At 41.1% G+C, this 137,752-nt stretch overlaps 4 protein-coding genes across 7 annotated transcripts; 3 read left to right on the forward strand and 1 right to left on the reverse strand.

The window, feature by feature from the left end:
• Nucleotides 1-15,291: 15,291 nt before the first annotated feature.
• Nucleotides 15,292-77,726, forward strand: frmd4ba (FERM domain containing 4Ba). 4 transcript variants are annotated; one of them, XM_074650154.1, is made up of 24 exons: nt 15,292-15,520; nt 43,286-43,351; nt 44,299-44,393; nt 44,574-44,666; nt 44,994-45,078; nt 47,595-47,651; nt 48,050-48,072; nt 55,676-55,759; nt 56,445-56,510; nt 57,018-57,075; nt 58,381-58,467; nt 65,563-65,639; nt 66,210-66,348; nt 68,354-68,495; nt 68,603-68,736; nt 68,826-68,942; nt 69,325-69,553; nt 69,693-69,749; nt 69,852-69,987; nt 70,574-70,738; nt 71,704-72,464; nt 73,520-73,655; nt 74,009-74,254; nt 76,272-77,726. In XM_074650154.1, coding segments are annotated over exons 2-24 (3,054 nt in total). In that variant the 5' UTR covers nt 15,292-15,520; the 3' UTR covers nt 76,273-77,726. The 4 variants fall into 4 exon arrangements, with proteins under 4 accessions (XP_074506255.1, XP_074506013.1, XP_074506183.1 ...); XM_074649912.1 differs by lacking the exon at nt 15,292-15,520 and adding an exon at nt 35,851-36,166; XM_074650082.1 differs by lacking the exons at nt 15,292-15,520; nt 74,009-74,254 and adding exons at nt 35,852-36,166; nt 74,624-74,770.
• Nucleotides 77,727-84,598: 6,872 nt separating this feature from the next.
• On the reverse strand, nt 84,599-91,158 carry arl6ip5a (ADP-ribosylation factor-like 6 interacting protein 5a). Its single transcript, XM_074650632.1, has 3 exons — nt 90,903-91,158; nt 85,502-85,719; nt 84,599-85,146 (listed from the first exon to the last, which is right to left on the reverse strand). Exons 1-3 carry the CDS (start codon nt 91,142-91,144, stop codon nt 84,971-84,973), a joined length of 636 nt encoding a protein of 211 aa, XP_074506733.1. The 5' UTR covers nt 91,145-91,158; the 3' UTR covers nt 84,599-84,970.
• Nucleotides 91,159-92,258: 1,100 nt separating this feature from the next.
• Nucleotides 92,259-99,239, forward strand: trnt1 (tRNA nucleotidyl transferase, CCA-adding, 1). Its single transcript, XM_074650395.1, has 8 exons — nt 92,259-92,405; nt 92,595-92,724; nt 93,624-93,817; nt 94,596-94,734; nt 94,891-95,017; nt 95,130-95,323; nt 96,011-96,264; nt 97,790-99,239. Exons 2-8 carry the CDS (start codon nt 92,595-92,597, stop codon nt 98,033-98,035), a joined length of 1,284 nt encoding a protein of 427 aa, XP_074506496.1. The 5' UTR covers nt 92,259-92,405; the 3' UTR covers nt 98,036-99,239.
• A 296-nt stretch (nt 99,240-99,535) lies between these two features.
• On the forward strand, nt 99,536-103,941 carry avpr2b.1 (arginine vasopressin receptor 2b, tandem duplicate, 1). Its single transcript, XM_074650513.1, has 2 exons — nt 99,536-101,003; nt 102,606-103,941. Exons 1-2 carry the CDS (start codon nt 100,124-100,126, stop codon nt 102,812-102,814), a joined length of 1,089 nt encoding a protein of 362 aa, XP_074506614.1. The 5' UTR covers nt 99,536-100,123; the 3' UTR covers nt 102,815-103,941.
• The last annotated feature ends 33,811 nt before the right edge of the window (nt 103,942-137,752 follow it).

The following is a 137,752-nucleotide window of genomic DNA, read 5'->3' on the forward strand; positions in this document are numbered from 1 at the left end:
CATACAGTGTGAAAAATCACCATTTAACACATCAAATAACCATAATGCGTTGCACAGACTGTGGAGTTATAAAATATGGCTTATCAGATGTGTTTTGCTTCATGCAGGACTGACTGGAAGAGACTACCCGTGTTCCTCTGCTCCATAACTGGTTGAAGCATACAAATTAATTTTGCAGGTTGATGTGCAAGGATGCGACTCATTACAAGGACAGTTGTCTGCACACAAAAGGCACAATTCAAAGCAACATTGTGTGCTCTCTCCTCAGGATAATGAGTTATTCACAGGACCTAATACAGAATAGAACAGATAGTGCTTCCTTTTCCAAATTATCTATCCCATCAATGTGTGGTCTAAACAATACCACCAGCTCTGCTTTGATGCGACTTTCGTGTCTGGACATTCAACCCCCCCGTGAAGCTAAAAACAGCGAATGCATGCTTATGTTTATTCAACTTCACTGTCTCTATCCTCAGCCTCAATCTGCTGTGGGGTCTCCTAAGGCAAGGCAAGGCAAGGCAGCTTTATTTGTAGAGCACATTTCAGCAACCGGGCAATTCAAAGTGCTTTACATAAACATTCAAGAACATTGCGACAAAGTGCAAAAGAACATTAAGACATAATAAGAACAGTTATAAAAAACATTAAAGATTAGAAAATAAAAACAAGCTAAAAACAAAAGCTAGGATAGAAGCTAAAATAGAATAATAACACACAAGAGTAAAAGCTGTAGTGCAGTATAAGATCATAGTTTAATAAAAGGCAGCAGCAAACAGGAAAGTTTTAAGCTTTGATTTAAAACTCTGTCTGTCCCGTTTATTTTCTCCATCCATATGTTTCTGTTGTATTACATTATACAAAAAGACAACATCTCTTTTTCACTGTGACACCCGGATAACCAACATGATCTCACAGAAATCCGTGAAACAACCACGAACTGTGGTGGCACGAAGGGTAAGCTGGGTTGAGATGCCTCTGTCTATTGCACAGAGAGTGTGTATTTTCGGAACAATGGACGTTTGTTTTCAGGACAACGGGCTGTCCGACAAATGGGTTCTTGGTCCAATGGGACATTTTTTAGATTATTGGGGTTTTGGGTTATGTCCCAGATTATAGATCAAGGCGTATAAAAGCACCGCCTATACTGACCAATCAGTTCCTCACCATTTCTAGAGGATCCTGTTGAGTTATGTGCAAGGATCATTAGAGGATCTCTTAGGAGGGCAAGAGTCTTCAGGGTCCGGCAAAACCCTTTATAGCTTTCCCCGATGATTACCTGTACGAGCGGTATAGATTCTCGACTGAGGAACTGATATATCTGTGTCAGCTTCTTGAGTCGTATGTTGCCAGTGCGACACGTTGGAGCCGTGCACTTACAGTGTCGCAGACTGTATGCATTGCACTGTGCTACTTTGCTACGAGTACTTTTCTGTATGTACTTTTATGTACTTTTATGCTGTGGATGAAACAGAGAACCTGAGCAAAAATACAGTCTGCAGCGCTATACACAAGGTGGCACGTGCTCTGACAGAGCTACTAGATGGCTTCATTGTGTTCCCTGACCACGCAGACCATAAAAGAGGGCTTTTATAACACGGCAAGTAGGCATTAACCTATGCGACTACTTGGCCTATAAATAATGTAAACCCTATTACGTATACTCTTGCAGGCCTATAGTAAATGCAGCCTACTCTTTTCATAGGGTTCCCCAGAGTGCTAGGTGCAATATATTTCACCCACATTCCCATCTCCGCATGTCTGGGTGAAAATGAAGCAGATTATGTCAATCGCAAATCTTTCCACAGCCTCAACACTCAGGTAAATCTTGCAATGGTAATTTACACATTTATATCAATATCTTGCCTTAAGTTTGAATTTATATTCTACTTTGTTTTTATTCAACTTATTTTCATGTAGTAGGCCTCTAGGCTATATATATATATCCATTGGTACCAACCATGTCATACTAGCTTGTCGCAAAGGAGGTTATATAATGCTCCAAACTTGCATACATTGCCTGTATGAACACGAAGGGTTTGCAGAAAATGCAGTAGTCTGGGTAATTAAAGGTCAAAGGACCTACCCTCACCGGCCACTTTATTAGGTACAAGGTGTACCTAATAAAGTGGCCGGTGCTAGTACCGGGTGGTCTTCTGCTGCTGTAGCCCATCTGCCTCAAGGTTCGACGTGTTGTGCGTTCAGAGATGGTATTCTGCATATCTTGGTTGTAACGAGTGGTTATTTGAGTTACTGTTGCCTTTCTATCATCTCGAACCACTCTGCCCATTCTCCTCTGACCTCTGACATCAACAAGGTATTTTCGTCCACACAACTGCCTCTCACTGGATATTTTCTCTTTTTCGGACCATTCTCTGTAAACCCTAGAGATGGTTGTGCGTGAAAATCCCAGTAGATCAGCAGTTTTTGAAATACTCAGACCAGCCCGTCTGGCACCAACAACCATGCCACATTCAAAGTCACTTAAATCCCCTTTCTTCCTTATTCTGATGCTCGGTTTGAACTTCATTAAGTCGTCTTCACCACCTCTAGATGCCTAAATGCATTGAGTTACTGCCATGTGATTGGCTGATTAGCTATTTGTGTTAACAAGCAATTGAACAGGTGTGCCTAATAAAGTGGCCGGTGAGTGTATCTTTCTCTCCACCATGGAGTCCTTTCAAATGCACATTGATGCTACATTGACTTTGATGCTGTTGGAAATATTGTAAACCCCAAATGTTTTAGCAGATGACTTGTGACCATCAGTGTCCAGTGACAAGCCTTGAGGCAAAGTGGCCCAGGTCAGTCCATGACTCCCGGATCTGCAGGGAGGTTCACAGAAGTTCTTATTTTTGCCCCAGTTGGCGTCTCTAAGATGATAGAAAGTCTCTCTGTCCTCTTCTGTTAAACCAGCCCTCCGTAATTTACGCATTTCTGTGGACCTTTGGGTCTTGACCAGCATGTTAACTGTTTGGTTCACTCCTGTTTCTACCAGCTGAGGAACATTGTAAACTCAGGCCCATGGTGTCCCCAGCTGAAATGAGCATTAATATGTTTATTTCCTCCCGTCTTGACAACTGCAATTCTCTTCTCACTTGCCTTAACAAGACTTCCCTAAATCACCTTCAAGTGGCCCAAAATGCTTCTGCCAATCTTTTGACCTCCAAAAGGTCTCATGTTCATCCCATTCTGATTTCTTTACACTGGCTTCCCATCAAATGTAGAATCAAGTTCAAGACTCTTGTTTAGAAACGTCTGCATGATCAGGCGCCTGCCTCCATTCAAGAGCTACGGCAGCAGCAATACATCAGCAGCAGGTCTCTGACGTCCTCCGATCACGGTCTGTTGGTTGTTCCTCGCTCTAGGCTCGAGACAAAGGGAGACTGTGCTTTTGAGGTTGTAGCTTATAAACTTTGGAGCTGTCTTCCATTGGACTTAAGACCTGTGGACACTTTTAAAAAGCAGCTCCAGACCCATTAGTTTGAACTTGATTTTGTTTAGTTTTTTAGTGTATATTGTGTTTTTAGCTTGATGTTTGCATTTCATGTCTGTTGTTTTGCCTTTTACTTGCTGTTTGCAGTGAAGCATTTTGTGACGTCTGCTCTTGAAAGGGTGAAATTGTTGTGTTTAAAAGCTATACAAATCGAGCTGAGTTGACAGTGTAGTTTAAAGTCCAGGTAAAGCAAAAATCTGTCACGTTCCCTCCTCCGTGACACCTGCCTGCCTGGTGTGAGTATGTTCTTATTATTTTCTGCCTGTTGGTATGAGTGACGTGTGCTTCTTGGTGTATTTTGGTTTTGTCTGTCTGTTTGCGTGTTTCCCCTCTTGTCCTCTCTCTCTGTCTCACTGCTCACCTGGACATAATCAGCACACCTGCCCACCAATTAAGCCGGCGCCTCTTCACTTAAAGTCTGAATAAAGTAAAATCAGACATGGGAAAAAACTGTGAACTGTATAGTACTGAATTGTGAAGTTTGACCTTTAAACAGCCTGAAGTCACGGCTCAATGACGCACAGGAGCCATCCTTAGCGTAGCCCCAGAAGTTAGCTGCCCATAGAGCATTAATATTCTACAACATTAGCATGCAGCAGTGTAAGATGGCCATCATGTCATATGTAGGCTAATCAACCCTCACAGTTATCACATGGTTTCAGAGTCGTCAGCGGACACGCCCCCAGCATTTCAGAGAAAAGAATACTGCTTATTTTTTCACGATTTTAAAACTTATTTTTATATACTTTATATTAGGGTTGTTGTGATATACTGGTATTGATGATATTTAATGATATTTAAAAAATGAAATATTGTTATCATGTTAATAATACACATATGATAATATTGTGTAAATAATCCAGCGCCTCTGCACAGTTATGGTAACAGACTCTCTCTCCACCTCACACTCGTATTTTGAGTGTAATTAATTTGCCAAAAAAGAAACAAAACACACTATGAACAAAGTTAAAGATGAATTTGACTGATAGCATTTTTTAATTATTTTTCTAGATATTGTGATAATATCATTATCATGAATTATTTGGCCACGATAACCGTGTAGTGAAAATCTAATATACTTTATATACTCATTCACATTTGGCTGTGTGGTTAATAATAAATTTTTCTGTGGTGTGAAAAAGTCAGAACGCATATTCATTTATTTTCTTTACCCCGACTTTAAGGTCATGTTTGATTATAATTCATTACGACAGTTGTTTGCCGTTTTATTTTCTTTCTTGTTCCACAGAAAAAAAAGTTCTTTGTCTTTCGAACGACCGTAAAATTGCAGAAGAGATATGAGTTGCATTTTGACACAGTGCAATTGTTTATGGGTTAGTCACATGTTTCCAGCCCTGCTACGCATGAATGTCAGAGCAGTGAAGAGTTCATCTCATAGTCAAACATGACTTCAGGGCCTGAGTATAGGAACATAAAGCATAATAAGCCATGATAATAAGTAGGAAAAAAAAAATTTTGTTTTCTTTCCGGTTATATCTCATTCATGCCCTCAGGGCCGATTGTCTCTTCGATATCTGGATGTTTGGGGTTTAGGGTCAAACCGACGGCATGAACTTGGAGCTTACAGAGGGTTGACTATCATGCAGCTGAAAGCCGTGTCAGTCAGGTTGAAGGCTGTGACGGGCTACACTCATGGTTTGGGGTTCAACAATGCAGCCCCTGTGAGTTTTCTAAGGTGGCTTTTTCAGCTGGTTATTGCTGTAGCTAAACATGTTCACCAGAGGGCAGCAAATACAAATGAGAAGTCAGCCACTATTAACTGTAGTGTTAACGTTGAATTTCCTCTATTTATTTCATTAAAATATGAAATAACTGCTGATTTTCACAATTGCAAATGATTTTCAGTAAATATGGTTGTTTGTCTGCATTTAGGATATGGAACTAAAACTCTTGGCTTAGATTTTTTAATATATTTAAATATATGACAGTGGTTCCTAACCTTTTTTTCTTGTGATCCATTAATATGAAGCAATATCTCCTCACGACCCGTCACCAAAAGTTTTGAGCAATTCAATCGAAGTGTGTTTTCCCCCTCTCCTACTGTGTTCATATTGTTCATGTGAATAAGACAGGTCTGAAAGGGTAAAACAGTATTACACATGAAAGAAGAAGGGATGAGAGAGAAAGGTCTGAAAAATAACCTGTCTGTAGCTCTCCTCTCTAAAGTTAAAGATGGCACCACACATCTACTCCACACGGTGGCACTCTAACAGCTTGTAAATGCTGTTTCACACACTACTGACAAATGGCCTCAATACCCCGGTGAGTGAAATAGAGGTAAGGACATCTATGTGGAGCATAGAGGTATAGTGTCACATGTTATATAATAAAAAGTCTATTAAATGTGAAATACTACCCAAAGAATATCTGAAAAGAGTACCAGTAGTTAATAAACATTAGGAAATACATCAACTTGAAACAATGGGCGTCATGCAGCAACATAATATTCTGTTAAGAGAAAAAATAAGAGAGGTCAACTCCGGATGCACCAAACATTGTTAACAATCCAAATCTGCTCTTACCTAGGTGTGCTGAATGATGAATCCTACTTAAATTGGAAGCATATAAGGGCTATAAGGGCAGGTGTTGGCATAGGCAACGCCCCCTAAACACTATAAAGCCTAAGGACTGATTTTAGCATTGGTAACGCCTCCTAAACACTATATAAAAGCAGGTGTTAGCATAGATAACGCCCCCTAAACACTATAAGGACAGGTATTAGTATAGATAACGCCCCTTAAACACTATAAGGACAGGTATTAGTATAGATAACGCCCCTTAAACACTATAAGGACAGGTATTAGTATAGGTAACGCCCCTTAAACACTATAAGGACAGGTATTACAATAGGTAACGCCCCTTAAACACTATAAGGACAGGTATTAGTATAGGTAACGCCCCTTAAACACTATAAGGACAGGTATTACAATAGGTAACGCCCCCTAAACACTATAAGGACAGGTATTACAATAGGTAACGCCCCTTAAACATAATTAGGACAGGTATTACAATAGGTAACGCCCCTTAAACACTATAAGGACAGGTATTACAATAGGTAACGCCCCTTAAACACAATTAGGACAGGTATTACAATAGGTAACGCTCCTTAAACACTATAAGGACAGGTATTAGTATAGGTAACGCCCCCAAAACACTATAAGGACAGGTATTAGTATAGGTAACGCCCCCAAAACACTATAAGGACAGGTATTACAATAGGTAACGCCCCTTAAACACTATAAGGACAGGTATTAGTATAGGTAACGCCCCTTAAACACTATAAGGACAGGCATTAGTATAGGTAACGCCCCTTAAACACTATAAGGACAGGTATTAGAATAGGTAAGGCCCCCTAAACACTATAAGGACAGGTATTAGTATAGGTAACGCCCCTTAAACACTATAAGGACAGGTATTACAATAGGTAACGCCCCTTAAACACTATAAGGACAGGTATTAGTATAGGTAACGCCCCTTAAACACTATAAGGACAGGTATTACAATAGGTAACGCCCCTTAAACACTATAAGGACAGGTATTAGTATAGGTAACGCCCCTTAAACACTATAAGGACAGGTATTACAATAGGTAACGCCCCTTAAACACTATAAGGACAGGTATTACAATAGGTAACGCTCCTTAAACACTATAAGGACAGGTATTACAATAGGTAACGCTCCTTAAACACTATAAGGACAGGTATTACAATAGGTAACGCCCCCTAAACACTATAAGGACAGGTATTACAATAGGTAACGCCCCTTAAACATAATTAGGACAGGTATTACAATAGGTAACGCCCCTTAAACACTATAAGGACAGGTATTACAATAGGTAACGCCCCTTAAACACTATAAGGACAGGTATTAGTATAGGTAACGCCCCTTAAACACTATAAGGACAGGCATTAGTATAGGTAACGCCCCTTAAACACTATAAGGACAGGTATTAGAATAGGTAAGGCCCCCTAAACACTATAAGGACAGGTATTAGTATAGGTAACGCCCCTTAAACACTATAATGACAGGTATTAGAATAGGTAAGGCCCCCTAAACACTATAAGGACAGGTATTAGTATAGGTAACGCCCCTTAAACACTATAAGGACAGGTATTACAATAGGTAACGCCCCCTAAACACTATAAGGACAGGTATTACAATAGGTAACGCCCCTTAAACACAATTAGGACAGGTATTACAATAGGTAACGCCCCTTAAACACTATAATGACATGTATTAGTATAGGTAACGCCCCTTAAACACTATAAGGACAGGTATTACAATAGGTAACGCCCCTTAAACACTATAAGGACAGGTATTACAATAGGTAACGCCCCTTAAACACAATTAGGACAGGTATTACAATAGGTAACGCCCCTTAAACACTATAATGACATGTATTAGTATAGGTAACGCCCCTTAAACACTATAAGGACAGGTATTAGTATAGGTAACGCCCCCAAAACACTATAAGGACAGGTATTACAATAGGTAACGCTCCTTAAACACTATAAGGACAGGTATTAGTATAGGTAACGCCCCCAAAACACTATAAGGACAGGTATTACAATAGGTAACGCCCCCTAAACACTATTAGGACAGGTATTAGAATAGGTAACGCCCCCTAAACACTATAGAGACCACCAAAAAAAAAGGCTGTAAGAAGAAGGACTTCAGCAGTAGTGAATTTGAGGTACTTAAATTGAAAATGAGACTTTCCAGAGCATAAGTACTGGCATTACCGGAAAATCAAAAAGCAGCAAAGAGCAGTATGTAAGCCATTCAGAAACTGAACACATGCAATATCAAGGGGTTTTATGGACCAATAGTATTTCTTTAGCCCACAAATTTAATAATATATATGATATTTACATGTTTTTTATGTTAATGTAATTTAAAAACTATTTTTGTTGTGTCAAATAAACAACTTGTGTACTGAAACAAATTTTGAACAATGCTGAGAAAAGTTTGACCACAGCATCTTATTTTGTCAGATCTGTAGTGTCTTCTAGTTGGTTTCACTATTTACGAGTGATGCATCCTTACTCAGCTTCCTGAGGATGTCTTCCATCTGATAATCCCAAAACACTGTAAAGGTTTCGATTCTCTCACAGTGTGATCACATTTTGTTTTGAGGCGAGCAGCCAAAGGAAACGTCAAAGTCATGAGACTTGATTGAAACTACGCATCTCAGTACAGTGGTCCTACACACCCTGTGCTGTCTGCCCTTTAGTTCTCCTTGCACAATAACCCAATTACACTATGACAACGTGAGGAGTCAGGACACTTCAGGACACCGACTCAAGGTCCTCTCAGCATATAGAAGGCAAAGTCACGCTGGAGAAAACACTCATGACCAGTTCTGAAAACACCACAGACATATCTTTTTATCCAGGATATTTTCAATCGACCAAACACGGATTACAACATAAAAATGAAGGGGAAGAAATATCCAAGGCTGGCACAAGTCAACCAACATATTTCAGAGCAGTATGGCAAGATGTAAGATGTGATTTCGTTTAAATGTTTAATTTAGCAGCCCGTTCGCACAAAAAGGCGTATGAATGCCACGATAATGCACAAATCATTTAGCATGCAATACAAACTCCTTGTTGTGTAGTGTACAAATGACACGCGAAAAGGATAAAATGCGTCCTCATGACACGCGGAATGTCCGTGTCTGACTTCAATAAATAATAGACACTGTTTGAGTTTGTGTTACAAGATGATTTTTGTTGAGCTGATTTTCTTTGTTTCACATACAATGTGCCTCCGATTGAGTTGAATATTGGAACAAAGTTCATTGTTAACAGGAGAAGCCCCCAGGAAAGTCCTCCAGACACGGCATTAAACCCTTTAATGGTGTTCTCTAGAGCTCATTTTCTGAGTTGTGATATCTCCGTATCTAGCACAGAGCTCATCTATACTCCAAGGATCTCCCTGCAGTTTTCAGGACCAGCTGTTTTCAGGTGGCTTCCTTCCAACAAGTCTTGGCATGTGTCCTGATGGTGATGTTTTCACAGGTAATTACATTTTTCCATGCAGTTTAGTTTCAGAGGGTTTTCTGATTATAAACTTCAGTGACTGTGATAAATCTTATGTTATTGAGATTATTATCAGTATGATGCTTCGGATGTTTTTGTGATACTTTCAATGACAAAACGTTGGCTATTAGCTAAATACAGGTTGACACTGCTTAGTGATTGAAATGATTCAACAGCTGTGGACACTTCACATTCATCACTGTGGTCGTGCAACTTCTGCCTATAGGTGGAGTATCTAAAGTGTATAGGAAACTCTCTGTTTTCTTGTGTTTGAATATAAGTCGGTGACGGTTAGTTGAAAATCACACAGAGATAATCCATCGACCAGTCCGACAAGAAGTTGTACTGCACATTATATGACTTTTTCTTAATTCTATGTAACCATTGTATAGGTTATGTTTATGGATGTAGACTGTTTTATTTGTTGGGTTTTAGATATAGCTTTTGTCCATAAAAGATGCATTTAAAATGTCTTATATTTCACTTTAAGGGAGACAAATCCATGCAGATTGTTGAAAGTGTACTTTAACAGTAAATAGACATCTCAATTGACCATTTACTAAACTCCTCCCCCTAACTGTGATTGTTCAATCATAGCTTAGCAACTGTAACTAAGCACAGCTGACCTGTCAAGCTTTGAATTTCCTCAGGAAGTGGTGAGAGCGAGACCCAATACACACGGCATTTAAAAAGGTCAGAAGGTTTTTGTTTTTTGTGTTTATCTGCTTTAACGTGAGCTGCAAATGTTAGCATGTCCAGCTAACCACTAGCTGGCTTACTACATATAGAAGTAACCTACATTAGCCTACCACCAAAGGCAAAGGGCATGTTATAGACTTTTCTCACTGCAGATCTTTTGTCATATTAGGAAAAGCACAGGTGAAATTGATAACATTAACGATGGCTCAGTACAATGAAGTGTCCCAGTGAGTCAGCATGCACAATACCAGGGCCTCCCCTAAGGGGAATGCAGCTATCATTAATGTTATTGAATACACCTGTGCTTTTCCTACTTTGACATGTCAAACTGTCTGCTGTGAAAAAGATCTATTAGTTAAGAGAGAGTAAATAGTTTTGGAGTCAGTATTAGCTAGTTACAGTTAATAAAATCTACTAACGCCAGTCGTCACCTCAGCCAACAAAATCCATGGTTGTGTGCTAGAAATGAGAAGAATTACTGCTAATTTCATGCGGTAAAGCTTAGTATAGTTTAGTGTTAGTTTAGTTAATTAACACAAAAGAAGTGATAAACAAGCATAACAACAGACAGCGTAGATTGTGCAGGATATTTCCCCATGGTTTTGATCTATCTGGGATCATAAAGGGTTAAGTTAAGCAAGTATTGTGCAGTGATTACACATTTTATCCATTGCTTTAGATTGAACTGTCACTGCACATGCATCGTGGGTTGTATCACGAATGTTTTACATATCATATTCCTACCCCCAGTTTTCCAATAAAAAAAGGTTGTAATTTTTACAAGAAGACGCGGGGGAGGGTTAACACACGGTGAAGAAGAACCACTTAATTCATTCACCATGACCTGGAAAACACTAAAGACACACTGAAATGGCCAAGCTATCCAGAAGAATGAAGACTGGTGGTAGGAGGACAACAGCACAACAGCTGACCTGCTTAGAGGCCTGGTGAGAGGATGAGATGGGATGGATGGGTCAGTGCTCACTTATTGTTGACGTTACTTTATTGTCATCCGTCCTTTGTTTGTGTCGAGCTATTCACGAACGCATAAAGTTTGCTTGAAAGGGGATGCATGAAAGTTGACAAGAGTTAATGTCTGTCAAAGCACAAAAGAAGATGACATTACCAGTCCATCAAGGTCACGGCTGATGAGGGGGGGCGAGTTAATCTGTCCTGGAGGGGGTGGGGGCAATCTGCAACTAAAGACCCAGAAGACAGGATGCACATTGACAACGGGCCAATGACTGTGGGACAGTGTGTCAGTCAGGGGGCCGCTCTCAGGAGGGAAGACCTCTCCATGTTAACATCTGTTCCAAAGCACGACATAATCCCCTTGTACTTAAAATTCATCGTTTCCTCCCTCTGCACAAACAAAGACCCCCTCACTTAAGACCGTTTGCATTCTCTGGTGCTCTCAGTTCTTTGACTTGGTTTATAAATCTGTGGATTTGTGTTAATTATCATTAAATAAATGACTTTAACATTTTCTTATCATCTTCGCATGATGTAAATAAAAGTTGTGCTCATTTGTCATTTGTCAATTCTAGCAAAGCAGTCATTGGCAATGAACATCTTTGGTCTCAGGTTCCTTCAACAATGCTCATAAAATATATATCACACAAGTAAAAGTAAAGCAAAATGATAATCTAAGGGAAAAAATGGTGCAGTTAAAATATAGGGCTTAAATATAAACATAAGTAAATATAAAATAATAATGTAAATGTACATTTTTTGGAAGACAGTATTTCAGATGGGAACATATAAAAACAAATAAAAACCGGATACAAAATAATAACAAACAAAACAAGAGTAATAGTGTCCAAAAAGGAGTAGGTAGAAGTAAATCTTATATTCCCTACCCCTTTCTCACTTCTCCTTTATTAACTCATATATCATAGAATGATAATACAATATAATATATCCCAGATTTATTTACATCCCAAATCAAATATATGAACAGCATCCCAAGTTTTTTTTACAACCCACATATCCATCTGGAGTTACAAAATGAATATAAACCAACCCTATGCATGATGAGAAGTAATATATGTACAGTACACAGAGGTGTAGACAGGAATGTAGTATGTATAGAGAAGTAATATATATATACGGAGGTGTAACAGTATGTGACGTATATAAAGGTAAATAAAGTTAGGTGACAATGGTACATTTCCTGTACTGTATGTGTTTGTCTACAGTATATAAACCAATTCCCAGAGAATACTAAAGTCATTTTATTCTTCAGAATCTCTGCAATGCTGTCTTGGTATTATCATAATGAGAGTATAGCAGCTTATATGAAGTGTCATCAGAACAATAGCGAGTGGGCTAATCTCAACGGGAGCTGAGGCCAGGCAGAGATTTGGTGTGCATGGTGGGGGGTGGGGGGGTACTTGGTGCACACATGGCACTGGGGTGAGCCTAATCACGGGCTCGCAGAAATCCTCACAAATAGGGAGGGGAATGGGGGCTGTCCCCGGGGTGACTCATTTAGACTTGGAAGAAAGCATTTTGTTCCAGCAACACACCCGGCCTTTTGCCTGGACATGAAGATTCATCTGTCTCTTTTTCTTTTTTTTTTGGTTGCACAGCTGAGATAGCTGAGGAAACGTCACCTTGTAGCTGCCCCTGACTCTCGGTTCAGCTGGTTTATAATAAACTGGACAGATTCATTCCTCCCATTTCCTCGCTGCTGCAGTTTCTGTGGATTACTGAGCTTTTCCATTGTTCGGCCTGTCATGAATTCACAACAGCGTGGCACTCCTTTCCTTCCCCTTACGGCGTAGTCACTGGAAAATCTGCAATATGTCTAAAATGTTACACATAATGTCCAAACAAACCTGTAAAGCCATTCTTGTGACTCACAGTGATTCTTTTTTCTGAAATGTAATAATGTTTTAATTGGGGCTGTCAATCAATTGAAATATTTAATCGCGATTAGTCGCATGATTGTCCATAGTTAATCGGGATTAATCGCACATTAATCAAATTTTTTATCTGCTCAAACTGTACCTTGAAGGGAGATTTGTCAAGTATAAACTCTTGTCAACATGGGAGTGAGCAAATATGCTTGCTTTATGTATGTATGTATATATATATTATTGGAAATCAGTTAACAACACAAAACATTGACAGATATTGTCCAGAAACCGTCACAGGTACTGCATTTAGCATAAAAATATGCTCAAATCATAACATGGTAAACTGCAGCCCAAAAGGCAACAACAGCTGTCAGTGTGTCAGTTTGCTGATTTGACTATGACTTGCCCTAAACTGCATATGATTATCATAAAGTGGGCATGTCTGTAAAGGGGAGACTCGTGGGTACCCATAGAACCCATTGTCATTCACATATGTCGAGGTCAGAGGTCGAGGGACCCCTTTGAAAATGACCATGACAGTTTTTCCTCGCCAAAACGTAGCGTAAGTTTGGAGCGTTATTTAGCCTCCTTTGCAACAAGCTAGTATGACATGGTTTGACAGTGATTTCTTAGTTTCATATGATATCAGTATCTTCACTCTAACTTTAAAACTGAGCCCGCTACAACTAAAAAAATCGCAAGTTGCGTTAACGCTTTAAAGAAATTAGTGGCATTAAAATGAATTTGCCTCTGATTGGCATTTTCAATTGAGCATGACCTATGAAGAGCACATTACAATTCCCAATTGCAATGTTCCTATGAATTAATCTACACATGGGCTTCAATAATGCAATATAGATCTTGAAGGGATAGTGTGTAGGATTTGAGTACCCCTCCGCTCACTCCTCATTTACCAAGACTGCGGTAACGTGAGCTGCCAAGTGCAAAAACATCGCAACGCTGTTCGCCTCGCTCAGAGGCCGTCCTCACCGTAATAAAACTACTTTAGGAGCAACGGAAGTCAGACGGCGGCTGGCGGTATCCAGTTTGCAATCTGCAGCTCACATTACCGCAGTTTCACAAGCGTGTCGGAGAACTACGGTGGCCTTCAGGTAAAGTAAAAACACAAAAGGTTCTCACTATCGTCAGTGTTTGGTTTGTTCGTTCTGGGCTACTGTAGAAACATGGCGGACTCCGTTAAGAGGACCCACTCAAGCCCCCAGGAAGTGCTCCGGTCGTCGATCCAGACTTTCATAGTGGCCAAACGGCGGTACTGCAACTTCCGTGTCCGTCACGTGATGCCATTGGGCCCAAAAATACTTTCTCCCATATACTTACATTGGGAAAGAGACGTCTGTAACTCAGCGGATAATTTTTTTTTAAGTGAAACAACTTCCCAGTACGAACACTCTAATAGCCCTTATTTAAAAAATTAGGTTTTTTTAAGTTGTAAAACGCACTAATAGCTGAATCCAGAGTTATTTCCCTTCCTCCGTTCATGTGAATGAGACCCAGACCGAGGCTGGAGCGCCAAGCCGTGACAACGTGACGTTGGGACCCCGTGACCAAGTCAAGTGACCGAGCGGACGCTATCCGCCAATCATCCCGGACGCTACTCCGCCAAGATCCGGGTACTTTTCCAGACAGAAGTCGAGCCATTTAGGCTTCATGCGCCACTGAGCAACTCTCGTCCCGCCTCCAACGCTGTATCCAGTTCTCTTATTACATCCATGGGCGGACTCCGTGAAGAGGACCCGCTCCCTATGTAGATATGAAGGGCTCATTCTAAGCTAACGAAAACAAAGAATATTAGTTTCAGGTGATTATACACTAATGAAAACATTATGAATATTATACTACATTTATGCTAATAGTCCTCAAAATGTTACACACTGCTCCTTTAAACTAGCCTATAACTCACTTAGGATCAGAAATTGTTGAATATTTTTCTGATCCATTTAGCTTCATAAAAAAGTGTATAACTCCCTTGACAGAGTGTTTAATTCAATTTCAAATAGTTAATTGATTTCCAGCGTCAGTAGTGAGTTTAGCAGCAGAGAGCTCCTCTGTTGGTGCGCTGAGAGACATTCATCTGTCTGTCCCATCCTGAGAGGAGGAGGAGGAGTGTGTGGATGGATGATGGGACTGACGGACTGACTGTGTTGGAGGATCAGGGTTATTATACCGAACAGACAGCCGCTTCTCTTCCTGGACTTTTACAGCCCGGTTTCGGCTGAACTCTGCGGACTCTTCATCCACTGCGACCCTTTTTTATTCTCCATGAGTCTCCTCTGTTAAAGGAGAGGAAGAGGAAGGTGGATCCATCTGACGGACCTGGAGCCGGCTGGATGAGACGCTCCGAGCTCAGACAATAAAGTGGCAGATCACAACAAAAGACACAAGGTGAGAAACGTTTCCTTTTTCATACAAACACAAACATTTAGATCTTATTTGGCATTTAGGACTATTTTATTATATTTTTTCTGTTTATTTTAAAAACAATATAGTTTTTTTTGTGATCACCTGTAACAGCTTTTCGCGGTTCGTTTTGTTATTTTGCATTTTCAATAATAACTTGCACACTTAATTGCTTTTATTTTGGCACTTTAAAACGTGCATTTGAGTCATTTATATGATCTATTTTATGAAGTAATTCTGTGGGGAAACATGTCTTTTGTGCTTATGCCAATCCAAAATACAGCTAATTTTCAATAATAACTTGCACACTTATTGTTTTTATTTAAGTCATTTAAATGCTCTATATTTTATGCAGTATTTCTGTGGTGAAACATGTCTTTTGTGCTTATGCCTCCATCACCATATCAATCCATAATACAGCTCATTTGCTGTCTTTGAGTATAATAAATTGATCCACACCTCCTGTGAACTGGCAGCCTTCATGTCTTTTACTTGACTTCTGCTGCCTGAATGTCAGCTGTGAACTGTTGACATGTCAACATGAGTGCTTTGCTGGTCAGAAACTTATATTGGATATAATCTAGACAGTTGAAGCACATTGACAGGAGACAGTGGACACTAATGCTCCTTAAACTGAAAGGATGAAAAGAGAAAAATATATGTTTCTTTTGTTCTGTTTTTAAAGTGAAAATTAATCTTCTTTCTGTTGTGGCTCTGTGGTCAGCTGGTCTGCTCTCCTCTGCTCTGTGTGTGAATATCCTGTTTCCTGGACAAAACAAACAATGGAGAGGCAGGCATGGCAGGCATATGATATCCTGTGTGTGTGTGTGTGTGTGTGTGTGTGTGTGTGTGTGTGTGTGTGTGTGTGTGTGTGTGTGCATGTGTGTGTGTGTGTGTGTATGTGTGTGTGAGAGAGTGTCTGTGTGTGGTGCTGGCAAAAAAAACAGGATGAATACTTTCATCCAGAGCTCTAAAAATATATAATCATAGATGAAAAGTAATGCCACACAGTGTGAGGAAACCCAGGGATGAGTCGTGTGAGTGATGCAGAACAAAGGCTCAGGTTTGTATAGGTGACAATATTGAATTAGTGCCTCATGAGAGCAACATGTGTCTCTGTGTCTCTTTCTGACATACACACAGAGAGACAAACTGCAAAGGCAGCGCTGCTTTGTGTTGACTTTAGTCTGGGATGTTCAGCTGCTTTTAATGGGGTCAGCGCTTCCGATTCAATAAAGCTATTAACCGTCACAGAATATTCCAACACCACCGCTGCTGCTGCTGCTGCTGCTGCTGCTGCTCGGCTCGGCACAGATACACAGAGTTATTTGTCAATCAGGGTCCATTAACGACCTCATCCATACAAAGGCGGCCCTTTGAAAGAGTAAACAAGATTAAAAGACCACATCCAGTCAACCTGGGTGAGTGTGACCTGAGCTGATAGTGTCTTCCCACCTCTCCTCAAAGAGCCCCTGTTATTGTGTCAGAAGTTGTTCATCAGCATTTCTCTGCCTCTTTCCCACACATCTTTATTATTGCTCTCCTTCACAGAGGGCTTGAATGGGAGCATTTGTCAGTTAGGCTATGTGATACTGTTGTCATGCAGGTTCGTACAATTCAACACTTCTCCTAGAGAAAACAAGTTCCTGCCCGACTGGTTCTGAGGACAGAAAGATCAAACTCTTGATCAAAGCCTGGCGTGTGACAGATGTAAGTGGGGGGGGGGGGGGGGGGTCCTTGCAAGTTACACATGCTGTCTTTATGTACAGGGAACAGGTAACAATATGAGTTAATGTACATGTTGTATATTTAGAAATTCAACCTATATCAAAATCATGAAAGCCTTTTTCTGGAAGGTATCTATTAGGAGAAAGTTTGTTCAGAATCAAAACAGAGGACGGACAGACATTGAAAAACATTATATAAAAACTTAAAGGGGTACTTCAGTGGATTAGTATTCCACTTACATAAAGTTGAGGGTCTCACAAGGGACAGATTTAAGAAAAAAGAAGCATCAAAATTGAAGCAGCAGAGGACAGGAAACCCTGATTTTTAGACTTAGTATGAGTTAAGCAACAAAAACACTGGATCCCACCAGCCTGGTCTCACCAAATGGTGAATGACACGACAATTTGTAAGTCATTTTGCATGCAATTTCAACGCCTCTCTTGCTTTTGGCGTGTCATTTCACGCCATTTGGTCTGCACTTATTGCAATGTAAACGCATCCGTGTGAATATGCAACGCTCAGAGCGGGTGACGTAGAACAATCAGCGACGATCAGAGCAAGTGAGGAAGAGAAAGTGACGTAGTATAAAAAGTGAGAAAGACTGAAGACATATGTTGGGATGGGGGCGGGGGAGTGCGTGGGTCAAAGAAACACAGGACTTTCAACCAGGTGACCGATGTTTGTGTCCTAAAGTGTTGTTGAGTTGTTTTGAAGTTACATTTGTGATGTATTTTCTGTAGTTATGTTACATTGTTTCCGTACGTATTTTACTTAGTTGAGGTAATTATTTTAAGCCCAACCATGATGTTTTTTCCCCAAACCTAACGCCAAATTCACAACAGGCAGCGGCAAAATGCGGCTCGCCTCAATAATGACATTTTACTGTGGCTGGGAGGCGTTTTCATGTGTCTCAGGTGGAAAGAAACTCTTCGTAACATAGGTCAAACAGGATCTGTTTACTGATTGGCTGCAGGTCCTCTCTGGCTGCTAAAATTGAAACTTTTCCCAACTTTTAGTTTGGCCGCACTCAGACGCAGAATCAAACGGCCGCAGCTTGCTGAGCTTGGGAGCGTCCTCCACAGCTTTTCAAAGACATCGCACGTCAGCTCGCCGCAGGCCGCACTTCGCCACTGCTCTGGTGTGAAATCTGCGTAATTAATTGGTTTCATTGCCTAAAAATAACCGTGACTGTTCACGGTAACAACGTGGCGTTAAATTACACCAGAAGAGCCGCTTCACAATGCCTAAAACACGTTATCATGACCTATCATGTCCTTAAAATGTTGTACTATTTATACGCCTTACCATGAGATCAGGTTGATCCTACAGTTTAGCCCTTATGACATCATCAGGGTAAGACTTCGGAGCGCTCCCTCCAGAGCAACTAAAGACATTCAACCCTATAGTGCCCCTTTACTGAGCAATGGTGTGTTTTATCTCTTATGAATTATGCTCTTCATTTGTAAGAGGAAAAACGTGTTATTTTGTTGCTCAAACGTCACATCGTCGCTTTAGTAAGCAGTTACTCTGTGACTGACAGGTGATTTCTTAGTACAAGGCAAAAAGCACCAGATCAACGAGTGCATTTCTGTGTTCAGAAGTGGAAAACATGGAGGTTTTGGATTGGCACTTTAATATATGTAAACAGGCCTGCAGCTTGAGCCATAATGGCGGGTCAGGCACTGGAGTGTTTTCTAGAGAGTGTGTTTGTGGGTCAGCAGTAATCAATAGGCTCAGCAGTGGAAATCAATCCAGATCAGTCCAGAGGGGGCATTTGAGTTTGGGGCCTCGCTTGTTGAGTATATGTTTAAATGATTTAGTCCAAAAAGTTTAAACACAACTGTCTGAGTGCTCCTGTGTTTGCTGTAAATGTCCCCAGTGCTCCCGGTGCCCCCTGTAACATAATCACTGCAAACACGGTTCACACCGAAAGTTGTGTCAACAGGAATCTGTTCCTCATTGGCTGTGGAGAGTACAGGCACTACATCTCTTTTCCTTGTTTCGTGTCTGCTTTGTCCCCTCAGACAGGACATCCTGAGTCAAACAAAGAGTCTGGACCTTAGTTTCACGTGCAAAACACAGACATTGTGAAACATCCCGCGTTCATTGTGCTTTTTCCAAAATTTACGATTTCTTGTATGCAAGAAATACCACGTGGAAAGAGTTTTATGAGACCACAATACTGTTGTCTTTTGTTTGATTTTGAGGGATTTTGGTGCTTTAATGTGGTGTGGCTGTATAGTGAATAATGATGTTCAGGGTTGGTTTGTGTTTATTCCCCTTCAGAATACAGCAGAAAAACACCAGCGTCAGCCCCGGAGAGTGGCTCTCAGCTGGCTGCTAACTCCTCTGGGAGCTGGTCTCCATATCATTTCGATGAAAGAGACTGCATTAAAACAAGCTACAATCTGTTTAAGGACAGACACTTCCCGGTGTGACAAACCTCCCCTCAAAATGCAGCGCTCCAACCCGCCTCCTTATGAATTATTTAAAGAACGGACACCAGGATGGATTTATAGGTTACCCATGTGTATCAGTGGCTATTGACCCGAGCACTTCAGAGTAAAAGCCTCTTGTCCCCGGGGAACCGTAGTGGGAAATTAATCACAATTCCAACAGAGCAACAACGTATACAAATTAGGTGAAACAGTAGGTTGGTTATACATCATCATTTACCCATCACGATGACATCTGTTTTAATAAGACAAAGCAAATAGTAAACTTTATTTTACGCTCCACTCTTCAATAGATAAAGATGTTAATATGTGTCGGTTATGTTCAGCTTTTATAGCTTCATGATATGATTCTATGTATTTGATTTAGGTGAATTAATTTTCTTGAAAACGTTTCAGATGAAATGAAACCAACAAACTAATCTCACCTAATTATGAAAATTCAAATACAGCGGCTTATGCAAAGGGGCTTTCTTTTTGTGCAATTATTTCGCACGTCAATATATTTTTTCAAACTGTTGTTTTTGTCATGAATACTCTACACAGAATGTGAATATTATGTGGCAAAAAAGCAACGTAATTTTCGATTTTTCTGAGCTTTCGCACTGCAAATAAAGGCATCAACCAATCACGTTATGCGAAACAGGTTGAGTTGCGTCTTTATTTATAACGATAATAAAACAACAACACGGAGGCTCCGTAGTCCGAACCAAGACGTTAACTTTATTACTCCTTTCAACCTTTACATAGGCTATCTTTCACAATGAAAGTCCTAGACAATATATAATATAATATAATATAATATTTGCAGGTGAGCATGTCATTTGTTCCTCATGCCCCCTGTGTGGAAAGGCCTTAACCCTTGAGTCTTTTAAATGGTTTTAGACGATAACTACATTGAAACTTATTTTATTTTGTAAACAATATTTCAAATTGAAGATAGGGAAATCATTATTCATAACGGATCCTGCGTTTAAACCTGTGATAAACTCAATCCAGAGCCAAAGTGAGACCAGAACCAGAACTGTTTCAGAAGAAAATCTCATTCAAAATCACATTACTCATTTTGTAATCATGCCACTTACTAAAAATGCATCCCTACGTCAAAACCTTGCTCGACGGTACGTCACGCACTTCACTCAATTTTTCTCGACATGAATGGTACAAAAAAAAAAAAAAAATGTAATATCGTTGTTTGTTTTATTTCTGTTTTTACAGAGCGGTCCAATTCCCACAAACACCGCTGGGCTTAAAGGTCAGCAATCTGACAGCAGAGATAGCAGTGAAAATGTTGGATTGCAGTGTCAGATTGTTAGGAGAGTTACAGAAATTGCAGCCCCTGCTGTTCCGATGTCGGAAATGTGTCTGAGGAGCTGTTTGACAATCCGACAAGCACTCCTGATGGAATCTACTGTACGCCTCAGACAAAGTGCAGCTTGTTGGATTGAACCCTTCACCTTTCTGACACTGGTATCATGTCTGCGTCCAGGTGTGAAGAATGAAAAAGTATTCAGGAATTGAACTTCTCTCTCAAGCTCTTGTTTTCGTCTGTACGAGTGCAACGCCATGAATGTCTTTGAGGAGAGACTGTCAACAACATTTTCTCCTCATTTGTATGACTAAAAGCAGGCTTTTCGCCTCAAGTGTGGCCATTCAGAGCTGGTATAAACACTTTTGCCTTAAAGGGATAGTTCGGGTGTTTTGAAGTGGGGTTGAATGAGGTTCCTAATCCATAATCAGTGTATTACCTACAATAGATGAAGGTCGGCACACCCCCAGCTTGGAGAAACAAACAGGAGCACTGACACCGAAGCAAAGCAATGTACTGCTGTGGACTGGGGGGGCAGCTGCAAAAAGTATCTTAGCCACCTAAAAAATGTATATCAGTGTACGCTATATTTAAAATATTTTCACCGCTCTATCTTCGGCGTCAGACAGCCCTTAACTTCTCCTTTCTTCTCCGACGGGGAACTGAACTGAAAGTGAAACTTATCTGTTCTCTCTCCAAAGCCACCAGACTCGGATGACAAAAACAGTATAGAGAAATTCACTTTCATTTCAGTTCGCCATCGGAAAATATTCTAAATATAGTTATAGTACACTTAAACGGAATATCAGTTTTTTTTAAGTGAGCCTTTGTTTTAGGTGCTCTGGTTTCGGTACTCCTGTCTGTTTCTCGATGCTGGCGGTGTGCCGACCGTCACCTACTGTAAGTAATACAACTACTATGGATAAGTACCTCATACAACCCCACTTCAAAACACCCGAACTATCCCTTTAAGACGCAGGCCGACAGGTTGTACGCTGAATTATTAAATCTCTTATGTGTTTTCACCTGCAAAGTTATGGTATATGAGGATAAGGCAAAGCTGTACGTTAAAACAGAAGAGGACAGTTTTTAAGGATTATTCAGGATGGTTGTTGTGTCCTTCTTGATATTTACCGTGTAAATTTCCTACCAACTATTATATATTTAAAAATCTAAATGCGGTGTGCTGCTGCTCAGGTGAGATATAGATCCTCACAGGGGAGCACCTGCTTCCTGGTGGGTTCATCCATAACCTCAGGCAGCAGTCGAGGCAGCCTTGAACCCAACAGATCTATGCAGCGTTACACTCCAGAGCAGAATATCCCTCTTTCTGTTTGTGTTCTCCTCCTCCTCCTCCTCGTCCTCATGTGTCTCTCAGACTGGGATGTAATTGCTGTGAGGCTGAGAAAATGAAAATCACAACAAAGCGAAGCCCTCTATCACCTTTTTTTCTCCGTCTGTGCTGCTGTTGGCTATAGCCTACCAGGTTTTTGGAAAGAGAAAAGGGGCGGGTGTCTTCACTGTAATTATGCTGCTCGTGTGCCTCTATCCATCTCTCCATCCCCTCTCTTGTGATCACTCTCCATTTTTTGCCTCTTAAATACACACTACACAAATCACATCCACACACACACACACACGAGGAGAGCGGTGTTGGGGCTGATGTTGAGGGGATGTTTGAAAGCCTGACTGGTAATGACCGTAATGAGACTCCCTACACTGTGAGTGTGTGTAAGGTAAAGGGGGGAGGAGGGCGGAGGGCGGAGGGCGGAGGGGGTGGACGGAAAGGGCCTGAGCTGCTATTATTACCCTCTCAGGCACAAACAGAAAAAAGGTACATGCAGTGTCGAGTCTGGAAAAAATCAAGCAGACGTACCCCACAGCCTCGGATCCGCAGTGATCGATAGAGCTCAACGCTGTTTCACATGTTTAGCGCCAGAAGGGATCGGGGGGCATGGTGAGGTTTCTGTGAATATGTAATGCTCCCGAGTCTCACAAACCCCCACAAAGTAATTTCCTGTTGAGTCGGTGCATGTGCTTGATTCTTCTTTTCCAAACCTTACCTCAATGAGTTAATTTTGTTTGGGTAGTTTTGTGGATTTGCGTCGTGGGTGTCATTAGGGTGGTGTGTGAAATGGAGGCTGTAGCATTCATCATTAATGGAGTGTTATGTGAGCCTCCTCTTTTACTGGGTTTATACTGGAAACCAAAACCCCAACACACACACACACTAGATCCCAGACACCGGCGCTCACCCTCCAACACATATCCCCTGCAATTTAGAAAGAAAGAAATCATCCAGCTGCAGTCACCTTCACCGCCGCAGCTTGGGGATGAGGAGGAGGAGAGGGGACGGGAGGGGACGGGAGGGGAGGGAAGTCATTATCACCTGCCACGTGGACCGAAACCGAGCACCCCGCTGGTCCACTCAGGCAGGCCGCCCTGAGCTCTTTGACAGGGACAGGGACAGGGACAGAGAGGGGCTGTGGGGAAAGACTGCATGTTTAGCAGCAGCAGCATGGAGGACAGATGTAGGTGTGTGGTGACACAGTGACGAGGAAACATGTCAGGGGAAGGCCTGTAATTCAATAGAAAAACACTGTCTTTGATCGTGAGCGCTTTTCAAGGTTGCATTGTGTTCCTAAGAGGCTTGGCTACTTCCTTTTGAAATATACCTATATATGAGTGTGTGTGTGTGTGTGTGTATACCCTTTCACCTACTGTACTGGACTCTAGTGTAACAACAGCTGGTTCATACTTCTGGAACAGTCATATTTACAGAAGCAGCTCAACACAACAACTTCACAACAACATTCAACTCTTTAGTCGTAGTCAATGTGCAGAAATGAGTGATGTCTGGACAGTGTTTGGTGATACTATGGACTGGAGGTGGTGTGCAGGGTGCAGTTGTAACAGGTGTCAAGCACACTGGGAGGAAAGATAATCCTGTATCCTCAGGGGAAGGCAGTGGCTGGTTAGGCTGAGGAAAATAAATGAATGGTGGTGTAAGCATGTGTGCAGATACATTTATTTATGTCTTCCAAACCAAATTGGGAATGTTTACTTGACAGTGATGCTAAAATGATTAGATAAAGGTACAGTGTGTAGGATGCATCTAGTGGTGTGGTTGCAGGTTGCAACTGAGTACCCCTCCGCTCACTCTTCTCTCTCCAAGACTGGGGTAACGTGAGCCACCGAGTACTTTAGGAGCAGCAGAGGTCAGACAGCGGCTGGCGGTACCACGGTTTTGCACTCTGCAACAAGCATGTCAGAGAACTACGGTGGCCTTCAGGTATCATACAAATGTGAAAGGCTCTCTCTAGAGCCAGTTTTTGGTTTGTCCATTCTGGGCTACTGTAGAAACATGGCCATCTCCATGAAGAGAACCCGCTCCCTGTGTAGATATGAAGGACTCATTCTAAGCTAATGAAAACACAATGATTCTTAAGGGTTAAATCAGCAGCAACTGGACTTGGTTTAGATTCTTGAAGACGTTTCACTTCTCATCCAAGAAGCTTCTTCAGTTCTGATAGTTATATTATATTCCATTTCTGCGACTAGATCCCCCGAAATGTTACACACTGTTCCTTTAATTAATTGATGAGTCGATGGACTGATAATGTAGCAAATTTCGAGTAATAATTCATCTCCTTTCCCCAAGCAGAATGCTAAACTTTTATTGTTCAAGCGAGCTTTCAAATGTGAGGATTTGCTGCTTTTCTCGGTTTTACTGTATATCATTGTAAATTTAATATATTTGGTGTTTGGATTATTGGTTTAGATTAATGTATCATGAAAATAATCTCTGGTCTCAGCCCTATTTGACAGATGGGATAGCTAAATGGTTACATGTGTGAAAAGAATGATTTCCACTTCACCTTTTTTCATATCTTTTACATTGCGTAGGCGTTAAACAGATGATCACTTTAAGTGATGGTTTATTGTTTTAGAGTCCAGCGGTTTTCAAAGCAGGAGGCGGGTATTCCCCGGGGGACTCCAAGCTGTTTCAGGGGAGGCTCAGTGAATGGAAGTGAAACAGTATTACATTAGGTATCAAAAGAAGGTCACATAGAATAGCCTGTATGTGTGTGATTTGGTTAAAGACAGAGCAGATACAGTAGTTTGGGGGAATTTTACTGTTATTCCCAGAGTCAGAAACTAATAAATGCCTTAGGACAGACCTTTTTATGTACGCTGTACGCTGAATGTTATGTCAAACAGCAATATTAGGCTAACTTGGCCTTAATTGTTGAGGGTCTATGGGATCAAATAACATAATGATGATCCCATAGGCATAGGTAGTCAGCTGAAATGGTTAGGCTTTTTTCAGCTTTTTGTGTTGCCTAAACCTAACTTCCTATGAAAACAGTTTCTTTTGAAAGGACGCTATGCATGTAACGAACGGATATTGACACGCCGTCCCCGGTCCATCCAAAAGTACCGCATCCCGTGCATCATTGGGGCATTTGGCGAGTTGGAAGTGAGAATGTGTCAGCAGAGTCAGGTGATAATTCTCTGTTGGTTTGTTTTGAACGACGGTTTCACATTACACAGTGATTTAAAAAACTGCAAAAATGGAAATATTGATAAATGCAGCCTGATTTTTTCCAGTTTCTCATCTCCCACCCTCGCCTCTTTTGTTGGATCTTCACCTACTTTACCATAAAAACCGTCTTTTCTAACCAATAAAATATTGAAAAGCAATGAGACATGTTTTCCATCTGCAGTGCTGCAGCTGTTTCAGAAGTACTGAATTAGATGTCCTAGCAGCAGTAAAGCAGGAACAGATGCTCTGTTCTGAGGCTCTTTTTTTTTCTACAAGCTCTACCTACTTATAAATCCCCATTTGACTCCCAGTGAACTCACCCGCCCTTCAAATCATGGCACCTCTTGAAATCACTCTGACAGAGCTGGAACCTTTGAGAGCTTTCAGCCCACCGAGAGCTTTTGTGTTCATACAGCAGGACAAAAATAGAGGTTTTCTGCCAAGTTGTTGGCTTAATACTGACATGACAGCGGCTAGGGACAAGGGGCTTTTACTGTTTTTGTTTCAAAGTGATGTCTACTTGTGCCACACAGGTTTCTGCAGGCTGTCTATACAGCTCGTTGGCTAGTAGAGAGAGCAGTTTTCAACATTATCTGGATCAGTTGTTATTTCTCAGACAGGCCAGATAAGGCCATGTTAACTGATCTGATTATCAAGTTAGTAAATTGGATTGAGAGTGATAAGCCAGAGGGTCCTATTACTGTACATCATCTAAATGCAGATATCAACTGCCAGAACTCTGCTAATTGCAGCGGCTAAATGGATTTAGACACTTCAGTGTCTACACACAGTATGTAAATGGTTTAATTGAAGGGAGCTATAATGCTTGAAGGGGTTTTTTAGTTTTCATCATGACTACACTTGTTAAGGGCACCATTTCATGATATCAGAATAAACCAATTCCCTCAGTTCTAAAACCAGATTACAAAGAGCCAGTATGCAACATGTCAGCAATCAAAGTGAACATCCACAAATAGGATTTTATGGTGATGCAAAACAGGGAGTATCTTATGTTTTAGATCTAGCGGTGTATGGCTGAAAGGCAATGGCAGTTTGTCGGTCTGTCTATTGGATAGATTTCCATGAAATCCGCCCCTTGGTTACCGTTGCTAGGTCGGACAAACTTGACAAAAAGAAACACGGAGACACCGGTTTAGTCGCAGCGAATGTTAACATATTAACACACTAAACTAAAATGGTGAACATCGTATATAATATAGGCTACCTGCTAAACCTGAGCATGTTAGCATGCTGTTGTAAGCTTTTTCCCTAAAAGCACCTCTGGGCCTAAGTATCGCTGATGGATGTATAATAAGACTGTGCTGCCGCTCAGAATTGCTTCCAATTGTTTCCAGTGGCCACTCGCGGTATTGCAGTCAAGTGTTGCAGCTATTTTCCCCATACTTCCAGACATACTTCTCCACACCGAACTACAAAACAAGGCCGTTTATGACTCTTTCTATTCTGAATTTTTGATCCATGGAGGCTTTCATCGAGCCGAGAAAAGCATCAGACATCATCACAGTGCCGTTGTGATGAGGCCGAAGTCCATGGACAGAGCTGAAACTTGTGGGCGGGGCCACTGGGAGTAACACGGTCGTGTCTAGAAGGAAACCAGCAAATTGGGGAAATTCTCGCGAGATGGTTAAGGTTAGACATTGACCTTGAATAGTTATGGTTGGGATAGGTCGTCGGGCAGCGAGTCTCGCAAGAGTTTTTGCAGCTCTCAGATCAGATTTCGCAATTACCTTCTAGACACGACCGAGTAACACTGCTGCGTATATTCAGTGTGCCGCATCCCCCGGAAGTGAATGTGGGAGTTTTTTTTTGCAGTATATAGAATGAATCGGTGCCATCTCGAGGTCCGGTATCCAGTTGTCATAATACATTCATGGTACTGCCTCACAGAGCAGCTAGCATCAGCTGAAAGTTGAGGTTTAGCTTTGGCTCTTAAACTTGCATTATAAGAATCCTAATATGAACTGTAGCCTTTCTCTGGTTCTCCACACAGTCTCCCTTTAGGCATCATTCACAATTATCAATAGCAATTAAACAGATGATGGTTTAAATTCACTTATATTATTTCCAAGAGTTGTGAATGTTATTCATTTACTAATTCCCAGCATAGCTCTGAATAAAAAGCTTTGTGCTGTTATTCATGTTGAACTATAAGTGAACTATGATGGTTTATCACAAGACGGATCATTTATTAAAGTTATAAAACATAAACATCGGAATGCTTTTTAACAATCTCCTCTTAAGCCCTCATCATATTTATTCTTTAATACTCTTCAGAAGCCAAACATTAAAAATGTTTCTTTATTTTTTCCTCCCTGCAATAATTCCCCCCCCCCCCCCTCCGTTGCCTCCAGGCTCATTACAGCCCCTCACTGGTGGTGTCTCCTCCCCTCCCCCTCCTCCGCTTCATCTCTCTTGCTTTCTCTTTGTTTCATTTGCACGCCTGTGGAGATGTCCACAGTGGCCATTCATATCTTCCATCACTTGGCTATGATATTGAAAATTAATGACACAGGCTCTTTATGCTCCTTCTAAGAAATGTCGGGACAAATCTGAGCGCCCGCAGTCCCTCGGGGCGACATTTTGTTGCAGCAGACAGTGTTGGGCTGCTGGCTGACACCGTGGCCTCTGATCCCCCCGCACGCTTTCCCCCGCTCTGACCTCCTCCTCTTCACAGCATCTGTTTTATACACACACATGGTCTGTCGTGGCCCGTGGCCTCCAGCGAACCCCTGAGCGTCGTCCCGTGCTGCTAGAGGAGCTGGCCGCAAATCCCCAGACGCAGCCAACGAGCCTTAAAGGTGGATGGCGTCGGCTTGAAGCTCCACGAGCCCTCGCCTCTTTCCCTGCCTTCTTTTCTTCTTCTTCTACCCCCCTGCCTGGCCACACAAAGCTGGGCTTCACTGTAACCGCCTCAACACACAAAAAGCTTTTCTGTCTCGCCATTCATTCGCCAAATGGAGCTTCATCACATGGTGTTAATTGGCTGTAATTAAGATGTCTTGTGTTTTTTTTAAACAGATGCAGTGACAATTTCTGTCAAGATGTATAATGGCAACCTCTCACTCACTGGCATGGTTGTCAAAAAAGACCTTAGGGTAGACATATTTTAAAATTTGTAGTTCCTTTTGTGTTGATTTAATGCTGTCAAAGCATGTGTCTCGGAGAGAATGAGCAATGATATTCGACCTCCAAATCAGTATTTTTTTATTATTTTTTTTAAATATATATATAAGTATGTAATAATAATGTATAAATCCCCAAATAGCCCATGAAATAAGGAATAATCCAACAACATTTTTTCATTATTCATATTCCACATTCATTATTATTAGTTATTCTCAGACAAATATCACTGTTTGTTGCGTGTACAAGTGCGTGTGGGTACAGTAGTGCAGTAGCGGCGCTGAAACGAGGGAGATGGAGACAGACAGACAGAAGAACATGTCGTGCTGCGCCGCAAAGCTTTGAATACCTTCGAATATTTCTCACCGGAGCTTCGAAGCCCAAAAAATGGTACTCAGGACAGCCCTAGGGTTGCAGTGGCTATAAGCCCATTATGTAAAATGTGGGACATGCTCTATACATGACCAGCGATGGCCCTCTTTCATGTTTTATGAACTACTCATCTATGATGTATGACTACAAATCATCCTCCTCACGACAGCTGTGTCCACCTGCTCCATTTCTAACCACGAGCGACAGTCGGGAAGCTTGACAAGCGAGCCGCAGGGTCCTGTGAGGCGAGCATATTATAACTTACAACAGTCCTGCGTGAATGTGTGTGTGTGTTAAGGAGTGTGTCAGGCATACTGCACAGAGCGTCTTCCATTCAGCGCGTCAGCTGCAGTCTCAGTATGTGGCCCAGCCCGTCAGCTGCAGGCCCGTGTGGATGACAGCTGTTTCCCTGCCCCACTCCGGCTCTGTTATGATCACTCGGAGGCCTTCCCCTTTTAGACAATTAATCTACCACTTACTGTACATGGTAATTGCCATCCCATGTTGAAATGAGCCCAGGGACAGTGGAGCTGAGATGATCTTGGCAGCGCGACATGCCCCTGTCATGCCCTGCCTTGTATTCTCAACAGATCCAGGCCTATTAATACTGAACTTCTGGGACTGAATGAAGCGACGGGCTAAATTGTAACAGCCTGCCTGTCTGTATTCATTTTAAACGTTCAATCCAGAGCATCAAAAGTGGAATGAGGCCCTTATATTAGGAGAAAGGTCATGACATTGACATAAAGATAATGGGGAAACCCTCCAGACAGCATCACTTACCAAACTGTTTCCCCTTTTTAGTCCCCGAGGGTTGGGTGAGACACTCGATTTCTCCATCTGCTGGCTATGAAGAGGCACTGCAGCGTGAAAACACTTAAGTATGTCAGCCACCGCTGCACTTCCCACAACAATTGATTGTCCTCCGCCTGAGGAGGGGGGGGAGTATAACAACAGCTTTAGAAGAATGAGCCTTTAAGTGAACACAGTCTTGTGTGCAGCACATGACTTGTGTGGAGAAATGGAGTGACACCAGAGTGACATCAGAGGGGGGTGACGGACCGCGGCGTGAGGTCATGGTGTTTACAGCCGTGGTGCCAGGCTGGAGATGGGGGAGACAGACAGACAGCAGTCATGTATACTGAGTTACATAAGCAACGGACGCTGCCTGAGAAAAGATTATACTGACATATCTCATTCATATACTCCAAAACGTTACAATAATCTACAGCTTGTTTGGTTTGGAGCATTTCATTGGGAAGTTGTCAATGTGAAGTCAACGAACCGTATGTGATAATTTTGAGATTATTGATTATTTAAAGCTGGCATCATCAATATTTAAAAAAAATAACAATAAATCAAATGTACGTTTAATGTGAAAGGTGTTGTTCATAGCAACGGACCCACATAGAATTATCACTTTGCAGTTCCCCTCAGTTCTACGGCAACGGACAGACAAAGTTAGTGTTCGACTAGCTGGTGAACATGGTGGGAAATTTAGTGGCTAAAAAGTTAGTGAATATTGCCTTCGTCAGCTGCTGGTTGTGTAAACTGTTATGGTTCACTGTCACCGCTCTCGCTAAGCATTTGACAGACATAGTTAGTGACTGGCTAGTGAACACAGTGGGGACCCAGATATTTCCCCCAAGAGTTGGTAGAGGCCAAACCACAGCTAAAAGGACAGTGAATGATGGACTTACATTTACTTAATGGACAAACATACGACTCCAAGCGAATGCTAATGTTGCTATGTGTCTGTTAGACATGTAAATCATGGATGCATAAAGAGAACTGGATACAGCGTCGGAGGCGGGGCCTCGTTCATTCTTATGAAAGTTGCTCAGTGAAGCGTAAAAAGTTTGACTTCCGAGTATAAAATTAACCGGATCGCCTTACCTTTAACCCCGCCCCAGAAGTTGTAATTCCACGGTTCATCCATTATGAAAATTAGCTTCCACGCTTCCTGGGGGCTTGGTGTAAAAGCATCTGATAATATGTCAGATGTTGTGTTTTTCCACTGCCTCCAAGTGGCCAAATATCAGTTAATGAGGGTTTAATGAGAAGGTATGCATGATAATGGGCTCATACAGGACGCGATATACGAACAAATGTTCTCTTATTTTTGTTCGTATCCACAATTTGTTCTTATTTTGTTAGTACCCAGTGATTCCTGGGATTCACCTATATTTTCTTATGTTTGCTCTTCTTTTATCTATCTATCTATCTATCTCTCTTATTTTATCTTATCTTAGTTCTTCTTCTTCTTCTTCTTACAACATTATTTGCAAATGGCACAACACCTGCCCTTACAATATAGTGTTTAGGGCTGTTAACAAAGCTAACACATGCCCTTTATAGTATTTATGGGGCGTTACCTATGCTAATAATAAATAATTGGCCACACCTTCAATTTATGATCAAGAGGGATTCATCATTCAGCACACCTAGGTGAGAGCTTGGTACATCTGGAGATGACTTCTCTTACTTATTTATTTTCCCTTACCAGAAAATTAAGAGAAAATATAAGAAAAATTTAAGAGAATGTTGCTGCATGAGGCGCATTGATGCCTATTATTGGTAAAAGATGGTGAAGAGAGCACTGAGACGTGGACAGAGTTTGTAAACAGACAACGTGAGGATCAGATAGGCTGCTCATTGTACGTCTCTGAGAGTTAGCGCAGACAGTTAATTCCCACTTTCCCATGGGACGCTCTCTCTGAGCGTAGACTCCCACAGATTGATTCTAGCTGAGGTCTTTCCCTCTTCCTACATCTTTACCCCACCGAAACCTCAGTATAGAGCGTGGAAATCAGCTGGGATTATCTGCCGCCTGCGGGCATTTGGCATACGTGTGTGTGTGTGTGTGTGTGTGTGTGTGTGTGTGTGTGTGTGTGTGTGTGTGTGTGTGTGTGTGTTCACAAGAAATGTGCGTGGCTCGAGAGACAATGCCTGCATGCCCTTACATTGAAATATAGCCATTCTTTTTTTGTTTCACTACACTGCATAGACTAAGTCATTTCATATAGTTGTTAAAATCTTACTTTTAATTGCATATTTCAATATGAAACCTTTCTTTCCATCAGCGATCATACAAGTGGAATGCTTGGCAGATATTTAAAGCATTTTTTTATGACTGCATATGAACTCAGAAACTCACGTGGCGATCGTGTGTATGATCAACAGCAGCTTGTGTCCACCATATGTTTGGCTGTCTCGCCCATCATCGCTCCAGGCAGCTGTGGCCTCACACATCTGTCCGTGTTTATCATGGTTAGCTGGTTATGCTGCAATCTGAACCTTCAAACTGGGTCTCTGGTGATGAGTCCGTCCTGCTCTCTAGAAATAGATCCATCCAGCTCATGCAGTGGTGGATTACAGCGTCAATAGTATTTAATCCTGTTAGGAAATTTTTTTACACTCCAAAGGAATGAACTTGTTTCTCTAGGATGGTAGAGGAACAGCACATTTGCTGTGTCAGTATTATTTCTGGTTTAACTCTGTACATCTCTTATGTTAAAAGAGCAGCCGGTATATGTTCAGAAGCTAGAATGTCTATAATATTTAAGATACAAAGTAAGATAAGGAGATTCACTGCCAATCACAGACAGTTTGGGATTTATTTTCCATTTAAAGCAATTGTTTAACATTTTGAAAATGCACTTATTTGCTTTCTTGTCGGGAGTTAGATGAGAGGATTGATGTCTGCACGGTAATTATGAAGCTTCAGCCATTCACATGTTAGCTTAGCTTAGCACAAAGACTGGAAACTCTCACCAAAGTTGACAAAATTCACCTACCAGCACCTCCAAAATCGGGCAGACACTGTAGGCCATAGGCCATATTTTAGCCCTGAATTGGTTGCCCCTGACTAATTTTAGAATTTGTCTTGCATTTGAGCTGTTCCACGGTTCATATTCCAACAACGCTGCTGACAAAAGATCAGTTTTAAACCCTATTGAGCTAGTTTTACTGGAGTAATATTTTACATGCTTTGGCTGAAACTGTGGTCTTGAATATGCTGATATGAAACTGCAGAACAGCCACCATATTGTCTGCGTCTCCATATTTTTATGCCTCGGCGCCAGCTACAGCCGCAGACGTTTTTATGTTTTTTTGGTTGTCCGTCCAATCCATTCTGGTGAATGCGATATCTTTTGTTTATCTATATATCAAATTTGGCACAAACATCCACATTGACTCAAGGATGAAATGATAGATTTTGGTGGTCAAAGGTCACTGTGACCTCACAAAACATGTTTTTGGCCATAACTTAAAGGTGTATAAAGTGAGATTGTCATGTCTGTTATAGTATAAATCAGGTTTAAGTGCTATATAAATACTGTGAAAGTATTGAAAAGTTCAATATACAGAGAAATACGCACAGCCCGTATTCAGAAATTGTGTGTTTTTGAAACAAGCCGTTAGGATTTCTGTCCATTTGTGATGTCACAAATCTACAATATTTATACCATTACACGGTTTTAAACGTAAACATTCGAAATGTGTCCCAGTTTATTTCCTGTTGCAGTGTATGTGAATGACATTGGCTGACAGGAAGTAAACATGGACCCAAACTGTTGCCTAGCAACGCAATTCCGTTGCATTCCGTTGAAATGAGCTAAAACGGAGCGTTTCAGGGTAAATACAGGTATATTTAGGCAGACAGTATGAGGAAAATAAAGTTTTTTTAACATTACAGCATGTAAACACGTTCTATTAGAAACACAAAATACAAATATGAACCTGAAAAAGAGCATTATATGGGACCTAACTTAATAACTTAAGAATTAATTTGCTAATTATGACAATATAACAAAAATACCTTTACATTTCATAATACATTTTGGACAGACGTGGATGTAAACTGCAATTTGATTGTTTGGTGGAGGCATATGACCGTGAGGCGGATATTCTAGTTCTTCTTACTTTCCCTTCATAGTAGAATTACAATAACGCTTCCATTCTTTCTTTTAGTCAACATTGTTGAGGTTTTACGGTCGCCTTGTTTGAATGAACTTTATTGGAACTGTCCCTGGACTGGGGGGTTCTGTGTTTACGCTCAGTGTGAGCTCCACATCATGGCCCGTCGATTGATCCGTACAGTGTGAGCAATGTGTAGTGTGAGTTAACAATGGCTTTACGAGGGGTTATGGCGGGATTATTTCCTGACCGAGTGCTGTCACTTCCTGGGGCCTCCGCTAGTTTCCTGGCAACCTCACTGTGACGTCAAGACTACAGGAAGTTACTGCACAAGATATATACTATGTTAACTTGTAGGCTGGAAGGTGGATTTTTTTACCTTTGGACAGAACCAGGCTGTTTCCAGTAAGTTAAACTAACAGTCTCCTGGCTCTGGCTTTATACTCCGTGTACAGACATTAGAGTGGTATCAATCTCTTCATGAAATTCTTGGCAAGATAGCAAATAAGAGTATTGCACAAAATACTGAACTATTTCTTTAAGAGCACGGCACCATTTGTGCCTGGATGAATTTGAGAATTGCTCATAATCCTATTTTTTAAAAATAAAAGCCCAATGTCCCAGCTGGCTGCTCTGCTCAGTGGGGTCAGTTCACTGCCTGCATATAGGCGTGGTAATTGATCCACTCATTTCCAACATGTGTGCTCCAGAGCGGATTTACACTCACATGCATTACTGCATGCACTGAAGCAATTAGATACATGACTGATTGTGACGGGCTCTAATCTTTTGTTTATTATTTGTTTGTGTATCGTAGTGTGACGGAGCACATGTGGAACGTTCTGTAAGTGGGAACTGAGCAGCTCTACTGCCTCCTCAATAATAGTTGATGAGCCAGAACACATCCTGCTTTCCTTGCCATGTTTTTGGAAATTATTGACACAAAATTACAGGTCTGCTTCTCTAACCTTTAGTCTACGTCCTCTGAGACAATTACGCTTATCGTTTTAAATGCAACAGCACCATTATGACACTTCTTGGAAATTGGGGTCACATAAACAAGCAGCAGGATATTGTTTTTATTGAAAGCCTTCCGCATTGCTTTTCTCAGTATTCTCTGACTAGTTTATCTGAGTCAGGTGGCCAACTGTGTGCAACATTTTGCTTATTAATTGCAGCTGTACAAAGGAAGACGTCTAGTTGTGAGTCTCCAGCCTCAACACTCTTACATCAAAGCCTTTTCTAAATGTTTTTTCCTGCAGTTTCACTTTTAGTTTTTGCCCCGTCAGTACTACCATTCCTGCTGATCTAAACAGGACCAATTATTTTGAGTTGTTCCTGCAGAATATAATGGGTGGAGATGTCTGGACTCCTCAGGAAATTGCTCCCACATCCCAGACAAAGTGACAGACCGTTCCCACACCCATTTTTAGACAATGGATTTCGAAATGCGTGCTGAAATCAAACAACAAAATAAAAAGATGAAGTCATTCGCCCTAGATTAGCAAAATTGAAGGATTCATTTTGTGGTCAGACTTCATTTTGTGATCTTTATTCCACAGACAACAAAACATATTATGTTACTGCGAGTCACGGAGGAAAGTGTTTATGACTTTAGAGGTTGAGTTGGTTTCCGTGTGCGTTGTGGTTGTACGCAAGTGTGTTTATGTGGAGCAGAGACGGAGCCTCTGCAGCAGGGGCCTCGTGGTTCTGTCCTGCCCTCCCCTCACTATGAGGCAGTGTTTTGGACCGGGGCCCAGGACCAAGCCTGAGGCACACGCTGCATCGCTCCAGCCTCTCCTGAGCGCCGACTCTCACTGACATCACATCAGCTGGGGAAACATAGTAGACTATGTGTGTGTGAGCGTAGATGCTCCTTTCAGCTTGTTGCTCTGAAGCAAAACAAAGTGGGTGTGCAGATCATCTTTCCTCCTCGGTTCTGAAGCTGTGAGGCGTCATCAGCAAGCCGGCCGTCAGGGAGAAAAAGGCAGCTAACCATGGCTGTACGCATCATACGTGGAATGGAAGACCTGATGGCGTCGGGCAGCCAGCTCGTCTGGAGCCTGGCGCATCAGACCCTGAGGAGGTGGTACAACCGTGGGCTGATGCCATGCAGACGCTTCCTAGAAGCCTGGTTCAGGATTGGGAAATGCTACCAGGTATGACAGCTCCTCGAGCTATGGCAGCATTAAATAGTCTGCGTAAAAAGAAAGAAGTTTTATTGATTGCTTTATTGACAGCACATGGGATTAATTACTGCGTGCCAGATGGATTTTCTTTGATTACCCATTGAATTTTTATGGCTTCGATTACCTTATAATCTCCCTTCAACTTTCCCTCTAAGTGAAGTGAGTCAGTGCTTTTGCTCAACTGGCTCATTAGTGTATGCATGTGTTTATTTGTGTGAGTGTGTGAGGAGACACACGCTGCCTCTTGGTGAGCCACAAAGCCTGTTTTTTAACAAGGGTCTCTCCCTCAGCACATATGGCAGTCATTAGAAAGCAGCACGACCGGCCGTTTGATCTCGCGGTCTGGCTGATGAGGAGAACTTTCAAAGTTGTCTTTGAAATGCATTGTTGCTGGAACACCTGAACGCTGTCTGTGTGGTTCAGAACATAGTACTTGAATGACCTTTGTGTAAACTTGAAAGTGTTTCGCTTCCTCTTTCACAGCATACTGCCACGTGAAAATGTCTTTTGTATAAGATGGCACTTGGGACTGTTTTTTTTTTTACTAATACAATTACAATGGTATACAGGTTTATACATATTATTCATCTATATATAGATTCATAAAACTCATTCTCATATGTTATGTCCATAATACTCATTTAGTCCCTATGGACATATCATCATCTGTACAAACCTCTCCTATATATATAACTTATGACTCAAACTGTAATCTATTCTCTAATATTCATCTTATATATATTCATCCCATATGCATATACTTCTATGTACATAACCTCTCTGTATAGATATGAATATAACTCCACCTGTATATATAATGTATTCTTTATAATACTCTTACACAACATTTTATATACAATATTTCATCAGTATGCAACTTATACTTAACTCTTATTCATCAGAATATAACACATGTCTATCCTTTGAACCTATACAATCTGTATATATGTATATGCCTATGTACATACACCACGTACTGTATATCCTCATTTGTATATATTGTCGGAATCAGCACTTTACTAGTTTGCACTCTGGTTAGATGCAAAACTGCATTTCGTTGTACTTGTACTATGTGCAATGACAATAAAGTAATCAGATCATTTACTTTAAGTAAAAGTGCTAATACTACTAAAAAGTCCTGCGTTCAAACCCTTACTCAAGTGAAAGTATTTAAGTATTTAAGTATTATCAGCAAAAATGTACTTAAAGTATGAAAAGTAAAAGTAGTCATAATGCAGTAAAATGTTCCCTGTAAGTGTTTTATGTTTCTGGATTAATATTACTGCTGCATTAATTTGTATGTTGCATTTTACTGCTGTAGATGTTTTTAACTCTTTCATTTAAGTTGTTTTATTGTTGGCTAGTTTAATCTACAGCAATTTATCATATTCTAAAAGATCATCATAGCGTCGCTGTCCTGTGAGAACCACGCATTTCTAAAAAGTCAACTTTTCATGGTGTCAGAAAAACAGCCTGTTTTCAGCTTTGTGATGATGAATTGTCCATCTGATCCGAGAGGATTTTAAAAGAGTTTATTTAGCTTAAGAAGCAGGAGGATTTTCTCAACACATAAAGGAACACTTCATCCTTCAGTTTATCACAAACATTCAACATCAGCACATCTGGAGATACAGTATGTTGTTTTCACTGGACAGGAAGGGGATGGAAAAATTAATCTGAAAACTAAAGACAAATGGAGTTGAGTAGAAAGTACAATATTTGCCTCAATGGCATAAAAAGAAAAGACTCAAGTAAAGTACAAGTACCTCAAATTTGTACTTAAGTACGGTACTTGAGTAAATGTACTGGATATAAAGGTACAAAAAAGCTATAAAAATTGATGAGGTGACACAATAAAAATTACAATATTCAGATAATTCTCTCAGATATCCTTTAAAAGCACATAGACACACTGACACTCTTGAAACAGCCTTCTGAGTCTCTTGCTTTCTCTTGAAAAGAGTACTAAGAAGTACCACAAGTATCACATCCCCTTTTCTTCCTTTCAGAATTACATACACGGTGGTGGAAGAAGTATTCAGAACATTTACTTAAATGAAAGTAGCCGTATTGCTCTATAAAAAAGACTCTAAGGTTGCGTCCGAAGTTCCACAGTAACATGCTAAACCTACAAAGTATGTGAGATTATTTAGTATGTCCGAAACCTCTGTATGAAACCAGCAGTAAGCGAATTGCATACTATTTCCGGTGAAATATTGCAGTATACAAATGCTGGACACTACGTTGGCATAAATATCCCACAATGCAATGCGGTAGTGACATCAACGTTCTGAACAGATGTTGACGGACAGCTCTGTAACATCAATAACGCTTCAATTTAACTGTAAGTAACAGATTTCACTTTCTTAGGCGTAATATGTTTTAAAGAATTCGTTCGGATTTTAATTCTCACAAATCCTTGTTTTAGTCACTTGAGGTTGGCACGGGTTACCATGGTTACACGTCTCCAACCGGCAAGGAGGCTCTCAGGAAGTGACGACGTAAATTACTGCTCTGTGCGTCCAAAAACATACATAGTACTGTTTACTTACACAAAAATATATTGAACGATAGAACATATATTGGGTGCGTAGAATGCAAGTATTTGGTTGGACGCAGCCTAAGTAAAGATCTTACGTTCACATATCAAAAGTAAAAGTACTCATTATGCAGAATGCCCCGTCTGTGTTATATTATTATATTACTGGACCATTATTATATATAAATTAACATCATGTTGTAGTTGGTCAAGTTGGAGCTCAATCGTAACTGCGTTATATACTTTTAAACCAATCATGTGTTTTGTTTGGAAAATCTTGATGTAAAAAATGAGTAGCAACTATAGCTGTTAAATATTAGTGGAGGAAAAAGGACAAAATGTCCTTCTGAAATGTAGCAGAGTAGAAGTATGAAGTCCTATAAAATGCAGGGTGGGTCCAGCTCAGCCTGTTCAGGTCAGTGTGACTGGGCGGGGGGGGGGGGGGGGGTCATGTGAAGCGAACACCATCGGGGCCCATAATGACAGAGCTTAAGGGGGATGACCTCTCTGACATGGTCGTGACCTTTCTTTTTATCATCTGGGACCTCGCTCTGAAGCTCAGGTCTTCTCTGCAGCGTCACCGAGGGCAGCGATCTCTGACAGCCTTTGGAAAAAAAAAGAAGGATAAAAGTATCTTTGAAAAGTAGCAGCTTTACCAGCACTACTTTGTAAATGCAACCGTGATTATTCTACTGTAGATCCACATCAAAGGGTACAATAAATCCTCATATGGAGTATTCTCATTTCATGTTTTTAGGAATTCTTTGAAACGCGGTTGAGCATTAAAGAGGACCTATTATGCTTTTGTGCTTTTCCTCTTTCATTCAGTGTGTTATATAGCCTAGTTGTTTGCAAAGTTGTCCGCAAAGTTACAAAGCCCAAAGTCCACGCCAAAGGGAGTTACTCTCCCCTGCAGAAACACTGCTCCTGAAACGCCTTGATAGATGTCCTGCCTTTTCTTCCGTAACGTGGTGATGTCACCAAGTAACACATTTTGTCTATAGCGGCTAGTTTGGCACGCTCTCAAACAAAGCTAGTTAGAGCGGAGCTGGAGCGCAGTCTGAAGAGTTTGGTTCTGTTGACCAATCACAACAGTGGGCCAGCTGACCAATCAGAGCAGACTGGGCTTTTTGAGCCAGGAGCTCAAACAGAGCGTTTCAGACGAAGGGGGAAAAGAGTTGCTGCAGCCGGTATGAGAAAAATAATAATGTTTTCTGAACATTAAATAATGTAAACATGTTCTTGTAGAAACCAAAAATGCAAGTACGCACCTGAAAATAAGCATATTAGGTCCTCTTTAAGGAGAAAATACTTGGATCTGGAGTAGCATGCACAGATTTTGAAGGTGAATCTAAAATTCAATGGCTGGCTGTGAGCTTGAGATTCAGACTCTTAACTAAAGGCCTTTGTCCATTTATGTTTTGATGTCACTGCCCTGCAACAATGCAGCATTGATAGATGGGAACGGACAGCCACAACAATTCATGAAAGGGTTATTTCAGTGATTAATCACAGATTAAACTATGGAACACACGCAATTAAAAGCTACATTTATTTTCCCTATCAAAGCAGATCAAATGAAGATGTGGTTTTTATTGAGGTTAGCTTCAGTAGTTTTTTTCTTTTTTTTGTCAGTGACAAAGATTCTTTCCTTTTCTGGACCGCAGAGATATGGAGCTTAACAGAGTCCCGCTGTGCAGCCCAGACCAGACAGTAGCTGCAGTGGGTATGGTATTGAAAAATTAGGCTTCAGAGCAAAAAGTTTGCACAATAGCAAGTTAGCGTGACTGCAAATGAAACCCTTTGTTGAGAAGTACAGTTTACCCGCAGAACCGTAAATCTCCCTGAGGTTTAGGGCGTTGAAAAACAACAAAGTGGAAAAGTAGCCTGTGCAGTATAAAAGTGAAATGACATGCTCTGTGTTGTGGTGCAGAGAACAATATGTACGAGTAGAGTGAAGTTTATCGCCATGCCAGAAGGCGTAATCCCGCCCTGCGGTCACGCTGGACGTTAACATGACCCTCACTTTCCAACACAGAAGCCAAGCAGTTGGATGCCACATGTTTTTCTCTGAAGTCACAGAAATAAAACACGTCCTGGACACATTCCTGGGCAGCAAACAGCATCCAGTTGACTGTAACACAAAGTCATTTAGGTTTTGCTCAGTGTCACTGAGATCAGACAGAAATTAAAGACTGCTGATGCTGTGATGTGAAGATAATGTTAACAGAATAATGGAATTATCAAACCAGTGCAACCAGAGAAAAGCCTCAACACACTGAAAGGTAGTGAACAAAAAGGAGGGTGCTAACGAGGGTCAGGTGACAGCAGGGCTAATGAGGTACAGGTGAAAACAATCAGGGCGAGGCAGACAATCTGAAACGAGAGACAAAGGTGAGTATACCAAAATAATACAGGAAATATTAACTGAAAACTGGAAAAAAGGAAAAAATAACTTTAGAGGAGAGCGGGACATGACAGGAATAGGATTTCTTCTTTTTCATAGCATAAGCAAGACCCTTTTTGTGACTCTGTACGAATCTCTCAACCACTAAAACGCACATTTTTTTTAACACATTAAAGCTACTATGTGTAGAAATTTTATATGATCATAAAGCCTGTAAATTGGTGCCCTTTGCCCACTGCACATGCACTGCTGTCTGCCACGGTCTCCTTTCTGATACTGCCACTAGGGGGCGCCAATGACTCCCAATTTTCCCGGGAGACTCACGTTTTTCATTGCCCTCTCCCGGTTTCCTCCCAGGGTCACAATTCTCCCACATTTCTCCCAATTTATGGCAACTTTTCACACTTTTTTTTCCCTTTTCGTTATCTCAACCTGTTTCTGGCACTGTACAGCGTGTATAAGCAATAAGCCCTACTGTTTCCACCCTGACGGCAATAGAGCTACACCAAATGTCTTTTTCCCGGCGGAGGAGAGCTGCTCGAGACACCGCGGTGCGATTTGAGCTGCGCTTGTTGCAAATCACAGCATCACAGCAAAGCCGTCATGGCACGGCGCAAGCCATTTTAAATAAGGGAAATAGAGTAATAAGGGAAAGAAATACTTAAGTAGGGGCAAAAAATGAATGAAAACTGATGAAAATTAGCCTAGTTTATACCCCAAGTTCACGCCCGAGGGGCAAATTATTCTGTTTTCTTTCCTGAGAATTAAAAGTAAAATTAAAAGTAGGCATATTTAACAAAAAATGCTGTTGCAGTGTACTTATTTAGTTATTTCCATTTGTTAAAAGTTACCAGAATGCAGAAAACAAAGTCTCTGAAACTCAGTTTTTAATTTGGGGGGACCCCTGACCCCCTGCTTTGGTTTTTAAATCATCCCCTTTTTAAGGTCTTAAGGTTGGCAAGTATGCTCAAAATAACAAAAGTTGTGACAAATAACCTCATGCTAGTCATACTATAACTTTTGAGAGAAGAAATAACACAAGTGAAATGTTGAATAAGCAACAAAACACACCGTGGCTCAAATCAACACACTTGTGGTCGCTAATGTTAGCTAACGTTAGCAAACTTTACAGTTGATATTGCTGCGTAACTGTTTATTATTATTATAATTATTACTGTTTATTGAGTCCTTGATAGTTTGTGGTAGCTTTATATTACAGACATGAGAGTGGTATCAATCTCCTCATCTTCCCCTCCATATGAAAATAAGAATAAATATTGAACTATTCCTTTAACATTAGAGCGCTTTGAATTTTATTTGACCTACAAAAGCATTGAGTGAACAACTGCCAATATAAAGATGGGTAAAGTGGGTTTTTGACAGGGAAATAAATCCGTAATAATACATAGCCTATAATTTTCTAAATTATTCATGATAATTATTACTGAGCTTATATTTCACCAACAGCACTCCAGTGTGAGCCTGGATGTTGGCAGCAGCTTAGCACACTGAAATATGACTTTGACTAATATTCATCACTCTAATTTTTCAACCTTGTCCTGCACTGAAAGGCAGATCTGCTGACTGAGACAGAATGAAACCTAAAGCCATTCATCTTAAACAATACAGCGGGAATTCAATTAAACTTCATTGTCTTTCGGTTTTGTTTCTTAACGGCAGAGGAAAACGTGGGATATTGACATTTCAGGGATTTTCATTAAACCGGTGTCGTTGCAGAGGAAGGATATGTGGGCGAGAGAGACAATAGCATGTGTGGAGAACCTCCGAGTCTTTGTTTACGATTCACGGTGCACCTATAAAGAGCTGATTTATGGCTGAAATACCACTGTTGTACTTTTGAATGATGATGATGATGATTTTGGCAATGACTTTGATGTTTTGGGAGCGTGGGTCCCATATGGGCTCCTTTTATTCATTCAGTACAAAGACAATGACACTGAGGTGAGTCACTGTGCAACTCCAGAAAAAGAAGCAGTAATTTCTTCCCCCGGGCTAAAACAGAGGAAGCATGCCCGGCTGTGAGCGGAGAGGTGCAGGTCGAGGTGGAGACGGTGTGCTTTGGCAGTGACTGTGTTGTTTCTGCAGGAATTGTCATGTCTCATGTTTTTCTTTCCTCCTCTAGATGACAGAGGGCCGACTGTGTCAGGTTCACCTCCTTGATGGCAGGAAGCTGGAGCTGCTGGTTCAGGTAGAGGACACTTTGCCTCCTCAGGCATAAATTATATTGCATACCCTGCAAGATTATGTTGATTTACTGAAATCGTGCTTGATTTAATGATGTGTGTTGTTAATTTTTTTAAAGAAGCCTTAATTTTAACTTTCTACAGCTCCTATTTTTCTTTTATTTCTTGTCAATTTGATCTTGTCTGTTTAATTTGTCAGCACTGGTGGACTCAAGTGGTGCCCCATGCTCGAACAAACCGCAACAAAAGTGATGCAGATACATAATATGATTTTTTTTTGTAACAACTTATTCTATTTACTATAATAGTGTTAGGGCCCCCCAAAAAATAGCTATTGTGGTCAAATAAATGAAATTTATGGTGTTGTTAGGTTGCTGTTAGACCACCCCGTTAATAAGGATGCGGGCCTCCCTTTGTGTGCAACTGTGCACAAATAACCGGTTCAAACAGAATGTGGCCTACCAAGTGGCAAGACATATATCTTTTTTAATTGTTTTATAGACTTTTGCATAAATTATCCAGTAAGTGTGTTATTATGATTTTAGCTATACATATGCAAATCTAATTTTGACAAATCCTGGCGGACCCCCTGTGATCTTTGGCGCCCAGACCCCAGGTTGGGAACCACTGCTCTAGGATGCCCTTCCAGTAGGGAAAACATGTTAAAGTGCCCTTTAGAGTGGCCTTAAAATTAAGAAAACATGATGCAGTGCCATATAGGCTGCCTATACTCACTAGAAAACTTTATGCACCCTGGTGCCCCATCACGTACAGCTGGTGCCCTTTTTTATTTTTCCGCCCCTGCCCCTCAGAGAGCTTGAGTCTACCACTGTAAATCAGTGCTTGTTTTCCACCTTCTGTCATTTTTTAATTGTGTTTCACAGTGTCTAACACATGACTTTTGGGTTTGCATACAAATGATCTAAACTGTGTGTTAATCTAAACTTTCCAGCCCAAGCTGTTGTCCCGTGAGCTGTTAGATTTGGTGGCTTCACATTTTACCCTGAAGGAGAAAGAATACTTTGGGTTGAGCTTCATAGATGACACGTAAGTGCATTGCCTAATCATTTTAAAGACAAAAAGTGCAATGTCCTAGTGTGTTTTACTTTTATTACAGTTTCTTTTAATCAAAGGGATTGGTTGATTTGGAACCAAAAATGAATGATTGAGTGAAAAATGACGATAGCAGCACTCCAGCACATGATTTGTTCTTCTCTCCCTGATCAGTGGCCAGAATAACTGGCTCCAGCTGGATCGTAAAGTCCTCGATCATGACTTCTCCAAGACTTCGGGGCCTTTGGAACTCAAGTTCCTGGTGAGGTGAGTGCTCTCACTGCAAAAGCTCGCCAAATGTGGAATACTGCTGTGCTTTATTAGAAACGTCAGCCTAACTGAGGAATGAATATATCAATGTTTCATATATTAGACTGAATAGTAGAGGCCTATATGAAGTTGTATTGAGAGCTTCATGGCCTCCAATGTTTGTTCTGACCAGCAGATGGCAGTGATGGAACACAGTTTGCAGTCTTGCTGTGTGACTGCTAAACTATAGCCTACTATATATTGATCACAATGAAGTCTGTGGCAAAATGCATTGGCAATCTATTTCAAGTGAACCTTGCTGACCCAAAAAAAATCTCTTCACAGGTTTTATATTGAGAAGATCACCTTCTTGAAAGACAACACAACAGTGGAGCTGTTCTTCTTGAACGCTAAATCTTTAGTGTTTAATGTAAGTATTTTTAAGCATTTATTTTCTAAAGACTTGTGTCGTATATTTATTTTTATATCCTAGTAATCAAATTCGGCATGTCCTTTAGTTCCAGATCATCGAATAGAATATAGAGAATAGCCTTTATTGTCATTGCACAGTCCCCTGTACAACGAAATTGGGGGTGCCACATGCATTTGCAATAAAACAAAGAATAAAAACACGTAAAAACAAGAATAAATAATAATAAAATAAATAAAAAAGAACACTTAGGTCATAACAGAACGGATGATGTCACAGTAAATAAATCAGGATGAGGTAATAAATATATTGCACATGTTAGATTGTTGCGGATGTGTTGATATTGCACATTTCTTTGACAGCTGAGGGAAGTTAGTGGCTAATGAACACAATAGCTGATTGCCTTATGAGAGGATGTTCAAGGTTCTTTATTTGTCATATGTGAATTCCAGCGAAGCAGTCATTGTTAATGAAAACAGGTTCCTTCAACAATGCTCATAAAATATGTTTATATAAAAAGGGAAATCCTACAAGTAAATGTAAAAGCAAAATGATAATCTAAGGCATAAAACAATGCAGTTAAGATAAATATAAACACAATTAAATGTAAAAATAATAATGTAAATATAAATTTGTAATTTTGTTGATGACAGTATTTCAGATGGGAAAACTGAATGTAAACAGAATACAGTATGTATATGCATGATGAGAAGTAATAGGTGTAAACAGGAATGTAGTATGTAATAATGAGAAGTACTAAAAGAGGTGTAGACAGGAATGTATGCATAGAGAAGTAATAAATACACAGAGGTGTCACAGTTTGTAACCATAGACTCATACATACGGTAGCCTATTTCATTCAGCTGGGGGTTGATGGTCGGATGACCAATATGTTGCACAATGTTTTTCATACTATATATCCATATTACACACAACTTTTAGCCTAAATGTCCATTTTCCTCTTTTATCTCTATGCTGAATTGTTGTGCATGAATAGCAATAATATTTGACTCATAGCATGCTATTTATCGTTGAAATGCATGTCTCTGTAATCTCACATTTACATGTTTGAAACTCTTGCAGACCTCACACTGCTGCTCTGAGATCACAAACACTTATTCAGAATGCTGCATTCAAGTGCTGTTGGAAATAGGAAAACTTCACTGTCTGTTTTTTTTAATGCAATTATTTAGCATTTCATTCAAAATACCTTTCACAGTAATCACAGTGTAGTGAATAGTAACAGGTTCAGGCAATCATTTAGATAAGATGGGGTTTGTGGTGTGCGCAATGAGTTTAAAATTGATTGTGTAGCTTTTAAAATCATTATAGTAGAGTGCAAGTTCAATCATTTACAAGTGTTCCAAGTGTTTCCTGTAAACAATTTGATAACATAATACTATTCATATACGTCTAATACATATTATTAAATCTGACTGTAGTAAAATTAACTTATTACAATCAGGTGTATAAAGTTTGGTGGAATATCTGTGGACGTTATGATTTGATGGAATCTTATATGAATCATGTTTTCTCAAAGTATGAACCGATCTCAGGTTTAAAAAGTCATTTTTCAAACATCAAGAACAATCTCAACTATCTTATCAACCAACATGGCAGGTTAGTTTAGTTTGGTTCTTTCAGTTCACTCACCTTAAATATCACCAATCGTGTAGACATGATAATGGGTCAAAAATAATGTTGAGGAAAAATATTGTAAAATAATTGTTTGTTTGTTATCACAGATTTGTGGACTGACCTGATTGAATGAGAGAATTTCTGATGACATTTTTTACTTTTTTGTGATATTGTGATATATTATAGGCCAACTATTTATAGGCCAAACAGTTAACAAAAGCACCAATAGATTGTAGATTAATTGGTCCTGATAATAATCATAAATTGCAGCCCCATGCGTTTTTACCCTATCTTAACCCAGCAATAATGAAACATTCTGTTACAATTTTTGGTGTCGATATGTTCAAAATTAATAACAGAAATTGTGTACATTTATATCTCTGCACATTTAGCCTAGTACTAGGCAGGTAGCTGCTATAGGTTGTTTTTTGTGAGTTTTCCAACCGTACGAGGAGCACTTGAACGCAGCATGTGATCAAACGTTGCAGTGCAGTTTTTTTTTTCGCGGGTAGAGAGAGCAGACTGGTCACCATGGGAGACGGAGACTGTTGAACCTGCTTTCGGACCGTACCACTTTACAGAAAGGGGGGCTGTAGCTTCAGACAGGACCTCCACAACTAGCACCAGTGTATTTGTGTTTTGTCGCCTTATAGAAAATGTAACGCTAACTCAGAAGCTAAAAAAACAATAGTAAACTTCACGGATAGTTTCACACAGCGTATCTCCGTGTCTCTCTTACGTGCAGTGGTTCAGTCGGTAACGGTGGGACCGAGGTACGGGACAGGGTTTTCTCTCTTCAAGTCAAGTGTTTCAGGACCGGACAGGCTGCACTTTGTGTGCTTGTTTTCCGTTAATTTTATATATTTTTTTTACAACAGGAGACCATCGAAGTGGAGAGTGGGAATGTTTTCAAGTTAGCCGCATTCGCATTGCAGGTAAGAAAGAGTTTTATCGCAGGTTTTTCTACACTGAAGTGTCACTATCACCCTGAACGTGACGGAGGACGGTTGGAGCAGCAACATTTGAAAACATGTCAGTTGAGGTTGTTTTGGTTTTTGGGCTATTGTTAAAGAAACTCTCCCTTTTTATATCAATATTAACCTCTTAAATGTGCTTGTACTTCGAGGCAGTGTTAATTGAGTTATTATAGAAATTAAAATGTAGTCAAATTAAATGTATTGATGTTTTAATCGTGGATCGTTACCCTTATTGTTGCTGATTGTGCAGGTAGCTAACATTAGCATAACAGTTAACTAACTGGGCAATTTTGTAATTTGAAGTCTCTCATTGTCTTATAATGTTTTTACTGACTGCATTATTTTCTCTTTTTAAGGAGGCAAAAGGAGAATACAACAGGTAAGAAGTTATTACAATTAAATAAATGTAGAAAAGTGTAATGTTACCCAAAATGTTTTTCAATGAATGACTTTATTTCGAACATAAAAATAAATAAAAACAGATACAAAATAATAACAAACAAAACAAGAGTAATAGTGTCCGAAAAGGGAGTAGGTAGAAGTAAAACCTATATTTCCCTACCCCTTTCTCACTTCTCTAATAACTCATATATCATAGAATGATGATATAATATAATATATAAACTATCCCAGATTTATTTACATCCCAAATTAAATATATGAACAGCATCCCAAGTTTATTTGAAACCCACATATCCATCCAGAGTTAAAAGGTAGATATAAACCCTTATCACAACTCTTTCTCATCCATATACCTCCCAAAAATATCTTTTTTGTACAGCTTTTTAAAGTGATTTATATTTGTGCTCCGCTTCAACCCATCACCCAACCCATTCCACAAATCCACCCCACAGACTGAAATACACATACTCTTCTCTGTTGTACGAACAAAATTCTTTTTAAAATTCAATTTTTCCTCTTAAATTATAATTCCCCTCCCTGTCACAAAACATTTTTTGAATATTTGCCCAGAAGTGAATTACGTCTTGCTTTAAACATAATTATTGCTGTTTTAAATTTGACCAAATCCATGTATTTCAATGCATGTGACTTTAAAAACGGTGTGTTCGTGTGTTCCTTTTTGTCACAACATGAAGTTGTCTTGTCATTTAAAACATGTTTTGAGTGAGCAATTAAGGATAAATTAGCTGGGAAGATAAAGTAGTGTCAATGAATAGTCAAGTGCATGTACAGATGTTTTTGTCTGTTTTTAAAACTTACATTATGATATTATTGCTGGCAGACATCCATAAACCTTTTCGTGAACTTGTGCAGTTGAATGCAAGCTCTGCACAATTTATCAAGTGTTGTTAAGTGTTTCTGTAAGTGTTTCTCTGTATCTGACAAGGAAGCAGGGTCTGGTTTGTCAAGTGGTTCGGTCAGGGCTCAGTGTACAAATGATGACTGTGTGTATAGCCAGTTAATGTTCAACTTGACTCGGTCAGATTTTATTTTATGCTGCACCTCCCTCGGTTAATAATTCCCTTGATTTGTTCTTGTAACATTGAACTCAACCCCTGCTGGCTTGTTGCCATCCACATGGTCCAAGCATTGCCCTTTAAAATCGGAACACTTTTTGTTCTTTTGTCACACTGTTGCCTAGGGCTGCACAATTAATTGAATATTTATTGTGATTTTGGCTTCCAACAATTAAATGAACATGATGGACTGCAATGTTTAAATGCGTGCTCCGTTTTGGCTTCACTTTTGTGGAGCTGTCATGCCCATAGCCTGTATATAAGAAGTGGATGTAGTCACCGTGACGTGACCCATTGATTTGTGGACTACCGTTTTGAAGGCTCGAGTTCGACATTTTGGTCGTCGCTCTCTTGGTTTTTGGCCGCCGCTCTCTTGGTTTTTGGCTGTCGACATCTTGGTTTTTGGGGTTTAACGCTCTTGGTTTGTGGCCGTAGCTATCTTGGTTTTTGGTTGTCACTATCTTGTTTTTTTGCCGTCGCCCTCTTGGTTTTTGGTTGTCACCATCTTGGTTTTAAGCCAACACCATCTTGTTTTTTTGCAACTAGAAGTGAAACGAAAGAGTGAAGCTAAGTACAACGCTGAATAAGACATTTTTTGGCGACCTAAATGTTACAATTAACGTTGATGAACTGAAAACACACTGTGAAAGTGTTAAAGTTCGAAGACGAAAACACAAACAACTCCCAAGCCCAAAAGTTTTGGTACAATTTAATTTTGCTTCTAGGCGATTCCCTGTGAATAAGGACCAGTCTTATTTTGATGCAAAGATTTGTACATTAGCAGGAATGTAGCCCAACATGGAAGAGAAAGCAGTGCTCGGTTCATTTAAATGTGAAAGTGCAATAAATATATTTTGTCCCTAAAATCGATGAATAATCGTGAACAAAATAATCGTGCAGCCCTACTGTTGCCTGTCAAGGTAGATGTATTGTGTTTACACTTTCAACAAATACCCGTTTTTTTCTGACATGTTTTGGTTGCATCACTTCTTAATAAATGTCACATACCCTGACAAACACATTCTGTGTCACACTTGTACAAATACATGGACAACGTGTACATGATCTGGTCGATGACACCGGTGGGAGAGTCTGTACAAAACCTCGATAATCTGTTCACCAGTGGAGATAATGTTGTCATAGTGGGCCGTGCTCTCAGAGGCTTGACCTGCTGATAAGGTATGTTTTTTTTTTGCCAGCCGTAGGAGTGAAGAGCATTAGCTGTGATTAGTAAACACTACTCTGTCTGAGTGAGTGACTGAGCAGGTTGAAGCTGCACAACATGTGTTGTCTCTGTGCTTTGCTTCTAGAGGCCTCTCTGTCCTTTATGTGAACACAAAGATTTGTGCTCTGTAAGGAATATGGTTTAAATGGCGACACATGCAATGCTGAAAATGCAGTTTGACCCCTTGTAAAACCATTGCCTTTGTCCTCTTGCAAAAGAAAATTGGCTTCATCTGCTTGTGCTTATTAACCACCCCATTATTTACAGGCGTGATTGACCTGATAAATGTTAATTATTATTCATTGCAGCTTTAGCACAGATTTATTCCTCAGTGATTTGATTTAAACCTACTTCACCCTGAAATGGAGTGTGCAGTCTGAACTCTCAGCTCGTGTGGGTGTGGGGATGGGCTGTACTTTGTCCTGACTCTGAAAGCACAATAAATGACAACCTGCCAACAAATCTGGTAGAATCAGCAAGGATGGGAGTGTGTCCAAGTCAAGCTGTCTTTTTCTTTATTTGCACAGATGCTAGTTTCCCTCTGCTCATTCTGATTGTGGTTTCTAGGTATTAGATTGTAAGACACTTTTAAGCTTTTCACTACCTTTACTTTCACGGTCCACATGCTGGTCTGGAGCACTCACAGTTCAGGTCATAACAGGGCATCATAGATGTCTAAATGTAAAGATTATCATGTATACGGGAGTTAGTAACAGAGTGATGCTGGGGTGACGTATTCGGACGGGTTACCTTAACAAAAACCCAATGGGATTTTTCCATTGGGTTTTGGATTATTGCAGAAAATAAGCTCTGTGGCAAACAAACGTTTATGATACTTACAAGTTTTGTTCTGTAAGATAATCTCTACAAATGAACACCACTTTTATGATTTTTGAAGCGTGAATGCAATCGCCAGAAGTAAAAAGCTAACATTAGGCTATAAACAAACTACACCACAGTTGCATGAACGCGGGTATACACAACGAGGCTGTAAAGGCGGATGAGTCATCGTGATGATGTTTTGTAGTCTCATTTAACCACGTGTTAGAAAACCACCTCTTTAAAGACAGACACATTTTTTTTGTTTTTTTGGATTTTTTTTATTTAGTATTTATTGACGCATGTTATATTGTAGAACAAAATCTCTTAAGCTTGTGTTAACCACAGACCTTATTTCAGGCATCTACGTAAAAACCCATTCAAAAAACTCATTGACTTCGAGACGAGGGAACCGGAAGTGCTAAAAAGCTAACTCATTTCCAGGTTTTAAGAGTCATTCCTGCACCACTCTATAACACAAGTTGTTTTCCTCAAACTTCTCTACTTGAATGTAGCACTGGCCCCCAACGCTATTATCATAGTTATGCATCCCCCGCTGTCCTGTGGCAGTAATTCTCAGTCCTGTCTGCAGTGTCCTTTTAACTACTTCTTTGAGAGAACAGGCTGGTAAATCCCCTCATAAAGCATATAATATAAATGTGTCTCCTCCACACTGTATCAGCACAGGGCCCTGGAGCAGAGAGATTAGCTGTGGAGGAGTGAGGGAGACCTCCTCCTCCTTCAGTCAGCTGCCTTAAGAGGGATGAGCTAGACCTACTGTCCAATGGTAGACAACTTGGCGTCAGGAGGACTCACTGTTATTGTGTTGGTGTGGGCCAGCCCCCTGCTGTGCACTGAATTAATACACCATCAGGTTTCACATTGTACTTGTATCAGAATTCCCCTTCGCTATGTCAGTATTGCATTGCACCTTGTTCTTTCTTACCGTACTGATTCACACCACCTGCAGGTATAATCCGTAGCTGAATGCAACAAGTTACAACTCCTCTCTGGATGAAAGGGATTGTGGGAAACGTAGGAAATCACTGAATTGATTGAAGTCTTTTATTATGTGTAACAGTTTAAAGAGTAACCGAGTGGGGATTTTTTTCTTGTAATTGTAATCAACTTCAAAAGTGAGGTACAGACATGTCTATGCCAGTAGTTCCCATCCTATTTTCCTTGAAGCCCACAAATCCTCGAACAAAATCCTAAATTTGAATATAGTGATTCAATGTATTAAATGCCTTCTTTTGTTATTAAATCAACTTTCTATCATGAATAGAACTCGTCAGTTTCGTCAACATAAATAAAGTGATGACGTCTGGACGGATTCGCCAAGCGAATGCAGATACATAATAGGATCGCTCTTTTTTTTTTGTAGCGACTTAATTAATTTACTATAATAGCATTAGAGACAAAATAGATATTTTATTATTGTGATTAAATAAATGTAATATATGGTGTTGCTGCTAGACCACCCCGTTAATAGATGGTTAATAGGTGCTAACCTCCCTTTCTGTGCAAATGAATGTTTTTTGAACGCAGTGAAAATGTTGTATTTGAAAGGCTAAACGCCAACATATACAGTATATACAGGCTTCTGTATAAATTATCCAGTAAGTGTGTAGTTATGATTTTAGTTATACATGAGCAAATCTAATTTTAACAACCTCAGAGCAGACAATTCCTGGCGCCCCCTTAAGGGGGGCCTGGACCCCAGGTTGGGAACCACTGGTCTATGCCACTATATATTAACTGCTATAATTTTAAATCAACTTTGATTACCACAATGTCCGTTGTGTTCACATTTTACCCACATGAACCAGTATTACACCAAGACAGTTTTAGTCCTCAGTTCTATTTACAGGTGTAGCCTGTAGTTAGTGGTTCATTCACAGCAACAGGCTCTCTCATTGTGCTCCGTCCACATTCACCACGTCTCAACCCCGTGGAATAGCTGACACATGAGTATTATCTCTCCCCACGCCGGGTAGGCTGGGCCGGGCTACACCGGGTGTAGGAATTGCCCCCACGCTGCAGGCTGAGGGGAGATAACAGACGTAGTAATGAATTCCAGATTGCTGACGGGGCAGCGTGGCTGTGGAGTAGATCACCCCGACAACGCCGGGCCCCAGCTCCCCATAAAATGTATGCCGTCAAACAAGCAGCAAAGTGCCGTGGCAGCAAAACCCAGTCAACCTAGGAGAGGTAGCTACAGGAAAGAGTGATTCAAGTGCCTCTGCCCTTAACAGCAGCTCACCCTTGTTTTTGTTTAGTAAGCTGGTTCCCATAACTGGATCATTATGGTTATGTCCTACCATGTCAGCGGCTGTTAAATTCTATTAATCTTGAAGGAGGAGGACTTAAATTGATGTTCAAGGTCAAATGGCTACTATCAATCTGCACACAAACAATAGCCTATGATGTTATGTTGAGGTTATTGTTCTAGCTGGTATACTTGAGGATGTTCTAATAGTTTATATCTTGTACTGTCTGACCTACACATTTGAGTTCTATCTCAGAGGCCACAGACTGTTCTGTAATAGCGCTAGGGCTTGTACATTACTTTTCAACACAGGGAAAGGCTGCCAAGTGCTTGTGAATGGCTTTTGTTCAGGTCTCCAGTGGACTGGCCCGCCAAGCCAGAGCCCTTTTTGTCCGGCAGAAACTGTAGACCCAGTACTCCCTCCTACATGATGTTGGAGTGACTCATAGTTCACTATCGTAGACCTTGACAGTGACAAACGCCACAGTTTGTCTGTGCAGATAACGTGGACAGTTTGTGTGTTTATTTCGTGAAGCCTCTGCTTAACATTTTTGGCAGAGTGAGCCAACTGTACCTTTGCATCTGTCTGTGTGATCATTGGCTAATATGTGAAGGTGAATCAATATAAAGTACCTACACTACATAGAATAAATCTGGTGCATTGTCTGTTGAGAACCTGTAAGAAATGGCTTTGATATTTTTGGAAAGATTTCTTGCCAAGCCCCTTAAAAGACTCCCTATGATTTAAATGCCCTGCGTGTGCTTTTACAAGTTAAATCTGGCAAGACATGAGTGGAGCTCAAGTTTAGTTTTGGCACGTAGTTCCACTCTTTATAGATAAGAAAGATGAAAACAATATCCTGACACTGCACCTTTTTCTAAAGGTTTGCAAACGTAAATTATCGCTGCCATGCCTTAAGATAGAAATTCAAACCACACTGTGAAAGTACAAACACGTGGAGAAATGTTCTCTACACATTTTTAGACTTTGAGTTAAGATTCTTGTATAAACATTTACCTTTAGTTTCATTGTGGTCCATGAATGTGCTGGTCTGGAGCACTCAGTCCAAGTAATAACAGCGCACTATAGATATATAAATGTAGAGATTATCATGTATATGGGAGTTATTAGAGAGTGTTGCGTATTTTTGTATGCAAACCAGGAAGTTAGCATCGCCCTGGTTCCCTCGACAAAAAGCCAATGGGATTTCTCCATTGGATTTTGGATTATTGCAGAAAATAAGCTCTGTGGCAAACAAATGTTTATGTTACTTACACATTTTGTTTGTCTAGATAATCTTCACAAAGGAACGCCACTTTTATAATCTTTGAAGCGTAAATGCAATCGCTAGAAGTAAAAAGCTAACGTTGGGCAATTTGCATGAACACAAGTATACACAACAAGGTTATAAAGGCGGACGAGTCGGCAAAATGACATTTGCTATCAACTGCCTTTATTAAGACACGTAAAAGCTTCAAATTTCACGAATGGGATATTTACTAACATATATTACATATTGTAGAACAAAACGTTAAAATCTCTTAAGCTTGTGTTAACCGCAGACCTTATTTCAGGCATCTAACTAAAAACCCATTGACTTCGAGACGAGGGAACTGGAAGTGCTAAAATGCTAACTCATTTCTGGATTTTAAGACTCATTCTTGCAGCATTCTATTGGGCCATGATAGCATATCTCTCATAAATCGACAGTGGTGCTTTATTGTGTCTCTCCCAGTTAAAGCATAGATGAGTAACTAGAAAGGACTCTTGTTTTTGTGAATGAATTAATTTGCTGTTCTTTAAGGTGCTATTGATAGCATTGATAACATTCAGCCACTAGATGTCACATTCTCCCTCCACCGTTCCATTACATTTACTTCACAACAAGTCGTTGCCAGGTACTTACCGTCAATCGCAGCCATTTATCTGTTTCTTCCACATTAACTGACGACACAGAGATACCACCTGATACCAACGTTGAAATGGGAACCAAACGTCATATATCTTCCACAGAGATAAACAAAACAATAATAATATTTTTTTTCAGGAAAAGCCATACTTTTTTTTGTCACCTTTCTAAAGGCTCTGTAGATGCATTATTATTTAAGTTAACTTAATACGTTTATTTATTGTGTTAAATTATATATTTATATTGTTTCCTTTAAAGTTTGTATATGATTTTTTTTCCAGTGCTGATACTGCCAGATCAGACCTGAAACAGCTCCCAGTTCTGCCCACCAGAGTGTTAAGGGAGCACCCATCTCTCAATTTCTGGTAAGTTACGCTTACAATTCAGATGTGAAATTGCCCCAGTGGGTCAGTACCACCTGGTTGTACAAAGCTTCCCCAGAAGTATAGTTTTGGGTGGTGCGGTGCCTGCAGACTTGGCAGATGGTTTTGCCTGTGATGGGGTGACTAATTAATGCCTGGGTTGTGTTAATTACGTTTGCCCATAAGCGCTGCGAGAGCACAGGGAGGTGCTGACAGCCACTGGCTATCTGAACGATTGCTGTCTGTCTCTTCTATCCACACTCACTGCTGCTTTTGCTCCTCTGCTCGCCCCACCTCTTCTCTAACCGGTCATTTGAGGCTGCTGCAGCCTCTGAAGCGGCTACGTTCAGTTTAATATCCAAATTAAAATGATAGTCTTATGGTGCACGGGTGAGCAGATGAAACGTCTCTCTCTCTCTCACAGTCTCTTTCTATCTGTTAAGCCGCAGTGAGTTTTGCAGCCTCGCTATGCTATTAAAAGGGATGATTACAGTGGGAAGTAAATGGGATGCATTTACGGGAGAGGTAGATGAGAGCCATCAGCAGGCCAGTAGGCTAGACTGCATTTTCTGCATGAGCACACTGAGTGTGTGTGTCAAAAGAAAGAGCCCTCTCACAATCCCTCTGTGGCTGGAATGTGCAACACTTGATGGATTATTCATTAAATGTTTTATCTATCCACTTGCAGTGAGGACAAAGTGATTGAACATTACAAGAAACTGAAGGGACTGACCAGAGGACAAGCCATTGTGCAGTAAGTTAAAAATATTTTTTTATTATTAACCTGTGTGCCCCAAAGTTATGCACGGCTGCTTCTGATGCCCCAGTTCTCCAGCACCTCCACCACGCCCTCCTGTTTAAACTCATGTGTCTACACTGTTGTGGCTGTTGTTGTGGGAGGTGGCAGTCACCATGCCAGAATGTGTTATTAATTAGAGGAGGTGCTCTTAGACTAGGCAGCCGGCCAGCATTGGGAGGATGTCAGTCCTCCTCCACTGTGCTTTTTTCCCCGAGACTGTAACTCTGTGCAACCCAGGGTCATTTACGCTCGGATGATTTGTGCCCTTGCACTGATCAATGGACTCTCCCTCCCTCTGTCACGGCCCTGAAACAAATCGATCAGCTTGCCACTACAAATGACTGTGGCTTCTCAACGACTGTAGCTTAAATCCCACTCTGTCTGTTATACAACAGCCACCGGTTGACAGTGATGAAGTGTACACGGCAGAATTCCCGTTAACCTGTTCGTCTTTCTCTGAAGGTATCTGGCCCTGGTGGAGTCCCTGCCGACATACGGAGTCCATTATTACCCAGTGAAGGTAACAGCGGTGCCCCGAGTCATAAAGTAGCTTAACCTTTGAACAAGCTTCTGTCAGCATGCCGTCTTCATTTCTTTCTGCATCTAATCTAACACATCAATCTCACCTTTATTCACTTAAACGTTTTGCTTGATGTTTGAATCATGAGGCCTTTTCCTTTTTTTAAAAAACAAATATGTGCTGCAGCTGAAGCTAAGTTCACACAACACGACTTTCAAAGCCGTCAGATCACAGTACTGTTCACACTACCCAACTTGCTGTCTTGTAATTGGGAGTCTTTAAGGCGTTGTGGTTTTCACACTACATGACTGGGCGACAGGGAGTCACACACTACAAGATCTTTACCGGGAGGAATCCCAGATGAGGTCTCCATACTAGGTTTTGTCACAAAAACACACGCGAGAAATACACGGTAAATGACGTGATACCATACGCGAGACACATTGCTGATGTTGATGTTGGCACATGTGTTTACAAAGAAGGCTGTTTCCGTCGGTTTCCACACTCTTTTTTTTACTATTTATTCCTCTAGGTGCAACAACAACTTTGCTCCGTGTGCCAAATGCAACACATACAGTAAGTTCCGGTTGTTACAGGCGACCCTAGGTTTCTGCTCAACCGGTGTCTCGCGCCCTCATTGGCTGTAGCTCGTGGCCAAAGTCTCCGACAGGTCCAGATATTTATCATGCTAGATATCTGGAAAGTGTCTCTGCGAGGCATCGGCTTGCGTCGGTGAGCAGTTCACAGGTGACGCTCGAGCGTCGATGTACGAGCGGCGAGCCAACGCCGATTTGCCTCCGATATGTGGGGAAAATCAGGGCTAAAGTTGTGTAGTGTGAACTAGGCATTGGGCAGCATCACAAGTATGTTACTGTATGAACACACTGTACTCTGCCTGCTTGGGTGGGACAAAAGAAACTGGCTTAGTACTGAATTGCATTTTAAATAATTCATAAATAATTAAGTCAGAATCCAGTAAACCACTGTACCACGTTTACGTTAGCGTTTTAAGTGATTCCTCCCAACTTTTCTTACTTTACTAGCATCCTCTAACTTTCCCATCCAAACCTCATTAAATCAAGGTGTCTGGGGAGATCAAACGGTGGCATTAAAACGACTCAGTCAGGCTTGCAGAGATTTAAATGCCTTCAATGCATTTGATCTCTTCTTGTGTTGCTATTGCTGTGAGGCCTAATGGGGTAATTGCTTTGGTAACAGGCCCTTTTTTTTCTTTCAAACTCCCACCAATAAAGCAACCTCTAATGAGTGGTGGTGTGGTGTGTGTGTGTGTGCTTTTTTATGCAGGACAAGCAAGGAATACCGTGGTGGCTGGGAGTCAGCTACAAAGGCATCGGCCAGTACGACTTGCAGGATAAACTGAAGCCGAGAAAGGTAGGTTGACCTCTTTTTACAGCTGCTCTATTTGCCTTAACGGTCTTAGATTTCATTAAAAAAGCTATTTTTTTGTTTGTTGTTTATTTTGGAGTAGAGGTTTTTCTTATCCATGTCAAGAACCTAGAAGAATATAAGATTTCATATGTTGAACAAATGTTAAAACCATCTGGGACTAACTTAGGTTTTATAAATAGACTCAACCTGGTTTTCTTACAGTGACCTTTAATACTCAAATAAGTAAAACACATTATTTTTAAAGTTATTCGCTTTTAACCTCTTGTGGAAGTATGTGCTGTTGAGCACTATTGTGTGAAAATATAGCCCACTTAAATTGCCAGTTGAAAACACAGCTTTCAGCACCATGCCTCTTGTTAGCTGGTTAATGATCCATCCACACTGTAAATAGGTGTAATTAAGACCCTGGTTCCCATGTCAGTCAGGAGAATGAGGAAGACAGATGGGGAAAATATTTGGGAGTATCAGTATGTGCCGTGTGCAGTCAAGGCTGTAGGTATAAGAGCAGATACAGTACACTAGTAGCTACAGATGGTGGAATTTCTCGATTCTGAGATGCATCGCGATGCAGAGGTGAACGATTGCGCATCGTTGCAGTGACGGAACATAATCGTGAGTTTGGTTTCATTTCAGCTCAGTGTGAGTCTTTACTGCGTTTTGCTTTCATTTACTGTTGCGCTTGTTTCTCTCCTCTTTCTCTCTGTGTCACCGAGGGCAGAGGTTACACACACTTTGTGTGCACAGAGATTGCATTGCTGTCGCCACCAATATCAGCTGCTCTGATTCAACAATGTTGGGCTGAAAAAAAACGTGTATATCTTTAAATGTCTTGTTTTGTCAGTTCAAAACCCAAAGATATTCACTTTAATATGATATAACACAGAGAAAAGCAGGTAATCTCCATATTTGAGAGGCTGAAAGCAACATTTTCTGACATTTTTGCATGAGAAATTACTTAAAAGATTAATCGATTATCAATATAGTGGCGATTATTTTTCTGTCGATCGACTAATCGATTAGTCAACTAATGGTTGCAGCTCTAGACACAACTTTCTTAACTTTATGATGGATATTAAGCTACTCCTCTTGTCTGTAGAGGGCCCATCATGTGCCGGTTATGGTGCAGCTGTGAATAAAGTACTTTCAGTACAAAAATGTCCAGCTACTGTACTACAGTTTTTGAGTTTGTACTTTTATTTACCCTCCCATTTGTTTGTGTTATGTCATAGTGTCCCAACCAGGCCTCTTTCATTAGAATGGTCATAGCTGTTGTTATATGGCAGGAACCTGTTGACATAGCAGGGTGTGCTGCTGTTACACCGAGGTATTAATGGGCACAGCCACAGTACGTCTCTCCCTGACCCTCCTAGTGGAAGGTGTAATTATGGTTCTCCGTGGGAAGCAGCAGGCCTCTGGGACTGGGGGCTGGCACTCTGCCAGGCGGGTGGGTGGGCGATTGGTGTTGGGGGGACAGCAATGATGAGGTGCAGAGAGGGTTCAAAACTAGCTTCTGCCTTCTCCAACTCCTCCACACAAAGAGGGAACAGTCACATGAGAACCTCACTAGAGTTTCTTGTTATGTGAAAACATGTTGCCTTTTTACTGTGTTGCTACTTTCCTTTTGCCTTGAAGGGAGTCCTCTATCTCTGGTGAATATTGATAGTGCTTCCTGCCTCAGTTCACAGCCCCTGTATTCAACCCGGCCCATCCCTCCTTGCCCTCTGCCCAGCCCCTCTCAGCATGCTGCATTCATTATGGTAATCTATGTGTGTGTCTTGGAGGGAACACAATTGATCAAACAATAGAAAACAGTTATCTGTGTAGGGGGCTGGAGGGGCTGAATTTAGAGGTGAAACTGGTGGGAGGTCAGCAGTTATGTAGTTTTTTAAAATATATTTTGATTTTTAAGTTTTGTAAAAAATCATTGCAAGCAGCTGCAATAGCTTAACCTCACATTATCTTCTCTGCATGCACGCCAGTTTCATCACTCTTTACTGAATAGCCTGGAACTCAAAAGCCCACTCTCCCTGCTGCGTTAAAAAGAAGTGGCACATTTAGTAACTTGAATACGCTGTCATTCCCATTACGTGTAGATGCAGCGCAGCTTAGCCATAGGCTAAGTATTCTAAAGATCTGGAGGGGACAGAGAATGAATAGAAGATACCAAAATGAGAAACAACATGTTGTGTAGGAAGAGGATCAGTTCATTAAACCATTTAATATGACGAACACGACAGTGCTTAGAATAGAAACGTGTGTCTCCAGGACATATGATGGGACTGAAGCAGATGGCAAGTCAAGACTTAATTCTTCCTGAATTAAATCAGGAGGGTTTTCTGTCCCTCTTCCTCTTCTCTGCGTCACCCTCCCAGTGGGTAATGGGACACTCTGTAAGACCACATGCTGGTCCGCACATGTGATGAGCCAGCAGAACCAAAATAAATCTTCAGTTTATTATGGGAGACAGTGTCAGCCTCTGGGTAATGATGACATGATTTGAGAGACCTGAAAGAACTGTTAAAGCAGCAGTGGGTAGAAATGGAGCAAATGTGATTAACAAAAAGTTATTTTTATAAAACAGTCACTATATCCTGACAGTAGTGCATGAGTCAGGTAATGTGACAAAAATCATGTGCCTCTGTGTCCTCCGGACAGACTGGAGGAAAACAACCAATCAGATCCGAGCTTGAGTCTGCCGTCTATGAGCCGGCTGATAATCATTCGCGAACTCCGATGAAACGGTCAAAGTAGGCAGCGCTGATCAAATATGAATCAATATTTTATGACTGTAATGTCTATTTCTCACCTCAAATGTTTTCAGAAACATCTTGCAGTTACTGTTTAGCTGTAACATGAGAAGGTTTGTGACCGGGCAGCCATGTTGAGAACAGTTGAGGAAATATCAAGCCCTGCCCACCAGCCAGAGCACAACCAATAGGAATGCTCCGTAGGAACGCTCTCTCTCTGAAATGACCTGTGATTGGCCAAAGTCTTCCGTCACGGGCTAGATTTTTTAAAGCCTGAAAACAGAGCATTGATGAGGTGCAGAAGTCTAGATTTCTCTCAAAACACTTGAATTACAATATGCTGAAAGGTTATTATAGAATTTTTGCCCAATGATGCCAAAAATATGCTGCCTACTGCTACTCTAAGTGTCTTAGTTGCGAAAAAAGGAAGGAAATTTAAATGACAACTGAGCAGATTCTCTCCCTGGTCACTTTTATTTTGATTAGACTCACCCCATCATGAATACAAATAGGAGAAAAAGTTCCTTCCGGTTTCGTCTTCGAGATTTTCACAACTTTATAGCAATGCGTCATCTAGTGGAAACGTACAGTGTTGCCAGCCAGCCAGAGCCGGTATATGACGTGTTATGTGAAGGGTGGGGCAGATCTTTTTCTGCAAGTGCATGTGAGTCAGAGCCTTTGACACAATTTCGTCCATGTATGATTTAGCGGACTCGTGGCCCTGGGGGTTCCTTGGAATTGTGGGTGTGAGCTGGTTCTGAGCAGCCTGATCCCATCTGAAAACCACAGGCATTTCTGGCTCACTTCCACCTGCCTGTAATGAAATGTTTGGCAAAAACAAGGGAGATGAAATACTAAATACTAAAGATAGAAGATACAGAAATTCAGTGCAGTCACTCAAATCATGAGTGTACTATTAAGCTGGCGTGTTTCCTGGTTTAAGAAAATGGTTACTTTTGTTTTCTCTACCTATGAGTTGAATTGATGAGTCATTGTTTCACATTGATATGGTATTTTTGTGCAGGATGATTCCTTGGACCGTTTCCATTTTAAAGAGCAACTTGCAGGTGACGACCCAGTGAGTCAATGTGTAGGACAATTATGTAAAAACTAGAATGGCACTCGGAGAGCGCAGACCTCCGCCCCCTCTCCGTTCAGCTTGCGCCATCATCCACGTGTATTTTTGTTTATGTTGATATCAGCTGTACGTAGCGGAGCATCGTAAAACACTTCATTCAAATTGGACAGAAACAAAATAAATCTCACCTAAACCGTCGTCGTTACTCTTTCAATCAATCACCACGTGTGCTCTGGTCGAACTCAACTGTGATTTCACCGAGTTTAATGTGAAAAAACGCAGAATCTACAGTGTACACCGGAATAATATATACTGCAATTAAGTGACGATACTAAGTGTTGTCTGTGTTAATAGAGTGGTACAGGAATGAGTCCTAAAACCTGTTAATGAGTTACCATTTTGGCACTTCCAGTTCCCTCGTCTGGAAGTCAATGTTTTTTTTGGATGTGTTTTTAGTTAGATGCCTGAATTTAGGTCTTTGGTTAATACAAGCTTAAGAGATTTTAATGTTTTGTTCTATGATATAAAATATGCCAGTAGTAGAGAGTTTATTTTCTGCAATAATCCAAAACCCAATGGAAAAAAGCCAGTGTGATGCTGATGAACTTCCTGGTTGTCCTGCAAAAATACGTCATCCCTGTAGCAGTCTTTATAGCAAAATAGAAATATAATATAGTATATGATTTGGTAAGGCAGTATAACAGTATAACAAATGTGCATTCATACACAGATGATTGCGTCCAAGAGACCAGGAACTAAGAAAGTAAGAACCTGCACGTTGCTCTTTAAAAGGGCTGCTTGCGTTCTTGTGATTGTAGAGTTTGAGGTGTGTCACATCGTTGAAATATTTCTGTGGCTTCAGCAGCAGTCACAGGAGAGTCCTCTATTAGTTTCATGTAGGTGCTGGCATACAGGTGTGGAGTTTCAATAGGAGGAATTAGCCAGTGAAAGTGTGGGCTTATTGTCTTTGTTCCAGGTCAGTTGTTACCATGTAAATGATGCTAATGATAGTGAGTAGAGGGTGTGAGCAGGCGTGGGGTCCCCTCTGTCCTGCTGGGTGGTTCCCATTGTTCATTTAGTACCATGCTCTTCACTTTGCTACACCCACAATTATAAAGACAATGTTGTTATCAAGAAGGTAAACCTTGGCATTCAGTGTTGTCGTGGTTAATTGCAGTATAGTTTAGGAGTTAAAAAAATCTACATTTAAAATGAATACAAAATGGAAGCTTCCAGTCAAAGTGTGTGAATCGACAGATTAAACATGTAGCAGGAGACTCCAGCTTGTTGGCTGGTGTTATTAAAAACATAGTGCATAGTGTGTCTTTTTGGCGGGTGAGTGCTCCCCTGCTACATGAAAGCAAAGCGAGCCCCTGCTATTAATGATTAGACCGTAGTAACAGATTCCTAACATGTTTGCCCCGGTGGGGGAGATGGTTGTAGTAGATTGAGTCACACAGCGGTGCTTTGTGTGGTGTTTACAATATGAAAAGCAGAGATGGAAGTGGAGTATTCAAAGTCGGTGCGGGATTGATCGCTTATCTGTGAGTGACGGGAAGTGAAGCAGAGAAGAAATGTCTTGTAACAAGTTAAAAAAAACTGGCAAATAAACTTGTGCACAACCTGCTCATCTGGTCTGACTAAAAAGGAAGTGTGTAGGAGAGGGAGAGAAAGAGAGAGCAGAGCCTTGAAGGCAGCCTGAGGTATCTGTGATGTATCTGTGATGTCAGAGGAAGGAGGGGTGCGGGGGTTTAAAGGGGCGTGGTCAGCTCAGCTGAAACTCTTGCAACACCTATCTGGCTCCCTGAGAACAGACAAGAGGGAGTATTGTTCGGGGAAGCTCTAGCCCTGTGGGAAACTCAAAGTCAAAGGATTCAATACAAAGCAAAGAGAATTCAGCAGGGGTTTGATTAGCACAGAAATACCCTTCAAGGTAAGCCTTTTCATTATGTCCAGCTATTATCTGTTTTAAACAGGCAATGAGTTTTTATTGTTTTATTTCCTTGTGCTCCTTTACATGGTCTCTTTAGTGAGGTGTTGTACCTGCTCTGTGGGATCTAGATACAGGCACTCTGGCACTGCGAGCCACACTGTTGTAAAGGAAGATATGTGTTATAGTTAGTTTGTAGAGTGTAAATTATGCTTAGCTAATATGTTTGTCCCAGTGGGAGTGGAGATGATTTCTCTCAGTGTGCGAGATGTTTTTGTAGTTCAGGGTAATGTAGGTTGTTACCTTCTAGGATTTTCTCCTACATTAATCTCAGCCCCCTACTGCCGTGCAGCGTCTTTTCTTTTTTTACCGAAAATGAGAGCAGGGAAGAGTTGTTCACAGGCAAGTGCCTCCAAATCTGTTTAGTGAGCCCAGTATCAGTGGAGCAGATGTTTCATTCTGACACAGAGAGGTCCTGCCTCCACAGCACAACGAAATGAGAAACTGGCCTGCCGCCTGGCACAGTTTTGCTCCATGCAGTTGCAGCAGCAGCAGCATTATAATTGCTCCTGTGTTTTAGCCCCAAACCTACACCTGGCTGGCTGGACCGCTGAGCCCCATTCACAGCTTGTTGTGTTGTTCCTGCTAATGTTGCAAGGTAATCAAAGAAATGGTGCTAAAAATAGGGCTGAATGATTTTGAAAAACTATCTAATAGCGATTATTTTGACCATTGCAAATGCGCTATGATTTGCAATGTTGGAGGGAAGGATTGTTTTTACATAATTATTCTCATTTTTATTGAAAAACATGTAAATGATTATGGTGTGATGTTTGCAGTGATCTTTAACAAACAAAGATATTTTCTTAAGTCTGTAAAATACGATATGTAGGCCAATACATCTCTGCAGCATGATAATATTTAATTTGAAATGGTGTTATGACACACATTTCATCTTTAACAAACATTGTGCCTCCTGCGATTTGAAAATTGCAGAAGGCCATATTGTGATTTCGATAGAATTTCAATTAACTGTGCAGCCCTAGCTAAAAGGAAGGCTTCTGTGGCTGAGTTGTTTTTGTGTTGTGTTGTCTTTTGGCGGGATTGATCATCCTCGTACGGGAAGCTTCTACCTTTTTCTGAGTAAATTGAGGCGTCAGCCTTTCTGTATCAAATGACATTTCTGTTTTATGTAGTGCAAATCCACATTTTCATCAATAGTCCTGTGTTGGCTTGTTGCACTCAGTGATGTGTCATGTCTGTCTCGTCTCTACTCCCTCCCCTCCCCCCCTCTCTGACAAACTGTCTCTTTCTCTCTGCAGCTGTATCAGTGGAAGCAGTTAGAGAATTTGTATTTCCGCGAGAAGAAATTTGCCGTGGAAGTGAACGACCCACACAGGTCAGACACGGCAAACCGCTTAATCTCTGTTAACTGATCTTAATGGGTCTTTTCCCTGTTTTTTTTTTTTTTTTAAGTGTTCCCATTTTAGTTGCTGCTTGCTTCAGATGTCCTTATCCTACACCTTTACACACTGTGAAGGGCATCTGCAGCCAGTGGCCCATTTTAGGACACCTTGTTAATAGCTGTAGCTTGTGTGTTAAATGAGTGTTTTCCTGCTGTTTAGTGGCCGCTTTATTATTCTAAAGTTGCTATAAGACCTCTGCCCCTTCACACAGGCTTTAATGTGGCCCTTTTAGCCTCCAAAGCTGTTATTAAATCCCACTGTCTGTTTCAAAAGGTTGCTGCACGTCTGCTCTTCAGTATATTATTACACAAAGACCCACAAATTTAATTGTCTTTAATTTATAATCTTCTTTTCTAACCTTTGCTTAACACATCTTTTTTTTTTTAAATCTTAATTAAAGCCTTTGTTAATCTGCCATCAACTGTTCAGAGTTTGTATGCAGCTGTTGAGCAGATTTGCTTCTTGGATCAAGTTCTGAACGTTTGTCTTGTTATCTTCTGCAGAAGAACAGTGACCAAGCGAACCTTCGGACAGACTGGTCTGGTTATTCACACGTGGTATGCCAGCCATTCTCTGATTAAAACCATCTGGGTGATGGCCATCAGTCAACACCAGTTCTACCTGGACAGGAAGCAAAGCAAAGTGAGTGTTTTCTCCTCACAGATTCACTTTACTTCGTTCACGTTTCCTGCCAACTCAGATGTAGTTGGAAACAGTCTAATACTCTGTAATGCTTGAACTGTGTGATGTCAAGTGACCTGCATAGGTGAGCCACCTGCAGATCAGGGTCAGGTGTGTGTGTGTTAGGGTGACACAGGGAAAAAACGTTGATGATGGAGGAGCATCAAATGATTTGCTGATATACACAATGTGTTTGTGTTCTCCACTAGTCAGTTTGTCTTGTAATGACCCTATTATCAGCTGAATTGTGGGTGATAACATTTGTTATCATTTAACCGACTTCAGTGTGTTGTTGACCGGTGACAGATTCTTTCTCTTTCAGTCTGAATATGGACTGTAGTTCTGTTTCTGTAAAAGGTTATTGCGTCACAGGATGGTGACTGTTAATCATGTGATGCACTGCCTGATCCGTGTCCCATGCCTGTGACTTGAGTAAATAGTTTGATAAAGGGATATGATCCCGTGCTAGTCAGCTTTATGTTGACTAATTGTCACGTCCTTACTTTAAAAGGAATAGAATAGCGGTTATTTGTTGAACCTGAAGTGACAGGCGGTTAGGTGGCTTAAATTGAGAATGCACAAGAGCTTGTAATTGCTCTGAGTGAAAGATTTTTATCACTCTGCCGATATAGCAGACAGAATGATATATTCGTTATAGTATAGAGTGCCTATTTTGCCTTGTCTGTGGCTTAAGAGGAAACACATTCAACTCAACGTGAAGTAGTGTTGTCACAATACTGGAATTTCTCACTGATACAATACTTTGAAAAATATCAATATTCAATATAATTTTCCATGCCATAGGGAAAATTGACACAACATTGAGGGCATACAATTTTAGATTTTTATTAAAAGATAAATATGACAAGGCTATAACATGACAATGACGATTTTCTTTTCTTGGCTAGTAGCAGAGAACAGCAGAATGACAGTAGTAAACATTAACAATAGAAACCAACAGATGTTGGTGTCAACTTGCTGTTGGAGAGTAGACAGACACATGTTGTTTTATGACCGCACCATTGACAATAAATAAGAAAAGGCACATTGTGTTCACAGCCTAGATCCTTGTACGCGTGTTAAATAAGGATGCACGGATTTATTGGCTGAACATCGGTATCAGCCGATATTCGCCTTGTTGACTGCCTTCTTTCACAGTTTTTTGAAAAATAAGTGCTTAAAACAAACCCGACGGCGCCTGTCGTCATGACAGAGTTGTGTCGCCGAATCAGCAGCTGGTTACTGTCGTCCGAGATTGACCGCAAAACACAACATTTAGCCAGCGTAAAATTTATGCAACACAACAGATAAACATCGGTGAATGTCATCTTATTTGCAAATAGGCTGATAGCTTATATTAAAGGTTGTTTCATAAATTTGTTTGATTGAATTTGTGCTCTATCAAAGAACATGTAATGAAATGCTGAATGACTTTAAAACAGCTCAGTTATTTTTTTTTTATAATGAAGATGTCTTTGTTTCTCTGGCACAAAAGAGGAATAAATAACAGTAAAAGCAAAATGAACAAAAACATCGTTATCGGCCAAATTGTTATTTTAAACATTGGTATCTGTATCAGCCCAGAATCTCACATCTGCGCATGCCTAGTGTTAAAAGTTGTCCGAATGCCCTGAAGATGCACTGTGTTTGTGTTCATGATGGATATTTGCTGAGCATCGGGGCCATTATACAGTATGAGCGGTGTGTGATGTGCAGTCGGTGCTGGAGATGGATGAGTGTGTGGCTGCAGTCAAATGAGGTTATTCAGCCACTGTCTCTCTCAAAGGCAGATGGTGTGCCAGTGTTCATCCAGGAATAGAGCCCACGCTGATTGATGAGAGAGCAGTGAGCTTGGAGTACATGCAAATGGAGCTATCGCAGTGCGCTATCATGAAAATGAAGTACTCCCAGTCCCTCCTCCTCATCGCTGTTTCCTCCGTCTAACTGTCTCTTCCCTCCCTAACAGACAAAAATGACCACAACCAGGAGTTCAGGAGATATCGCCATGGACCTCACAGAGATCTGCGCACCGCGGATCACTAAACTCTCCAGCATCGAGAGCAGGGACCAGCTCATCATGGCCAGCAACGGAAGCCTCATCTCAGCCGGTAAGCAGAGAGTTAATCAGCTAATGGCCTCTGTTCGACATCAGAATGATGAGTGATGATTTATTGCTATAATTTGTATTTAATCAGATGTGTTCTGCTTATTCCAGGTTCGGCTGACTCTGAAGTCAGCGAGGAGCAGAAGAAAGAGAAGGTCGCCGAGTTGAAAAAGAAAGAAAAGGGCCTTCAAGACACACTGACACAGAAACTTGAAGAACTGAAGAAGATCTGCATGAGAGAAGCTGTGAGTGTCTCTCCCATTCTGTTACTTTCCAGTGACGTTTAAAACGTCAACACTCTCAGCTGACTGTTGGTTGTTGTTCTTATTTGCAGGAGATTACGGGCAGATTGCCTAAAGAGTATCCCTTAGCCACAGGTGAGAAGGCTCCTCACGTACGCCGTCGCGTTGGGACAGCCTTCAAGCTGGATGACCTTTTCCCCTATGATGAGGTTAGTGTAGCTATTGTTGTGTTGTGACGTTTTTATGTAATTTAGCATGTCACGCTTTGTCCAAACACAGTTCTTGCATCACTGTGTTTGTTTACCTGGAGATCATTTGACTTTTTCAAATGTGACTAAACAGTTTAACTAGTGTTTTGAGGCTTACAATGCATAATGCTTTGCGTGAAACATTTGTTGTGTTTTGTATCCGGTTTCCATCTGCAAGTCAATTGCAATATGAATTAGAATATAATGTGAATATGTCAGCACACTGAAAATGAAATGTTTTTAGATAAATACTGTAGATGTTTGAAGTCTGTTTCTTTGTACAGCGTACTGCCGTTGACAGGATCTGTCTTTGTTAACTGTGTGTTTGCGTGTTTCCCTGCAGGACCCACATCTGAGGAATCTGGAGAGCAGGTTCGCCTTGCAGCAGAAGATCGTGGAAGCAGCCATCAAGTTATCCAACGAGGGCGACCTCGGCAAGACGGTGAAGAAGAAGAGGAGGAGCAACTGTCTGGATGCGATGAGGAAGCTGGAGGAGATCGAAAAGGAGATCAACGCCTACAGGATCAAGAAGGGAAGGAAACCCACTCAGAGGGCCTCGCTGATCTTAGCAGGTAGATGTCACCAAGGACCGCAGAATCAAAGCTTGAAGTTCATTTTTAAGAACAGAGAAAAAGAAAAAGTGGTAATTCATTGAAAAGTCTGTCACTTTCTATGAAAAGTCTCTGAGGACCTTCTCTCTTCTGTCACCAGATGATTCCAACCCTTCAGAACTCAGCTCTCTGTCTGACAGCCTCACTCTGGATGATGGTAAGTGCCCAGGCATAGCCGTGCTCAGTGTGCATGTGTTCACTCCCCCATTTACTGCATTTTTAGATCAATTTTAACCAAGCAATCACGTTTATCTCCCAGATGATGACCTCAGTTCCCAGAGGCAACGGTCCAGATCGGTTCAGTATTCCCCACGACCACACCATGCAGAAACTCTGGACATCCACTACAACAATGAGAGACGGATCTCTGCCAATGACCAGCATGCAGACAGCAGGTACACAGCCAGCACTGACAACCATGAAATGTATTAATATATGAATTTCAGTGTGTGTCTGACAGTTGTTTTTGTAGACGCCCTGAGCATGGGAGCTAGTACAGACCTGTAGAGCACATCCAGAGCTACATTCCTGCCAGTCACCTCCTCCCTCCTTCTCCTGCCTCTCCAACAATCTCCCTCTTATCAGCCAAACGCACCGGCTTTAAAAATAGATGGAAAAGAACATGTTGCTGCCTGTGAAGGAGCAAACAACAATTCCAAGCTTGAGAGGAGAGAGGGGGAAACAGGAAAGTGGTGCTGGAAACTTAGTTTAAATGGCAGCTACTTCATGTTTACAAAATGATATGGGTGATTTAATCTCATTTTAAACAGTCATAATGGTTGCTGTTGCATGAAATGAAACATCAATGGACTATGTGATGGTAGTCATTCAGGTGTAAGTGATGACTAAAGTGCTGCATTCAAGCAAGGTGTTTTTTTCCTTCCGTTTTGAGAGCAAACATAGTAGCTGTTTATCTCAATAAAAAAGCAATACCCTAAAGAGGCGAATGCCCTGAAAACATTGTTCTTATCTGTGTTCCAGATTAAATTACGGCCACGTCCAGGAATCACTCCACTACAGTCACCGCGATGCCTTATCGAGCCACAGCAGCCCTTTTAAACCGGCTTCCAGACAGCCACGTGATGCCCGCAGCATGCCCCCCACCCCCCTCCTCACCCGCAACGCCTACAGCAGCACACAGCTCAGGTACCGATTCATCATCTTTTTTTTTTTTTTTTTTACTTTTTCACTCTCAGATATCTGCCTCATCATCAGCTCTCGGAGCCAGTTACACACCAGTGGTGCTGTGCACATCCTGAGTGCTGATGTGTGCCAACACATCTATTAGAAACCACAATCCATCAGCTAATAACTAAATTAATGAAGACAACACATATTAAATAGGGCTGTCAATCGATTCAAATATTTAACTGCGATTAATCGCACATTTTTTCTGTTCAAAATGTACCTTAAAGGGAGATTTGTCAAGTATTTGATACCCTTATCAACATTGGAGTGGGATAATATGCTTGCTTTATGCAAATATATGTATATATATTTTTTATTGGAAATCAATTAACAACACAAAACAATGATAAATATTGTCCAGAAACCGTCACAGGTACTGCATGTAGCATAAAAAATATGCTCAAATCATAACATGGCAAACTCAACAGCTGTCAATGTGCTGACTTGACTATGACTTGCCCCAAAACTGCATGTGATTATCATAAAGTGGGCATGTCTGTAAAGGGGAGACTCGTGGGTACCCATAGAACCCATTTTCATTCACATATCTTGAGGTCAGAGGTCAAGGGACCCTTTAAAAATGGCCATGACAGTTTTCCCTCACCAAAATTTAGATAAAGTTTGGAGCGTTATTTAGCCTCCTTTGCAATAATTTCATATGTTGCCAGTATCTTCACTCTAGCTTTAAAACTGAGCTCGCTACAACCTCCGAAAGATCGAATAGCACCCGGTCCCGTCAAATTTTTAAGAGGTTAATTAAAAACGCAAGTTGCGTTAATGCGTTAAAGATATTTGTGGCGTTAAAACAAATTTGCGTTAACGCGTTAGCACATTCTAATATTAAAACATTGACAGTTTTGAAGAGTTCTTTTCACATTTGTGTTTTGGTGAACAGCTTTTAAATAGTGCTTTTTCAATTGCAGGTCAGAGGATGCTCCACAGCATTTCCGCCAGCGTAGCGGAAGTCTGGAGTCCCAGTCTCAGCTCCTGCCAGAGGCCGAACCTCCCGTGCCAACGTTCACCTTCTCCCCAGCCCGACGCAGCAACAGCACAGAGGTCCTCGATGACGGCTCCTCCTACACGAGCCAGTCCAGCGTGGAGTACAGCGTCCCCGGTAACCACACGCACAGGCGCAGAGCTCGCGGCCGCCACAGAAAAGACCTGTACGCCAACACGGGCAGCATGCCCAACCTGGCCCAGCCAGACACCCGGTGCTACGCCTACCAACCACGGGCCAGACCCACCACGACAGCCTACTATGTGACGGGTTATCCCAGCTACGCAGAACCGGAGCCTTATTCCAACGGAGTGTACATGTACGACAACGAGATGGAGGGACACTATAACGTCAACCCTTCGTACCACGCCGCCCCAACAGCTTATCACAGCCATGACATGCACAGTCACTACGGCAACGACGAGATGGACGGCATGTCGCAGAACCCTTACGCCACGCTGCGGCCGCCCAGGAACCACCAGGTGCCCCGCGGCAACGAGCAGGTCGGCAAGAACATCCAGAAGGCTTTGGTGGCTGAACACTTGAGAGGCTGGTACCAACGCAACGCCACGCACAAACAGCCAGCTTACAACTACGACTACGACAGAGGCTCCCAGAAGAGCCTGGGCTATCAGACGATGCCCGCACCCCACAGCCACAACAACAGGAACATGTCCTACTCCGCAGGTTAGATCACTGCACCATCTATTACAGTGTATTGTGTTGTAGGGGTGGTTCACCTATGTATCGCGATTTATTTATTTATTTTACGATTTTGAAATTTATTTTTTAATACCAGAATCGATATCATATCCGTTCCATATCCGTCAACCAAAACAAACCGCAGAAAGTAGAAATCGGCGGAGGGTCCGCGTGGATACGACCTGCACCCTCACATGTTAAATCCAAAGCGGTAAACACTACACATCCAGTAAAGCATGGAAACACTTTGGGTTTCACACATTGCCACGAAAAGCAGAGCTAGACATCACGGCTAAAGCTGCATGTTAACTCTGTCACGGACAGGAAACGTTATCGTATCACGGTAACGTGAGGTCAAGCCAGCCGTCGCTCTCATCTCCGTGGTCAAATCGGCAGACGCTAAACTGTAGAGCACCCATATACTGACATTTATGTTAAGCGCATTCAAACAGCCCAGATGGAGCTGACCATGGAAGTATAAAGGGAACGGAGCTGACGGGAGAGCTACTTGGCGAAGTTAGCATAAGTATACATGTGTGTCTATGTCCAGTTTTCAAAATAAGGTGTTAACAAAGGGAACTATATATACAAAATACATATATGGAAATAAGATTGATTGGATTATATTCACCAGAGGTATAAAACATTACATGTTCTTTATAAATTAAATAGAAAATACCACTAATTTATGAGGGAAATTTATAATATTGGATTGCTGGAAAAAAATATAATAAATAACTAGACTTCAGGACATCTCTGACTAAATACATGCTGCAATCAAACATTTTTACTGTATTAATTTAGATATTTTCCAAAGTAAAAGTCCCTACAAGTGTATGATTCAACTTTTTCCTATGATCCAGTGTTAAAAAAGTTAACGAAATTCACAATAAATCGTATACACATATCGAATCGCGACCCAAGTACCGTGATAGTATTGAAACGGGAGATAGTGTATCGTCCCAGCCCTATTATGTTGTTCACTAGGTTTCACGTGTAGGTGGGTCATTTGCTGACTTGTACCATTTGTTTTCCTCCAGTGTCCACGGCGTCCTCCAGTGGAAACTGGCACAGCCACATGAGCAGTGTTGGTATGTCGGAATATGACATGCCCACGCACGCGCCGCAATCCTACGCTTACAGCACAGCCCCCTACAGCCACTCCGCCCACAACAGGTGAGAAAAAAAACATTGGCCTCAACTCATCCCCTTATCCAATAAGCCACTCCCTGATCCTCCTTATCCTAAACCTAAGCACTACTGTTTAATTACCCAGAATGGATGGCTGCAGGAAATATAAGCTGCTACTTGGTTTTGTTATCACAACACACAACAATACTGTGGACTGATGTGTAGCCAATTTTGCATCTTCTTCAACTTCACCCTTAAGTTTGGAAATGAGAAAACACCCTTCTGCTTAACATGACAGCGTGGTTCAGCAGTAGGATTATAGGATCTGTTCTTCCTCAGAGCTTAAGTCTGGTTCTGCTCTCCTCCTTAACTGTCCACTGGCCCCTGCTTTCTTATAGATATGGCGCCTCCCAGCTTTTAAAGGGCTCCTGGCTCAGCCCTGATGGCCGGAGGCGCTGTGCCTTTTTCCCTGCTAGTTCTTCCTCCTCCGCTTCCTCCTCCACCTCCTCCCTACCCTCCTCTTCCTTTCCCTCCTCCTCCTATTCCCCCTGTCGGGTCAGGCAGGTGGCCTCCAGCCCTGCGCGGCCACAATCCTCCAGAGGGCACAGGCTCAGTAAGGTGTCCTTTGCTAAAGGTAGTTCATAGTAAGTAAACAGCAACGGCCGGAGCCTGTGCGTTTGCTTCTCTCAGTTTGTCTGCAACGTGACTTCATAGTCTTGCTTGTTGATGTTTTGAAGTGCATTTTTGAGATGTTTGACTGATCTTTTCATTGTCATGTATGATAAAGTAACTGCATGGCTTATTTCAAAAACAAAACAAAACAAAAAAAACACGCCTGCCCTACCTCCTCTTCCAGCTGGCATATTGTCATCCAGTGGTCACATTTCTCTGCAGTGTGCATCGCATAGTTTGTTTTCCTCTGCTGTTTGCCTTCCTCTCGGCCCACGCAGAGAATCCGTGCCCATGTGCCGCCACTCACCCTTGACCTTTGCCCCCCCCCCTCTCATGCGCAGATGTCCCCCAGAGTTTGAGAGGCGGAGCTGTGATAGGATGGCGCGCCCTGCGGGGCCTTTAGAGAGATGTGGTGCTGTTACCTATGCTACTGACCAGGAAAATTAACCCCCTTCCCCCCAATTATCAGTCACAGCACAGAAGAAAGGGTGAGAGAGGGGAATGTAAAACTTCCCCACATGGTTATCATGGTGATGGTGGTGTGTGTTTTTAATATATGTGGCAGGGACTAACCATAGAAATAAAAAAGGAGTAAAACGGACAAAAGAAAGAAAATGACGATTGTTGTTAGTCGTTATGGTGACAACAGGACACACGTCAGTCGGGCTGTAAAAGGGTGGTCGAAGCTCACCGGGAAGAGAATGGACGCAGCTCCAGAGACGGATCGCTGGCTAGTTAGCTAGGTAGCTTGTCCTTCTCCGGAGCGGCGAGGAGTGAGGCAGAGGGACCGTTAGACCCAGTGCTACCACTGACCTCCAGCCCACTGCTCGGGTCATATTAAGTATGTTTTCGTTAGTGTATAAGCACCTGATAATAAGAATCATTGTAACCTTAGAATGAGCCATTTATATCTACACAGGGAGCGAGTCCTCTTCACGGAGTCTGCCATGTTGCATGAGTCGATAACGTCACTCGCTCCCGTCGCCGCCGCTATCTCTCTCTCTTGCTTCACCACTCACTTCCCGCGTATGTTTTCACACTCTACACACTGGCTCTGCTCCAAATGGCTCTAGAGAGGGCCATTTACGTTTTCGCGTCGGCCACCGTAGCTCTCCAACGCTTGGCACACGGGAGAGGCTTCAGTTGGTTGCAGCCTCGTCACCTCATCGCTAGATACCGACAGATTCTACACACTGGACTTTTAATGCCACACTGGTTACAGAAAATGAGCCAAACAAAGTGGTCACTCATCTGGCGATAGCAATGTGCTTTCCTACACTGTGACCAAGAGTGTATGGACAAAGCATTGAGTTGTTAAATTTGACTCATTTACGCTGGCTCTCTATGCTTTGTAACGTTACTACTCCACTGCTTGTTGAGTCGTTCCTGCAAAACCTCATCTCAGTGATTGCGCGACTTGCCGTAAGTCGGTTTAATTTATACGGAAGTTAACCGGTTGCAACGCTCGCAATGGCAACGGTATACATAAAAATGGCAGCCGCTCTGACCATCCTGCTACGTTGATTTGAATGAGAATGTCCGTTCTACTCCTATTCTATTTCTATGGGAATAATCGAAAGCTCCAAATCATTTTACATTGCTCTGGCTGATTTTTGCTTGGTTTCTCTGGGTGTTTTGCGGTGGTGGAAGAGCACTTGTGTGGCAGAGGAAAAAAATGTGACTCCTGAATATTGTCGCATTTGAAGGCTGTGCGTGTGTTTAATGTCTGTGTGCATCTGCTGTTTTATTGGGGGAGAATGTTTGACCCTGGGTTTACCAGTTTGTCTGAAACAGATTAATATTAGCATGCCTAAAACACATGAGGTAACATGAATGTTTCTTATATTTCTATTTATACTACAACGCTGAACTATGACAGGATGGTTTTGACAGCCCAGGGTTAATTCATTCTGAACTCTGAGTTAACCAGTCAAGCTCCATTCAGTTTGCCACCTGTCTAATGTGTTTCGTCTTGTGTGTTTTTTACAGATCCTACATAGATGTCAGCCAAATGGACTCACACCTCAGTAACCAAATGCACACTAACCCAGAGCCCGACGACCAGATTCAATGGCACGAAGACTCAAAACCGGGAACAATAGTCTAGTTGCCTGTCTGTCATTGTGCTGTACGAATTCTTTCACCTTGACAAGTTGTCATTGTGCCTTAGACTGCACTTACCTGTTTTCTTTCTGTACAAGAGGATCCAAAGAATGAAGGAACTTTAACTTCTGTGGGATTCAGCTTGTAAAGGAAATGAAGTCCTTTCATTTTCTCCTCTCTTGAATGCAATAGCCAAACTGACCCACAACCTTGTGATCATAACAAACTCCCCCCCCCTCCGAGGGAGCGTCTTCATGTCTGGATTGCGAGTGTTTGTGGTGATGGCACTTGTGCACTGAAACTATACCAGGACCTTGCTGTGGACTGCGTGGTATAGGCCAAAGGGAACGTGGACTTAACCCCTCCAGTGTTTTTCTGTCGAGATACAGAGGACGAGGACTGTCTCTGTGAGAGGATACTGAGCCGTAATGAACAACACTCTGCCACACATGTGTATGAACACTGTAACCATGAAGGATTGATAAGGACATTATGAAAAATGAAGGATTGAACTCATTAAAAATGAGTCACAAAGACGGCTACTTCCTGGGACATTCTGCAGTCACCAGATCCAGTTTTATTATAGCAGTATGGCTGCATTCACACAAGATCCGGCGGTGAGCCAAAAACGCCAGTGTGTAGTGCATTGGGCTGCGGCGGTGGGATCCGCAGGGGGTGACGAAGAAAAAATTTAGCAGTTTGCAATGAAAAAGTTGAAACTGGTCAACTTTTGGAGAAACGCAACCTGACGTCGCGCTGCGGTGGTTTCGGAACCGGCGATTCAGAGCTGTACAACCCAGACACGAGGGAACAAAATAAACGTTAATCATCGTACAGTCAATGAGCCATTAGTGACACTCCCACACCGCTGGTGATTCGCTACAATGTCTGTTCTGGCGTGAATGCAGCATAACTACCACAGTACTCTTGTTTGTCATTTACAAAGTATTCAACCTATCTCACCGTCAGTACTTACAATACAAATGAGTCAAATACTTGTCACCATTTGAGTATTACCGGAAGTCACCGACTTAAATATCACTGCCACATCTGATCAGTCACTGCAGGAAATCCAGTTTTTTGTTTTTTTTATTTTTATTTGAACATGGTTATTTCATCCATGCTGGAAATCATGGACTGGTGCTCACAATTTCTCTCATGAGAACGAAGCTGTATGTAAATGTTGTTATTGTAAATACACTGGTTCTCTGTCTTTTTTTAGAGCATTTTTTATGTATTTGAAAGGCATGTAATATATAGTAAAACAACTGTTGTTAAGCTGGTTCTTAGTAATTTGTATAATTGCATTTGTTTGAATTAAAAACAAAATCAGCATTTGAATCAGTTCAGTTTGTAGGTTATATATTTATTAACGGGGATATTATACAGACTTTGAAACTTCTTTAATCAAAAAAAGAAGGTCTCATCCATCCGAGTGCAGGAAAACAACAGGATTTAAACCCATTAAATGAGGTAATTGAACTCATCTGTTCAGTTAATGAAATGGGGGTTTGAAGAACAATGATCGTCTCCACTTAACAGAGGAAAATAACTAAATATCCTGAAGTCTCATTTACGTTTTATTGCTCTGAAGAACGGGGCTTTGTCACAGCGGCTCGGGATGGTGGTCTTGATCAACTGGAACACATTTCTCCGCATATAAATGGTCTGCGGTGCATTCAAGGAGGCAGATTATAGTTGGAAAGATAACTGTAGAGCACTGGCTACATCCCAGTTTCTTTTTCTTCTTTATTTTGAGCTTGTGAGATTGAATGCAGAGCTGCAATCAGTCATGATGAGAGCTAATTATGACTGCAGAGCTGTGTCGCTCTGCTGTATGTTCCCACCGCCTGCCGGGTTGCCAGGCTGGTTCTCTGTGTCCTTAAGCCGTAAACCGACCAAACCGGTCTTTAAACGCCGTCACACCCATTATGGGCTATAACCTGTTCTTCTGTCCTCCCTGTGAATGACAAGCTAGTGGTTATAGCACCGAAACCCTCCCATGTAGGCCTCCGTGTTATAGACGTCTGCTGTACACATGTAGATTAACTCTAACCCTTCACCTCCTTCCCCCAGCCGGGACACGTTTCCTACCTCTATCCTGCCTCCGCTTCCCTCTTTATGAAGGCCACGGCTGAGCAGCTTTACTTGCTCACATTGCCCTCTCGGTGTTTTGCTTCTTGAGCGAGCTCACGGGAGGTCTCAGACACTTCCAGCTCCTCGGCTTTACCCGAGGCAGTGCTGTGGCGGACAGGGTGGGGGGGGTGCTTTGTATCCAGCTGTCTCCCTCTGTCTATGCTGCTTCACACCAGCTGCAGCCAGACATCAGGCGAGGCTGCTCCAGCTGACACTCCAATACATAAACAATGGGCTCTTATGTACTTTCCCCACTCATCTAACACATTACAGACAAAACTCTAATATGGAGAGCAGGTTAGGGCTGGCTATCGACACTTTTTTGATCTTGAACCAAACTGTCTCAGTAACACTGCATCAAAAAAAGTACAGAAAGCTGTCTCCAAACGTCTGGTCACATTCGTAATCTTGTTTAATTATTCATTCAAAGATTGAAAGTATGAATTCGAAGTTGCTCTAATCAATATTTTTACACCAACAATGGATTAAATCATGTGTAATGTGAAAGGTGTCGCTCATAGTGACAAACAGAGAATCATTACCTGACTCTGTCTCCTCAGTTCCCCTCAGCTCTGAGCGTTTAGCTTCTTTCAGCTCATTGTTTTGATTTTACGGCTCGAAACCTTTTGGCTCCGTCTCACCGCTCTCATCAATCCCATTTTTAGCCGCAGCAGGAAGCTGTTTTGGACAATAAACCGAAACTAATAAACCGACTGTACGCTACCTGCACAGCACCAAACCAAAGACGGACCGTTGGCTTGTTAACATAGTAGCCTTAGCAGCTAAAGAGCCAGACTCCTCAGCTAGAAGAAGATTGAATATTGGACTTAAATTCATGAGGTTGACAGTAATATAACTAAATGAATACTAATGTTGTTGCTTGATGTCTGCTAACAATTTAGCCATAGCTTTATGACACAATATAATGTCAGTGTTGTATTTACAGCTTGTTCAGCTGTAAGTAGCAAAAATCACTGAATGCTGCTTTAAATTAAATTAAATCATTTTATTTAGGAAAAGTAATTATACAACTGCTTGTGTTTCAGCATTAGCATTTGAGACTAACAAAAAAGGAGATACTCCAAATAAATGTTTAACAAAAGAACATTTATTTAAAAAAATAAAGCAAATCAGACCAAATTAAAGGGTCAAATTAAGTAATGTAAGAATGGAGTTAATAATGGATTAGTTGTCAAACTAACCAACTATTTTATAATCGATTAATCAATTTGAGTATTTTTTAAAGGAAAAAAAATGTCAAAATTCTCTGAATCCAGCTTCTTAAATGTGAATATCTTCTGGTTTCTTTACTCCTCTATGACAGTAAACTGAATATCTTTGAGTTGTGGACAAAACAAGACATTTGAGGACGTCATCTTGGGCTTTGGGAAACACTGATCCACATTTTTTAACATTTTATAGACCAAACAACTAATCGATTAATCGGGAAAATAATCAACATATTCATCGACAATGAAAATAATCATTAGTTGCAGCCCTAGAGTGGATATCGGAAAGTCAGTAGTGTGTGATGTGCATGATGTGGGTGCAAGTGTTGGGAAAAAGGTGCATAAAAGCAAAACAGGAAACTAAAGAAACAACTAAACCAAACAGGTGAAAGGTGAAGCTGCAGCAGAGAGTCAGCCAGAGAGTAGCTGCCAGCTGCAACCAGACTCCATCCCCCTCAGGTGTTCTCTGTTGCTCTAACGATCTCCTGCAGAGAAAACACAGACAGGTAACAGTGGAATCCAATCCACAGGGGTCATCACAAAAGTAAGGTTTTGAAATAAGTATCATTTTGGTGTCGAATCAGCACTAGTATCACATATTATAAACCCACAGAGCAGATAGGTGTCAGACACGTCAACGCTGCCACAGGGCTCAGCCGAGCTCAGATTAAAGTGACTATAAATCATGTTAGGCTTCCCCAGGATCAGCACACTTACCTTGATCCAGGGAGTAATGGCTCTGAAGCGTTATGAAGGGTGAAGAGGGGGATTAGTTGACCGGTCACATGGGCTAATATGAATGACCTTGTATTGAGGAGGCAGTGAAAGCAGCGTGAGTTTATCACACTGGTTTCCAACCTGGGGGTCCCAACCCCCACTACGGGTCGCCAGAGCTTTACGGGGGGGTCGCGAGGCCTTATTGATTTTAAGGGGTGTAGGACAACGTTTTTTAAAAATACAGTTGGCCTACATCTTGGCATTTCATTAATTTCTGTAAAGAAAACTAAATGCAATTGTTGTTTTTAAATTTGTATTATTATTTTAAACATAAGGGCACAGTGAAGACCTGAACACAAGCTATAAATCACAGAGCCAAACAGCCTCGTCCTGCATTAGAAAAGTACGCAGTTAAAACAACCAAAGAGCTAATAGAACAACGGCCAAGCATCAGGGAGAAGACAACACTGAATTTATCAAAAAAGAAGCCTACACAATACTGAGAATTGTATTAAAAGTCCCTAAAAATAACAGGAAAACTCATCTCTGATGCAATATTTACAGGAAATAATCTGCTCAAAATTCATCCAAAAATCACTCGTTTTACACAAACTTCCTGCAGATATATAACATATATATATATATATATATATAACACTATCTGTTTATACCATGTTTATTTTATAGCTTATTTTGTAAACTGTACATTTTTTATTCTTATTTTATTCTAACGTTTATCTATTATACTGTTTGCCTCGCACCAATAAGCCAAAGAAAATTCCTCGTGTATACCCCTTACACCTGGCAATAAACACCTTTCTGATTCTGATTCTGATTCTGATATTGCGTTCACTATTTGGATTAATTGTACAGTTTATCAGTTGTTCTGTACTGTTATTATTATGCATTGAATATAATGTGAAATATCCATAAAATATGTCACTTAGTCAGGGGTTGTCAGTTTACTCTATGATAGAAAAGAGTCCCCAAAGGGAAAAGGTTAGGAACCAGTAGAGTATGGGACGGTTGAAGAGCTCACATACAGCAGACTGCGGAGGTCACAGCGGGTCATCATTAAACGTGTCACATGATCAGCTGTCCTGTAGGTCCAGGCAGACACATCTGCTGACTGAAGGGCTGTTTTGAGTTATGAGGCTCGCTAGCTAACCAGCCAAAAGCCTCTCAGGCAATCTGAGGGATGGTCGGGTTAACCCAGAGGCTGCATGATGACCCACAACATCAAGTATTTTATTATACTAGATGACTCCGCGTCCCACGCCTTGTTTGTGTGGTCGAAACTAAAAACAAGGAGGCAGATGTTGCAAGTCAAAAGCATGCACAGAGACATTACTGTTACTGTTACTCAGCAGCTAGCACAGAAACAGTACACAGGTTTGTTTTTGTGTCGCGTCCACTGATTTCTGTTGCTTCACTGAAGATTACGGTTGTTTCAAAATGAGTTGTTGATTGATGCAAAAACACCAACAATAAGTGTTGTTTTGTGTGTAGCCTCCTCTCCTGGAGAAAACACCAAAGACACACCTGTTGGGTGTGCAGCAGCAGCAGAAGTGTGCACGTGTTGGTAGGATCTTTAACAGCAGCTGCAGCTGAACAAGGGCCTCTGCTGTGCCCCGGGAGACATGACTTTACTTGAGTTTATTGCCACCAGTGTTTGGGTTCACGCCTCCAAGTTGCACAATATGGATGGAGACGAGGCGGAGTGGGAGAGGACATAAATCACTACTGTAGCACGGAGTGGGGAAAGCCTCGCAGCTCAAGTCAAAGTTTAGCTGGAGAGCCACCAGAATACTATTACACTTGAGTGTGCAGAGGTCGTCAGAGTTCAGTTAAAAAAAAAAACACGCATACCTTTACAGAGAAATGCAACTGCTTGAAATGGACTTGACAGCAAATGGTTAACACGGAGACTTTGTTTGAAAAGCCAGCACTCTGAAGTGATTACTTTTTTTTAATGCCCATCACTCTTATCTTCATGTTTCCCCGAGTCCCTTCCACGCCGCCACATAACCAAATAACAGAGCATTATGTTCCACACGGATTCTCGTTATCTGCAGTCAATTTCAAATGGAATCCAATAAAAAGCAGCTGACACAGCGAGTGACTCGGGGTTTGGAGGTGAATGACTGCAGATGAATCCACTCCGTCACTGTGCGGCGCTCAGCTCTCTCCACACTATAATCTACTGCAGACCATTGATTAGCACTGGGGGGGGGGTAAATGGAGGGGAGAGCGGAGTTAGCCAATCCATCAGCCGGGGGGTATTGTCAAGATTAAAGAGTTAGAGGTGCAGGAGGAATACTGATGGCCATAGGTTAAGACCCCGCACCCCTTTGAAGTCTTCATTTCAAATATTGACAGCGTGATCAGTGTTTGGAGTCACATGTATTTCAGAGCTCAAGACAAAGCAGTGTTTTCTCTTTTGATCTGTATGAACATAAGGTTGGTTGGTTTCTTTTCAAATGCATACTTGAGTAAACTTTTAAACCCTGTTCAGACCTGGTATTAACATGCGTCCTGAGTGATCAGATCACAAGTGGACAGCTCTAAGTACAGATGTGAATGCAGTCGTTGAGAGACGATCGCACCCTGGGTCACATATGACCACATTCTTTTAGCAGTGTGTACGTGAATGTGTCCCGGGCCACATTAAGGACCGCTTACTCCACTGACGTCCCGCTTGGAGCCACCAGGTCTCACTGAGCTGCTCATGTGAATAGACCGGCAGACGAAGTATATCTTATCTAGAGGCTACATAATCTACAGACTATCAGACTAAGCACAGGAAGTGCATTATTATCATACTGTCGGAGATGTGTCAATGTTTTTGTTCTGTTGTTTTGCACGGAGCTGACACCCGCCTGCTCTCTCTCATCCCCGGCTCTCTGAAGCCCTATACGCCGCTGTTGCCTGGCAAAGGCAGCAGTGCCGACGACACGGAGGTCCCCAGGGGCCGCCGGTACAATAACCTTATATTTAGATGTTAAAGGTCCCATATTGTGTTCATTTTCAGGTTCAAACTTGTATTTTGTGTTTCTGCTAGAACATGTTTACATGCTGCAATGTTCATAAAACACATTATTATCCTCATTCTGTCTGCCTGAATATACCTGTTTTTACCCTCCGTCTGAAACGCTCTGTTTTAGTGCATTTCAATGGAATTGCAACGGAATTGTGTTGCTAGGCAATAGCTTGGGTCCATGTTTACTTACTGTCAGCTGATGTTATTTACATACACTGCAACAGGAAATAAACTGGGACACATTTAGAATGTTTATGTTTAAAACCGTGTAATGTTCTAAATATTTTATATTTGTGACATCACAAATGGACAGAAATGTGGCTTGTTTCAAACGCGCAATTTCTGAATACAGGCTGTGTGTATTTCTCCATATATTGAGCGTTTTGATAGTTTAACAGGAATTATATAGCACTTAAACCTGCTTTATAATGTAAAAGACCTGAAAATCTCACTTTTTACAATATGGGACCTTTAATAAAATGTACCCAAATTCACGAATATGTAGGATATTACTACTGACATTCCTGTAATATTACATCACAACGTCTGCTGTATCAGCCATATGTTTACTACGTGTTTATTTGCATGTAGAGCGGGGAAGTGAGATCAGATCACAAGTGGTCACTCAAGAGACGCATGTTGAGACGCATTCTAATGCCAGGTGTGAACAGACGTACTTAAAGCTGTCCCACTCAAATCACATACTTTTTCTTTTTACTTTTAGTACATACTGCAGCTGCCCTTACAAAGTACGTACTGTTGCATGCAGTCTGCATACAATGTGGACATACTACTTCATCATAACATTGCACCTTTAACTTTGACCTTCTTGCTCATATATCCACTGTGCAGATGATTGTTGATCAGAATAGCCAGAAAAGCATGCCGGCTTGCATACTGCAAAGTGCGACCGGATGTTGTTGTAGGACATCCTGGTATTTTTGTCATACTATGTTCTGGGATATAGTAAATCTTTTTCTGGCATACTAAATAGTATGGTAGTATTGGTATTGGAACACAGTCTACGCGAGGAGACATTATTCAAAAACTTCAACAGTCCAGCCTTCAAAATACCTTGGCAGCGACGCGTGTCGAGTTTGCACTTTTTATTCTTTGTTACAAAGCAACACTTGCATCGCTTTCACAATTTTAGCTGAGCGTAACCTGGCAGACTGCTTCTGAGACTGATCAAACACAGATTTCATACCGAGGAAGAAGGAGTCTGCAGCTTTGCATAGTTCAAGAAAAGTGCCCTGACAAGTTCTGAGTGGAGTGACAGTCACCCTGAGATAAAGATGAAGCCCTTCAGATTACAAGCTTTCTTTTTCAAAACACCCACACGTGAGAACACACTGTATATTAAACAAACTTTAAGAGGTTTAGACTGAGACAAAAACTAAAAACATAATCCAAGAAAAAAAAAAAAGTCATGATCTTTGGCCAAAAGTGTGCATAAAGTCTAATCACTCCTTCAGTTTCCCCTCCAGAAAGCTCTGGATCTTTTGAAAGTTCTCCTCTTGCTGACCCAGAGCCTCCAGCAAAATGCCCATGGGCGACCTCTTCAGTCCGGCTCCTTCTATCTTGTTCTCCAGTTTGTTCTTCATGTTGCGGAGGCGAAAGGAAGCGTGTGCAAATATCACTGAAAAGCAGATGGGGGGGGGAGTGACTGTTAATGTTTTAAATGTTTGGCAAAAACAAGACTATAAACTTTAGTTTGAGTCAAACTATCAGAACATCATTCTTTGAGAATCCGACAGAGTTCAGTCCTAAACATGTTTTATTGATTTTAAAAGTGTTGCCTGAGGTTCATTTCACAATACTTCAAATGCAGTAATCATTACGCTCTAACTAGATATCTATTATGTCATAAAACACATTAAATCAGTTAATTAGTTGTATATTTGTTCACTTTTTGCCAAAAAATATATTGCAGTAACAGGTATACATATTACTTTTAAGTGCTTAAACGTCCAGAATCATCATCTTGAACTTACAAGCCAGAGGTAACGTGATAGCTGTCATAAACACCATGACGCTCCCCAGCATAGAGATTAAGAGGTAGCTGGCGACCATGACAGCGATGACGAACGCTGTGGGGTTTTGCCTCTTAAAGTTGCTGATGACAACTCTGTTCTCTCCGGCCCACACTGAACCCAGGAAGACGGCCGACACCACGGCCATGGCTGTGAACATCCCCAGAGGGTTCAGGAACCTGCAGGGCAGCAACACAACAAACACAAGAGAGAGCAGAGGGGTCAGATTAAAAACTGCTCTCATACAGATGGAGCACCAGACAGGATCCTTTGTGTGTGGTCACTGGCTCCATCTAGTGGTTAGATGTTGTTTGTACAACAACAAGACATCTAATACTAGTTTTAATGCTGACGGGACAAGACTACAGATGAATAGAGGAGGATTATTCAGTCAAAAATACCAAACAGTCTCTGGTTTAATGTCTCATATGTGAGGGTTTGCTGCTTTTCTTTGTCTCATCTGGTAGTATACTGAATATCTTTGGGTTTTGGACTGACGGTCATATGACATCGGGAAATTAAAGGTGCCACTTGGGCTGTGGGAAATTAAAGGTGCCACTTGGGCTGTGGGAAATTAAAGGTGCCACTTGGGCTGTGGGAAATTATATTTTCACAATTTTATGGACCAAATGATTAATCCATGAATCAAGAACATTATTGGCTTGGGTGGCTCTACAGGCAAATTTTATAAGACATGGCAACCATTTCTGATAACATGATAACACTAAAACTATGTAATTTTCTGTAACTGATTCTCATTCAAACCAAATTACAATATAGATTGTCTATAGACACCTGTGACTAATTTAATATATAACTCTACTTGTCTATGTGACTATATGTATATTGTGATCATTTTTGCTAATTCTTTATTTAAAATAATATTGTTAAAATATATGTTTTTATGTATTGTTATTATAACTTATTATTATTTTGTCCATATTGTGGTTTATGTGATAATTCTGCTCTTTATTTTATTTTTTTATTTATGTTTTAATTTTATGTTTTATTTGTTTTGAACAATTTGTCTTTGTTTTTCTTGAGGGGTATAAAAATGGACGACATGCACACTTCTGTATTTGCTATTTTACACTGAAAGGATTGCAAAGTTATGTTGTTGATGAAAAATAATTTTTATTAAAGGTTAGGTTTCGCCAATGAACAATGAACGTTAGTCTTTAGTTGCAGCCCTGAAAACCCCCAAAACCCTCTTTTTCAAAACATCAAAGTTAACAGCTGCAATAATTTAGTTGGGACACAAACAAATAACATGAACCATATATTGTAGGCAGTATATTTATTACTCCAAAAGTCATTTACATCAGAACGTAGATTTTAACCCTCATCACATGTACTGTTGTATTCTCCCTGGCTAGACACTTTGGATAAAACAGCTTTGTGTGATAAATCCAGCCTTGGCATGACGACGGTGATGTCATCAGGCAGAGTTCATGACCTCAGCGAGAGCGGCCGGCCGGTCTCACTAAGTTCAACTTACATTGGTGATCCTGGATAACAGGTGTCACAAAGCTGAAGAAAACTCAAAGGAAACCAGGCTTGATGACGGTGCATATGGTCAAAATGAAGCATCAATAAATCAGCTACAGTGTGTAGATATTCCTCCTTTATAAACAGCTGATCACAGCCTGCCACTAGGACACTGTTTTATGCATTTGGCATTATATTACTGAGTTTATAAAAACATTTTCTATTCAAAAAGTTGCCTCATAAACAAACACATCAAATACTTTTCAATTAGAATCCCTTACATATTTTTTTTAAAGGATTGTGACCAACATGCCCTGAGCGAGACACTTTACAGATGAAAAAAAGTGAACTTGCTAATGCCGTCTGGTGGACAAACTATGTAACAGCAACACTGCTTCTAAACTACCTCAAAAACATCTTTAGCATTTCTTGCAATTTCTTGTTACTTATCATCTCACATATTTGATAATATTTGTGATAAGCTAATATCAGCCAATATATCTGCCCAGCCAATTCATTAGTCGGGTCTACCTTTCACTTATTTCATTGTCTGTTTGTTTTTAAATGCTTTTATATTCATATATTCGTAATTGCTCCTTTAATACTTGCTTTGCTACCTGGAACGTTGTGTCTTTGTCTCATGTCTTTTCATTGCTTTGTTCTGGTTTATGTAAGTACGGCACATTGTAACTCTGTTTTTAAAAAAGTGCTATATACAGAAAATTAAATTGTAAATTTATTACTGACACTATGTAAAATTATACCTACTTGAACTCATGTTTTATACCCAGCGAGGGACATTAATTGTGCTGCAAGCATTTCCATTACAACATTGCCGTGCAATGCAAAGTCTTTCTGCTGGTTTGAAAGGATGACGTCACTCGAATCAGGACCAAAACCTCCAGCTGTCTTTGTAAACAAACAAAAAAAGAAGGTTTTAGCTTAGCTTTAGTCACCAGTCTTGCTTTGAGATACAGACCCCTTGTTGAAAAAACTCTAACTTGCACTGTGAAATGAGGAGCACGTTGGGAAATTTATAATCTTGAATGGTCTGAAACCTCTCCTGAACTTCTGCATTACAGTCTGATGCAACAAGGTTTAATTTCTAACCATACGGCTCCCACAACTATGTTTACTGCCTCCATATACAGCAGGTGGCAAACCTGGTATGTCTCTTTACATGTGACTTCATATTGATTAAAGTCACAAGTTGTGTTCCTTTGTGATTGTGTCGACACAGCAGAAAACAGATCCTTCTTCACTGGATAACCCCTTGAGACTATTACAAGCAGAAGACCCTACAGTTGTGTTAAATGGTGTGAAACCATGCTTCCTATGTTCTAGTTGTATAAAGAAGAACTGAGAAACCGTGAACACTTTTGGCAAATGAGGTCCATGCAAAATCATGTGGCTGAGCTGTTTACAAACAGGTTTCATGAAACAAGTAAACTGAAAGTGTCAAAGGTCATCTTCGTTGGTTTAGGGTCATGAGTCATTGAGAAAGGATCCAATACTGGATGACCTCCGTAATCACAGGGGTATAGCTACAGGGGCAGCTGGTTAAACTGCTGATTTCTCACAACTGTGCTATCTGCAGCGCAGCAGCTGACTAGACAAACGGCTTATGAGGCCTTCACGATTATAGCAACAATATGTCATCATACAGGTCAGCGGACAGACCATGACAGGGCAACACTATTTTTAGTAAGCTGGGTTTTAGTCGGAGTGCCAACGAAAGCCAAGATATTTTCTAGATGAGAGATTTAACCTCTTGTTCTCCAGGTCTGATTGAATCTACCTTATCAGATAATAAACTAGTTCAGTCAGACAGTCTGTAGTCTAGCTCAGTGATGGATTGATTTTGGTTGATGTACTGTATGAGTCAGGGCACAAACATTGGTCCATATCAGTCTCTACTTCCACATCATCATATAGGGGCCTCATGTCATCTTATTTGCTTTGATAACACTTTAATGTAAATAATGAATGAAAAGGTGTCACATTATATTCCTATATGAGGAACACAAACTGGTTAAAAGTTGCTGGCAATGTGAGAAAGAAGAGAGTTCACAGATACAGTACATAACAGTAACTGGAACAGTATCTCTCCATTCATTCTGATGGGAATACTTCCACATCCGAGTCTATGAGTCTCATGACAGGGCAACACTATTTTTAGTAAACTGGGCTTCAGTCGGAGTGCCAAACTTAAAGCCAAGATATTTCCTAGATGAGAGATTGAACCTCTTGGTCTCCAGGTCTTATTGAATCTACTTTATCAGATAATAGACTAGTTCAGTCAGGCAGTCTGTAGTCTAGCTCAGTGCTTGTACTTCAGGCCTATATGGATTGATTTTGGTTGATGTACTGTATGAGTCAGGGTCCAACATTGGTTCATATCAGTCTCTACTTCCATTATAAGGGCCTCATCATATAGGGGCCTCATGTCATCATATTTGCTTTGATAACACTTTTATGTAAATAATGAATGAAAAGGTGTCACATTATATTCCTATATGAGGAGCACAAACTGGTTAAAAGTTGCTGGCTTTGGTTCCAATGTTAGAAATCAAATCATAAAAGGTTTAATGTTGGATAAATACAAAGTCCCGTTAATATTTATGGTAAAAAAAGTTGTTGCTTGTTCTGTTTTTGTATGTTTTTGTATTTTGAAATTATATTCTATATGGTCCAACCACTAAAGAATCATATTTACCTCTGTACTCTGTGAATAGTATTAACTTGAACCTACAGGTCCTGTGTTGTGTGTTGGGTTGTGTCTTGTTGCTGTCGCTTTTGATGTTGTGGTCAATGTTGGTAAAGATTGTAATGTGATTATGTACTGAAATGTAGCCTAAAACAGTTCAAAGTGATTTAAAGGGACTGTTTGTAACTTTTTACATGTATAAATGTACCGGGTCGGGATCCCATGCGCGCTCGCGTGTGGCCAGAGTCTCTGCTCCTCTGCCTGCCTTCCTTCACTCACACAGCGCGCGTTCTCACTGTCTCGCTTCACCTCTAGACGGGTATGCGCGCTCACTCCACACTGCAAGAGAGTTAGTTTATCTCTGAGAATATCTAGTGAATGTGCAGAAATAAATGCTGCAGCTCCTCCAGACCAACAGAGGTTTCCCGTGTCTTGTGAAGTGACGGGGCTCCGCAGCGAGAAAAGTTATCGTCTCCGACCCGGTGTCTCACTGCGGGCGCAGTCGGGAGGCGATAACGTTTCTCCACCTGCTTCAGCCCCGGCACCGACCCGCTTTTCCTGCTTCAGCCTCCGGGGCTGAAGCAGGAAAAGCCAACACTAGGATCAGCATTGATTCATGGAGAGACCTCCGTCTTGTCAGCTAACATTACTGCCAAGCAGCTGAAATATAGAGTGATATTGTGGTTTTAGCTGACGTGTGTCGCCTCACTGTTTTGAGCGATGCTCGTTTATGACTATGTAGAGCGAGCAAAGCGCGAACCCGACGCTGACTTTCGTTGACTTAACGGCCACAGGTGTCGCTGTTAACAAGCATTTCTGAAAGTTACAAACAGTCCCTTTAATAATGAATGAAAAGGTGTCACATTGTATTCCTATACGAGGGACACACACTGGTTAAAAGTTGCTGGCAATGTGAGAAAGAAGAGAGTTCATACTGACATATAACAGTAACAGTATCTTTCCATTCAATCTGATGAGACAACTTCCACATCCGACTCTACATCCTGTTTTTGTACCTTCATGTTTAATCCTTTAATGTAGGCTGCGTCTCAGTTTACCCCAACAGAGCAACAATAACACAAGCAACCTGAAAAGTTACACAATTTAGCTGCTAAATAACAAGTAAACAAACAGAGATCAGCTGCTGTGTTCATATCAATAACTCACCCGACAACGAGGAAAACAGCGACGGCTAAAGCCAGATAGTTAGTCTGATAATACAGCAGGTTGCTGATAACTCTGTTGTTCCATTTGGCCAGATCTTTACTATCCGGTTTAGAGAACCTGTCCGAACCGGGGAAGAAGTCATCCCACAGTCTGAGAGGGGTCAGCTCCACTTTAGCCATCTGACTCCGGATCCGTTCACTGATCTGACAGACAGACAGCAGACAGACAGCTGAGTACCACATCAACCGGAAAGTCACCTAAAGACACAAACTCACGTTGTAGTGATGTGTCGATCACGAACGAGCCGGTTCAAAGAGCCGACTCTTTGAACCGGCTCTTTTAAATGAACGATTTTTTTTTATCAAAGAGACTGTTTGTAACTTTTTACACGTATAAATCTACCGGGTCGGTGTCCCATGCGCACTCGCGTGTGGCTACGCTGTTCAGACTCAGACTCCAACAACAAACTACAGGGAAGCACCAAAACCGCAAAGTTCTATCTAGTGAAGCCCATCTTGCAAAACAGTGTTGGCCGCGGTCGGAGGACACGGGGGAGGCCGTAATTTTTTATCTCCAGGGCCGGAGTCTCTGCTGTACTCTGCTCCTCTGCCTGCCTTCACTCACACAGCGCGCTCGTTCGCGTTGTCTCGCTCCACCTCAAGTGCATGTGCGCACACTACACACTGCAGAAGACGTCGTAGCTCTGAGAATATCTAGTGAATGTACAGTGGACGTTTGTACAGACATATATGCTGCAGCTCCTCCAGACCAACAGAGGTTTCCCGTGTCATGTGAAGTGACGGGGCTCCGCAGCGAGAAACGTTATCGTCTCCGACCGGGTGCCGGTGTCTCCCTGGGAAGCTCCATTAAAATAATAAGTTATATTACATTTATATTACAATTATAAAAGGAAATACTTTGTACAAGGGCATATTAAGAACATATACAGGCATATTAAGAACTTATATATTAAGAACATATACAGTTTATACAGTATACGATATATTTTTGTTTGAGAAGGTGTCGTATGAATTATCTATTTAAAAGTCTAATGGCCTGGGGGGGAAAACTGTTCCTCAGTCTGCTGGTGAGAGTCCTGGGGGTCCTGTATCTTCTACCAGTTTAAGTGATATATGTGCACCCATACTAATCATAGGTCAAAACTATAAAAAGGCAGAAGTGGTAAAACGAAGAGCCGTTTGGGAGCCAAAAGAGCCGACTCTTCTTGGTGAGCTGAGCCAATTAATCTGGATCACTAAAAAGAGCCGGAATTCCCATCACTACCACAAACCACAAATCTCGCGAGAAGTTATTGTCAGTCATTCTCTTAAGCCCCGCCCCCTGAGTCTGATGAAACCTCACGCTATTGGTCAGCTCACCCGCCCGTCAGAGAATCACTTCCTGTAGAGCTTCATGGCAGAGAGAGATCAGAGAGAGATCAGAGGGGTATAATGAAGTGATAACAGCTTTGTCTGGTCAGAACAGCTTCTATTTAAGTTGCAGGTGAGTTCTGTCTGTTGTTTGTTGGTGTGTTAATGTTGATGTCGTGTGCTGGTGATGTTTAAAACCCTGGTTTGTTAACACTGAGACAAGCATGAGTTCAATGACATGATGCTAACGTTAGCTTAGCTCCATAAACACCTCAAACAAACAGACACCTGACCACGTGTTTCTGTTGTTGTTTGTTTACAGATGTGGAGCAGACTGTTGAGTCCTCGTGTGATTGGTAGAACAGCTTTGTGTTGGAGGAGTCTGTTCACTATGAAGCTGAAGACCAGTGAGTTCCAGTCTCTGCTCTCTGATGGGCTCAATGGAATAGCAGGTGAGATGATGCAGACCTGACCTCTGACACACCTGACAGCTCTAGACTTGTTGTCTAACTTACAGACATGGCAGTACATGGAGTCAGTGTTTTACAGAGGAGAGAGATTTTAAATAAGACCTTTAAACATTTGAGAGGAAGCAGGAAAGTTCATTTCATTGATTAGTATTATTACTAAACCTTTATTTAACCAGGTAAGTCCCATTGAGATTTATTTTTCAAGAGAGCCCAGACCAAGACAGCAGCAATAGTGTTTCAAAAAAGATACACACAACCATTTAAAACATGTTAAAAAACCATAGTACAGTATTTCAGATAACATACACGGAAAGATTCAAAACACAAAACAAACATGCAGCATCATAGATTCAAGATTCAAGATTCACGCCTTTTGTCATTGTGTAGTACAACGAAATTAGATTGTGACAATCCCATAGGTGCTAATGAAAAGATAATACAATAAAAAAAGAGATAGTGCAATATAAAAGATAATACAATATAAAATATAATATGTATATTGATGAGATGACAGTTTTGCCAGATTATTGCACAAAGTGTCCGTCAGATAATTATATAATTATTGCACAGAGTGATAAGCATATGTTATTGCACATATCCGTAAGATGTGCCCCATATTTAATTTTTTCACCACTTACAGCGTATGTGTTGTTGCTGTAACTACACTTACAGTACAGAAATGTTTTAAGAGAATTAAAGATATGTTTGGGATTTTGTTAGAAACACTGTTTCTGTCCACCAGAGAGCACTGTGATGTTTATTTTAATCTCTACCCCTCCAGGTTTGATTCAACGAGTGAGATTGTTTGTGCCTCAAGACACACTTGTTTCTGAAAAGTTTCCCAACTCATTAAGTTAAGTGTGGGTTTTTGTTCTTTCCAGCGTTGTTTGAGAAGCACCAGTATGAGCTGAGGATAGCCGGGGGCGCCGTGCGAGACCTGCTGTCTGGGAAGCGGCCTGAAGACGTGGACTTTGCCACCACGGCCACTCCAGAGGAGATGAAGCACATGTTCCAAAAAGCTGGCATCAGGATGATCAACAACAAGGGAGAGAAGCACGGGACCATTACAGCGAGAGTAAGAGGCTGGTCTGTCTGAGCAGGCTGGATGCAGCTGTGTACTACTTTCACCTTCATCAATCATTGTTTGTGAAGCTGCTTTAAAGACTACTTAAACTATATACAAGCCGAGGCACGTTACTTTTGCAGAAGAATTGCTAAACTCAATCTCCAGAGAGAGTTATGCTAATTTAAGTTAAAGGAAGAGAAACAATGTATTGAAGCAAACTATTGGACAGTCTTGGGGGGACAAAGTCACGGATTAAATCGAGGGCTACAAATAAGGGCTGTCAATAGATTCAAATATTAATCGCATGATTGTCCATATTTAATCGGGATTAATTGTAAATTATTCACACATTTTTTTTATCTGTTCAGACACACACACATCACATTACTGTAATGCAGCCTTTAAAACCAGGAAAACACAACACTTATGCCATATTACAATATCCAAAATCTAAGACAGTATCTAGTTTCCCATCACAATATAAATATAATATCGATAAATTGCCCAGCCCTAATGGAAATTCATGTCAACTAATTTTTATTTTATTTTTATTAGGTTTTTTTAACCAGGCAATATTATTTCAATTTAGTTTTTTCTTAAAGGATATATTTTTTTATTTATTTTCAGTTTACTAAAAATATTTTTCACTGCTTATTTTCATTTTAGTTTACTATAATAACCCTGATAGAAAGGCACATTGACTCCAGAATGAGGGACTATGTACATGTCACTGAGGGTGTGCCTCTAGTCATCTGTGTTTTGTTTATTGGTCATCTTTCTTTCACAGCTACACAATGAGAACTTTGAGGTGACCACGTTGCGAGTGGACGTCGAGACAGATGGACGTCATGCAGAGGTGGAATTCACCACCGACTGGCAGAAAGACTCTGAGCGGAGAGACCTCACCATCAATTCCATGTTTTTAGGTATTGTGTATGGTGTTTGTGCTCCAGTGTATTAAATGACTTCTCTCTGTGTTCGCTTGTAGGTGCATTCAGGGAGAATTGTCTTATTTTATGACATTTATTACACAATGTGTCAGAATTCTTTATCGTGTTTTGTTGATGTTTTTCCTCTCACAGGGCTTGATGGCACATTATACGACTATTTCAAAGGATACGAGGACCTGCAGAACCGTGAAGTTCGGTTTGTCGGCAGTGCTGAACAAAGAATCCAAGAGGACTACTTGAGAATATTGCGCTATTTCAGGTGGGCTGCCTCATTTCACTTTCAACTTCATTTGAATAGAGAGCGAAAGAAGAAAATCATTTGTTTTGGCGTAAAGCTGCTTTGCCCTCAACCGTCTCATTTCCCTCCCCAGGTTCTACGGCAGGGTGGCCCTGGAGCCTGATGCTCACGAGCCTGAGACGCTGGCTGCTATCAGGGAGAACGGCCGAGGACTTGCAGCTATATCCGGAGAACGGATTTGGGTGGAACTAAAGAAGATGGTTGTCGGCAACCATGCTGCTCATCTGCTGGAGCTGATGTACAATCTGGAACTGGCCCAGTACATAGGTGAGAGAGGAAGCAGGCATAGGCAATGAAAGGATTTAAAAGTATGTTTTTCCTGTCATCTGAGGGGGAAAGAGAGGAAGGATAACATAGGACATAATATAACAATGGTCCTTAGCCAGATTCAAGCCAGGAACATCGTGGACATCCTCTTAAAACCCTATTTCTGAATGCCCACAAGTGAGAGTAGGTAGAGATAAAATAAAAAGTCCCAAATCCACAATTGTAGGTGTGTTTTGGTGTTGTCATGGTAACCTGATATGTCGTAAAGTGCTTTTCCATTTTTGTTTTATACCATTTTGAGTCCTTGTAGCCTCTCACACTCAAGCACTTACCTGGGGGTTCACGGCTTAGTGTGTGTGGGGGGGGGAGCTGAGATTGAGATTGGGCTGTTGTTTGCAGGATCAGTTGTGTTGAAGCTCAACAATCTGACAATTTGGAGCAGTTTCTAAATAAGGAAGCTCCTGAGATGGAGTGGATTCAAAGCCTCTTGACTTCTGTGGTACTGGGAACTCTGGTATTAGTCAGCAGAGGGCAGAGATGATTCATTTATTGATCTCTTCTCAGGCTATTTAGTAACCGCAGAATACTTTAGGCATGTAATTAACAATAGAATGTAGTGTTTTGTGTTCTTTGTCTTGCTTAGTTTCAGTTCTGCTCCTCATCCCTCCCGTCTCTGCTACTCCTCAGGTTTACCTCCAGGTGGCAATGTTGAGGAGATGAAGCGAGTGTGCCGGAACGCCAAAGACCACTCTCCCAAACCCATGACCATCCTGGCTGCTCTCTTCCGCCGTCCAGAGGAGGTGGAGAAGATGGACATCCGGCTGAAGGTGTCCAGGGAGGAGAAGACTCTGGCTCTGTTCCTGGTCAAACAAAGACGGGAGCTCCGCAAGAGCGGAGACGAGCCGGACAGCCTCAAACCCTTCACTGACTTTATCATTGACGTAAGTTTCAGCCTCCTGCAGTTATTAGATGGCAATTGTTCATGTGTTTTATAATAAGAAGGGGCAGGAGAGATGTTTAGTTTGGACACCAGAACTATGCGGCCATTGATTTCAGCCATCAGTATTCATAGTGTTTATACTGTATATCATCACGCAGTGAGAAATCCACCCTGAATCACTTAAACATTGTTTAAAACGACCTGCCTGCTAGATGAACTTCAGTCATAAAGTCATGCTTTGAACTAGAGCTGAAACAATCAGTGGATTTATTGAATAGGCGATCATAGGGCTGTCAACAAATATTCTAAATTTGAATATATATTCAAATAGTAAAAAAAAAAAAAATATTCAAATATGAAAATTAATATTCGATTGTGGGGGAATAAAAGCCGTGGCTGTCTGCCTCGCATACACTGAATGCACTCACGTTCATTAATTGGAAAATGAAATGTAACGTTAGGTCAAGCTGAGCTCTGCCGTAGAGAGAGTGACACCGTGTCCCAACAGCAAACGTTATGTTACGTCACGTAAACAAACCACGTACCTTTCAGCTGTGCTCGATATCAGATTGGAGACAAATTCACTTAAAAGACAGGTGAGTAGTACTTGGTATCTTCCGACGTTTGTACTTTTTAAACAGAAAACACACATTTAATATTGTGATATTTACTGGAAATGACTTACAATATAGCACAACAGCAAGTAGGAAACTTTCTGGCGATCTCCTTCCAGCCAGCTGTCACCTGATTTAGGTTTTTGTAGTGAAATGAGGAGGTATAGTATTGATAACTCCTCATTTCAACTTCACAAATCAGCCATTCCTCGGCTGATTTGCGGCGCTTTCAAAGGGAGCGACAGGAATAAGTAGTAGCAGAAAAGGACACGATGTCATGGATCTTAATGCGCAAAAATAGATATTCACATAGTTCGAACCTGTGGTTTTTTTGGAACGAATATTCAAACGTCATTTTTGGCCAATTTTGACAACTATCTCAATAATCAACTGCCAAAACTTCCCTGATTCCAGCTGTTATGTGAATATTTGCTTCTTTTGTATGTTTGTGTTTTGGACTGCTGGTCAGACGTCACCTTGGAAATGAAAATGTGATCAGCATTTCCCCAAAGGACACACAATTAATTGATTAATCAAGTCAATTAATCTGCATCTTAACCAACAATAAAAATAATTGTAGTTACAGCCCTACTGTGAATCGCACCCTTTAGCTCACTCCCTTGATTTTGCTTCAGTTCGAGTTTCAGTAAAACTCTGTTGAGTTAGACGAGGCAGGATGAGAGAGTACACCCAAAAGGAAGTGACACTACAGAATACCAAGATTCTGATCAAACCACACCCACACAGTCCTGATGAAGCAGATCAGTGTCTAAATGTTAAAATCTAAGTAAATAACACCGAACGTTACCCTTTTTATTGTTGCTTATTTAGTCATGGTTATTTAATGTTATAGAAAATGCTTTAAAATCTGAAACCAAACCTTTAATTCACACACATACTGTGTCTTTTCAGAGTCGGGAGCTGGATACTCAGAGTAAACTGTGTGAGCTGCTGAAGTATCAAGGTGAGGAGAAGCTGCTGGCGGAGCTCGTCAGGTGGTCCATCCCTCACTTCCCCGTCAGCGGTCACGATCTGAGGAGGATGGGGGTCACGTCAGGCAAAGAGATAGGAGCCACTTTACAGCAGCTCCGCGACATCTGGAAGAAAAGTCGTTATCAGATGGACAAAGATGAACTCCTCAGTTACGTAAAGTCTTAAATGAGGAGAAAAGTGGACCGCTATCGATTGAGCAGACTGCTGCTTATTGTTAATTAAGCACCCTACAGGAACTGAGTCATGCAGAGCCACTGATGAATGTAATTTCATTCTACATTAGCCCAGAGGCTGCTTTTGTTCTCCTGCATCGCCATGTAAGGACATCACACATAATAAACTCTCATCATCACAGCTGCCACCATATGAGAACACAAAGTACTAGACAATGACTGCTGATTTCTCTACAGGTGTTATTACAGAGCTCCATTCATATTTCTTCAATAACCAGCTGTTATACTGATGCTCAGTTACTTTTAGGGCTGTCAACAAATAATCTAAATTCAAATATATATTAGGATAGTTAAAAACAAAACAGATATTTGAATATGAAAATTGATAATGTGAACACAGCACACTGAATGCAGCGCATGGCGGGAGTCACTTTCATTGATAGAAAATTAAATTTAACGTAAGGTCAAACTGAACGAGGAATAATTCAACAACAACTGTAAAGAGGGCAGAGAATTCGGCCGCAGAGACAGAGCGACACTGTCCTGACGGCAAGCGTTAACGTCATACAAACAAACCACGTACCTCTCGGCTGTGTGCTCAAGATCAGACTGGTGAAGTAACCACTTAAAAGACGGGTTAGTAGTGCTTGCTATCTTCTGACAAACGTGTTAAATATTGTGATATTTACTGGAAATTAATACAATACAGTCAACAGCGAGTGGGAAACTTCCAGCGATCTCCAGCCAGCTGTCACCTTATTTAGGTTTTTGTAGTGAAATGAGGAGGTATCGTATAGATAACTCTTCATTTCAATTTCACGAATCAGTCGTCCACTGGGGGCTTTCATAGCGAGCGACATGAATAAATAGAAACGGAGCTTCTGACAAAAGTTCAGTTCAAAATGGCGTGCTGCGCAGTGCTGTGGCGCTCGCGGTGTCACGGACATAATGCGGAAAAACAGATATTCGAATAGTTCAAACCAATGCAGGTTTTTTTTTTTAGAAGGAGTATTCTAACCTTATTTGGGGCGATTTTGACAGCCCTATAGTTACTATAGAACATTTTTATTTCCATTGTTAAAACCACATTGAAAAGCAGATTGTTTTGTTTTTTCTCCTCAGTTTGACTGCAGTTGTGTTTTCTGTTTTCTGTAAGGAAAATATTCTATAAAAAGGTTCTACTTTTTATTTCAAAATTGGTGAGTGTTTTTTGTTACGTGCATGCACTGCAGAATACAAAGATTTTATATCTACTCCACTTCTATGTGTTTGGTGCTGTGAGAAACGTGTGTGGAGGTTGCTCCTCCCTCCTGCAGAGATGAGGAGATATAAAGCTCTGCTGTCCTTTACTAACAACACACTTTTCTTTTCTGTCTGGAGACTCTCGACACTTGTTGCTTACTGGACATTCACCCAGTAAACTCCAACAACATTTTTTTTCTAGGAATTACCTTTTGTAATTGTTCAAAGTCTAATTCCAGGCATTTTTTATTTGTATTTTTTTTTTTTTTAAATGCCTCCAATTGAGCTGGATTCACCTGGGCTGGTTGTATAAGGGTGTTCAGCTGCTGTATTTTGGTGTGAAAGCATGTCTTGGTTCATTGTAAACATCAGTAACATCACTTTAGGGAGTTCACCATCTCCTCAGTTTAACTGCAGCTGTGTTTGATTTATTTGCAGTTTTCTGTAAAGAAAATATTCTATAAAAAGGTCCTACTTTAAGTGCATGCACTGCAGAATACAAAGCGTATGTGTTTAAATCTACTCCACTTCTATGTGTTTGATGCTGTGAGAAACATGTGGGGAGGTTGCTCCTCCCTCCTGCAGAGATGAGGATATAAAGCTCTGCTCTCCTTTCTGTCTGGAGACTCTCAACACTTGTTGCTCACTGGACACTCACCCAGTAAACTCACACAACATTTTTTTTTCTAGGAATTAGTCATTTTTTAATTTTTTTTCTTTTGTAATTGTTAAAAGTCTAATTCCAGGCTTGCTGTTTACATTTTTATATATTTTTCTTAAATGCCTCCACTTCACTTGGATTCACCTGGAGTGGTTGTATAACGGTGTTCAGCTCAGCATGTCTTGGTTCATTGTAAACACCAGTAACATCACTTTAGGGAGTTCACCATCTGATGAGCCTCGAGACGAGCGCCTGGCTCAAGTGGAAATAGCTCTCCTCTCCATCATCTTCATCACTGCAGGGATCCTGAACTTCGGTCTCCTGTTGGTGCTGTGGAAGAGGAGGAAGCAGCTCTCCAGGATGCGCGTCTTCGTCTTCCACCTGTGCGTCGCAGACCTGGTGGTCACATTCTTCCAAGTTTGCCCTCAACTCATGTGGGACATCACGGACAGATTCGTGGGGCCAGATATCCTGTGTCGCTTGGTGAAGTACTTACAAGTTGTCGGGATGTTTGCCTCCACTTACATGATCGTGGTGATGACTCTGGACCGATATCAAGCCATCTGTAACCCCATGGTGACCTTCCAGAGGCGCAGGGCGCGTTGGAACGGTCCGGTGTGCGCAGCCTGGTGCGTCTCTCTCATCTTCAGCCTCCCGCAGATCTTCATCTTCTCCCGGGTCGAGGTGGCTCCAGGTGTGTACGACTGCTGGGCTCAGTTCATCAAGCCGTGGGGACCCAGAGCTTACGTGACCTGGACCACCTTGGTGATCTTCATCCTGCCCACTCTCATGGTGATCGTGTGCCAGGTGCGCATCTGCAGAACTGTGCGCATTAACTTCTTCCACATGAAGACGCACCAGCAGCAGCATGTTGCAGAGCAGCAGGCCAGTAAACAGCTGTCCTCCTCCAGAGCCAGCAGCGTGGCAGGAGTGTCCAAGGCTCGGGTAAAGACGGTAAAGATGACCGTGGTTATCGTGCTCGCTTACATCATCTGCTGGACGCCTTTCTTCACCGTGCAGCTCTGGTCCGTCTGGGATGTGGAGGCGCCAACTCACAGTAAGATTTTTTTAATATATATATTTTTTTAAACCTTTATTTAACCAGGTAGTACTCATTGAGATTAAGAATCTCTTTTGCAAGAGAGACCTGGCCAAGACAGCAGCATTTAAACATTCATTAAAGTTTTAGACGCCACAACATAAAAAAAATGCAAATGTTTGAAGCCAATGTTAAAGGGTAACTTTTTAAGCATATAAATGTAGCGGTTCGGGACATATGCGCGCTCGCATATGCATATGCATATGCATATATGTGCGTGTGGCTGGAGTCACTGCTCCTCTGCCTGCCTTCACTCACACACCGCGCGCGTTCTCACTGTCTAGCTCCACCTCACGTTCATGCGCGCTCACTCCACACTGCAGAACAGTTAGTTTAGCTCTGAGAATATCTAGTGAATGTACAGTGGACGTTTGTGCAGAAATAAATGCTGCAGCTCCTCCAGACCAACAGAGGTTTTCTGTGTCTTCTGAAGTGACGGGGCTCTGCAGAGAGAAACGCCACCAGCGGGGCTGAAGCAGGAAGAGAAACGTTACCGTCTCCCTGCAGGCGTGCTCGGAGACTATAACGTTTCTCTTCCTGCTTCAGCCAGCAGGAAAAGCCAACACTAGGATCAGCATTGATTCATGGAGAGACCTTTGTCTGGTCAGCTAACATTACTGCCAAGCAGCTGAAATATAGTGATATTGTGGTTTTAGTTGACGTGTGTCGCCTCACTGTTTTGAGCGATGCTCGTTCAGGTATATCTAGAGCGAGCACAAGCACGAACCCGACGCTGACTTTCGTTGACTTAACGGCCACAGGTGTCGCTGTTAACAAGCATTTCTGAAAGTTACAAATAGTCCCTTTAACACATGCAATACATAACAAATAACCACTGTGCAAATAAGTAAATACAAAATGCTGAGAAATTAATTATAATACCGATATCTTTGGTAATTTTATGACAATACTGCGAAATAATATATAATAAATTTTGGTATCCAGATTCCCTGTGAGTTTAGGTAACATTCATCTTAAGAAATATTAATATCATAATAATAATACATCAGATTTATATAGCGCTTTTCAAAGTCCTTAAAGACGCTTTACATACTGTAGAATTAAATACAGCAGTAAACTCTTGACCAAAAAAAAAAAAAAGAATATACATAATAATAAACAGGGATAAAAAGGATAAAAACAATACATTAGGTCAGTCCCAGAAAGGTTGTTGTTCCTTATTGCTAGAAAAGAAAATCTGGGTAAATTGGGTTTAATTGACGCTCCAACATTAAAACAATATCAAGAAATTGGTCCTCCGGAGTAAACCAGATCAAAATATAAGAATAAAAGGCACAGTTAATAAAAAAAACAACTAAAAAAAACAAGGACGCTTTACAAAGAGGGCACTCAAAATCATACTAATAATAAAACGGAGGGAAAAACTGCTAAGTAATTTAAAGAGTGATGTGTAGAAAGTGTTAATGAGGTCCTCGGCCTTGATGAACAGGTGGTGCTCGAGGTGTTTTTTTGAAAGTGTCCAAGGATGAAGCAATTCCGATTTCAGGAGAGAGAAAGAGTTGAATGTTTTTTCTCATATATTCTGCTCTGTGTTTCCAGCTGCAACCTTCACCATCTTGATGCTGCTGGCCAGTCTGAACAGCTGTGCGAACCCCTGCATCTACCTGCTGTTCAGTGGGAAGCTGCCCAAGACGCTCGTGGCCCTGATGTGTGCAGGTCAGTCCGATCTGAAGGAGTCAATCCAGGAGGAGGCCACCATGGTCAGCTCCCTGTACATCAGCCTCAAGAGCCTGTCGGACTGCAGATGAAAGTGCTGATGCTTTGGACTCTTATCTCTCCTCAAACCAGCCTGTTGAGCACAGTATGAAAATATGGATCTCTCACGAGAAAGACTTGACATCCACTAATAAGTGTGAGGACAAAGATCACAGCAGAACTACAAATCCCTGTAGTAACACTACATTACAGTGAGAACAATCTATGAAATGCTTTCACGTACAAACACCAGGGAGTCTTTACAGGGATATTACAGTGAAACATTGATGCTATAAGGTCACGATTACATAACACATACTTTTCAAATGTCAAAGGATTGTTAAAGGTCTTTTTTAGCCATGTTAGTGGTGTAGTTCTAGAAATGACGGTCTGTCGATCGGTTGGTCCACCACTTTGGTTAAGACTGAAATATCTCAACAACTACTGGATGGATTGCCATGACATGTTGTACAGACATTCATGTTCCCAAGAGGATGAATCCTGACGACAGTGATGATCCCCTGACTTTTCCTCTAGCGCTACCAGCAGGTCAAAGATTTCACTTATCCAATGAAATATCTCAACATCTACTTGACGGGTTGGCACGAAATGTACAGACATTCATGGTTCCCTGAGGAAGAATCCTGCTGACTTTATTGATCCGCAGACCTTTACTTTAGCACCACCATGAGGTGGTTTTGAGTGACAACTATTGGATGGATTGCCATGAAATTTGTCTTATATATGATCCCCAGAGGATGATTTGTAATGACTTTGGTGATCCCTTAAAGGTCCAATGTGTGTGTAGGATCTGGCGGTATCTAGCGCTGAGGTGAGGAGATTGTAACCAACTGAAGCCTCTCCCGTGTGCAAAGTGTGTTGGAGAGCTACGGTGGTCGATGCAAAAACGCGAATATCCCTCTCTAGATCCAGATGATGTAAGAGCAGTGGGAAGTGAGTGGTGAAGCAAGAGAGAAAGAGCGGCGGCGGCGATGACGTGAGCGAGTAACGTTATCGACTGCGGCCCAAGCAGGAAAAGTTAACAGAGTTTGGTTTGTCCGTTCTGGGCTACTGTAGAAACATGGCGGTGCAACATGGCGGACTCCGTGAAAACAGGACCAGCTCCCTATGGAGATATAAACGGCTCATTCTAAAGTAACGAAAACGCAACGATTCTTATTATCAGATGATTATACACTAAAGAAAACATACTTTTTAATAATCCATTTCTACCAATAGATCCCCCGAAATGTTACACACCGAACATCAAATCTTTAATTTGTCCATTTCTCTGGTTTATGACCAAATACCTGCAAAACTAATGACATTCCCATCAGCCGCAGATGTTATTTGTGTTTAATGCTAATTAGCAAATGTTAGCACGTTAACATAATAAAGATGGTGAACATGGTGAGCATTATACCTGATAAACATCAGCATGTAAGCATTGTCATTATGAACATGCTGACATTAGCACTTAGCACAAAGCACCAGTGTACAGCCTCATAGAATACCTACGAAAAGTAATGCACTGGAATTCATATATATGATATCCCATGACATATTTTTGTATGTAATCCAAGTAATCGTGAACCAGCGTAGGGAAGAGGACCAGTTGGAAGGGTGGGTCAAAAAAACACCAGACTTTTGCCCAGGAGACCGGTGTTTGTATCCCGCGTGAGTCACATGCTTAAGTTACGCCACTTCCAATCTTTTCCTAAACCTAACTAAGTGGTTTTATTGCCTAAAGTCGATCTTTTCCTAAACCTAACTAAGTGGTTTTGTTACCTAAACCTAACCAAGTTGTTTCCTGTGAAGACGTAAGTTTATTTTGAAAAGACTGTATGCATGTAACGAGTGGAAATTGACACGTGCGTCAGGTGTTGCTGGACATTCGTAGGAAAATGTATGAAAAATGAGTAGAGGACTTTTCGTAAGATATCATACGAACCGCTGTATGAGGATACGTTGCATTAGAGCCGCTAGCATGCTTTAGACTCTTAATTTCTTAGTCAACTAATTTTATTCAGGAGCCACAGCACAATATGAATCAGGTTATTTTGTCAGAAAGACATAAATATTATCAAGAATCATGAAATGGATAAACCCTATTTACATTAAAGTTGTTATATTTCATTACATGTAATATTTTTTGTCAAAGTGGTTTATGTAACAGTTGATCTTGTGTAATAGTTTCAGAAATGTATCTACGTTCTGTGTGATTTTTAAAGTGTTTCACTCAAAACTAAATGTGGTTTATGCTGTAAATATGTTAACAGTTCATGTGTATCGTACGTCCTTTGAATGTGATTCTTCAGTCTACTTTACATCTGTATATATGGTCATGTGTAGGATATGTAAGGGATAATGTACGGCAAGCCGGGCATTGTTGTGAAATAAACTCCGACGGGCATCTTGCATCGCCCTGAAGTGGTTTATTTCACAACAATGACCGGCTAGCTGTACATTATCCAGCTTATTACACGGCTACTTACTTAAGAAATCAATCAATCATTTGACACAAAAACGGTCTGCCAGAGTCCGAGATCAGAACTGTTCCCATAGCAACGGTCTGTTATTAAGAAATAACAGACTGCAGAACGCCGTGATTGACCAATCAGATTTGAGTATTAAACAAAGCCGTGTAATAATGACAAATATCTGTTAGTTGTTGGTTGAAATAGTCAGTTATCACACAACAGATGGGTCTGTGTTTGTTAAGTGTCTTTTAAATATGCAGCACGATGCTCAGTGATCAATGTTACAACATGTTTACATTTTTCAAAGACTTTTTTCTCTCAACCCCTGAACCTGAAGGAGTGATGATCTCTGAGGTGTTAAACAATAAACTGACTTTTCACACGTCTGTTTTCTTTTGTTCCCAACAGCACCAGGTGACAGACAGACAGACAAACAGGCAGAGAGACATTGTTCAAGGATAATTGACGTGTTTAGTGCCAATGATTAACAGATGTGCCATTAGCTGTAGCGAGTCATTATAACTCAGGTTAGGTGAGAAACGAGCAAAACCTGGCATATTTCTTTATGGCTTTATTGGCACATTTTCAACATTTTTTCCTGCCCTGTTCAGTAATTGTCTTCAATTTGTCTTAGTATAGGTACCCAGTAAGTGTTTTATTGATACTTCATACATAATAGTTATTAATTAATAGATACATTACACTATAATTTGTAATCTTTAATATAAAGTGTCACCAAAAAAAAGACATTCAGGGGTTAATACTGTAGCCACATATTGTAATTTAAATTAATTTCAAACAATGATTATGGAAATGTAGTAATTACTGTGCTCTCATATTAAATGAACAAAAGTACATTTTATGTAAATGTAAATGTTGCAGTGCTTTCATCGATGACTCGTAGACGCTAAATCACCATTATGTTGCCTCATTTGGCTGCTGGATGGAGGGTAACTTAATGGACATTTATTTGAATGAAAATCTTCAAGATTGACACTTAAAGTGTAGCGTTGAAATAATTGCTCTACTTACCCTGAGAGTCGATGTTTTTTTCCCGTACAATAATGAAATGAATTTCTACAAATGACGTAGGATAAAGCTTTTCTTTTCTTTTTTTCTCTTTGTTTTGTATTTATCATGATGCATCAGTTTGTTTTAGTATGCGTTTGGTGTTTTGTTAATTAAAAAAAAAAAAAAAATTCAGCACAAGATGGTTATATCAGTCATAACATCCCACACTCTTTTGTATGTTTCTCCAGCAGCTTGCACTCACTTTCTATCTGCACCCGATAATAACAATCTAACCAATTTTCCTCCGTGGGGACTTTTAATGCCTCAATGACGAGCACAAAATGACGCAGAGACTTGATATAACGTCGTTTTCTGTCACCAGAATGTATTCCACTTTAAAGAGAGTCCACTTTATGGATTTTTTTTTTTTTTTTGCCATTCCTGATTGCTTTTTCGTTATCTTTGGTCTTCCTTAACAACAGAGATGTCAAACTTAAAGATGGTTGCAACGTATTGATTGGATAAATGTGCAATAAGTGAGACGTTTATCTTCTCTAATGATGACCATAGTAATGTAGGCGGCTGAAAAGGTGTATATAGATACTGGTAGGAAACAGCTTGTGTTCACATTTAAAGCCTGTCAGCTGTGACATACAACCATGTATTGTATGTATGTGTTGTATAGTTGAAACTGTGAAATAATGAGAACACTGGCTTCAAAAGTAATTTACGGGCTTGTACTCAGTGGGTAGGTCCGGGGTCTGAAAAGTGAAGCCAATGCTGAAGTGCTTTAAACTTGCATTCTTTCTAACAGCCAGCAGGGGGCGACTCCTCTGGTTGCAAAAAGAAGTCTGATTGTATAGAAGTCTATGAGAAAATGAGCCTACTTCTCACTTGATTTATTACCTCAGTAAACATTGTAAATATGAGTTTATGGTCTCAATCGCTAGTTTCAAGTCTTCTTCAATACAGCATGATGTTCATTTAGTAAATTATGGTCCCATTTAGAGTCAAATAGACCATAAAGCAGGGGATGCTTTAAGGTGTGGCTACCTTGTGACTGACAGGTCGCTACCACGGCGTTGTCCGGTCTGGGAGTTGTCCGTGTTTTCGTCTTACAACGTTAACCCTTTCACAGTGTGTTTTCAGTTCATGAAAGTTAATTGTAAAAGTGTCGAGGCTTTAAAAACAGCAGTCCACAAACCAATAGGTGACGTCACGGTGACTACGTCCACTTCTTATATACAGTCTGTGCTTGTACTCTTACTTTGGAAGAGCTTAATCCTTCCTAAGATGCTGCCATACGACACAGGGTAAATAACATATAGTGTGCACCTTGTACATTTGAAAAAAGTAGTTAATAAAAAAGTTAATAGTGTGACGACCCCTCTCCTCCATCAGGTGTTCTTGACTGGTTCTTCTTTGTTTAGCAGGGTGAGCGGTCGTCAGGCTAATGAGACACACCTGAGCTCGGTGCGGTGGTGGGGATATAAAAAGCTCCCTACCTTCCCACAGCACAGCTGTTCTGGTTTTGTTTGCTGCAGACATTTTCACACACCCACACACATGCCTAGTTTCAAGTCTTCTTCAATACAGCATGATGTTTATTTAGTAAATTATGGTTCCATTTAGAGTCAAATAGACCATAAAGCAGGGGATGCTTTAGGGCGTGGCTACCTTGTGATTGACAGGTCGCTACCACGGCGTTGTCCTGTCTGGGAGTTGTCGGTGTTTTCGTCTTATAACTTTAACCCTTTTACAGTGTGTTTTCAGTTCATGAAAGATAATTGTAACATTTTGGTCGCCTAGAAATGTCTCATTCAACGTTTGGTTGTCCTTAGCTGCACCCTCTCGTGTCACTTCTGGTAAAAACCCCGATGGCGACGGCCAAAATGCTGAACTTGTGGCTTCAAAACGTCAGTCCACAAACCAATGAGTGACGTTACAATGATTACGTCCACTGCTTAGCTAGACTATGCTAAAGCTTGCACTCTTATTTTGGAAGAGCCTCCTTCTTCCTAAGATGCTTCCACACCATGCAGGGTGAGTAACATATAGTGTGCACCTTGGACATTTGAAAAAGTAGTTAATAGTCTCATGTTTAAGAAAAACTATATATTCTGAGACAACCCCACATCTGCATATTTAATATCAGTAACAGTAAGCTTAATTCTAAGCAGACTGAGCATGCCCGGTGGGGAACAAATTCTGTGTTTACACTGTTTTGCAAAGACCAGCTGAGAGGAATAATCTTCACTGGACAGTTAATTAATATTACAGGATGCAATATATGACTTATTTATTTGTTTTTAATAGCTTTTGGATGACAGTGGAGTACTATGGCACAGATGATGCATAAGCAATACAAGTCTGTGGCTACACAGACACAACTAGTTGGTCGGATGAATTCATTGTTTTTATTTTAATGGAATTCATTAATAAGAACAAAAATTATAACGTGTGATCAACATGTTAAACTGAATATAATCGGAACCGCTCAAATCAAATGACAGGTCAAACACTACGCTGTAAAAGGTTTGTTTTCACCAGTAATTCCTGACAATACAGGCCTATATTTTAAATTATGATAAGTAAAAAATGTAATTTGCACTCTTCAGTCATGTAAGTTGAAGTATCTCCTCCTACTTCAGTTGTCAAAAAGGGATTTATCGAGGCTTTAAGATGACATGTGTTCAAACTCCAACTCAGGGTCCTGAATGTGTCCCTGCTATAAGAGGCCACTTATACAGATTGTATATTTGCTTTTTCAATTCAACAACCCTCTACTTTTTCATTCCTTGCATACATCAGGAAAAAGTGCATTATGTAAATGACTCGTGCTGCTGTCAAGGTTACAGACGTTTGCTGATTTTTGAATTCACCTGTTGATTTAAAGCACTTTGAAAATGATATAAGCATGAAGTAAATTAGCTCATTTATGCATGCAAGTGCTGCCAATTACTCAAATTATTATCATGTAGCCTGACATGCTTGATATTCTCTTTCCATTTCTCTTGATTGAGAAGATCCCCTAGTGGCTCTTCACATTTAATGGAAAAAAAACCCCTCTGACATATAAGATATGAACCAGAAAGTTAGCTTTTCATAACACCATAGTCATCTGCATCTGGTTTTGTTCAGAACCTTAATTTACATAAATGCCTCCACATGTTTATATATATATTATTTATTTTGTTCATATGTGCAAATGTCACGCCTTGAAGTCATACATAACCTCCATATCCTCTGTGCGTGGGATCTGCATCTTAGCAGAAATAAGCTCGTAATATGATGTGGCTGCCATTCACGCTGAACTTCATACCAAAGTCAATAATCGGAAGAAACACATGTATAGCACATGTTGATCAGTGTCTGGGAATATAAGTTATGCAAAGGAAGCATTCATTAGCATGCCATAAATCAATCAATCCAACAGACAGAAGATATTGAAATGTTATGAAACATGGCATGATCAGATATTCCTGTAATAATGCCTATTTCACATATTGGATTATGTATACTAAACACATATTTAACAAGAGAGGGAAAAAATACACCTAAGCTGCTGTGGTCGGTCCAGATGTTTCGCTGAGGAACATCGTGCAGTTTCTCATGAAACTTTTAAAGAGGGTACAAAGATGAATAAAGCACTGTATAATTCATGCCCCCCCGACCTCAGCTTAATTAAAATGAAACGGGGCTGTGAGCTCATGATGGCTGCTAGTCCCAGGAATAGGTCTGAGTCCTCATTATCTGCCGAGCCTGAGGGATGTGTCCATTTATCAGAGCTGCTAGGCCCAGATGTAATGGCTCTGATATTTCTACTCGTGGGTTTCAGGGAAGGGAAGGTCAGGAAGTTACAGCGTGGGCGCTGGCTGTATTTCACAGAGTGGAATCATGTTTTCTTGCAAGGTAACTGACCATTTGCTAAGCTCCACCTCCCTTAGTTACTGTTACTATATACACCGATCAGCCATAACATTATGACCACTGACAGGTGAAGTGAATAACATTGATTATCTCGTTACAATGACACCTGGCAGTGGGGGGGATATATTAGGCAGCAAGTGAACATGTTGTCCTTGAAGTTGACGAGTTGGAAGCAGAAATAAAGGGCCAGCGTAAGGATGTAAGCAACTTTGACAAGGGCCAGATTGTGATGGCTAGACGACTGGGTCAGAGCATCTCCAGAACTGCAGCTCTTGTGGGGTGTTCCCGGTCTGCAGTGGTCAGGACCTACCAAAAGTTGTACAAGGAAGGAAAACCGGTGAACCGGTGACAGGGTCATGGGCGGCCAAGGCTCATTGATGCACGTGGGGAGTGAAGGCTGGCCCGTGTTGTCCAATCCAATAGAAGAGCTACTGTAGCTCACACTGCTGAAAAAGTTAATGCTGGTTCCGATAGAAAGGAGTCAGAACACACAGTGCATCGCAGTTTGTTGCGTATGGGGCTGCGTAGCCACAGACCGGTCAGGGTGCCCCATGCTGACCCGTGTCCACCGCCAAATGCGTCTACAATGGGCACATCGTAAGCATCAGAACTGGACCGCGGAGCAATGGAAGAAGGTTTCCCGGTCTGATTAATCAATTTTTTCTTTTACATCATGCGGATGGCAACGAGTTCGAGGTGTTGTCTTGGCCTCCAAATTCTTCAGATCTCAATCCATTGGAGCATCTGTGGGATGTGCTGGACAAACAAGTCCGATCCGCGGAGGCCCCACCTCGCAACTTATACAGGACTTAAAGGATCTGCTACTGACGGCTTGGTGCCAGATACCACATTATACCTTCAGAGGTCTAGTGGAGTCCATGCCTCGACGGGTCAGGGCTGTTTGGGCTGCAAAAGGGGGACCCTTTAAAAAGTTAAAGTACATGTCAAATACATTTTTTCCCAAAGATGGTTTCTGTCATTTAAGGTAGTTCTTATAACGCTGATATTCAAGTGTTCTTTTTTCTGATAAGTTTGGTTTCAATTAGTTATTTGATGCTATAAAAAGGGGGTGAGACATCATGAATGACAGAAGTTGTACGAGAGAGGAGATGTAACTTTAATTTTCCATAACTGTCACGAGTCTTTGCGATAGAACATGAGTTGATTTGATCATAAATGTAGTTATAGCGATATTATGGTTAGTTGTTGTGTCTTTCTAGCCAATACAGTTCTCGTGGTGATAACGTAGCAGCTAGGTGGCTCACGCTAACAAGCTCCAAATGAAGTCAAAATGTTTAGATGGCAGCGCCCATATCCAGGATATTTTGGCTTCACTTCTGTACAGTGGGAGAGACGCGTCGTCCATCTATATATAGGCCTACAGTCTATGCTTCGGACTCATTTGGACTTGCATGGACAAGTAGTGCGCCTGCACAAGCGTGAGACTGTATGAAGTGTTTTAAATAGTAAGGTTATAACAAAGATGCATGTGTTTGGGGAGTAGCGAAGCATAGGCTACGACTGGATAATTGAGACTTGGATTATACTGTACGAGTTGTGTGAGAGTTTGTAGACAGATGTTTTGATATAGTTTTGCTGTTAAACGCCGCCCCAATTTACTCAATTCATCAAGACTTTTCTCCAATTCTGATTCACCGTGAAGGCATGCATGGAAAAGTTTTCTTCGAGAATTCAAGGTAACACGGGGTGAGTGATTGATAAATAAATGGTCATTTTGTGAGTGAAGTGTTCATTATGGAATGCTTTCCAGACTCAAAGAATATTCGTCAGCCCGAACAACTGCCGTGATAAATAAACATGTAGCCCCCCCCCTATCTAATGGAATGAGCAACCAGCTTTTCTCGCTGGCTTCAGATGTACAAGTGAGTGTGTGGGCAGGTCGTCCACCAATTGGAAGGTCGGCGGTTCGAATGATGACATGTAAAACGCTTTGAGTGGTCGGAAGACTAGAAAAGCGATATATACTGTAAATGCAAATCCATTAAACATTTACACCATGTCCATCCAAGGTTGCTCCTGCCATATGTAGTATTACATGTGCATTGACCTTAGCACGAAGAGGAAGAGCATGCTTGATGGTACGGACACATCTGGTTTATATTTTACATATATAAAGCATTAAAGGTTCACATCTGTTCATGTCTGTCTTGAAAACATACACACACGCCCATACGGTATGTACATTGAAAGACCAATTGTTTGCTATAATTAGTTCTACTTATTGATCCTTCACTCTTTCATTCATTCTGTCTTGTTTTCCATGTCACTAACTCTCTTGTCATTCCAGACACAGCCACTCCCTCCTGTCGCTCTAACTCCTTCCCCACCATCAATTACACGGAAATGTTTTCTTTAGGGGAATGCTTGTTGAAGGGTAAAATTACTGCAGCGAAATACAGAAAGAAAAAACCTGCTGCAGTCTGCAGGAGAACTGCGACTTGGGAAAAGAAGAATACATCAACCCCTAACATAACGCCAAAGTGATAATGACGTCAACACAACGATGGCAATGTCCTGCAGCGACCAGGTCGGGGTCCAGACCTCAATTCACTCGAACATTTGTGGCAGGACATGAAAATTGCGCTTCAGTTACGATCCGCGCTCAGTTTGACAGAGCCTTAGCAGCTCTGCAAAGAAGAACGAGGAGAGAGCAGAGGTGATACAGACCTGTCCACACATAGCTCTACTGCTTATTAAATATTTACTGAGGTGAATACCTATGTACATAAATAGTTTTTTGCACCTAAATGTGTAAGTCATTTAGAAAGTATTTTTCTATTGGTCAAAAATCACTGAGAGTGTTTTATAAAATTACAATGTGAAGTTCAAGCAGGTTAAATACTTATTTTTTACAGGCATTTTCATCTGTGGAGGCGGACACAAAGCTGCACTGACATCCTGATATCTCTTCAGTTCTTGTAACCATCAGCAGCTCCTACACCTGTTGGGTTGTTTGGGATTGAGCCGCGTGCTCTGTGTTGTAAAGTCGGAGGTCATTGCCAACGTTTTTAGAGTGATGTAAGTTTCAGCGGCTGAATGCAGGAAGGCAGTAGGAGATGGGTCCCGAGGTATATTGACTAGGAGATTGTTTGCAGCCTTGACGGCAGGCAAGCTGAGAGCCACCTGAGCCGGTGATGAAAAACAACTTCAAGGCTTACATTAAAGAACTGTGTTTAGTGGCACGGTGTACCTTCAGCTGCATTTTACCTCTGTTTTTGTTAGACATTTTGTACATTGAATAAAATAAGTAAAGCTGTCAATCGATAAAAATATCTAATCGCAAATGTTCAAAATGTACTTTGAAGGGAGATTTGTCAAGTATTTAATACTCTTATCAACACGGTAGTGGGGAAAATATGCTGCTTTTTGCAAATTTATGTGCATATTTAAAACTTTGGAGCGTTATTTAGCCTCTTTTGCGATAAGCTAGTATGACATGGTTGGTACCAATTAATTCCTTAGGTTTTCTAGTTTCATATGATACCAGTATTTTTCACTCTAGCCTTAAAATTGAGCCTGCTACCTAAAAACGGCAAGTTGCATTAATGCGTTAAAACAAATTTGCTTTAACGTTTAACGTTTAACTTTGACAGCCATAAAATCTAAATGTATATAATAATATATATATATAAATAAATATAAATAAATAGATGATATAAAGCATCCTTAGAAATAACATATGAAGAGTTCCAAATAAATTAGGTATTAAAACACGTTTTCTGTATATCAGAGATCAAGAGGAGCAGCTTCATCTATTATATCATTTGATGGCTTCTCAAACTGACTGACGTTGGTGTGTTAGAGCGGGGCGACATCGATGCCGACCTTGCTCAAGAGAAAAGAGATGATTAATACAAGAACAGCATGGGCATGAAGGACCACATTTGAGTGTGGTAGATTTAGCGAGAACCAGAGCTGTGGTATGGCATATCAATAAGATTGAAACCGTGATGAATTCCAAATGAGATTTATCATATTCAGCTTCATTTATTATTATTTTTTTATCTACCTACATATACCTGAAAGCCTTATGATCATATAGGGAATACTTTGACTTTTCTCACACTGAACCCCTCGGTCTCGTGGAAAAATAATGGAAGTCACTCTCTACTTTAGTGTCACACACATATGAGGTCCATCCATCCTGTCTTTGTTAATTATACATAGACTATTCCAGCAGTGTGGAGGATTCATAACCGAGTTAAGGTCCTCAACAAGTGAAGGAGAAATCCCAGTTTTGCACTAAAATTCTACCACTTTAAGATGTCTCATCATGAAGAGAACAAAGACTTTGAAATGAAAGATGAAGGTCCTATACAGACTCCAGCTGCTGATCTTCTCTCTCGTGATGGAAAGCAATTATTATGCAGTGTTTAATTCTGACTAATAGAGTCTGAAAGGTTGATACTATTACTAGACTGTTGTTGTGTCTGGTGTCCCACAGGGATCTATATTAGGTGTCTCGAACACCGGTCTCCTGGTTAAAAGTCTGGTGTTTGCTGGGCCCATCAACCTCCCCACACACCCACTGTAAGTGGTCTTTCTCTCTTTTTATACTACATCACTAACTCTTACTGTAGCATCTATACGCGGATACGTTTACATTGCAGTAAGTACAGGATAAATGGCGTACAAATGACACGTGGAAATCATGAATGGCGTTCTTATTGCACGCTAAACGCCTTGCCTCGTGGCATTTATACGCCTTTTTGTGCGAATGGGCTGTGTCAAAAAAAATTCTCGAAATCCCATTATCCTGCACATGGCTAATTATTATGCAAAATGACGTCATCGGATCTTCCTGGTCGCATTATTTTTTTCCTACCATGGCGAAGGCATGACCTTTACATTCTTACCCTAAACCTAACTAATCTCACTTCTCATGCCGAACCCGAACCAACCAACCCAACACAGGCCTTCAAGACAACTAGATGGGAAGGTCCGATGATGTCATTCTGCATAATGATTAGCCATGTGCTTCTGTTTGTTGCATGGAGAGTGTGTATTTTTGGAGCAATGTGATTTCTGAACAACTGTCCGTCGGAACAATGGGCAGTCCCCCTATTTACTATACCTAAATAATGTTTGTACTATGGCCAATGATAATTCTTGATTCTGACTGACTGGCAGGTGTGGATTAACTTTTAGTAACTGGACAGTAAAACAGGACACCTGTGATGCAGGTGTTTGTTTGCTGTTCGAGATCAATGCAGCAGTATTAAGCTCTAATTAAACACAGTGCAGCAGATTTTCTCTGTTCATCCTACCCACTAAATTGTCACCAGATGGATTCAATGATTCACCGGTGCCCTAATTACAGGGCGGTATGCCTATATGTTGGCAGGGAGAGATGCTCGGGTGTGAGATTCCTGCCCTTTGGGTCGGTGTCTTGGGCCACAATTTGGTATGTCATTTGTTCTCAGGTCTGTCTTGCAAAAGAGACCTTGAGACTTTATGAATAAATAAAGCTTCTATAGCAGAGAGAGAGAAGCTAAAGACAAGATATCTTCATCTTGATGCCAGGCTGCTACTAACACTGCAGGGCAACGCTGGTCGCTCTGAATACCTAGTAGTAGTTTGACCAGTTTCTTCATCTCTTAAAGGCACCATTCTGCACAAAAGTCCAACCAAACAGTCCGGCCAGCAACCGGGCTAAATTGGTTCCCAGTGAGAGACGTCAGTAACGAGCCTTACCATGTCAGTGTTTGCTGTGAGAACTGATTACCTTTTCCACTGACATTAAAGATCTTTCCAATATTAATGTTACTCTTAATGTCTGATGTTTGTTTCCCTCTGTTACAGAGCTATCCAGAAGCCAGAAGCAGAGGCCTGATCCACATGAGCTTTGGGATTCAGACCAAGACTCAGATGGTATGTTGTATTTCATGTTCATTGACCTTAGCATGAAGAGGAAGAGCATGGTTGATGGTATGGACACATCTGGTTTATATTTTACATCTAGCGTTATTTATTACACGGCTTTGTTGAATGCTCGATTCTGATTGGTCATTCACGGCATTCTGCGGGCTGTTATTTCTTTATCAGACCGTTGCTATGGCCGCAGCTCTGATGTCAGACTCTGACGGACCGTTTTGGTGTCCAACTATTGATTTCTTAAGCAAGTAGCCGTGTAATAAGCGGGATAATGTACATCTAGCAGATCATTCTTGTGAAATAAACCCCTTCAGGGCGATGCAAGACCCTGCCGGGGTTCATTTCACAACAATGACCGGCTCGCTGTACATTATCCCTTATATGTTAAAGCATAGCTTCACATCTGTTCAAGTCTGTCTAAGCGAAAAACAGGATATCTTCGTTTTAATGCCAGGTTGCTGCTGCTGTTGCTAACACTTTAAGGCAACGCTGGTGACACTGAAAACCTAGACCAGTCAATGATGTAGTCGTAGTTTGACCAGTTTCATCTCTTAAAGGCACCATTCTGCACAAAATAGAGACAGCAGCAAACTGGAAGCAGCACATATAAAGGTGTAATGTGAGCAGAGGTTGGAGTGAAATACCTGCTGCATGCAAATGAACACCTGTGCCCTGTGGATCATTAGCGCATGTGCGATCGTGTGCTTGAGTAGAATCAATCCAAACATAAAGCCTCACACAAAACCTGTGAATTTCTTTGTCCTGCACACAGTTCAGCATGGTTATTTTTTTTTACATGACTCACATGATTACACATTCTGAATACAGCGACATCATTATGTGTCACTCGCGATCATGCGGCTTTACGTCATTTGCTTTGAAAGGCACATTACTGGAAATGTAATATATGTGGTTGGCATGGCTACTGGATAAAATCCCTTCCTCCACATGCCAGAGCTGTGTGATAGAGAAGGAACCGTTCCGCAGGTGGTTGTTAATCGCTAGTTAAACATTGTTGGATATTTCTATCCAAGCGGGAGTGTAAGCAGCACTCTTGCATACTGGCTTGAAATAAGAAAAGCTCTGTAAAAACACTGAGGAAAATTTCTGGTTTTCTGATAAGCAACACTATCAAACATGCTGCGGTACTAATCAGCAAGATTGCTTGATGTTTTCACTAATATAGTTGGACTTAGAACATATTTGATTGGCTCTAATTACCTCATGGTGTCGGCCAATCTGTATGGCTGCAGAGAAAAAAAAACCCTCTCCAACCAGCGGTGATTCATCTCTTGGCAAATCCCAGGTGGACAATGATCCAACAGTCCAGGAGATTGAAAGCCTGGCAACTAGGGATGTGTAAAATAAAAAAAAGATCCACAGTGGCAATACCTTGGTGTGTTCATACCATATCAGAGCGTGGCCAGTGTCTAAATAACGCAGTAGATAGTGTTGACGGGCACTGTTACACTTACTGACGGGCACTTATTACTGACAAGATAGTCGAGAGTACAGTATGGTTTCAATGACGAATGATTTCTACAGATCCGATATGTTTTGAGATCATGCCTTTGTAAAACATGGATCTTTTGTGTCTTTATTTTGTTTTGTTATCAGCGCTACATGTTACAAATGTCACCAAATGACTCCTCCCCGACGCCCGACAGGGATTCTCCATCTTGCCCATTAAATGGTAGAGGCAAGAGATGTACGTGAACTGACTCAATCTCCAGACGTAATTTATCCTCCGCACACACAGACAGTGAAACTCCTGCGTACCGCTGAGATAAGACGAGGTAGAGAGGAGCGCACGGCTCTCTGCTTCTACCTGTCAAAAGGAGGAAATATTCAAGTAAGAGTCAATTTGTCGAACAGCACACTGAAATGTTCTTGACAGAAGGTGAGAGGGAGCTGCGAACGATGAAGATGAGATGAGTGAAAGAGAATAAAACTTTATAGACAGTTTGAAGGATTTGTTTTAGTATTTGGACAGTGGACACTCAAAGTAGAGAATCATGAAATAAGACACGAGGTCAACTCCATTGTGATTTTATAAGAACTGCGAAAATCAATATTTTCATGTTGGTCTTCATCCTCTGCTCTCCCATCTTTTCCCTTTAGTACTGAGAGAAGGGTCGAAACAGGATTTGATCTCCACAACTATTCCCTACCTCCAACAATAGGACTTACAGTATATAATTATATGTTATATATGACTCCACAAACACAGTGTACAAGACCGTAATAATGCCTGTAATTTAAAATAAATGATCGGCTGCCTGTGAAGAAACTAACAAGGTCCATCCATTTGCTAAAGCAAACTGCAAAATCCAATCTCCAAATGGAATTTAACCTTCAGATAACAAAGACAAAACCACAAATACAATTACTGGAACACCAATTAAAGGTGGATGCCCCAAAGGTGCATGATGTAACTTAATTACTGTTAGTAAAGAATATAAAAAATGGACTGCATTTATATAGCGCTTTTCTAGTCTTAGCGACCACTCAAAGCGCTTTACAACACAAAACCAGCATTCATGCACACATTCACATACGTGTAGCAGAGGCCGCCATACAAGGCGCCACCTGCTCATTAGGAGCGATAAAGCCTTAGGGAGCAATCTGGGGTTCAGTATCTTTCCCATGCAAGGACACTTTGACATGTAGATTACAGGGGCCAGGGATCGAACCACCGATCTTCTGATTAGTGGATGACCGCTCTACCCCTACCTGAGCCACAGCATTAAGAACACTTGATGAAAGAAGGCAAAAGTGAGCATGGCTCACATACCCCCGCTCACTGCTTGACCCCTACTAAAGTAGGGCCAAAGGTTTTGCCCTTTTGGAACTAATGGAATTAATGGGCATTAATGAATTAACTAATGGACCCTAGACCTCTAACCCCCAAAAGGCACAACTAGACCACACTGTCAACCATTATACCAAATTTGAAGTTCCAAAGTGTTATGTTAGTTATGTTACTAATGTGATGTTTAGGAATGTTATTCAAATGTTTGAAAATGGTAGCCTTCATAATGGTAGTGTGAACCTGAATGTCTTTGTCATGGTCCTATAGTGTTTTTGGTAAAGTTGGTTTTCTTTTTTAGTTTGAAAGTCCTCTCCTCTTGTGTGTTTTACTTCCTGACTTTGCTTGTTTCCCGCCTGTGTGATTGTCTGCCCCGCCCAAAATGATATTCACCTGGTCCTCGTTAGCCCTGCTGTCACCTGTCCCTCGTTATCTCCCTCCTCTCCTCTCATTGGGTATTTAGTCTCTGTGCTGTGTTTAGTCAGTTCGTCTTCGTTGCCACTTGGCACAGTCAATCTTAAATGCTTCTTGGATGTATTTACACTCAAATAGAGATCAGAAAGCTATTTATTCTTCATAAAATGACCAATTGTAAATGGGGAAAAAATGTTTTTCTTGAAAAAGGCCCATCTCTCTATCAGATGCCCTCAAAATGTTCCCGCCTCTTGACAGTCAGCTGATCCTTTTCCTCTCTGCTCATCTGTCCCTCATTCCCTAATTAAGTCTCACCAGTCCCTTGTTCCCTCATTAAGCCCGGCCTCAGCATATATATACCACACACGTTCCCCTTTTGCCTTTGCCACAACTGCAGCATGTTCCTGTATTTTCCTGTTTCTGTAAACCCAATGAACAGAGTTGCATAAAGACAAATCTTGCCTAGGGCTCAAAAAAAGAAATGGTTAAGGCCATGACTCTAGCTATTGAAAACAAAAAACACATCACAAAATCATAAAACCCTGCATTTAATGTAGCAAAAGAAAGAAAAAACAAGTAAGAAAAAAAACACTTAAGGGGATTCTGAGTGTTCTGTAACCTCAAGAAGATCACGACCAAATAGAAACAAGTGTTCTTAAAAACGTGAGTTGTTGCTGTGCGTGCAGTCTCCACACTAGAGACTGACATTTTTCTCTGGATTTCTGTGGGATTCCCGCAGGATGGGAGTCTATTTCACTATTCATCACATGGGACAGGATCATTACTCCACATCAGATCATCTCACAATCCCACTGGACTGATACTTCGACCCTACGCTCTACTTCCAATCAACGCAAGAGTTTCTCCAAGGCATTTATTTCCACTCTAACACACTTTTTTATTCAAATGAAATGTTGTATATGCCAGCACTAGCTGATCAATGGCTGTCAGTCATGTTAATAAGTTCAAAGTCTGTATTGCTTCTGAGCAGATCATATACACTCATATTTTTCTCTCTAGTTCCCATGGTTCTCAGATGTGGCTGACAGCTCACCTTTACAGAGAACTAAAATGCACTTTGTAATTATATTAATTATGTTTTTCCCCACGCCAAGATTCCGCCTAAGGCCAGTCTATGTATCTGAAATTCAATGTTGCTCTTTCCAGATTGTATGATTATGATCACGGATTCGGTTTTTATCAAACCTATTTTGTAGCCTATGGGGGAAATCTTCAAAACTGACAATATTGCTCAGTGCCGTAAGAGCCTTTACCCAATTACCCATCACTCCCACATGTAACCTTGGGCAGGGAATGAGCGGAAGCAACACAGTTTACTACATTAAAATAATATTTCACCACACTGCTTTCTAAGCAGCTGTTAACACCACTATATTTCTAGGGATGTTATAATTCCAGAAAATTAGTGGTCGATACCAATACCAGTGAAATTTCACGATTATCGATACCCAATTTGATAACACGGTAAAAAACGTGTAAAACTGTGAATTTATTATTAATCCCTGATGGTCTGCCTCAAGTTTCTCGACCAAAACAAAATGTTACATTTGAACACATCATGATAACGTTATAATTTACCTTTGCCCATTACTTTTTATTGAATAGAAGTTGAATGCATCATAATGTAACTCAATGCAACCTCCGTATGTTAGCTGTTAGCTTCGTTATTTAGCCAAGCAGGACTGTGCTGCCCACCGGCTGCTAACAGCTAACGTTACTAGCTCTCCTCCTGCCAATTTCAACACCGATTTGTTGTTCACAATGTATCAGGGAAATTGTCTATCGTCCCCGTAGCGGTAAGGATGCCGTTAGTCTCGATCCCCGATCCCCGGTACTATAGAAAAACGAGTACTGTCACATTTTCAGAAATTTGGCATCGACTTGATACCAAAGTATCGGTTCTCATGACATCTAATTATTTCAGTAGACGTCAATACATTTTGACCACACAAACTACCGTCCATTGTTTGTCCATTTTTCTGCCCAACTCATTCATTATTCGTCATTCTTTGCCAGGTTTAGAAATGATGTGAATGACTCGTCTTTGACAAGCATCCAATCACAGAAGACTCCTCCTCCTTCTCATGGTGCCTTATTTAAAATGATGTACAAATCATTTCTTGTTGTCACAATCTATCAAAGGCGGGTAGTAAACAGTTTCCCAAGGAGCCTGCTTTTTTTTTTTATCTTGCTGAGATCACCGTTTAAAGAGGAATATAGGTTTGATGTGGTGTGTTTGCCTTGAAGCAGCATTTATGCAACGGAGGGGAAAGTACTATAATAAGCCTCACTCGGATAGGAGATGAGATGACACTCAGACTATTACACACACAAAATAAAAAAAGGAATAGAAAGAGCTATGGACACTGTGATGGGTGCAACAAGAATTATTATTCTCATTCATTCTCAATATATAATGTAACCAGTCCACTCAGCCTCTCTGCTCCCTGGCGATCCACAGTTTTCAAAAGGTTTTGAGCTGAAGGAGACTCTGCAGTCACATCAGGGATTATATCACAAACAGCAGAAAGTCCTCACACACCTCATCACAATTTCCTGAAATCAATAGTCATATGATTTGTCTTATTGACGTTGAGAGACAGATTGTTTTCTTGACACCAGAGTGCCAGCCGCTCCACAAACTTGATAACATGATGGTAGTCATATTTGGCGGCGCAGTCGTGAGTCGTTAGTGTGAGAAGCAGCGGGCTGACCAAACTGGAAAGCACCCTAAGTGAGAGTCGAGAGTGTGGAGGTTTTATATTGTGTGCTTGTGTTGTTGTTAGTGCTAATTAGCAAATGTTATCATGAGAACACACTAAAGGATGATGATGAACATGGTAAACATTACACCAGACGAACATCAGCATGTTAGCATTGTCATTGTGAGCACAGGCGCCTGAGCAAGTGGAGCAGCTGCACCCTCACTATTAGACCTGGGGGAGCACATTTGTATTTTTGCGTGCACACTTTTTGATCATACAACTTTGCTATTTTTTAAACATTTGAATTAGTTTGGATCAAATAGTTATATCTGGCCGTTTCATATGGAGTGACGTTTTACAAGTTAAAAATTACATTTCCCGTCCTTAACCATAGATCGTATATGAAGGTGGACAACGCGTCTCCACTTCATTCCACTGTACAGAGTTAAGCCAAAATATCCCGGATACTGGAGCTGCCATCTTAAGATTGTGACGTCATTTGGAGCCAGAGTCTTTGCGGTATCGATCGGGCGGTGGAACCGCGGTATCGAAACACCCACCCGAACCAATCTCGAGCTCCAAGCACGGCCGCAGCTTGTCAGCGAGAGAGACTCACAACTGCCAATCATGACGTCTAACCCCCTTTTTATAGCATCGAATAACTCATTAAAAACAAACTTATCAGAAAAAGTAACACTTGAACAATTTAGGCTGATAAAATCAGCCTAAAATGACAGAAGCCATCTGTGGAAAAAAATTATTTGATGTGTAGGCGCCCATGATTGTGAGCACGTTAGCATGTTGACGTCACAATAGCATTTATCTCAAAGCACCGTTGCCTGTACATGAGGACAGCTCCACAGAGCCACTACTCTTATGGCTACTCTTAGTCATGTTTTTTTAATCCTGTTGACACACATTTCACATCCCACTCGTGCACATGACTTAATGATAACCCTGATTAACATACTCTTGAATATTGAGTGCAACTTAATATTTTATTTCATTTTGAGCCTCTCCATCTCGTAACTTGTCTCTTGCTGTAGGCCGTGTTTGTGATGTGATTTACCTGCTGACATATATCCCTTAATAATACCTTGGGCACAGTGTTGCTATAGCGATGACAGGAAGCATTATGAGGTATTGACCTTAAGGTTAGCACAAAAACTCAATGTACCAGAATCTAACTAAAACATACTTTGTAACCTTTAGGTTGTTCATGCTTGACCACTAACAACATCCCGTATTGACAACAACCTGCACTGATCCCACAGTGGGAGAACACCTGTCTCCTTCAATAAGGACAATCGTTGGTATTTGGTCATGTATAGGGAAAAACAAATCAGTCAGGCAGGCTCACGTGAGTCCCTTACAAAACACATTATGACTAGGGCTGTCAATCAATTCAAATATTTAATCGTGATTAATCGCATGATTGTCCATAGTTAATTACAATTAATTGCAAATTAATCACACTTTCTTTATCTGTCAAAATGTACCTTAAAGGGAGATTTGTCAATATTTAATACTCATATCAACATTTGAGTGGACAAATATGTTTACTTTATGCAAATGTATGTATATATTTATTATTTGAAATCAATTAACAACACAAAACAATGACACATATTGTCCAGGAACCCTCACAGGTACTGCATTTAGCATAAAAAATATGCTCAAATCATAACATGGCAAACTGCAGCCCAACAGGCAACAACAGCTGTCAGTGTGTCAGTTTGCTGACTTGACTATGACTTGCCCCAAACTGCATGTGATTATCATAAAGTGGGCATGTCTGTAAAGGGGAAACTCGTGGGTACCCAAAGAACACATTTTTATTTACATATCTTGAGGTCAGAGGTCAAGGGACCCCTTTGAAAATGGCCATGACAGTTTTTCCTCGCCAAAATTTAGCGCAAGTTTGGTGCGTTATTTAATCTCCTTTGCGACAAGCTATTATGACATGGTTGGTACCAATGGATCAGGATTAGGTTTTCTAGTTTTATATGATACCAGTATCTTCACTCTAGCTTTAAAACTGAGCCCACTAGAACCTAAAAATCAACCTAAAAGTTGCGTTAATAAACCCTTAAAAAAGCAAGGCATTTCCCATGTATGACATTAACTTTGGAGCTTTTTAGACAGATAAATAGATAGATAGATACCATAATTAGCAGCAGGACATGAACAAACCACACTGTACAGAGAATAGTGCAAAAAATCAAATGTCAGTTTTACACCATCAGCTATTCCTTTTTCAGCTCCACAACTGTAAATAACCTGAAACATGAATAATTCAACTGGGAGATATGCATAGCCACAGACTCATTTGAAAGGAGTCAGCTTGACTAATGAAGTTGTCATCAAGTTCTGTGTCTGCCTGGTTCAGATGGACCATTCATGGAAACACGGAAATAGATGGACATGTTTTCAAGCCAGCGCGCTCTATGCTGGTGACGAGTGTCGGAGTATACCCTCTGAAAGTCATATCCAGAAAGACAATGCATTGGTCCGTTTTGCATTTTTATAACCTGAAGAGAGAAAATATCAATCTGTATCACCCAAAAGACGCTGAAGTCAGGCACATGAAAACGCTGCACTAGGCTGAAGAAAATAGCCTGCGGTTATATCTAACAATCTTTCTGATAGTTCTGGGAGAACTTTGAGCCAGGTTAAATATTAGTGTCTGCAGACATCGTGCTACAAACCCACACCAACCCACATGCACATGTAAAGTACACTACCTCATCATAGCCACTCTTTTGTATCTCAAAAGCTCTTTCTATAAGACTTGAGATATAATCAAAAGTTGAGAATCTCTTACCTTGTTATATAAGACACTCTACATGCTTCTGTGGTCTTCGGCTGTGCTTGATCAGGCTCCACCGAGAACTACTGCATGTGTCAAGAATTCTTTCCATTTCCTCGAGTTGCAAAGGGAGTATAAGTTTTCTCAAGCGTAATTTACATGTTGAATTCCTGTGTGAAATTAGACCAGAACAATTTTCTGAACGGGCACTTTAGATCTGTTATTTTTTAAACTTTTAAACTTACGAAGCTGCTATTATAACATCAATGCATCACTTTTGATGTAGCGCCATCATCCAGTCAACATTTTGATTTGTTCAATACTTTGGTATAGATATGATTAAACAGTCAACACACACTAAAAACAACAGTAGAAACAGGGGTCAGCAACCTGCGGCTACTTAGCCCCTCTCATGTGGCTCCCTGTGGAAATGAATAACTGTTTTGTGTTATCATTTTCATTTCCATTCATCATTGTTGTAGGTCTATGCTACGACGGAGTATTAGGGCCACATTGAGGAAAAAAAAAAAAATCTGAGATTTTGAGAATAAAGTCATAGGTTTACGAGAAAAAAAGTCGTAGTATTATGAAAATAAATTCATAATATTATAAAGTAGTAATTTTACGTATTATTTCCTTTTTTCTCGTAAAGTTATGACTTTATTCTGGAAATCTCAGATTGTTTTTCCCTCAATGTGGCCCTAATACTCCGTCATACATTTGCACTTTGGCCCTCACTGCATTAGACTTATATACTATATACTTAGACTATAAGCTGTTTTACCTTCATCACAATGCTCAAATGTTTTGCGGCTCCAGATTTAGTATCATACTAACATTAGCATTTTGCTGCTAGTGAGGCTGTGGACACAAAATTGCATTCGTCTACATCCTTTCTTGGCATTAGACCCAACATTGAGCCAGAGTCCCAACATTACTGTTCCTCACCACACACAGCCACTGGAGTCAAAAGACACGTAGAAGTAATTATGTCAACCAGCAGGTCACGAGCCTCCAGTTTGTTCTGCGATTAATGATCCAAAACAGCCTCGCTATGCTGTGTGTAGACTATGTGATGTACTTCCTGTTGTTAATGTAAAGCGCCAGAGGAACTTAAGTGGGAAGCTGTGTGGCCTCCTGGGTACTAAAGAGGTGGGGATTTCTGAATTAGCATCTATTACTGTGGCTCAGTGGTTGTGAGGCCGTGTGAGGTGTATATTGTGTAGATGCATGAATGGGATGCCAATCGCATCGTTCGTTCTTATGTCCTCCATTTCTTGAACACAAACTTATTGTCCTTGCAAAATTCTATACGTGTTGAAGGAATAGTTTGAATAAACTAGTAAAGGTTATACAAACACAGCAACATAGCAATGCATTGTGACCTGCACAAAGAGAGAACTGCAGTTCTTTTCCTCTCATTACTGGATTCTGACCATGAAGATTTTCTTGGGAAAAAGAATAAGGGTGCACCGTTGCTACAAGCAGTAAAAGATTTATGTAGAAACTAGAAAGGTGAACTAAGTAGAGTGCAGATCTCCACCAGGTGTGTCTGCAACGACCACTAATTGATTGAATGAATACAACTCACAATTGGCTAACCCCCCCAGCCCTGTCTAGACTGCATCAGACGTGTTTCACACAACAGATACGCCGTTGTTGTAATCTACGCAGACGTCTGCACCGGCTAAGTTCAGCACAATGAAGTACATTTTCAAATTCATGGAAGCCCATGAAATATCGATCACTTTGTAAACGTCTTCAAGTTAGCTCGCCTTAGAAAATGGCATTGTTGAATTGCTGTTATGTGCTATGTGTTATTTCAAACGAGCACAGTCAGTTCACCACTGTGCGTCCTCACTCAACACATTCATGAACGTTTTTTTTTTGGAAATCATTTATTATGTCTGTAACTCGCTGCCGTCGTCGCCAAAAACTGGACAAAAGCACGCAGCCTCTTAAAGACGTATGGCCCAGTTTATAGTCTACAGCTGCTTTTATCTTGATCAGTCATGATGTGCATAACTGAATGGCCGTGGTAACTTTTAACGTTTCTTGTAACCAAATAATCACAATTGTGGCCAAACAATTTAGTAATCAGGCATGACATTGACGTCATAAAGGCAGTGCTATTGTTTCCGATAATATACGTTTGGTACGTTTAATAACCTTGTTTATATTTGGAAACTAGACTGTAATTACGGATGTCTTATAGAAATTATCTCTTTTGTATTATGTGTCTGCATTATTTTACCCGCTCTGTGCAAATGATATGCTGTGACTGATGAATACCGTACATGACTGGGGTCAGGCAGAGAAATAATGGGTCGTAGCTGGGAGGCCATCTGTTCCCTGACATTTACAGGTGAAATGCAGGGTATGACGACGTGTACTACAACAACAAATCATTCGCATATAGAGAAAGTCCAGTTAACGAAAATCCACTCTACCATTGCCCGAGCTTTGATCAAAAGCTTTACTTTCATCTCAACATAAATGCTTTCAAGGACCATATGATTTGTTTTTGCCCTTTTTGCTCTTTACATTTCCATCTCATCTAACAAGCGTTAACTGTCTATCTTGCATGTTGTATGTTGATGCAAGGGATGCAATCTACAACTCAATCATGTCTAGTGCGTGCAGTAGAGCGATGCATTCTGGTCTATACAAAGAAAGCCTCCCTGAAAACCAGAGCGACAGCAGCTCATCCGCTTAGATCAAGCTATGGTATAAACATTATAAATGTTGTCACATATGTCACACATGTTTTGAGTAAATATACATTCTTACGCTTAGTTGATTATAAAGAGCAAATAAGGACGTGGCTTATGCAGTGTGTGACAAAAGACCTGATTCCAACGAAGCCAATATTATCAGGAAGTTAAATGTGAACAAGATAAATGCCAGCCAAGATAAATGCCAGAAATCAAATCAGCCCAAGCTGTACCAGTACATACACAAGTTTTCCTATTATACCAGTGTGGTCATCAATGACATTTGTATTAAAATCAATATCAATACAGACAGCAGACGTTGCCCGCAGGCATGCAGCAGAGCAATAAAACTGGATTAAACTGTGTGCTGTGTAATTGTCCCGATATGGTAGATATGAGATGTGCAGAGGCCTGTTTAAGCTTGGTATTCCACTATTATCATATCTGTATTTAGATACTGTGTAGTACTACAGTGCAGGCTTTTCTTATAAATCTGCTGTGTTACTCTCTGCAGGCAGTCTTCTCGCTGTGTATAAATAAATGAAGCGACAGAGGCAGCTTTAACGGTTTGGAAAACATATTTTAAAATCTGAAACAATACAGCATGTCTGGGAGTCAGACAGTAGTATATAGAATATCTAGGTTTATAATCGAAACACGGAAAAACACATATGGTCCTTAAAGGGCAAAATGTAACTCCAATGTGTAAAGTTCGATTTAGATAAGGGTTCAGCTGTACAGCAGCTTGGTGCCCCGTGATCAGCTATTGTATGTTTGTTGAAGTGACTCAACCCTGTATACAGTACAGTATAATTTATTGGTCTGTAAAAAAGAGATATGAGTGCCCTCTAGAGGAAATTGCTTGTCAACACCTCTAAATTTGAACCACTAAATGCTTTTCAAAAGAGCTTCTGTATCAAAGGATGGTTAAAATATTGAATAATTTTCTTGGAATTGAAGCTTTCATCACCCAGTAACTATGACGGGGCCACAGACTTGGAGGAAGTATTCAGATCTTCTGCTTAAATAAAAGTACTAATACTGCACTGTAAAAATTCTCCATTACAAGTTAAAATCCTGCATTGAAAATGTTACTTAAAGGTCCCATATTGTAAAAAGTGAGATTTTCATGTCTTTATGTTATAAAGCAGGTTTAAGTGCTATTTAAATACTGTGAAAGTATCAAAACACTCAATCCATGGAGAAATACACACAGCCCGTATTCAGAATCTGTGCGTTTGAAACAAGCCGTTAGGATTTCTGTCCATTTGTGATGTCACAAATCTACATATTTAGACCATTACACGGTTTTAAACATAAAGATACTAAATGTGTTTCAGTGTATGTGTATGACATCAGCTGACAGGATGTAAACATGGACCCAAGCTGTTTCCTAGCAACGCAATTCCGTTGCCATGCCGTTGAAATGCGCTAAAACGGAGCGTTTCAGACAGAGGGTGAATACAGGTATATTCAGACAGACAGTATGAGAAAAATAATATGTTTTTTGAACATTAAAGCGTGTAAACATGTTCTTGTAGAAACCCAAAATACAAACATGAACCTGAAAATGAACATGATATGTCCCCTTTAAGTTAAAAAAAAAAAGTATAAATATAATCTTGAAAATGTACTTAAAGTATGAAAAGTATAAGTAAAGTATAAAAAAAAAATGTCCCCTCTGACTTTTACAGCTATACTATTATCATTGGAGTGTTATGGAACTTATCCCTTTAGAAACTATAAGCCTCTGGCTCAAGGACAAACCGTTCATATCTGGGACCCCTTTCTGTTCTATATTGGAGATAACGGGGCCCAGGCCCTTAGAGGTGGTCTCTACAGACTAATGTGCAGGTTTGCTCTTCATCCAGGAGATGTCAGTGCTGTCATTTAGAACAAGGAAACACAAGCAACGTACTGCTATGAATTGCATGGATGATCGTTTGAATGGGAGCCGTGGATAATTGTCTGGAAAATGGATCAGTGAGTAAGATCTCCTCCTGAGCTTTAGTCGAAAATAACAAAGGATACAGGAACAACTGAACAATAATAATATCAATCATCCTCCTCTGTGCTCTGTAATCACACCTTTAATGTTGATTTATTCAATGTCACTGATCATCATCAGTTTGATCACTGCCTGCAAAGTAAAATAAAAATACTCGATCTTGGAGTTATAAGACTCACTAATAATGCAGTGTAACAAGACAGCGACTGTGATATAAGACTTCCATCTGTACTGTGACAGTTTAGTGAGTCTGGGCCTCAGTGGGGATCATGGAGGGGCTCGGTGAGTCCCGGCCAGATCGATCACTCCATCTTTGTTGTGCTTGGCGTCTATCTGCCATCAATCGGCCAGCGGTAGACACCTACCAAGGTCAGCGCCCAGGTTGTCAATACTACACATGATTCAGCACTTTGTCAACCGACAGCACCACCAGTGTTGTCTCTATCAGAAGCATGTTTATCCATCGAGAATACAGAGGCCCAGAATAATCATCAGCTCCTCTGATGGATGCAGATGAGGCTCTGCTGCAGCTGGCTGGGCAGGCGCTGTCACTTAGTTTACATTATTTATCCAGATTATTCACAGGGCTGCTTTCAGCCAACCACAGACACCAGTAAGGAAACGTGTCACTGATCCTTTGCTGACCGAGGCCAAATTCACAATACACGCCGACAAAGCCGGTAAAGAAAAGCTTCTTATCCGGCAGTCATTAAGTGATTCGGTTTGGAGAATGTGTCTTATCGCAAATATGCCACAGATTGTGGTTTTATTTGTTTTGTTTTGTTTGTTTTTTCTCCCCACATCACTGCAGAATCCAACAACCAATACAAATGTGGGAAAATAATCTGCATTTGATACATCTTTGTGGAGATTTCTGCAGACATCAGTGGCCGCAGACAGATGTGATGATTCACAGCTGTTCTTCTAACCTCTGGTGTCCTCCCAATCATCCTGCAGCACACCAAAGAGCCTGATGAAGCTGCTTGTACTGCCGCTATAGTCAAGTAATGGCTGTAAAATAAAAATATAATGTGTGCCTGTGTGTTTGGATGTATACTGTGGTTGCCTACTTCCTGGTCTTTATGTTTCCACCCATTGTCTGCATCCTGCAGCATCTGTGCGTGTGTGTCCCCTCCCTCCCACCCTATGTGCGTTTTTTTTTGCTCTTTAAACTACGTCACTACACTCCCGACCACTTTCTCTGAGCATTTAGTATTGACATTGTACAGAGGAGGAGGCCTAAGGCATCACCTGTCTTCCACCTACAATGCTGTCCTGGCATCCCTTCCCAGGAGATTAAACAACCATTCACACTGGTCGTCATTCACACTAGGCATCAGCTGACTCTAACGATCCGTAACTACAGTCGTCACACCTAGGAGCACCAATGTGCTGAGTGGTTTCTATTATCCTGCTAACGACCCCACAGAGGTTAAATTCCTGGGTTCCCCTGCCATTTAACCAGAATTGAAGCTTCTTGGATGAGAAGTGAAACGTCTAAACCAAGTCCAGTTGCTGCTGATTTAACCTTTCCTCGGATATTGACATTGTAGTCACTTGAAAGCCCGATGCATCTCATAAGGCCCAGACACACCAAACCGACATCAAAGAACTAGCGGTGACGAAGGCCGACTGCTGCGTCGCCTCCCGTCGCCTTTGCCTTGGCCAAAAAGTTGCGCTCGAACACACCGCAAAGACTAAAGCCAACGGCCAACTACCACATATGTTCTGCGTCTGCTTGATTTGAAATAACTCTCCACACCAGCAGGCGGCGGTAGTCTGTATTCATCATTCAAAAAGGGAAACTGGAAAATCGAGGACTGCGGATTTACAAGCTGTTGTTATGATACGTACATGAAACAAAGCGGCGTCTGATTACCATTTTCTCACCACTCTCACTCACCACTTAGCTTCATTCCAGATGGCCATGTCGTTGTGAAAATATCCGTGTGTTGGAATGATCAGATGAGAAGAATGTTTATCCTCTAGACTTTCCTTGTTTGCTTGCTTTCCTCACTTCCGTTTCTCTTCTGATTCGTTTAAGCTGAACAGCCAATCAGAATGATTTCTCTCGGCGACAATTCAACAGGCTGAATCGTCCAAAAAGCCTCGGACGTTGGCAGACTAAAGCCGACGGTGCGGGACACACCGCAAAAACTAGGGTGACAGACGCTCACCGACGGCCGATCATCGGCTTGATGTGTCAGGGCCTGTACAGACGCTAAAAAGGTGCCTTGTGCGTCGGTATCACACACCAAGGGGCGTGATAAAGCGTTGGCATTAGACGCCCTGCTTGGAACGTGCTGGCATTTTCATCCTCATCCCTCCTGTGACATCATCATCATCATCTGTCAAATTCTGTCACAGTCAATTAACCACCGTCCCAAATGGTGAAACCTCTCTCCATCAACATGCAGGTATACGTCAACGAGAGCGTGTGTTGACGCAGGTTGACATCACATTTTCACTGCAACACTCGTTTCCGGGGCAGGTTTTCTGATAAACTCCCATAAAACCAAGCGTGGGTCCAGAAGCATTAAGTTCTTATCAAGTTAAATGGCTTAATATCAACACATTAGGCTTTCAATACTTTTCCCTAGCCAGCCACAGAAAGCTTGTAAAGCCTGGAAGGCAAATGAGAGCAGGAGGGGAGCGCTGATGCTTCAGCAGCATGGTGCTGTACGCACTGCAGGGACTAAAAACAGGTTGGAAGAACAAGGGAACTTAAGAGAAATAAACAGCACACATTTTTGTTGCAAAGCTTTGTAGTTAGAGGTGCTTGTGAAATGTAAATGGGCAATATGGGAAAATGTAATGCTGTCTGCAGCTTCTGAGAATAAATAAATATGACAAAAAAAATGTTTTATTCCCAACGTCATTCAAATTAGCCGACAAGACTGCAGTGCAGGAATCACAAACATATGATATGAATTTCAAAACCGCAGATCAGGACACAAATCCAGCATTAGAGTGGAGCAGAGCCGGCTGGATTGAGTTGTGAGCGGAGGAGAAGAGCAAGTAGCAGAGCGAATGAAAATGACAGCTTCATGCCCCCGTCACCTCGGCAGAGGGAAGACTGATGAGCTGCTTTTTCCAGCAACCTCCGTCTCCATCCGTCATCTCCTTTTAAACTGATTTGCCGGAGAGAACATGTCTCTGTCATCAATTACAGGGGATTTTACCACAACAAAGCTGATCAGATAAGAAAAAAAAAAATGTGGCAGAAGTTTGCTCTCCTCCAGTGAACATGTCAAGCATCCCTCCCTGCTGCGACGCCGCATGAATAAACTGATTTCCAGGATTTTCAAAGTGGTTGTGTAACAATCTGCCGCAGAGCTCCGATTAAGACTTGTTTATTCATAAACTATGATTTCCCTCCCTCCTTTTTCTGTAACACAGACGCACACATTTGTGCCAACATTGGCTTCGTGTGGTAGATCAGCTCCGGCAGCGCTATCGTTCTTAATTATTGATGAGCCATTATTACATCCAATTATCTGATGAGCTGATAATCTGATTTGATTCCCGACTCAGAATACGTTTTTTATTGCATTAACATGTTCATTTTTATTTTACAAGGCGATGACAACAATTTCTTGTCAAAACAGTGACCTCATTGTTGGATATTCAACTGAATTACATAAGAGTTTGTTCATAATTTAGAGGATCTAAATGGATCTTTGGGAAATTAGTTTGATGAAGCTGTCTGGGCAAAGTTCTCAATGTAATGGTATGTATGGTGGAACTAACCTGACTAATCAATATCTTTGTGTTATCAATGGATTATATGACTGTGTGTAATTTAAAAGGGGGTCGCTCATCATCACCCAGTTCTGCAGCAGCTCTACTGAGCATTTTAGTCTTTTTTGCTACCAGCCGCAACAGCGTACGTCTGGTGTTTTTATCACCTTATGAGTGATCCTGGAGACACCTACTGCAGCGGGATCTACCACAGAAGCGGTTTTAGTACTTTGTCAGGTGTCAGATTTTGCAGAGGATGCAGTCAGGAAACTTTACAGGTGTGTAGTTGAGATCGAAATGAAGGCTGAGTCTAAAAATGGGTGTGGTCTGAGCAAGGGCACTGGAAGTATGACATTAGGAAGTGGGGAAGGGGCCACAAGCCTCCAGGAAGAGCACCGGGCTTCTGTGTCTGTCATGTGATGACATTGGGCCAAAAAATACATCAGAAAAGAGACGTCTGTAACTCAGGGGATAATTTTTGAGGTAAATGAACTTCTCAGTATGAACACTTGAATAGCCCTTATTTAAATCATTAGGTCCTAAAAGTTGTAAAATGCATTAATAGCCAAATCCAGAGTTAATTCCCTTCCTCTGTTCATGTGAATGAGACCCAGACCGAGGCTGGAGCGAGGGCTGGGAGGCGGAGTTAAAGGAAAACGCTACTGCGCCTGCTCTCTGGGCCCAATGGATGCGGAAGATCGGTGGAAGATCCGGGTAATTTTATACTTAAAAGTCAAACTTTTTTTGCTTCATGCACCACTGAGCAACTTGAATGAAAGGGACTCTGCCTGCGTCACTGTATCCAGTTATCTTTATACATCCATGAACTGACCCCCCATCTTTTAAGTCCCTGGATCGATTTGGCATCATGGCTGGTGTGATCCCATCGAAAGATGGTCTCTAGTTTGGGTTTTACATCCTGCAACTTTACAATTTTTTTTTCATTCTCAAATCTCTGATAAACCCATTGCATATTATACCTGCTAAGCACCAAGTTTGCAACTAGCTTATGAATGTCGTGGAGCATTTAGCAGCTGAATAAGAACCAGATATTTTTTTCAGCAGCTGGTGGAGACCAAAACGGAGCTACAGTAAAGTAGAGTAAATATTGCATTTATTCACTGGGAGGTCAGAAACAAGACTTGAAAACTACTGACTGAGCTGAATGAAAACTGACTTTGCTCTGTAAATAGGCAACTGTTTGCCAGCACGTTTGACATATCAACTTTACAAGGTGATAATATATCAGATGTTGTGTTTACAGCTTGTTCTGCTGCCCCCAAGGTATAAAACCAAACTTTAATGCAGCTTTAGATAATTGTGTACAGAATGCTCCACATATCCAGTACAAATTAAATAGACAATCATTACATGTTATGCACTTAATAATATCCTGTATGCTGTTACCATGCTGTCTGTTGGAGAAGAGATCTGGAATTGTACAAACCTTTAGACCCACAGATGCCGTCCTCATTGAATCTGTAGTAAGTCCCATTTGCTCAGAGCACAACATATGAGCTCCTTTACATAATCAGATCTGTACCGTAAGACTCTGTTGGACTAATTTCCTCTTCTTGTCAGCAAAACCTGATTGATTTAAGCACTTTCTGAGAGAGAAATTGTCATAAGACAAAGACCAACAAGTTCTATTGAACATGGTGAAAAATAAGAGCTCTCTTTATGTTTGATTAGTTTCGCTGTCATACATCGTGTGTCAGAGTGAGACTCTCCTTGAGACGTGTGACAGTAGACGTAAGATAAACACCAAGATTACACATTCAGATCCGAGTAACTGTTGGGAGGTGAGCTGACAGGATTGCAGTTTCCCAGCAGCACCCCTGACTTTCAATGGAAGATGAGTAAAATTGGACAAAGATTGAATCTGACAAATTGAGCGTCTGAGGTTGAAAGAACAACATTCGGTCGGGCTCTGCTGATTAGATTTGTAGCTGTTGCAGATGGCTATTAAATGACTTTACAGTGTTCCCAGTAGAGCTGCTGATTGCCATGGGAAAACTGACTCTCGGTCCTCGCATAAGTCAGTCCTCATCCCAGACATCTGGAGGTGAGGTGTTGCTGTAGAAATGTACCTGTCGTACAGTATCAGCCTTAAACACACAGGAGATTTTCCTCATAATCAGACATGATAGTTTTTCCTGATTTACTTTAAAGAGCCAGTGTGAAATGGAATATAATATTTGTAAGTATATTTTCATTAGTGTATAATCTGAAACTAAGAGTTGTTGTGTTTTCGTTATCTTAGAATGAGCCCTTCATATCTACATAGGGAGCGGGTCCTCTTCACGGAGCCTGCCGTGTTGCACTGCCATGTTTCTACAGTAGCCCAGAAAGGACAAATATACAAATTGGCTTTCCCCCTAAAATTGTACATGTACATGAGTATGTGCAATAGAAAATGTGCTTCACTCATACTGAAAAGAGCCAGCCCGTTCTCATTCTCAAGGCGTCAAATACCAGCACTTTGTCACAGCATTCGGCACCGCCGCACAAGGCAACCCCTGAGCCCCGGTATGAATCGCACTGGGTGTTCCATTAACTACTGTACATTGTAACCCCATCCGCGGCAACAGTAAACTCTCCGAGAAAGTGCAATTGCAGTTTGTTTAGTGTAGTTTATAGAGCGTAAAGACACACACAAGGCGGGCAAGAGGGGAGGTATATGGGTCCAACAAACACAGGGTTTTCATCCAGGAGACCGCTGTTTGTGTCCCGTGCGTTACGTTACAATCAGCTGGTCGCCTGTGTCCCGTGTTCTACTACGTTCAGTGTCATTTTAACGTAGTAGTTTTAAGCCCAACCATGTAGTTCTTTCCTAAACCTAACTATAGTGGTTTTGTTGCCTAATCCTAAAGTGGCGCCAAGGGTAACTGTCGTGGTTTTGAGGGCCAAAAATAAAGTGACGCCTGGGGGCGTGACAAAGCAGCTGTTCGGATGAAAACGTGTTGAAATAGCAAAACATCACACGGACATTCTGCGTGTCACGAGGATGCATTTTAGCCTTTTTGCGTGTCATTTGTACAGTTAGGATTAGGCAACAAACCACTTACTTAGGTTTAGGCAACAAAACCAGGAAAAACAAAAACACGTGACAAATGTCACCACCGCCTTTTCGTGCGAACGGGCTGGCAAAGAGACATACATTATATCAACTTTAAAGGTGCTATATGTAACTTTCAGAAAATCCTTGTTATCAATGACTCCGGTGGCCGTTAAGTGAACTGCAGTCAGCATCCTGTTGCACGTACTCCGTAAGCGCGAGTGAATTCCCTGGGCATCGGCCAAAACAGTGACGTGACATTACATTACAATCATATATCACCGTCACTATCTGTAATGTCCAATCTCCATGATACTAACTAACTTGCCATTTGCAAATTACTTCATCAGCTAACGTTACGAAGCAAAACCGTCCTGAGTCCTTTACAAAGAAATCAGTCCACAGGCTTTAAGTTACATTACATTCTGTTCACACATTGGCAATACAAGCAATTAATACATGTACATTGTTACATATAGTACCTTTAAGTAAAAGAGTTAACTTGCAGTGGATCTACAGGTAGTGCTAGATAGTCAGCACGGCAGTAGTTTAAGGAAAGATGATTTGGTTTCCTGCTACAAATGCTTTAATTGTTCAGCCACGCTGTGATTCCCCTCCCTCCTGCAGCACTGCCTCATGTGTTTCATGCATATTGATGAGCCCAGCAGCTTTTCTCACCTTTTTCTTGCTCTAACCTGCCTCTAGTCCGGAGGAGGGTATAGCACAGCTTCCTGTTTCAAATCACCGCAGAGGGCTCCCTTTGGATGAGTAAAACAGAACACTTTCTGTCTTTTGGTGGAGCCATCGGGGATACAAGCTAAATTACATGTGGGCCGGGGTGAGATCACAGTGAATTATTTATGTGCTTCCTGCCCTGTGCCCTGCTCATCGCGGTATGGCATTGCAGGGGTAGCGGAGTCAGGCCAGGACATGCCTTCAAGCTGTTATTACAACCTAGTGCTCCTCAGGCGGCCATCATAGCAATCAATACGCTCTGTCCCCTGCAGGGATTCACTGGGTTTACAAAAGAGAGAATTAGATGAGTAAAACAGTGGTTCTTCTACAGAGATGTATCTTCAGTTTTGTGTTCTGAGCAGGTGATGAAGTGATCATTTCTCTGCTGTTTGCCATCAGTCGGATGAGCCATTTATAGCGTGTAATTCAATTATTTCCTCCAAGCGATCCATTGCATTTCAAAGATCATTGGACAACAGTTTGCCCCGTCTCTGACATTGACACGGATACATTGTGGAAGTGATTGGATTGTTGGATGTGGGTAAATTGGTTTGGCTGCGAGTGTTGTGGCCTCAGAGCCGAGCTGGAGGACAGGCGCTGAGGGAAGCAGATAAGGGACAATGGCACCTGATTAAGATGATGGCTAAAGGGGAAGTCTCGG

This window comes from Sebastes fasciatus, chromosome 1 (assembly GCF_043250625.1).
Source record: "Sebastes fasciatus isolate fSebFas1 chromosome 1, fSebFas1.pri, whole genome shotgun sequence".
Classification (NCBI taxonomy): Eukaryota; Metazoa; Chordata; class Actinopteri; order Perciformes; family Sebastidae; genus Sebastes; species Sebastes fasciatus.

Coding starts and splice junctions, on each gene's coding strand:
- frmd4ba (XM_074649912.1), top strand. CDS start 36,005: ATGGCTGTACGCATCATACGTGGAATGGAAGACCTGATGGCGTCGGGC. Junction 58,468..65,562: donor ATAAACTGAAGCCGAGAAAG/GTAGGTTGACCT, acceptor TTCTCTCTGCAG/CTGTATCAGTGGAAGCAGTT. Junction 68,943..69,324: donor ACCTTTTCCCCTATGATGAG/GTTAGTGTAGCT, acceptor GTTTCCCTGCAG/GACCCACATCTGAGGAATCT.
- arl6ip5a (XM_074650632.1), bottom strand. CDS start 91,144: ATGTGGTACTCAGCTGTCTGTCTGCTGTCTGTCTGTCAGATCAGTGAA. Junction 85,720..90,902: donor GCTGTTTTCCTCGTTGTCGG/GTGAGTTATTGA, acceptor GCTGCCCTGCAG/GTTCCTGAACCCTCTGGGGA. Junction 85,147..85,501: donor TATCACGTTACCTCTGGCTT/GTAAGTTCAAGA, acceptor TCTGCTTTTCAG/TGATATTTGCACACGCTTCC.
- trnt1 (XM_074650395.1), top strand. CDS start 92,595: ATGTGGAGCAGACTGTTGAGTCCTCGTGTGATTGGTAGAACAGCTTTG. Junction 92,725..93,623: donor TGGGCTCAATGGAATAGCAG/GTGAGATGATGC, acceptor TGTTCTTTCCAG/CGTTGTTTGAGAAGCACCAG. Junction 93,818..94,595: donor ACGGGACCATTACAGCGAGA/GTAAGAGGCTGG, acceptor TTTCTTTCACAG/CTACACAATGAGAACTTTGA.
- avpr2b.1 (XM_074650513.1), top strand. CDS start 100,124: ATGTCTTGGTTCATTGTAAACACCAGTAACATCACTTTAGGGAGTTCA. Junction 101,004..102,605: donor TGTGGAGGCGCCAACTCACA/GTAAGATTTTTT, acceptor CTGTGTTTCCAG/CTGCAACCTTCACCATCTTG.